The sequence below is a fragment of the Chiloscyllium plagiosum genome, unplaced genomic scaffold (genome assembly GCF_037043375.1).
Source record: "Chiloscyllium plagiosum isolate Xiang-an unplaced genomic scaffold, Cpla_swu_hap1 HiC_scaffold_4, whole genome shotgun sequence".
NCBI classification, from domain to species: domain Eukaryota; kingdom Metazoa; phylum Chordata; class Chondrichthyes; order Orectolobiformes; family Hemiscylliidae; genus Chiloscyllium; species Chiloscyllium plagiosum.
The window spans coordinates 99,190,409-99,298,598 of NW_028270142.1; the positions used below are offsets into that span (position 1 = coordinate 99,190,409).

General features: G+C 40.6%; 1 protein-coding gene and 1 long non-coding RNA gene across 4 annotated transcripts; one reads left to right on the forward strand and one right to left on the reverse strand.

Annotated features, from left to right (window-relative positions):
* Positions 1-15,412: 15,412 nt before the first annotated feature.
* On the reverse strand, positions 15,413-18,857 carry LOC122549551 (uncharacterized). The gene is made up of 3 exons (XR_006311572.2): positions 18,455-18,857; positions 17,766-17,876; positions 15,413-16,723 (listed from the first exon to the last, which is right to left on the reverse strand). It is a non-coding gene; the product is annotated as an uncharacterized LOC122549551 (long non-coding RNA).
* A 2,720-nt stretch (positions 18,858-21,577) lies between these two features.
* Positions 21,578-107,946, forward strand: cnbd1 (cyclic nucleotide binding domain containing 1). 3 transcript variants are annotated; one of them, XM_087986511.1, is made up of 14 exons: positions 22,037-22,063; positions 39,835-39,907; positions 47,086-47,377; positions 51,848-51,958; positions 56,884-57,030; positions 72,010-72,155; positions 73,643-73,761; positions 84,997-85,134; positions 85,255-85,387; positions 92,774-92,883; positions 94,128-94,278; positions 94,502-94,569; positions 95,724-95,783; positions 106,465-107,946. In XM_087986511.1, the coding sequence occupies exons 3-14, from the start codon at positions 47,361-47,363 to the stop codon at positions 106,579-106,581; spliced, it is 1,317 nt and encodes a 438-aa protein (XP_087842637.1). In that variant the 5' UTR covers positions 22,037-22,063; positions 39,835-39,907; positions 47,086-47,360; the 3' UTR covers positions 106,582-107,946. The 3 variants fall into 3 exon arrangements, with proteins under 3 accessions (XP_087842635.1, XP_087842636.1, XP_087842637.1); XM_087986509.1 differs by lacking the exon at positions 47,086-47,377 and having other exon boundaries at positions 21,578-22,063; positions 56,881-57,030; XM_087986510.1 differs by lacking the exon at positions 47,086-47,377 and having other exon boundaries at positions 21,578-22,063.
* The last annotated feature ends 244 nt before the right edge of the window (positions 107,947-108,190 follow it).

Sequence of the window (108,190 nt, forward strand, 5' to 3'; positions counted from 1 at the left end):
GGAACAAATTTATGCATCACTTACAACAACTGCTCCTTAAACAGTTTCCACATGTCTGTTGTGCCCTTTCTGTAGAACAATTGCTCCCAATCTGTAGTTCCCAGCTCCTGTCTGATCGCGTCATAATTTCCATTTCCCCAATTAACTAGTTTCCCATGGTAACTGCTCCTTTCCCTTTACATGGCTATGGTAAATGTGAGGCAGTTGTGGTCACTGTCACCAAACTGTTCTCCCACCGCGGGATCTGAGACCTGTCCTGGCTCATTGCTGAGCACCAAAGTACTTCTTTGAACTTCTTCAGTAATTCTTAATCTAACTTAAATCAAAACAAAATAAATATGATTGTGACTTGCCTCTGTTTTTGTTATTCATCATCAATTTAAGCCACTGATGCAAAATATTATGCATATCTGTTTATATTCAAGGGGTAGGTGATGGCCTAATGATATTATCACTGGGCTAGTAATCCAGCAACCTAGAAATTATTCCAAGGACCCAGGTCAATTCCAACCACAGCAAATGGTGGAATTTGAATTCAAAACAAAACTGAACTTAAAGTTTAATGAAGATCATGAAGCCATTGTTGTAAATACTGATCTGGTTCAACAATGGCTTTTAGAAAAGGAAATCTGCTGTCTTTTCCTGGTCTGGCTTACATGCGACTCTAGACCCCTAGCAATATGTTTGACTGTTTACTGCCCTCTGAAATGGCTTGAGAAACCATCCAGTTCAAGGGAAGTAGGATGGCCAATAAATGCTGGCCAAATCAGAGATGCTGTATTCTAAGAATGAAATATGAAGATTGAGTAACTTGTGCTAACATTTACTGACTTTTAAGATTCAGCTTTCATTATTTTAAATTGATACAGAGCTGGACTGGTGACACCCTTTGTGACGCACATGTGAAGATGTCATTCTATCAGGTATTCCTTTAACTACAATTAATAGCTGTTGAAAGTTGTGTTTTAAATTTGTCCACTAAAGACTAATGTTCCCCAAAAGCAGCAAAGGGAGTTTACAAAGAGAATAAAGGAATACATGTTGAACAACATTTGTAGTTCTGACTCTGAATTCTTTTTAATGAATTTCACTATTTTTTCCTAAGAATTTCACAATGTAATGAAAAGGGTGAGAAAAAAGAAAGTGCTGCTTTCTGGTGTAGAATCTTTGGATGGTGTTTGTCTACTTTTTACATGTAGCAGTTTGAATTGGTTTTAGGGAACCTGTATGTTCCCTTTTCTCTTCACCCCCTGTTATATGTATGCAAATACCTCCTCCATCCTAATCTAGAGAGTGTCAGCTGCTGATGTGATAACACGTGTTTTTATGGCAGGGAAATATATATATTTTATCTCTTTAAGAATCAGATGACTCGAGGAACTGATTTCTCTTAAACAGTAACTGGTTTCCAGTAAATGATCATTTGACCAGGTTACTTTGGAATTATTAATAATGGATGTAAGGAGTTTGGTTAACTGAGAACATTCTGCTACCAATGAGATTAAAAATGGATTTTTATTTTCAGTATGATTTATTATCAGTTATTATTTATGATAATTTAAAAAGCACGTGTAGTGATTAGGAGTAATGTTCTTTTATTTTAGTAGAGTAAATCTCTGTTTTAAACTGAATCTTGTGGCTTCATTCTTTAAGTAAGTATTTGGATTTTCAAATTCCAAAATTAAGTGTTAGTGATCTCTACTGAGGTTATAGTGGAACTGTGACTGTAATACCAGATGTTGGTGTCTCGACTTCTTCCACTTCTTTGACCATCCTTGCAAATTCCAGCACTTCAGTATCAGAAATTTTTACAAAATGAACAAGGAATGGGTAAAGGTGAGGGGAGAAGAGAAAGTAAGAAGAATATATTTACACTCTCTAGAATTTCTCATGATGTGGAGGTGCTGGTGCTGGATTGGGGTGAACAAAATGAAAAATCAGACAACACCAGGTTATAGTTCAACAGGTTTATTTAGAAGAGATATAGATTCATAGAGATGTACAGCATGGAAACAGACCCTTTGGTCCAACCCGTCCATGCCGACCAGATATCCCAACCCAATCTAGTCCCACCTGCCAGCACCCGGCCCATATCCCTCCAAACCCTTCCTATTCATATACCCATCCAAATGCCCCTTAAATGTTGCAATTGTACCGGCCTCCACCACATCCTCTGGCAGCTCATTCCATACACGTACCACCCCTGCGTGAAAAAGTTGCCACTTAGGTCTCTTTTATATCTTTCCCCTCTCACCTTGAACCTATGCCCTCTAGTTCTGGACTCCTGCCCCTGTATCAGGTAGCTAAGTCACTTAGCTACTTAGAGTCAGAGAGTCATAGAGTCATACAGCACGGAACCAGACCCTTTGGTCCAACTTATCCATAATGACCAGATATCCTAAACTAATCTAGTTTCATTTGCTAGCACTTGGCCCATAAACCTCTAAACCCTTTCAATTCATATATTCATCCTTTTAAGGCGAAAGTGAGGACTGCAGATGCTGGAAACCAGAATTTAGATTAGAGTGGTGCTGGAAAAGCACAGCAGGTCAGGCAACATCCAAGGAGCAGGAAAATCGATGTTTCAGGCAAAAGGCCTTCATCAGGAATGGAGCCATTATAAAGGTACCCCTTCGGTCCCTTTTATATCTTTCCACTCTCAACCTAAACCTATGCCCTCTAGTTCTGGACTCCCCAACCTCAGGGAAAAGACTTTGTCTATTTATCCTAACCATGCCCCTCTTGATTTTATAAACCTCAAAAGGTCACCCCTCAACCTCTGACGCTCCAGGGAAAACAGCCACAGCCGATTCAGTCTCTCTCTTTGGCGCAAACCCTTCAACCCTGGCAACATCCTTGTAAATCTTTTCTGAACCTTTTCAAGTTTCACAACATCCTTCTGATAGGATGGAGACTAAAATTGCATGCGATATTCCCAAAGTGGCCTAATCAATGACCTGTACAGTTGCAACATGACCTCCCAACTCCTATACTCAATGCTCTGACCAATAAAGGAAAGCATACCAAACACCTTCTTTACTATCCTATCTACCTGCGACTCTACTTTCAATAAACTATGAACCTGCACTCTAAGGTCTCTTTGTTCAGCAACACTCCCTAGGACCTCACCATTAAGTGTATAAGTCCTCTCTCTTTGTCTTGACGAAGGAGCAATGCTCCTAAAGCTTGTGCTTCCAAATAAGGCTGTTGGACTATAATCTGGTGTGTGAATTTTAACTTTGGAATTTCTCAGTCCATTAATTCATGGTTGATGGAAGTACTATTGGAGAATTAGTCATACTAATACCCTTACTATCAATCTTTTTGATCCTATTGGTGATTATGGTCTCACTGATGTCCTTCCCCAAGATGATCAACACTGCATCCAACATGGGGCTAAAATATTCAGGAACATTTACTTTTCCATGCCATCACCCCACACCCCGACCTGCGCCCTCCTTTTAGTTCCTGTTGTCTCCTGTTGTATGCCAACTTCTTCTGCAAGAATAGGCTATCAGGCATTATATTACGTGGTGATTTTGTCAGTTAAATAACTTAGAGCATGTGCTATAATGGCATCCTGTTAGTGAGGACTGTTAACTATTCTCCGTTAACTGGATCTGTCCTCAAGCCAAACGTATATTCTACCTACCACCCAATTGATTAATGAAGTATTTGACTGAGTGACATTATGATGTCAGATGGATAGGATACACATCTCAGTGACTGGTAGACCATGTTAAACATTACATTCCTTTGACTGTCAGCAGTGGGTAATGTACTTACCATGCTAAATCAGCTTGTCCTTGCTAAACTCAGAACAGTCGGACCATTGTCCAATTGAACAAACATTAGTGTGGTAAGGGAGGGCCTTAAACTAATTGAAGTTTTTGGTGGGGGACGGATTGTGGTAAGGGATATATTGGCTTACAAAGGAAAATAATATGGTGCATTACTGGGCATCTGTTTTGATATAGGTGAAAGTGAGGACTGCAGATGCTGGAGATCAGAGCTAAAAAATGTGTTGCTGGAAAAGCGCAGCAGGTCAGGCAGCATCCAAGGAGCAGGAGAATCGACATTTCGAGCATAAACCCGATTCCTAAAGAAGGGCTTATGCCCGAAACGTCGATTCTCCTGCTCCTTGGATGCTGCCTGACCTGCTGCGCTTTTCCAGCAACACATCTGTTTTGATATGGATAACCAGAGTGGGACAGAAAGGATAAAGTGTACAAGCATAAGAAACAGCAACATATAGGGTCAGAAGTGGAAAAATGATTCAAGAAATGTGACATTAATGGCTCTTTATTTAAAGGCACGTAGTATTCAGAAGACACAAATGAATTAACAGGTTCATAGATATGATCTTATAGCCATTGTAAAGACATCATTACAAGGAGATTAATTTGGGAACTACTGTGTAAATAGTAGTGTAAAAATCGATCTCATGTCTAAGTCGACCCCTTGTTTTTAGCCAAAAAACTTTGTATTTTTCATATATCTCCTGTAAAAGTTGACCCTACTATATTGCATTATAAACCTCTTACAAAGGAAACGGCATGTTCCCATTCACCCACCTAAAATACATCACATTCACTCATTCATACCGGTAACCGTACTCATCACTCTTTGTTTACTATATTGTGTCTCCATTCATTCATTCATAACTTTACTTAGCCCACTTGGGACTTTTTGATTGATTGATTCATTCATTCATTCATCTAGACCGGTACTAAGTCTATCGGTACTTATTGCACTTTGACAGTTAATATTGTTAAAAAGTTAATCATTTTAATTGTGCCATTATATCTGAATAAAAATGAAAATTATTAGCTACATATATCTTTAATTCTTTGACAAATTTGTTAATGTTGCTGAGGTTCACAACATACGGGAGTAAATGGGGGGGAAACTGAAGAATTTGGCGGGTAAGTTCAAGGAACTTACACATTTAGATTTTAATAAATGTTTTATTTTAAGTGTGCCATTAAACCAGGCCATGATGATATTGAACAATGTGATTTTGAACGATTTCAATTAATTTTTGACATGCTAAATTTTTGAACCAGTATGTATGAATAAAATTTACTACCAGTAATTCATTCTTGTTTCTCTTGTTTTTATCTGGTAATTACCTTTACTGTAATTTATTTTGCTTTTCTTCTTTAGCTTGGATTAGTTGTGCAATCAAATTGTGGGCGGCACGGTGGCACAGTGGTTAGCACTGCTGCCTCACAGCGCCTGAGACCCAGGTTCAATTCCCGCCTCAGGCGACTGACTGTGTGGAGTTTGCACGTTCTCCCCGTGTCTGCGTGGGTTTCCTCCGGGTGCTCCGGTTTCCTCCCACAGTCCAAAGATGTGCAGGCCAGGTGAATTGGCCATGCTAAATTGCCCTTAGTGTTAGGTAAGGGGTAAATGTAGGGGTATGGGTGGGTTGCGCTTCGGCGGGTCGGTGTGGACTTGTTGGGCCGAAGGGCCTGTTTCCACACTGTAATGTAATCTAATCTAATCAAATGAACTTCTGCTCATAATACGGTATTTTGAACTGCAGCATGAATTTCAGCCCCTCAAAACTAGTATCCGTGTATTAGTTAACCCAATAAACAGAACCTTTTAAAAATAGCTGAAAAAATATGACTTTTACACAAGTATATACGGTAAATATTCAGGAGTACGTGACTGGAACTTCATTAAAAGATGCAGCAAATTTTTCTCAACATTGAGATTGTCGTTGCTGGATTTCTCTTAAGATCCTACCATTGTCCACATCATCTATGCTCCAATAAGATTCCAACCATTGTTTCTCTGCCACCAAAGTTAAACTGACTGGTGTGTAAGCTGGATTTATCTTTACACCATTTTTAAAGCAAGGGCACAAAGTTTGCAATTCTGAAGTCTCCTAGCCACAAACTCAAAAGAAGACTGAAAAATTTTGACCAGTGCCTCTGTAATTCCACTCCCTCTTCCTTTAGTACCCTTGTACTGAAGAATACTGAATCTCATCCAATGCTGATGCCTTATCAACTTTGAACACAGACAGTGTATCCAAAACCTTCCACTTACAAATTTCAAAACCTTCTAGTGACCGAATATCTTTCTCTGTTAAAGGGTTATATTAATATATGTTTCCTTGGTAAAGATAGATGCAAAGTATTCATTTAATTGCTCTGTCTTGCCCCCACAAATCAATGTTGATATTCTCATTATGGTCCATAATTGGCCTCATTCCTAGTTTTACCATCTTTTTACTGTTTTTGTGCCTTTTTAGGCTCCTCTTTATCTACCTTGCTTAGTAGTTCCTTAAAGAATACTCATAAATTTGTCAAACATGATTTCTCCTCCACAAAACCATGTTGAACTTTTAAATATCATACTATTATGTCCTTAATAATGGCTTCTAGCATATTCTTATGAATAATTTTAAGCTCATTAGCCTATAGTTCGGGATTCTACTGGGATATTTTGTGAATCTGGGGAATTTTGGAAGATCATAGCTATCTCACTACCTGGGCAGCCAAGGGACTTGCTACCTTATAGATCTAACAGTTTTTTTTGTAACTTTACCTTAACGTTGTGGTCATTTTTTTCTCTCTCTCTCTCTCTCTCTCTCTCTCTCTTTCTTTCTCTTTTTTCCCTCTCTCTCTCTCTCCTCCCTTTTCTGTCCTGCTCATTCTCGCTCTGCATTTTTTAGCATTATTGGAGCTTTTTTGTCTTTTTTTACTGTGAAGCCAAAATATGTTTATGCTGCTACTGTTTAATTGTTTCCTATTATTAATTCCCAATTCTCATCCTCAAAATGATCTACTTTCACTTTACTCTTTTTTTCTTTTTTAGCACTTCAGGAATCTTTTACCAACTGTTTTTATTTTTCTTGTTAACTTCCTCTCCTTTACATTACATTTTTTTTACATTTTTTTTTACATTACATTACATTACAGTGTGGAAACAGGCCCTTCGGCCCAACAAGTCCACACCGACGTGCCGAAGCGCAACCCACCCATACCCCTACATTTACCCCTATACCTAACACTACAGGCAATTTAGCGTGGCCAATTCACCTGACCTGCACATCTTTGGACTGTGGGAGGAAACCGGAGCACCCGGAGGAAACCCACGCAGACATGGGGAGAACGTGCAAACTCCACACAGTCAGTTGCCTGAGGCGGGAATTGAACCCGGGTCTCTGGCGCTGTGAGGCAGCAGTGCTAATCACTGTGCCACCGTGCCTCCTATTCTAATTTATTTTTTCTTCTTATTTTTCGTTCTTCTTTGTTGGATTCTAAAATCAGTCCAATCTTCTGACTACTATTTTTACCATCCTATCTAGTTTTTCTTTCAATTTGAAATTACCTTTAACATTGTGTTATGAAGTTGAAGGCATGTACTGTACCTTTAAGAGAGAGTGAATGCTGTTTTGCACTGAGAGCTTACAAGCACCTGTCAGTAGTCTCAGAGTGTACTGAAAATTGAAAATATGTAACATTTTGTTGTGAAATTGATAGCTGAGTTAGTTGCTGTTTTGACAACAATTCAAATTTAACCAATCTGTTTGAACTATGCCTCAGGATACTAAATCCCAATCAAGTTTGAATTTATTGTTTGCCCAACCTTGAACCAATGAGACAATCCGATATTGGAAGGACAAAAAAAACAGGCATTTTGAAAGTCAGACAGAAGAACTGCCATCGAGAGCACTTGGCATTGAAACACTCTCCATCAAAGGTACCTTTTTATATGAAACATCTTCACATTAAAAGAAAGAAGATGACCCAGAGAGATCTTCAGCTGAAAGAAAAAAGATACCGGAGATGGCAGCCACTGCATAGTTTTGAAATTAAGCTGATGTAATTTTAATGAGTGTTTTATTGGAACAGTATATTGTTGTAGAGTTGGAGGCAGATAATAAGCGGTTAAGAGAAAGGGGGGCCTTAGAGTTGTGAATAGTTGTTTGTTAATGGTCACTTTTAGAGTTATAGAATAAATTGATATTATTTTCTTTAACTAGTGGAATTTGGAAGTTCTCTATCACTCATATTTTAACAGATTACGAGGCAAGGTGAGTTTTTCTGGACGTTTGGTTTAATTAAGAGGGGTTCACTGCCATGACATAACAATGGTTTGTTAGCCACAGTGTTTCTTCTTAAAGGAACACTTATTTGCTGAAAGGTATGAAATATTTCTTAAATATCTGCTACTGCTCCCTTCTTATCCTATCTGTTAACTGACTTTTCCAGTTCATCTTGGCCAACTCTGCCTTCTTTTATTTACATTTATTTACATTTAAGACATTAACGCTTCTCACAATCTGTGAATTGTTATCTCAATCTTTTCTTTTCCAAAGAAAAACAATCGCATCTTCTCCAATCTACCAGTGTACCTGAAGTATCTCATTCCTGGAATCAGAAAGGAAGGAACTTGTGGAGCCCAATTTCACCAAATTGCAGAAATATAGAACAAATATAGAAATATATATAGAGAAATATAGAGATTATTAATGTTATTAATAATCAATGTACTTATTAACATTATTCGAACACACATTGGGAAAATAACAATGTTAAAGCAAAAAAAAGGTAGAAATTCCAGAAATGTGGAGAGGTTAGCTTTTTAAATTTGTTTTTATGAGAATATTTTCAAGCCCAATGAAGAACAAAACAGTGTTGGGTTGGTTCTAGGGCAAGGCAGAGTTTGTGTAGGGTTATGTTATGGAAACAATGACTACAATACTGTTTGGTTTACATTCCCTTTGGAAAAGGGCATGAAGCAATCAAATGTGGAAATAATAAACTGGAAGAATACCAACTTCAACAAGTTAAAGGATCTAGACTTGGTGGACTGGAATAAAAGTTCTGTGCATAAGCTGCAACTGAACAATGTGGAGTATTCAAATGACCTTAGAAGTATTCCGATGAGGAGAAAGGAAATGCGTTTAAATATAGCATTCTCTTGATGACTAAAGATACAGAGTTAAAATCTGTCTGCCCTGTTGCTTGGTCTTTGTGATTTGTGACCTACCCTTACCAGTTCTTTTTGAAATGGGTAGCATGCAAATATAATGTTCTCACCTCACTTATTTGATTGTAGCTGGGACTGAACAGATTTCTGCCTGCTGACTTTCCCTTTATGGCATTGGCTCTACCTTTTTACTGAGAAGAAGGTTTTAATGATAAACAAAAATTGCTGGAAAACTCAGCAGGTCTGGCAGCATCTGTAGAGAGAAAGCAACGTTAACATTCTGAATTATTTCCAGGAAATGTAGTTCTTTGGTTTTTGCATTTTCAATGATATTGAGTCAGCCTACACTTCTTGAAAGAAAACATTAATACCATTTAAAACAAGGACAATGGGGCAACACGGCAGAGAGGACTTTAGAGTAAGATGTGCAGTGCTGACACCATTATTGGCTAGAGGAGAAATACTGTGGTTCCCCAGGGGACCAGAATGTTACTATTGACAACCAGAGGAACTGACAGCAGATGGCCACAGGTGGTCAGCTCTCAGCATCCGGGCCAGAGAATTTGGCAGCAGTATTATGAAAGACCTAATAACTCAACAGGTGTGCTCCAAATCAGTGAATTCATCTTCACAAGGCATCTATCCATCATGAGGCTAGCCTCTCATCTTTCAATGCACCTCATGTTAATTAATCAGTCAGACTAGCTTTATGTTGCACTAGTCTTTCATGATTTTGCATCCTTTCCAAGGTGCAGATACTTACATTTAAACCATTTGAATAAGCAGGCAACATGAAATTTTGCATACTGTCTTCATTTGATCTAGAAGGAGTTGGAAATCCTCCAATATGCTCCTGGCACCCTTCTTTGGTGTTAAATAATTTTATGGTCCATGTGACATAGTAAGAATATTAGATAGGGAGATAGACTGTCATGGATCTTTAATCACTGAAAGTTGCAGCTCAAAAATCCATCAAACATTTTTTGACTAATGTAAGTGTATTGAATAGGTGGTGATGTTTGTTCATTGCTGATCACAATATCTGGGTCTTTGTACATCCAATCAATGATCTAGCATGAATAAAAAATACCAATAAGATGAATGATTAGTGCATTGGAGGAATCGGGACATAGTAAAATTTAGTTTCAGTATAATGCAAAATACAATTGCTTTGCAGTTACCTCTGACGTGAAAAGTGAAATATTTGCTGATGGATAATTACCAGAAGAAAAAGGACAAACCAAACCAAAGAATGAGATAATGGAAATATATTACTAGGATTGGACAGTGTTATTTGAGTTATTTAATATAATACAAGTGTAATATTGTATTTTAACACTGGAAAAGCCTACGTTGAAAAGCAGCTTCACTGTAACTTAACTAATGGAGTATGCCTATATTGTTAATTGGAAAATACCTTGCTTGAAAGGTGGTGTTGCAATAGATTATCTTGCAAATCTTTACATTGATAAATTCTTGATGTCACAAGCAATTAAGGGCTACGGGGAGAATGCGGGTAAGTGGAGTTGAAATGCCCATCAGCCATGATTGAATGGCGGGATGGACTCGATGAGCTGAATGGCCTTACTTCCGCTCCTGTGCCTTATGGTCTTCTGGTCTAAACTAATCACAGGAGTCTTGAGATACAGGTCAACGATCATTTATTGAGCCAATGTTGGGATAGTCCATACCAGTCAATATCCACAAAAATGAGCAGCACTTTAACTCATTGAGGATTCATCAGATATTTATATGTTCTAAGTCAGTACATTATGAAAGCCAATATGTTATTTGCCTTATAAAATGTTCTGTTTTAGACAAATGTTTTGTTTTTCACAGATTCCAAAAGTGAGGGGGTGCCTTTTACCCTTGGTCTCACCACTCCCTATTTTCTCAGGTGCCATGCTATCTCCTCTCTGATCCCCTCTTTGATTAAAGCCCATTGCTTAGTTTGTTTCCCTGGGAATAGAGCCACTCTCAAATTCCATTTCCAAATCAGGCCTCAGGGTTAATGCTGGTTCAGCCACGTTGCATTTTCATAGAAAGTCTCTCTCACTACTGTATCAGTATCTATGCATGTTTCTGTAGTTTACCTAACTTTTCTTTAACCTGACTACTTTCATGAATAGGAATAAATGAAATGAATCTTAAATGACTGATATGATCATTGTTTATGAAGTTAACTGAAATGCTCTATCTTACTCTTAATCAACCTAGTCCCCAGCTGTAACTTCATAGAGTCATAGAGATGTAAGCACGGAAACAGACCCTTCTGCCCAAGTTGTCCATGCCGACCAGATATCCCATCCCAATCTAGTCATACCTGCCGGCACCCGGCCCATATCCCTCTCAACCCTTCCAATTCATATACCCATCCAAATGCCTCTTAAATGTTGCAATTGTACTAGCCTCCACCACTTTCTCTGGCAGCTCATTCCATACACATTCCACCCTCTGCATGAAAACGTTACCTCTTAGGTCTCTTTTATATTTTTCCCCTGTCACCCTAAACCTATGCCCTCTAGTTCTGGACACCACACTGCAGGGAAAAGACTTTGAGAATTCAATCTATCCATGTCCCTCATGATTTTATAAACCTCTGTAAGGTCACCTCTCAGCCTCTGACACTCCAGGGAAAACAGCCCCAGCCTATTAAACCTCTCTCTATAGCTCAAATCCTTCAGATTAACTCATGTCATACCTGAAGTGCCCCTTAACTATGGTGATCCTCAACAATAATTTGGAACTTGTTCTTATTGATGAATATGTAATGACACATCATACAGATATTAATAAAAGAAATTTTCATTAAATAAAGATATTGTTTCACATGTAACTGTATTCTGGCACTCAAACAAGCTTCTTGGAAAAAGGAGATCATCATCAACTCTGGTCAGTTGACATTTCAATGCTTTATCTTCAATATTATTTCTAGTCTTAGCACAAATATATTACAATTTACCACAAAGAGCTGCCTTTCACACAGGAAATATGCCTGGAAAAACCCCCACAAATAGTGAATGTGTTTTATAATTGGATTCATTTGGATAGGTTTCAAGCTGAACATATCTATGCATGTTGTGTAGTGATTGTAATGAGGTCAGTCAGGTGGACCTCGTAAAATGAGTTTCCTGATTGGGACTGTTAATCTGGTCCAGCCAGGGAGTCCTGGCTGACAGGTGTGCCAGAGATTCTGTTCACTCTGGGACCTGGCTCAGAGAGAGCCAGACTAGTGTCAAGTACCATGCACTTGGGTAAATAAAGGGTGACTTGGTGATGGGATACTGGCCTTTGTGGAGATATTTTTGTTGCTTCAGTAAATAAAAGTGTCCTTTAAGGAGCACATTAACAAGTCCAAAAATAGATCTCAGATGTAGGTTCAATGAAAACTACTACTCATGAGCACTAGGCTGACTGGATAGCCTCACCTTGAAGCATGCAACAAATTAGCTGTTTCATCAGAATTCAGTAAAGGCTAAGTAAATGTTTATTTTCCTCATTCTCTCTGGACACTAACATTTTTCTCTAGTGATCTGTTCAGCTATTACTAGTATGCAACAATCTGATTGTCAATTACTGTGGAAAAGTAAATTTGTTCAGTCCCAGAACGTCTGTTCACATACGAAATAGTAATTTTTGATGAAAAAGCAATGAATCCTGGCAGAAAAGGCTGTTGTTAGTGGAAAAACTAGTTGTAATATGGGGATTGACACATGGCCAATATTACCTGGAAGAACCAAGCACATGTTACTTGTGTGGTGATAGTATGTCGATTTAAAAATGACACTCGGTAAGGTATGACTTTATGGTGTGTTCTGATTTGGCAACAATGATCAAATGATACCATGCCTCTAACCAAAACAAGAGCAACCTTAGACATCCCTTATGATGATAAAGATGGGTGAAATCTCTTAGTATAGAATATTGTATCCCATGACAAATTATTCTGTAATGGGTGATATGGTGCATAGAATGCTTTGAGTGGACAGCACATTTTCAAATAATGAACGGGGGAATTTGACTGTAGATGATATTCGGCAATAATATTTTAATCACACAACTTTTCTTTTAGTTGCAATCCTGTGAAGAGTGCAATGATTATGGAAAAATTAATTTGTTGTTTCTTCCTGTGACTGAAAGTGTTGTAACAATTAATGACTGAGTATGGTATCACTCACTGCATGAAAAGCAAATCGAATATGTCCATATTGTCACAATTTGCATGAATTATGCTAATAACCTTGCCAGCAGCCCTGATGTACGTCCTGGGTGGCAAGTGTGGAGTGGGAATTGGGAAGAAAAAACTGTGCATTTCGAAATGCAATCCTACTTTTCAGCAGTTTCCATCTTATTTTTTATCTAAAAAAAGCAAAAACACAATTTCTTATAACTTTCACCCAACAAACATTTAATATTTGAAAATGGAATGGGTCCAGCTTGATCCATAAAAAGAATGGCAGCAAGATCGACAACTTTTCTTGTTGCTGCCAGCATTTGACATTCTGCCAATCAATTCTGTGGCTTTAAATTGTTTCAGGTGCCCAAGCTGAGAGACACATTAAATTATATCAATGGCGAAAACCCAGAGTTCATTTAAAATAGTTTGCAATGGGAGAAAGAAAATGATGGAGACTTCACTTAAAAAAATGTGAAAGGGGAAGGATAGGGGGGGAGACAGAGAGAGTGAGAGAGCATCTGCCTGGCTAGTACCAGGGTTAAGGATATCTCCTCCAGGGTGGAGAAATTTGGTGTGGGAAGAGAAGGATTTGGTTGTCATGTTGCCTTTGGGTAACAGTGACAGATCAGGATTAAGGAAGTAGTCTTGATGAGTAGCTAGGAGCTAAATTGAAAAGCAGAACCATAAAAGTAATAATTTCTGAATTATTACCAAAGCTGCAGGCATATTGGCATAGGGAATTAAGATTCGAGAAATGAAAATGTGGCTCAAAGCCTCATGTGGGAGAAATGGGTTTTGCTTCACGAGGCACTGGCAATACTACCAAACATGTCAAGCCCAATGACCGTTCCTTGGAATGTTTCAGAACACTTGGACACATTAGTTAATTTTCTCTCTTCACAGATGCTGCTGGACTGATTGAGTTTCTCTTGCATTTTCTGTTTTTATACAACAGATAAATGCTTTTCCTGCTGGATAAGCAGTCATTAATGACAGAGATCAATGTTGAGAGGGGAAAAATTTAAAATGGAAATAAGGGGCAACTTTTTCACGCAGAGGGTGGTGTGTGTATGGAATGAGCTGCCAGAGGAAGTGGTGGAGGCTGGTACAATTACAACATATAAATGGCGTCTGGATGGGTATATGAATAAGAAGGGGTCTAGATTAGAGTGATGCTGGAAAAGCACAGCAGGTCAGGCAGCATCTGAGGAGCAGGAAAATTGACGTTTCGGGCAAAAGCCCTTCATCAGGAATAGAGGCAGGGTGCCTGCAACCTGCCTATCTTCCTTTCCACCGATTCACTCCATCCTCCTCTCTGACCTATCACCTTCATTCCCACCCCCATTCACCCATTGTACTCTTTGCTACCTTCCCCCACCCTCCTCTCTGACCTATCACCTCCATCCCCACTCACCTATTGTACTCTCTGCTACTTTCTCCCTACCCCCACCCCCCTCTCATTTATCTCTCCACTCTGCAGGCACCCTGCCTTTATTCCTGATGAAAGGCTTTTGCCTGAAACATCAATTTTCCTGCTCCTCGGATGCTGCCTGACCTGCTGTGCTTTTCCAGCACCACTCTAATCTAGACTCTGGTTTCCAGCATCTGCAGTCCTTGTTTTTTACCTATATGAATAAGAAGGGGTTAGAGGGATATGGACAATTGCTGGCAAATGGAACTAGATTTGGTTAGGATATCTGGTTGGCATGGACAAATTGGACCAAAGGGTCTGTTTCTATGCTGTACATCTTTATGACTTGATTTACAAACTGTATGAATAATTTGGATAAAGCGACTAAATGTATGGTAGTTACATTTTCAGCTGCCATCAAGTAAAAACGTAAACTGAAAAAAAGGAGGCAGGGATATTACATAGGAATACATACAGCTTATGTGAGTGGCCCGAAATCTGGCAACAAAGAATAATACAGGAAAATGTGAACATTTTCACTTTGGCACAAAGAGTAGAAAGCAACATACTATTTTCACTTTGGCACAAAGAGTAGAAAGCAACATACGAGATTGTGTGGATTTCAGTGGTACAAAGGGATTTGGGTATCATGGTACTTGAATTACAAATGTTAGTGTGCAGATAAAGCAGGTTTCTGGGTTGGAAATGGAACTTTAGCATCTTGTGCAAGGGGAATGGAAGATAAAAGTAGAGATATTGTATTACACCTGTGCAGAGCCTAGGCGAGACAATATATGGTCTTTTGTGTTTGGTTTATCTCCTAATGTGAAAAGGATATAATAACAATGGAATCCATTCATTAATGTATTTACAGATGTTATTATTTTGGTTTGATTTATTGTTGTCACATGTACTAAGATACAGTGAAAAATACAGGCAAATCGTACCATACAAAGTGGATCATGACAGCAGAACTGCGTGCAGAATACAGTGTGACAGCCACAGAGAAGGTGCAGAGAGATCACAATTAACATTTAAGAGGTCCATTCAAAAGACAACTACCTGAAGGAGCAACACTCTGAAAACTAGTGCTTCCAAATAAATTTGTTGGATTATAACCTGGTGTTGTGTGATTTTTAACTATGATTTTTAACTATCAAGTCTCCACGAAACATTATAACATTAATTAGTCCTTACCAACCACCTCCTGGACCTGAACAGATTACAGAACACCAGTTTCCCCAATTAGCATGTACTGTTTAAAATACCTTTTAACAGGGCCATTATCCCTTTAAGAAACTAACTGTCAAAACAGCATTTAAGTGAAATTGCATGAATGAATGAAGGTCACACTGGCAAATAGTAAACAAATCTCACAACCCAGCTATGGTAATCAGTTTAATATACTTTACTCTTTTATTAAGTACAGATACAATTTCTAAAGCATTTAGAGCACATAGGCCTAGTTTTTACTAACATTTACTAACTTAAAAGACAAAAGGACTAACAACTCTTAATTATACAAGCAGACCAAACAGTCACTGTTAATCCCATCAGAAGTAGCAGCCAGCACTTGTTTTAACCCATCTCCTGTCTCCCAGGACAGAAGCCTTTCAAACCTTTGTGTACTATAGATAAAACAAAGTAACACTACAGTAATGGAATTATAATATATGTAAGAACTGTGTATAAAAGGGCTTTTGTAAGAACTGAATATTGGGATGCTAGTGCTGCATCGAACTTCTGCTGTGATTGCTAAACACAAGAGCCTATTTTTGCCACTCACTGTTTCCAGTCATTCTTTGAACATGATCCCATTGGTGTGTGTATATAATCGAGTAGTGGATGCTCACGGGTTATGTAATAATGATTCCTTAGAATGCACTTCCTCTGAGCATACCTTGCCTCACAGATCTCGTCATGCTACAGCTCCTGTGTCACAGTTAATGTAACTGGGGGAACCGAAAGGCATGATTTAGAACTCACATGGGGAAAAAGGAAAAAAAGACACCAGTCACAGATTTTTAATTAGTGGTGATTGTAAATCCTAGTTAGTGATTCTTATTTCCATGTGCAATGCCATTTCTTCCTTTGTCACCAGGAAAGATCCCTATCTTTCGTCACTGATGGCTGTGCACTCTGAAACCCCGCTGATCCCCTCGGCCTTCACCTCTGCTGTAGTCCTGGTGGAGAGAAAGTAGAGTTATAAGTGTGAGAAATGTATTTTATTGAGTGGATCGAAATTAAACATACCAATAGGATAGGGAGTGGGGACGATGGATATTCCCACATGGGTTGGCGACAGTCGCTTCATTTTAGTCAACCTTGCCATTGCATGGTTGATGAGCTGATTGTAACCCAACAGAGGCCTCACTATTCCTACCACATCAGTAGACAGGGTTGGCCTGTCACCCTGAGCTCACAGTGGCTTCCTGATTACCACCATTCTCTTCCACCTCCTTCACCTTACTGGGGACTGCTTGACTGGGAATTATGGAATGCTTCCTCAAGGAGGCTGCTTTTTAAAAAGAAAACAATCTTGGCATTCCAACTTGCCCAGCCAGCTGAGGTTAACTATAGCCAAAAAGACCACAGTAGACTCATTAACACTTGCCATAGGCAGAAGTGGGTACTGCAGATGCTGGAGATTAGAGTCAAGATTAGAGTGGTGCTGGAAAAGCACAGCAGGTCAGGCAGCATCTGAGAAATAGGAAAAACGACGTTTTGGGCAAAAGCCCTTCATCATGAGCTTTTGCCTGAAATGTCAATTTCCTGAAGAAGGGATTATGCCCAAAACATCGATTCTCCTGCTCCTTGGATGCTGCCTGACCTGCTGCGCTTTTCCAGCAACACATTTTTCAGCTTTTCCAGCACCAGTCAAATCTTGACTCATTAACACTTGCCACAGTCAGATATCCTGAAAATGTGCCTAAATTGTAAACAATCCCATTCAGTGACAACATCGACTCCAGCTCTAATGAAGAAGTGCAACTATAATCAAAATTAATTGCTTCTTGAAGATGTGTAGGTTATTGAAGAAGAAGGCTTTATCAGTTTGACACATGGAAGAATCTATTCCTTAGGGTGTTTATTCCATCACAACTAGTAAAGTATCTGGCCATTTTAAAGATTCCTCTGTTGAGATCATGAGCATCCCAGTGTTGATAATTGATGTTAACATGAAAATATTTATATATCTAAAAACACTTGAACAACCATCTGTACCTTATTTCATATGTATCGATCCATCCGCACTCCCTGACTGGAAAGGTGCTGGCCAAACCTGTGGCCAGTTGTAACTTAACCACATTGCTATCCTGAAGCCACCACCGCTATCTAATTAGGAAATGACAGAGAAAGCAGAATAAATTACAAAATGACAAAGAAAAGTAAAAGTTACTCTTACAAGTAACTTTTAAGAAGACTTGAAAGTTACTATTAAATTATAATTTTAAGTTTCAGTTTGAGTTCCTATAAACTGGACAAATTGTGACCACAAACTTCCATCATTACCAAAACAGATCAAGTAGTTGGTTGGTTCCAATCAGATAACAACACAAAGTGGAATTGTTTTATTCATCTTGGAAGGTGGACGTTGCTGGCTGGACCAGCATTTATTACCAATTCCTAATTGCCACTTGAACTGACTGGCTTCCGAGAGCTAATTCAAAGTGTATTTAGGAGTAAAGGTATAAGTGGGATCACATTTCCTTCCCTAAGGGACATTAGTAAACCAGGCAGGTTTTTACGACAATCAATAAATGGTTACATCAGGCCATCTTTTAATATTAGATTTCCATTGCTTTATAGTTCAACATCTGTCATGGTATGGTGGAATTTTTATTAATAAACAGACCATGATATTTCAATTCCTGAGGCACTGAAGCGTAATCACGTTGAGAAAGCTGTATAACCTGTACTGGTGGTATTGCTTTCCTTTGCCAATAAATTGTGTTTTGTCCAATGGAAGGTGCCCAAAAAAGCAAGCTACTAGTAAACTGTGTTTAATTCTGCTGCTGATGATGTTGCTGCTCCTCAGAAATCCAATGTAGAGCAGTATGAGTTGTTTCAATGCCGCAGTGAAGTCTGATGGTTCAAATCAAGTTGCATAAAGCCTATGGTTTGCAAAAAGTTGAAAATCACCTGTACAGGAATAGTTCTGTGATTAAAAATCTTTCGCAGTTTCACATCCTGTCCATTTAAAACGGTGCTGAAAATGTGTTGCTGGAAAAGCGTAGCAGGTCAGGCAGCATCCAAGGAAAATCGACGTTTCGGGCATGAGCTCTTCTCCAGGAATGAGGAAAGTGTGCCAAGCAGGCTAAGATAAAAGGTAGGGAGGAGGAACTTGGGGGAGGGGCGTTGGAAATGCGATAGGCGGAAGGAGGTCAAGGTGAGGGTGATATGCCGGAGTGGGGGTGGAGAGGTCAGGAAGAAGATTGCAGGTTAGGAAGGCGGTGCTGAGTTCAAGGGATTTGACTGAGACAAGGTGGGGTGGAGGGGAAATGAGGAAGCTGGAAAAATCTGAGTTCATCCCTTGTGGTTGGAGGGTTTCTAGGAGGAAGATGAGGCACTCTTCCTCCAACGGTCGTATTGCTATGGTCTGGCGATGGAGGAGTCCAAGGACCTGCATGTCCTTGGTGGAGTGGGAGGGGGAGTTGAAGTGTTGAGCCACAGGGTGGTTGGGTTGGTCGGTCCGGGTGTCCCAGAGGTGTTCTTTGAAATGTTCCGCAAGTAGGCGGCCTGTCTCCCCAATAAAGAGGAGGCCACATCGGGTGCAGTGGATGCAATAAATGATGTGTGTGGAGGTGCACGTGAATTTGTGGCGGATATGGAAGGATCCCTTGGGGCCTCGGAGGGAAGTAAGGGGAGAGGTGTGGGCGCAAGTTTTGCATTTCTTGCGGTTGCAGGGGAAGGTGCCGGGAGTGGAGGTTGGGTTGGTGGGGGGTGTGGACCTGACAAGGGAGTCACGGAGGGAGTGGTCTTTTCGGAACGCTGATAGGGGAGGGAAGGGAAATATATCCCTGGTGGTGGGGTCCGTTTGGAGGTGGCGGAAATGACGACGGATGATACTCTGTATATGGAGGTTGGTGGGGTGGTAGGTGAGGATCAGTGGGGTTCTGTCCTGGTGGCGATTGGAGGGGCGAGGCTCAAGGGCGGAGGAGCGGGAAGTGGAGGAGATGCAGTGGAGGGCATCGTCGATCACGTCTGGGGGGAAATTGCGGTCTTTGAAGAAGGAGGCCATCTGCGTTGTACGGTATTGGAACTGGTCCTCCTGGGAGCAGATGCAGCGGAGACGAAGGAATTGGGAATATGGGATGGCGTTTTTACAGGGGACAGGGTGTGAGGAGATGTAGTCTAGGTAGCTGTGGAAGTCGGTCGGTTTATAGTAAATGTCCGTGTTGATTCGGTCGCCCAAGATAGAAATGGAAAGGTCGAGGAAGGGGAGGGAGGAGTCTGAGACGGTCCAGGTGAATTTGAGGTTGGGGTGGAAGGTGTTGGTAAAGTGGATGAACTGTTGAACCTCCTCGTGGGAGCACAAGGCAGTGCCGATCCTTCGTGATGGGGGATGGAGGTGTACAGGGACTGGATGTCCCTGGTGTACACCCTGTACATCTCCTTCCTCAGCACCTGCCTACAGAACCGACTGACCCCGCAAGGACTCCGGACTAATCTTCACCATGGACATCCAGTCCCTGTACACCTCCATTCCCCCATCACAAAGGACTCAAAGCCCTCCGCTTCTTCCTTTCCCGCCGTACCAACCAGTACCCTTCCACTGACACCCTCCTTTGACTGACTGAACTGGTCCTCACCCTCAACAACTTCTCTTTCCAATCCTCCCACTTACTCCAAACCAAAGGAGTAGCCATGGGCACCTGCATGGGCCCCAGCTATGCCTGCCTCTGCGTAGGATATGTGGAACAGTCCATCTTCTGCAGCTACACTAGCACCCCCCTCCCCACCACCATTTTCCTCCGCTACATCGATGACTGTGTCGGCGCTGCCTCGTGCTCCCACGAGGAGGTTGAACAGTTCATCCACTTTACCAACACCTTCCACCCCGACCTCAAATTCACCTGGACGGTCTCAGACTCCTCACTCCGCTTCCTAGACCTTTCCATTTCTATCTTGGGCGACCGAATCAACACGGACATTTACTATAAACCGACCGACTTCCACAGGTACCTAGAGTACATCTCCTCACACCCTGCCCCCTGTAAAAACGCCATCCCATATTCCCAATTCCTTCGTCTCTGCTGCATCTGCTCCCAGGAGGACCAGTTCCAATACCGAAAAACCCAGATGGCCTCCTTCTTCAAAGACCGCAATTTCCCCCCAGACGTGATCGATGATGCCCTCCACCGCATCTCTTCCACTTCCCGCTCCTCCGCCCTTGAGCCCCGCCCCTCAAATTCACCTGCACCTCCACACACATCATTTATTGCATCCACTGCACCTGATGTGGCCTCCTCTATATTGGGGAGACAGGCCGCCTACTTGCGGAACGTTTCAGAGAACACCTCTGGGACACCCGGACCAACCAACCCAACCGCCCCGTGGCTCAACACTTCAACTTCCCCTCTCACTCCACCAAGGACATGCAGGTCCTTGGACTCCTCCATCGCCAGACCATAGCAACATGACGGCTGGAGGAAGAGCGCCTCATCTTCCGCCTAGGAACCCTCCAACCACAAGGAATGAACTCAGATTTCTCCAGCTTCCTAATTTCCCCTCCCCCCATCTTGTCTCAGTCAAATCCCTCGAGCTCAGCACCGCCTTCCTAACCTGCAATCTTCTTCCTGACCTCTCCGCCCCCACCCTTACTCCGGCCTATCACCCCCACCTTAACCGCGATTTCGAAGCTCCTTGGATGCTGCCTGAACTGCTGTGCTCTTCCAGCACCACTAATCCTTAACCTCCTTCCACCTATCCATTTCCAACGCCCCTCCCCCAAGTCCCTCCTCCCTACCTTTTATCTTAGCCTGCTGGACACACTTTCCTCATTCCTGAAGAAGGGCTCATGCCCGATTGTCCTGTTCCTTGGATGCTGCCTGACCTGCTGCGCTTTTCCAGCAACACATTTTTCAGCTCTGATCTCCAGCATCTGCAGTCCCCACTTTCTCCATTTAAAACGGTGAGGAATCCTTGATATGCACCCCCTCCGCCGGTTGAGTTTCACAAGTCAGAATGATGGGTTGAAATCAGAGTGTATTCACTATAGTTAAATGATAACCCTGATACTTCTAAGAGGATGTCCCGCTCGCCTCGGTAAACAACGCTCCGGCATGAGCCCGAGCTCGTGCTTTAGCGGTTTATATCTGGCATGAAGCCCACTCGTGCTGGTTGGAACCGCGAGCGTGTTCATTGAAGAGCGTCCGTCACGTGTTCCGGTCTTGTTACTATGGAGACAGCCGCCCAAACACCGCTCCTCCACACCAGGCAACAACAACGTCTCAACATCATGTCGGCTCCTGCTGCATCAGCCGTTACCGGGAGCTGGAGCCGCCCAGGTCAGACTCAGGGTAAGAGCGACAACAGATGGGCACTCCCCTACTTCAGTGTGTGACTCCCGGCTCCCTCGCCCTGTGATAGACAGTCCGTGCTTACTCTTTTAATTATTTTTTCCCTAATTAAGCTGTTGTTATGGCACACTTCTGGCGTCGGTGGGACTTGAACCTGGGCCTCCAGGCGCAGAGCTGGGGACATTACCACCGCAGCAGACGCGCTGTGCACCGTTGCCGTGCATTTTCCCAGAGAGAGACAACTTTTCTGTTGATGTCGGAATCTTGTGACCGGCATACACTTGAATGAGGTTCGATACAGAAATATGGGGAGAGGTTGGAGCGATATGACGAGTTGCAATAGGCATGATGGGCTAAATGCCTTCCTCCTGTGCTGTACAATTCTGTCATGTGTAAACCTCATCAATTTAATCTGATTATAGATGAGCAAAGTACTGCATATATGATATGAAATTAAAATAGAAAATGCTGGAGAAACTCACCACCTGAAGAGAGAGGAGCAAAATTAATGTTTAGAGTCAAATGATTCTTCCGATACTACAGTTTCTCTCCTAATTTAAAACGTCCTCTGATCAATTGTCATCTTTGATGTTTCTTGGATAGAGTAATAGAATAATATGGCATGGAAACAGACCCTTCGGTTCAACTCGTTTGCGCTGACTAGATATCTGAAACTGATCAAGACCCATTTGCCAGCATTTGACCCATATTCCCTCTGAATCGTTCCTGTTCATGTACCAACCCCGAAGCCTTTGAAATGTAATTGTACCCCCATCTTCACCATTTCCTCTGGCAGCATGTTCCATACATGCACCACCTCTGCATGAAAACGTTGCCCCTCAGGTCCCTTTTAAAACTTTTCAGTTTACCTTAAACCCAAGCGCTCGAGTTTTGGATTCCCCAACCTGGGAAAATGACCTTGGCTTGGGAAATGAATATTCAAGGCTACACATGCTATCGTAAGGACAGACTGACGGGCAGAGGGGGTGGGGTGGCCTTGTTGGTAAGGGAGGATATTCAGTCCCTTGCGTGGGGGGACCTAGAGTCAGGGGATGTAGAGTCAGTGTGGATAGAGCTGCGAAATACGAAGGGTAAAAAGACCCTCTTGGGAGTCATCTACAGGCCCCCAAACAGTAGTCTGGATGTCGGATGTCAGTTGAATCAGGAGCTGAAATTGGCCTGTCGCAAAGATGTTACTACAGTTGTTATGGGGGATTTTAGCATGCAGGTAGACTGGGAGAATCAGGATGGTATTGAACCTTAAGAAAGAGACTTTGTGGAGTGCCTCAGAGATGGATTCTTAGAGCAGCTGGAGCCGACCAGGGAGAAGGCAATTCTGGATCTGGTATTGTGTAACGAACCAGAATTGGTCAGAGACCTTGAAGTGAAGGAGCCATTTTGAAGTAGTGACCATAATACATTAAGCTTCAATCTGCAATTTGAGAGGGAGAGGGTACAGTCGGAAGTGACAGTACTTCTGTTGAATAAAGGGAACTATGGAGCTATGAGGGAGGAGCTGGCCAAAGTTCAATGGGAGGACCGTGGAGGAACAATGGCGGATATTTCTGAGTATAATGCAGAAGTTGCAGGATCAGTTCATTCCTAAAAGGAATAAAGATCCCAGGAGGAGGCATGGGCGGTCGTGGCTGACGAGGGAAGTTAAGAAACATATAAAGTTAAAAGAGAAAAAGTATAACATAGCAAAGATAAGTGGGAAAACCGAGGACTGGGAAGCTTTTAAAGAGCAACAGAGGATTACTAAGAAGGAAATACGCAGAGGAAAAATGAGGTACGAAGGTAAACTGGCCAATAATATAAAGGAGGATAGTAAAAGCTTTTTTAGGTATGTGCAAGGCAAAAAAATGGTTAGGACTAAAATTGGGCCCTTGAAGACAGAAACAGGGGAATATATTACGGGAACAAAGATATGGCAGATAAATTAAATGGGTACTTCAGATCTGTGTTCACTGGGTAGGAAAGATGCTGGAGTCTATTATAAAGGATGAAACTATGGCACATCTGGATAGTAGTAACAGGATAGGACAGAGTCAGCATGGATTTATGAAGGGGAAATCATGCTTAACTAATCTTCTTTAATTTTTTGAGGATGTAACTCTGAAATGGACGAGGGAGATCCAGTTGATGTAGTGTACCTGGACTTTCAGAAAGCTTTTGATAAAGTCCCACACAGGAGGTTAGTGAGTAAAATTAGGGCGCATGGTACTGGGGGCAAAGTACTAGATTGGATTGAAAATTGGTTGGCTGATAAGAAATAAAGGGTAGTGATAAACGGCTCCATTTCGGAATGGCAGGCAGTGACCAGTGGGGTACCGCAGGGATCCGTGCTGGGACCGCAGCTTTTTACAATATATGTTAATGATATAGAAGATGGTATCAGCAATAACATTAGCCAATTTGCTGATGATACAAAGCTGGGTGGCAGGGCGAAATGTGATGTTAGGAGATTACAGGGTGACCTGGACAAATTAGGTGAGTGGGCAGATGCATGGCAGATGCAGTTTAATGTGGATAAATGTATGGTTATCCACTTTGGTGGCAAGAACAGGAAGGCAGATTACTACCTCAATGGAATCAATTTAGGTAAAGGGGCAGTACAGAGAGATCTGGGTGTTCTTGTACACCAGTCAATGAAAGCAAGCATGCAGTTGCAGCAGGTAGTGAAGAAGGCTAATAGCATGCTGGCCTTCATAACAAGAGGAATTGAGTATAGAAGCAAAGAGGGTCTTCTGCAGCTGGTGAGATCACACCTGTAGTACTGTGTGCAGTTCTGGTCTCCAAATTTGAGGAAAGACATTCTGGCTATTGAGGGAGTGCAGCGTAGGTTCACGAGTCAAGTCCTGGAATGGCGGGATTACCTTACTCTGAAAGACTGAAGCGACTGGGCTTGTATACCCTTGAGTTTAGAGTTTGAGAGGGGATCTGATTGAGACATATAAGATTATGAAAGGATTGGACACTCTGGCAGCAGGAAACATGTTTCCGCTGATGGTGAGTGCCGAACCAGAGGTCACAGCTTAAAAATACGGGGTAGACCATTTAGGACAGAGATGAGGAGAAACTTCTTCACCCAGAGAGTGGTGGCTGTGTGGAATGCTCTGCCCCAGAAGACATTGGAGGTCCAGTCTCTGGATTCATTTAAGAAAGAGTTGGATAGAACTCTCAAAGATAGTGGAATCAAGGGTTATGGAGATAAGGCAGGAAGAGGATACTGATTAGGAATGATCCGCCTTTATCCAGGAGTTACATCAAATTTGAATCATCTCACATTTCATGGATAACTATCCAGGTAAGTGAGTCAGAGCCCTAGCTCTTCAAATTTAACTCAAAGTTGGAAGCTTTCTCAGATTGTTCTTGATACCAGCTGGTTGCCCATTGGAAGTTTAAACTTTGTAGGTCATTGACTTCTGAGGGTCCCAATGTGCATCCATTGGGGGTATATTAAGTCTTGGACTATCTAAAGACTGGAAGGTCAAAGCCATTAGAGACTAAAAGCATGATTTCAAATTTATGAGAACCAGAAAGCATAACTTATCCAAGTCATAAATTACTAACATATGACTGTAACAAAGGGAGATGTTCCCACCTCATCCTGCTGCACCTGTGTGCAGCCATTAACATGATTATCACACCATCCTCCTCTGAAGTCTCTCTACTGTCATTAACTGGTTGGGACTTTTCCATTCTTATCTACTTAATCTTAGCCAGGGAATCACTTACAATGACTTCTCTTCCTGCTCCCTCCCTATTAGCTTTGGCATTTCCTGAGGACATTTTTGTGGCCTTCCCTATTTATCCACAGCACACAATTTGACATAATTTGAAGCATAGGTTTAATTTTCATGTGTATATTCATGCCATCCAGTTCTACTTCACCACCACCTCTTTGAACTCTTCCACTGTTGCTAAATAATCAGATAGTTACCTGGCATCTTGTGTGGATGAGCTGAAATTTCCTCTAAGTACATATTGGGAAGACTGAACCCATCCCTAAGATACACATACAGTCCATCTTCCTGACAAGAGCCTGAGATTAAACCAGTCTGAAGCAGACCTCGGTGCCACATTTGATCCCGAAATGAATTTCTGCTCAAATATTTGTGATAATACTACGATCACCTACTTACAGCTACAAGTCACCTGACTTTCCCAACTTCTCGGCTCATCTGCTACTGAAAGCTTTATTCATGTCTTCATTACCTCGACACTCAACTAATGTGCAGCTGCTGGTCTCCTAAATTTGAATCTCCACAAACTTGAGATCATTCAAAGTTTTGCTGCCCATGTATTGTAACGTGTTGCCTTCCTCTGTCAGCCCTGTGCTTGCTCCTGGTCAAACAATGCTTCGACTTTAAAATTTGTTCCTTTATTTCAAATCACTCAATGGACTTGCCTCTCCTCAGACTTCAAACCTTTGCAATAATTTTCACTCTGCTAATTCTGTCTCTTATGTATTTTCAATTATAATCGCTCCTCAAACTATGTCTTTAGTTGCTTGAATACCTAGCATTGCAGTTCCATTCCTAAATGGGCGGCACGGTGGCACAGTGGTTAGCACTGTTGCCTCACAGCGCCAGAGACCCGGGTTCAATTCCCGCCTCAGGTGACTGACTGTGTGGAGTTAGCACGTTCTCCCCGTGTCTGCGTGGGTTTCCTCCGGGTGCTCCGGTTTCCTCCCACAATCCAAAAAAAAACTGTGCAGGTTAGGCAAATTGGCCATGCTAAATTGCCCGTAGTGTTAGGTGAAGGGGTAAATGTAGGCGAATGGGTCTGGGTGGGTTACGCTTCGGCGGGTCGGTGTGGACTTGTTGGGCCAAAGGGCCTGTTTCCACACTGTAAATAATCTAATCTAATCTAATCTAAATCTCTGTCTCCTGAATTCATCTTCTTTTTAAGATAGACCTTAAAACACACATTTCTGACCAAATCTTGAGTCACCTGTCTTAATAGCTCATTTTAGGCTTTATTTATAACGTTCCTATGAAGTGCCTTGTGATGTTTAATTATGTTAAAGATATTATGTTGTAGGTTTGCTCGCTGAGCTGTAGGTTTGATATCCAAACGTTTCAATACCTGGCTAGGTAACATCATCAGTGGCGACCTCCAAGTGAAGCTTCACTTGGAGGTCGCCACTGATGATGTTAACTAGCCAGGTAATGAAACGTCTGGATATCAAACCTACAGATCAGCGAGCAAACCTACACCCTAAATCTCAACCTGAGTTACAAACCTTCACGAACCTTGTTAAAGATACTATATATGTTTTTGTAAAATCAAATCCTATCTATTGCCAAAGTTTTTTATTTAAACTTGCATTGTATTTCTTGCCTTTGTTCCTACCTCAGCTGCCTGCCTACCTCACTTATGCATACTTTCATTATTTCTGGATTCTATTTCTTTGTCCTGATGCAGACTGCACTATGTTTGAACCTCCTCTTGCAACTTGACGTCCTGGTTTCTCATCACATTTGTCTTTGTCTGCATGGAATCTACCTCTAAGTGTGGATTATGACATTTAAAGTTCCCACATTTACCTTCAAATTCAACTACGATTATCCTATGTTCCTTTCACAGTATCTGATTTATTAAAGTTTCCTTTTGATAACCTGAAGACCAATGACTTAACAATGACCCTTATTGGTGACATTTAAAATTCAGCATAGTGAAGCCTTTACAGTGTCTTAATAGCAGTTTACAAGGTATAATTAGGAGTTTTATTTTACAACTCATTCAAATGTCTCTCGTTCAAGCATCTGGCTTAAGTGTCTTTTAAAGCATTCAGATCTGACAGAATGCACAGTACTGAAACATTGGATCAGACTTAGTGCAGCCTGGTTTTGGTCCATGTATTGGTGGGAAGAGATCCTGCTTGACCCTCCTGGTTGAGGAGGAAGGTCATACTCAGGATTCCTGACCATGCCGGAATAATGTCAGTTAGGCTCACTAATGAGTGTATTGACATCTATAATCCTTCAGACCACCATCGTTTAGTGATGTCTCATCAATTAAATAGGAGGTGCACAGCATTTCTGTGCCTTCCGAAGGTCGGCTGGCAAACATTGTAAGTTTGTCTAATTGAGGGACCTGGCATTGGGAAGGGAGAGATGCTGACAGCCACCTCCCTGTATTTACCACTGAACCACATCATCCCCAACATCTTGGATCCTCATCTCCTGATCGCCAGAGAGTATGGATAAAGGTGTCTTTTTCAGGATGGCATCTGGTGACTAATGGAGTTTCAGAGGGGCCCTTGTTGGGATCACAGCTATTCACGTTATACATTAACAATCTGGGTGAAGGAACTGATGGTATTTTTGCTAAGTTTTCAGATGACGTAAAGTTAGATGAAGGGACGTAGTGCTGAAGAAGTGAGTCGGCTGCAGAAGGACTTGGACAGAATGGGCAAAGAAGTGACTGATGGAATATAGTGCGAGAAAGTGTGAGGCTGTGTACCTTGGTAGGAAGAATAGAGGTGTAGACTATTTTGGTTCTCAATTAGTAAGGGGATGGATTACAGGGAGAAGGCAGGAGAATGGTATTGAGAAACATATCAGGATCGAATGGTGGAGCTGACTTGAAAGGCCTAATTTTGATCCTATATCTTCTGGCCTTATGGACTTAAATTATCTTCCCTCGCATCTGGCTTGCAATTCTCCTGTGATTCTGAGTCTCTTGTGTATATAGGAGCAAAAGAACGAGAAGCAGAAGCAGGCAATTCAGCCTCTTGAGTGTGCTTCGCTATTTGATTTGATTTGATGCCATTTTGGCTATAAATATACTTTCCTGCCTTCTCTTCATAAAACTTTTAATGAAAAAGTCTGTTTATCTCCAACTTAAATTTATTCAATATCCCAATACCCACCACACTCTGGAATACTGAATTCCACAGATTCGCAATACTTTCAGAGAAATAATTTATCATCTCTGTTTTAAATCTGCTGCCCCTTATCTTAAAACCATGACCTCTCATTCTATATTGCCCCACTTGAGGAAACATCTTTTCTACGTCTACTTTGCCATCAGCATCATATATGCCTCCTTTCATTCTTCTAAACTCCATTGCTGTCAACAGCCACTGTTTCTGATGACATGAACAACAACGAGGAACTGTGAGCATCTGATTAGCCTGATTTTTCAGTGGGTGGGACATCCAACATCTGGTTCCTGAATCCTGAGGAAGGTTGATTTGAGGCCAATTATGTGCTTGAAGGACACATTCCCACGAGGCCTCCCACATGTCACAGATGTGGATTCTGCTAGCTTCTGTTATTGGGATGGAATGTCTAAATAAATCATTTGGCACCCAGAGTCCACTTGTAGCATCAAAGAGTTTTTTGATGTTACATTGGTGAGAAAAAAACCTCTAGGGATCCAGAAGCTTCTTCAATGAACAAAGGAAAGACATAAATGTTTGTATATTTGTCTGACAATTCCAAACCCAATCTATTTTTGTGAATATATTTATTAGAAAAAAAACATTTTTTGACTTTACAAAAAGGTAGTTATTTAAAATATAACAAACACCAGTATAATAAACAAAAGCAAATTACAATACAACTACTGTCTACTATTAACCTACCCTATAATACAAAACAAAACCGAACACTGTGCAAAACAATACCAATAAATAAATGACTGATAAAACAAAAAAAAACAAACATACAAGAACACAAAATAAGATAACAATGCTTGGTGCAAAGCTCCCAACCAAAAAAATGGGAATGTTTTATATATACTCTTTTTAACTCAGCAGCTTCCCCCCTTCAGGGCTCATCAAACCTAACCATCCTGATTAAATGAACGCCCTAGTTAATATAGCAGACAGGTCTGTGTCCAAATAACTCAAAAAGGGCTGCCATATCTTATAAAAAAGGTTTGTTATGTGGTGCACCATATTTGTGAAAACATCCAAGGGTATGTGCTCCATAATTAATTTCTGCCATCCCAAAAAGCCCAGTGGGTTCTCAGACACCCAATTCATCAGAATATTCTTCCATGCACAGTAAGTGAGAATATTAAATAGTTTCTTCCCGTGCCCATCCAAAGATGATAAATTTGGTGGACCTAGGAGGAAAGATATCGAGTCTACTTTAATTTTGGTATTTCTTATCACTCCCGTCACAGCGCTCCAATAAACATGGAGCCTGTGGCATGTCCAGAAGCAATAGGTAAGAGTACCTACATTTATTTTACATTTGGGGCTCATTGGAGATGCCCCCTTTTTTAAACTTTGCCAGACAGTCCGGTGCCAAATGAACCCTGTGCAGAACTTTTAACTGCAGAATGCCTGTCCCATTACAGATTGAGATATTTTGCATGTACTCCCATGTGTCTTTCCACTTTTCAAAAGAGATCTTCACTCCCAGCTCTTGCTCCCAGACCTCACATAACCAGTTGATATCCTGCCAGGCCCTGCCACCCAGCAGGCGATAGAGGGCACTACCCGAAAAGGTGCCTGTGGCACGTAGCAGCAATATCTCCGTATCGGGCTTATAGGGCTTAGTGAGAAGAGTAGTCTTCTCCTGGATGAAATCCCTAACAATAGACAATAGGTGCAGGAGTAGGCCATTCTGCCCTTCAAGCCTGCACCATCATTCATTATGATCATGGCTGATCATCCTCAATCAGTATCCTGTTCCTGCCTTATCTCCATAACCCTTGAGAGTTCTATCCAACTCTTTCTTAAGCGAATCTGGAGACTGGGCTCCATTGCCTTCTGGGGCAGAGCATTCCACACACCCACCACTCTCGGGTGAAGAAGTTTCTCCTCATCTCTGTCCTAAATGGCCTACCCCTAATTTTTAAGCTGTGTCCTCTGGTTCGGCACTCACCCATCAGCGGAAACATGTTTCCTGCCTCCAGAGTGTCCAATCCTTTAATAATCTTATACGTCTCAATCAGATCCCCTCTCAGTCTTCTAAACTCAAGGGTATACAAGCCCAGTCGCTCCAATCTTTCAACATAAGATAGTCCCGCCATTCCAGGAATTGACCTCGTGAACCTACGCTGCACTCCCTCAATAGCCAGAATGTCTTTCCTCAAATTTGGAGACCAGAACTGCGCACAATATTCCAGGTGCGGTCTCACCAGGGCCCTGTACAGCTGCAGAAGACCCTCTTTGCTTCTATACTCAATCCCTCTTGTTATGAAGGCGAGCATGCTATTAGGTTTCTTCACTATCTGCTGTACCTGCATGCTTACCTTCATTGACTGGTGTACAAGAACACCCAGGTCTCTTTGTACTGCCCCTTTACCGAACTTGACTCCATTTAGGTAGTAATCTGCCTTCCTGTTCTTGCCACCAAGTGGATAACCATACATTTATCCACATTAAATTGCATCTGCCATGCATCTGTCCACACACCTAACCTGTCCAGGTCACCCTGTAATCTCCTAACATCCTCCTCACATTTCACTCTGCCACCCAGCTTTGTATCATCAGCAAATTTGCTAATGCTACTATTAATACCATCTTCTATATCATTAATATATATTGTAAAAAGCTGCGGTCCCAGCACTGATCAATGCAGTGCCCCACTGGTCACTGCCTGCCATTCCAAAAGGGAGCTGTTTATCATTACTCTTTGTTTTCTGTCAGCCAACCAATTTTCAATCCAAGTCAGTACTTTGCCCCCAATACCATACGCCTTAATTTTGCTCACTAACCTCCTATGTGGGACTTTATCAAAGGCTTTATGAAAGTCCAGGTACACTACATCCACTGGATCTCCCTTGTCCATCTTCAGAGTTACACCCTCAAAATATTTCAGAAGATTAGACAAGCATGATTTCCCCTTCATAAATCCATGCTGACTCTGACCTATCCTGTTACTGCTATCCAAATGTGTCGTAATTTCATCCTTTATAATTGACTCCAGCATCTTCTCCACCACTGAGGCCAGACTAACTGGTCTATAATTTCCTGCTTTCTCTCTTGCTCCTTTCTTAAAAGGTGGTACAACATTATCCACCCTCCAATCCGCAGGAACTGATTCTAAATCTATCGAACTCTGGAAAATAATCACCAATGCATCCACGATTTCTAGAACCTGGAAAAAACAGAAAAGACCTCTGCTGGACAGCCCGTATTTGCGGCTCAGTTGTTCGAAATACATCATAACCTCCTCCTCAAACAAGTCTCCCAAACTGGAAACTCCTCTCCTGCCCAAAGTTTGAACCCTGCATCCATCATCCCTGGTCGGAATCCCAGCATACCAACTATGGGAGTGTGTGGCAAAGTCTTGGATAAGCAACCCTCACTCTGATGCATTACCCTCCATGCCTTGACTGTACAATCGGGTTCCGTCAGTGGTCCATAACTGTCCTCGTCTTATCCATGAAAAACAGGTTAATAAGAAGGCACTTTGCCTGGGAGGCCTCGATATCCAGCCATATTGAGCCTGGATCGTTTCCTGCCCAGTCACGCACAAAGAACAGCAGGGGACTCAATTGATACCTCCTGATGTCTGGGAAATCAACTCCTCCCCAACCTTGAGGCAACTGTATTTTAGTAAGTTGAAGGGCCACCCACGACGCTAGATGAAGGAACTAAACCAACCCATGCGTTTCTGCAACGTTGATCTGGGAAACATTATAGGGAGCATACGCATGGGATAAAGCAAACGAGGGAGATCATTCATCTTAACAAGGGCTATTCGGCCCAACCACAAAATTGGAAGAGCCTCCCATCTCTAAAGATCCCGCCTAACACTGTCGAGCAGGTGAGCAAAAATAGCCGATCAAACATGGGGGGGTAATAAAGATACCTAGGTATTGGAAACCCGTCTGTGACCACTTAAAGGGAAACCTAGGGCCACCTTCAACCTCTGGCACTTCCTTGTCACCCAAAGGCATAGCTTGCAACTTTGCAAAGTTGATATTATATCCTGAAATGGCCAGATATGAATTAATACTTTGTGTCAGATGGGGTATGGAGGTCATTGGGTCTGACAAAAACAGAAGGACATCATCCACATACAGTGTAATCTTGTGTACCCTCGATCCCACTTCAGGAGCGATTATGTGGATGTTCTGACAAATGGCTCTATCACCAACGTAAGCAACAATGGTGAGAGGTGGCAGCCATGATGACTGCCCCTGCCAATCCTAAGACTTCACTCCATTGGTGATGACTGCAGCTAGAGGGTGGCGATATAGAACCTCCACCTCCGATATAGCAAAGACCCCACCCAACCCAAACTGCTCTAAGACATAAAAAAGATATGGCCATTCCACCCACTCAAATGCTTTCTCTGCATTCTAAGGAAATCACCAACCCCTGGATCAATTTTTGCTGACATGCTTGGATCATATTCAGCAACCTTCTAATATTATTAGAAGATCTACGGCCCCTTATAAAACCTGTCTGATCCTCTTTGACAATATAGGACAACTCCTTCTCCAATTTCAGTGGCAAAATCTTAGACAGAATCTTAAAATCTGAATTTAATAGAGTGATGCGCTTGTATGAGGCACAATCCTCAGGAACCTTCCCCTTCTTAACAATTAGGGCAATATTGGCTTCTCTCAAAGATGATGGTAGGCATTAATGCATAAAGGAGTAATTGTACATCTCCAACATCGACCCTGACAGAATCCCTATAAACTCCTTGTAAACTCACCCGGGATACCATCAGGGCCAGGAGCTTTCCCACTCTGAAGTTGCCTAGCTGCCTCCTCTATTTTCTGAACCGTCAAGGGGAGAGGCCTGTTCCAGGGTTAATCCCAGGATGTCCAGGTTCTTAAAAAAGGCTTCCATCTTGGCTGTCCTATCCTCACAACCTTTAGACCGATACAATTCACAGTAAAAATGCCGAAAAGCCTCATTAATTCTTTTGGCATCATATGTAAGGACTCTGGTGCTGTGTCCAATGGCAGTAATGGATTGGGGAGCATGCTTTTTCCTAGTCACATACGCTAAATACTTCTCTGGCCTATACCCGTACTCGAACAGCCTTTGTCTAGCAAAAGCAAGTTCTTCCTTTGCAATATGTGTAAGTATTGAATTCAAGGCTGTCCGAAGGGCCGTTATCTGCTGTAGCTTGATTACTGAAGGCCTTGCAAAATATGTTGCCTCAGCGCTTCCAGCCATGTCTCAAGTAGACACTGCTGTCCCCCCTTCCAGCGGCCAAATAGGAAATAGCTAATTCCTAGCAAAGGCCTTAGCGGTCTCCCATAGCATAGACGGACTACTATTCATGCCTGAGTTGATAGGATTCCTGAAGAAGGGCTTATGCCCGAAACGACGATTCTCCTGTTCCTTGGATGCTGCCTGACCGGCTGCGCTTTTCCAGCAACACATTTTCATGCCTGAGTTGATAGTCAAGAACTCCTAAAACTCCCTCAAAACGTATTCCACAATTTGGAATCCTTAAGGAGAAAAGGATCCAGATGCCAGTGCTGCAAACCTAGCCCCTCACTCTTGGCTTTGACCTCCAAATACGCCACCACGTGATCAGAGATAGCCATATTCCCAATTTTACAACCTACAATCGAATCCATAAGGGTTGAAGGAGCCAAAAAAAATCAATCCTTGTGTGACATTTGTCCTTGCTGGTAGGGTGAAGACACCTCCAAATGTCCACCAGCCCCAACTCCTCACATAAGTCAGCCACCTGCTTGGCCTGCCAAGAAATAGTTGGTGGCCCACTAGGCATCCTATCCACTGTCGGCTCCAAAAGGCAATTGAAAATCCCCCTATAATAATGTGCCGTGTTCCAAAGGCACTCGACTTAGAAAAGACACTAATCAAAAATTTGAAGGGATGTGCCGGAAGACAGTAAACATTTTAAATGCCATATTTCCCCCCATGTATCAGGGCCTTAAGTATCACAAACCGCCTTGCTCACCTTTCACCTGCTCTAATAATGTGAACAGAAGATTTTTCTGGATAAGTTCAGGCACTCCCCTACTTTAGTAGTAAGGATAAAAAGAATACCTGATCATAACCCCCCCCCCCCCCCGTTGTAACTTCAGGTATTCCCCATCATCAAGATGGGTTTCCTGCAACAGGGTGATATCAACCTTTTCACTCTTAAGGTGAGAAAACATTTTTTCCTTTTGATGTTCCAGATGCACCATTTAACAAAACTCTTAGCCATATCCCCTTTCAGGGACCCTAGAATCCCTGGGAGGGAGAATCCTGCTTGCAATGTGCCAAGCACAAGTGAATGGCGACTCAGAGTCTCAGAGTTGTGTATACTCAAACTACTCTATCATAACTACAAACAACTATTACTACCAAAAATCTACAAAGAAAACCAACTATAAAACCTATGAATGGGAGACTCTTCCCTCTGCCCATAGGGGGCACTCACCCTCCCCAACCCCTCCTCCACAGCTCCTTAGGGCCTGGACTGTGCCCCAGCCTTAGGCAAAAAAAAGTAAATAAACAAGGGGATGATCCAATGTCAGGATAAGCACTCCGACCATCCCCGGTTCCATGTCACCCCTACTTATGACTAAAAGAGAAAAAGAACAACAAAAAAGGAAAACAGAGGACACCCACAAACTTTCCCATGATAAAATCCAGTTATAAAAATATAATAGGAACAACATATTCCAAGATTTTTGTTTTTCTTAAATTATTAGGGAAAGAGAAAAAAAAGGGAAAAGGGAAAACACAGGGAAAGAAGGAAAATAGGATGAACATTAACCGTATGCTTCTGACCAATTGGTCTTTTTTAAAGTGTCTACAAAGTTCTTGGCTTTATCCGCCAAGTCAAATATATGAAATGAGTCCCCTGGCTGAGTCGGAGCACCACGGGGTACCTCCTGGAGTACTGGATGCTCAGGTTCCTGAGCCTCTTTTTAACTTCATCAAAGGACTTCCTCTTTTTAATTACAGCTGCTGAGAAATCCTGGGAAAACCTGAGTTTTGAATCCTTGTGCAGCACTGCCTGTGGATCTTTCCCCAGTAATCTGGAGGCTTCTATCATTCTTTGCTTGTCCTTGTATGTGGGAAGTGCACTAGGACCGGGTGGGTGCACTGTACCGGCCCAGATCTGCGTACCGCCACCCAATAGGACCTTTCAAATGCATCCGCCCGGATTCAATTTGAAGGTCCAGGAACTGTGGCAGCCAGTTTTCAAAGAAGCTGACTGGCTGCCCACCTTCGCCCTCTGGGAGCCCAACAATCCAAAGATTCATCCTTGGACCTTGATTTTCAAAGTCGTCGACCTGATCTTGCAAAGACCGCTCATCCTGCTCCAATATCTGGATCCGTTCGCTCGAGGACTTAATCGCTGCTTCTGAGGCCATGGTTTGACCCTCCGCCTCCTCCATCCATTCCCCGAGGATCTGGAGCTCCCGTTCACGCTTCTGTAGCATGGATGTGATGGGTTGGACCTGGGCATGGAATTCCTCAATCACAGCCTCAACCTTTGTGGTAAGTCTCACCATCACCGTTGCCAATTCCTGTGAGTCTGTCAGGTCCCTCGGCGGTTTGGGAGAGGCTGCTGCTGGGAGAGGCCTTGGTGTGCCCGGTACTGCAGGGGAGTGTCCTCCTTGTTGCTGTTCACTCGCTCCTTTTCCTTTTGGTATCCTTCCCACTCCAAATTGTCAATGAACAAGTATTCTTCAAGTTTTTAAATTAACAATTCATCTATATAAGTTGGCCAGAAATAGTTAAAAAAACCAATATGTCTTCGCTGTTAGGCAGAGCCATCCACAGCAGTTCTACTGAATTGTTGCCATCTTGCTGAGTCCATCAATCTAATTTTAAAAATTTTTTTCAAAAACTACAATGATCTTCATCTTAACTATTCACAAATGTGTCTCTGTTAAGGTTAGCTTAGATTCCCTACAGTATGGAAAAAGACCCTTCGGCCCAACAAGTCCACACCGACCCTCTGAAGAGTAACCCACCTAGACCCATTCCCCTACCCCATATATAGCCCTGATTAATACACCTAACACCATGGGCAATTTAGCATGGCCAATTCACCTGACCTGCACATCTTTGGATCGTGGGAGGAAACCAGAGCACCGGGAGGATACCCATGCAGACACAGGGAGAATGTGCAAACTCCACACAGACAATCGCCCGAGGGGGGAAACGAACCCGGGTCGCTGTGAGGCAGCAGTCCACCGTTCTATTATTAATTGGTTACATAAACATCTACTCAGGTTAATCATTGTCATTGCATGGTCAATGATGGACAACTTTGTGGACATCCCCAAGTCTTCTCATAATCCCATGATGTTTACCAGGCATCTTTATCATCTATCTTTGTGCTTTCACGATGCATGTTATTCAACCACATTCCAATACTGACGCCTGCACCTGTTAATCAATTCTCGTTGAGTGCAGGATGGCAACTTCTCCCAACTGTCTGTTGCAGGAATTAAGATATACCCTTAACGATAGCTCGTAGGTTGAATTTAGAAGTTCAGGATACCTATATAGATGTATATAATATAGAGTGACAATTACATTAAAAAGTCTTAATTACTGTGGGATCTGACCTTTCCTTCTAATCTTTACTAAATAACAAAACTTTGAACTGCCTGGTAAAAGGGGCCTTTATCAAGATTTATCAAGAGCGTTCTAGCTGTCTAAAGCTAGCTGTCTACAGTAATCCATTTACTTTGATGTGACACATTGAAACTTCTACTTTATGTAGACACATTTACATGCGTAATCACCTAAAGGTCTTTACTAATGTGAGTGAAGATTTTCCCCTTCTATCCCATATTAAATAACAAACTTTAAATTAGCTGGCTATCTATCAGTGCCTCTGTATCAAAACTGACTCAGTGAAAACAGTGGCTTCATTTGCTGCATTGTAATATGACCCTATTTGTGTAATTTACATTGAGTTATAGAGTCATAGAGATGTGCAGCATGGAAACAGACCCTTCGGTCCAACTCGTCCATGCCAACCAGATATCCCAACCCAATCTAGTCCCACCTGCCAGCACCTGGCCCATTTCCCTCCAAACCCTTTCTATTCATTTACCATCCAGATGCCTTTTAAATGTTGCAATTGTACCAGTATCCACCACTTCCTCTGGCAGCTCACTCCATACATGTACCACCCTCTGAGTGAAAAAGTTGCTCCTTAGGTCTCTTTTGTATCTTTCACCTCTCACCCTAAACCTATGCCCTCTAGTTCTGGACTCCCCAATCCCAGGGAAAAGACTTTGTCTATTTATCTTATCCATGCCCCTCATGATTTTATAAACCTCTATAAGGTCACCCCTCAGCCTCCAACAGTCTAGGGAAAATAGCCCTAGCCTATTCAACTTCTCCCTATAGCTCAAATCCCCTTGTAAATCTTTTCTGAACCCTTTCAAGTTTCACAACATCTTTCCAATAGAAAGGAGACCAGAATTGCACACAATATTCCAACAGTGGCCTAACCAATGTCCTGTACAGCCGCAACATGACCTCCCAACTCCTGTACTCAATACTCTGACCAATAAAGGAAAGCATACCAAATAACTTCTTCACTATCCTATCTACCTGCAAGCCTCCACTTTCAAGGAGCTCTGGACTTTGTTCAGGTCTCTTTATTGAGCAACACTCTCTAGGACCTTACCATTAAGTGTATAAGTCTTGCTAAGATTTGCTTTTCCAAAATGCAGCACTTCACATTTACCTAAATTAAACTCCATCTGCCACTTCACAACCCATTGGCCCATCTAGACACTTCATTATCTTGTCTGGTTGCTATGAGTACAAAGGTCGTGATTCTGACTCTGTAAATGACTGCTTCAGCTAAGAATCTTCTTTGGCCATTTTTATGTTAGCTATAAACCACAACAGCCATTTTATGTTAAGTAAGAGCCATTGACAGCCCTAATACTTATAAAGAAAAGGGAAGAATATGAGTGCCAATATTGAGGGAAACGTTTATATCTGAGGACAAATGTAAAGTTGCTGTTATAAGCATTCCAAATGACAATAGTCTCTTTATCTAAATTTATTCCTCAGTTTTTTTTTGCTCTAACACTGCCAACTAAATCAAACTAAACTCTCTCTCTCTACAGATGCTGCCCAGCCTGCTGAATATTTCCAGCATTTTCTGTTCATATTGTGTAAAACTTACAATTTACTTTTATGTATTTCTATGAACTATAATTTTGTAATTATCAGACTCAATATCCAATTGTACTGTCTCCTATCTTCTTAAAGCTTTCACTACATTCTTACATGCTGGGTAAGCTTATTTAACTTGTTTCTTCCTACTGTGGTTTCTCTCCCAATTAGGTATTTCCACATGCTTTCAAAAATGGTCATAAAACCTCATGTGCCTTATTTTTCAGAGATTATTCTCAGTTGCCAAGCAACCTATTACTGTTTGGAATAGATATAAGATCAATTAATCTCAAAGCCAAATATTGATCTTTTCCTGTCTGTGGTATTCACCTTCTGTATGTGCACAACATTGCTTACCTGTTTAGCAAGTGTTCTGACCAGTTTTTCCATTGATATATTGTTCACTAATTTCAAGCATTTAACTACCTTATGTACATATTGTCAGGTGAGTATAAATTAATTCTCTGGAAGATTGCTTTGTAGATTCCCAAAGCAAGGTTGGATTCATGGAAACTGAAATTTCAGTTTTAATACCTATTGGTAAATGTGTCCAGTAGCTGTTGCAATCCTGTTTAAAATTCATTATTACATTTAATAGATCAAATACAATGTTTTTCATTTAATATAAATGCATCTAGAAATATCCCCAGCACATTAATTCTGCAAGAAGTTTTCAAACAAAAGCAATATTTTTACTTTTCTGTCTTTCTAGGATTTCAATTTTTTGCGGGAATTGATTATCAAAATTTGGACAAATTATGCACCATTTGTGGTCTACAGAGCAGGTACCACTCGAAATAGTGAAACTAATTTTATTTTATTTTGTGAACTGTTTATAGTCTCTTTGCAAGTAGGGATAAGTGTTATCACCAAAAAGCTCTAAAAATTGCCAAAGTCAGTGAAGCTGAGTATGATTTAAAAAATCAACTTCAGATCTTATTGAAAAAAGTACAAATTAAAAGTGATAGCCTGGCTAAAAGCAAATCAATTAACCTATCCAAGTAAGATATTTTTTCATAATGAGTAAATCTGTTGCTTAGACTCAAGGCTTTCTGGGTGGTGATTAAATGCTAAAGCATTTGAGTTTCAAGGGCACTCTCAGTCTGAACTAATCTATTCTGTAACGATTATGTTTCCTTGCGATATTTATATCCTGCTGAAACCCTCATCCATGTCTTTGTTTATCTAGACTTAGTCATGTAAGTGCTCCTTTGGCTGGCCCTCCATCTTTCACTCTGGTTAATCTCCACTGCCCATATCCTAAATTGTGCAAACTTTACTCATCATTCTGAACTTGCTGACCTATACTGGCTCCTGTTCTAGTAAAATTCCAACTTTAAACTTCTCATCATTGTTTTTAAACTTCCCTTTTTCCTTGCAAGCAGCTTTAGCTCTCAAAGGAGATGGTAACAATGTCACTGGATTAGATTAGATTACTTAGATTAGATTAGATTAGATTACTTAGTGTGGAAACAGGCCCTTCGGTCCAACAAGTCCACACCGACCCGCTGAAGCACAACCCACCCAGACCCGTTTACCCCTGCACCTAACACTATGGGCAATTTAGCATGGCCAATTCACCTGACCTGCACATCTTTGGACTGGGGAGGAAACCGGAGCACCCGGAGGAAACCCACGCAGACACGGGGAGAATGTGCAAACTCCACACAGTCAGTTCGCTGAAGCGGGAATTGAACCCGGGTCTCTGGCGCTGTGAGGCAGCAGTGCTAACCACTGTGCCACCGTGCCGCCCACTAAAGGTCTAGGCTAATGCTCTGAGTTCAAATCCTACAAAGGCAGCTGGTATAATTTAACTTCAGTCAATATATCTGGAATATTAGATTAGATTAGATTACTTACAGTGTGGAAACATGCCCTTCGGCCCAACAAGTCCACACCGTCCCTCCGAAGAGCTACCCACCCAGACCCATTCCCCTACATTTATCCCTTCACCTAACACTATGGGCAATTTAGCATGGCCAGTTCACCTAACCTGCACATTTTTGGACTGTGGGAGGAAACCGGAGCACCCGGAGGAAACACACGCAGACACAGGGAGAATGTGCAAACTCCACACAGTCAGTCGCCTGAGGCGGCAATTGAACCCGGGTCTCTGGCACTGTGAGGCAGCAGTGCTAACCACTGTGCCACCGTGCTGCCCCTTTTTATAATTGGATCACTGCCTTTGCCATTTCCCATAACCGCAACTCGGGATTTTACATGGCACTGACAGCCTGAAACAGCCATTTCCATGGTATCAATTGAAAAACCGAATAGCTCAGTTTATATTAGATTAGATTAGATTAGATTAGATTACTTACAGTGTGGAATATGATGGTCAATAATAATGACGATCTTTAAACTGTCATCAGTTGGTGTAACAACCCAGCAGGCTCACCAATGTTCATAGGGAAGGGAATCTGCAATCCTTACCTGGCCTGGTCTATATTTGGATCCAGACCACAGTCATGTGAATAACTATTAATACCCTCTGAAATGACTGAAAGAGGCACATAGTTCAAAAGCAAGTGAGATGGGCAATAAATGTTGGTATTAGCATGATGCCCATATTCCATGAAAAGATAAAGAATAAAAACCCAATAATCCTTCACAATATTCACACTAGTGTATTCCTAGCCTCCTATATGTACCTAATTTTAATCATGGCATATTGTTGTCTATAATTTCTGTCCTTCAGCCTCTAAGATCTGGAATTCACTCACTATACTCCTCTGCCTCCCTCCCTGCTGTCCTTTCTGATGCTTCTTAAGACCTAGATCTTTATTCTAGGTTCTAGTCATCTATTTTAGCATTTCTTTATGTGGCCTGATATTGTGTATTGTTTGAGAAACTTCTGTGAAACATATTTGAGTGTTTTATCACTTTCAAGATAATACATCAGATGGCATGGTGGCACAGAGGTTAGCACTGCTGCCTCACATTTCCTGACACCTGGGTTCAATTCTAGCCTCTGGTGACTGACTGTGTGGAGTTTGAATGTTCTCCCATGTCTTTGTGGGTTTCCTCCAGGTACTCCACTTTCCTCCCACAGTCCAAAGATGTGCAGGATGGATGGATTGGCCATGGTAAATTGCCCTGTTGTGTTCACGGATATGTAGTCCAGATGGATTAGTCATGATTAATGCAGTGTTATGGGGTTAGGCTGGGTTGCTCTTCAGAGGGTCAGCACAGACTTTACAGTTGAATGGCCTCTATCTGCACTGTAGGGATTTTACATAATTGCTTCCTATATCTCTGAAGTGTCACTATATGAAGCTAAGCCTCTTGATATGAAAGACTGGTCTATAAATAGACCTAACTAAGTGACGTTTGATATCAGAATTCATACTGTAGCAAAGCAAAACTCATGGTGTCCTCTTGATATTTGTTCTGTTATGTATTCTGATATTTCTGATGTCTTGCAAAATTGGCAGTTAAGTTATTTTCTGAATTTCTGAGAAATTAATCTTGCACGGGTTTGAAGTTTCCAAGCCACCAGTAATCACAATATTGCAAATATTTTTAAGGATGTACCATATAGGAATTGCCTTTCTCTCCCATGACTATCAGCAATACTTTGTGGGATATTTATAGAAAAATCATTTGTAATATCATTAAGACAACCTATTGATTAAGTTTAGAAGGACTGCGAAATACAACAACCTTTAAACTGAAACCCTAGTTGTACGACGAAATGCAACTACTAAACCCCCACAAGTGTGATGAAAGCTATTCTATAGACCAGAAGTGCCAATTCTCTTAAACAGTAATTAGCTCAAACTATCTTATGATGAAAAAAACCTTCATCTATTTGACATAATCAGTTAGTTTGGCTGATGGAAGTCTTCTGTCTTCTAAGATTAAGGTTTCCACCATATTGGTCAGCTCACTGTTAAGCAAAGTTTGGTATGGCTCAGGAGCCTTGCTCTGGCACGCTAGTCACTCCCACGCTTGCTGCAGAGGAAGACAGTCGGCTGAGAAGGTGGAGTTTTAGCTGGCCTTTGTTTTCCCTGTGCCTTCTTTTTGTGTCAAAAATCTGCCATTAATGGAAAACATGATGTTCAGATTTTCTGGGAGTGAGTCATTAATTGATGATGAAAATGTTCCTCTTCAAGAGACTGGGGGCAGGAATGGAAGTGGATCATATGAAATGGGTGACTTATTTGTTGAGAGTAACCATCAGTGAGACTTCTGGTTATCCTGAGGGGGAGGTCTGTGATTTGTGCATAAACCTTCCACTAAACCACTGGGAAGTGAGGTGATCAGAGAGGAGTTGGAAGCCTGCCACCTAGGAATGAAAAGGAGGAAGGTCTTCCTCCTGGATGGTGGCTGGAGGAGGCTGCATTATCATCCAGCAGGGGCATTTCCTTGTTCAGTGTAATCTTCCTGTGCTCAAATTTCTCCTCTGATCATCCTGTTCATCATCAAATGAATTGTTACCATCTTAAGGGAGATCTTGTTCTTGAGTCAAAGCAGATCATCACAACTATCAAGTCATTTTCAGGAGGGCATTGGAGGGCAACATCTGACCAGTCCGTGCACTGGACCCATTGCTTTCTGAGCCTGTGAAACTCCATCAGCTGTAAATCTGACCTGTGCCCAGCTTTGGTGAAGGCAGTATGTGTCACCTGGGCGATACACTGGTGTGCAGCTGTCTGTGGAGATCCTATAGAGGTCTGCAGCTGACCGATGAAAGAATCTTGTAGTAAAACAATTCCAGGCCACAGTTTGTAAAATCACTGCAGGCAATTCTTTACTCAGAGTGGTAAGGGTGTGGAATGCCCTGCCTGCCAATGTAGTTAACTCAGCCACATTAGGGAGATTTAAACAATCCTTGGATAAACACATGGATGATGATAGGATAGTATAGGGGAATTGGCTTAGATTAGTTCACAGGTCGGCGCAACATCGTGGGCCAAAGGGTCTGTTCTGCGCAGTATTGTTGTAACACGTGGTGAACAGTGACATGGAGTAGGAGGTGCACATTGACAATAGCATAGATGTGCATGATCATCTGCATGAAGACTCAGGGTCACCTCCAGGTTCAGGTATTGTGACCACTGATGATAGATCCTTGCTGAGGGTGGAGGCTGTTTCTGTATTGTCTCCAGCACCTCTCCTGTGACTTTCATATACTTGGGGTGATGCCTCTGTCCTGTGCAGGCTGATATTCTTCATCTCCAAAGACCTCAATTTTTAAGGTTGCAATATTCGTTTCTGCAGCCTTTCTGGTTGCTCAGGTGGCCCAAAAAATCTTGTCGACAACTTGGATGTCATTATAATCCCAGAATAGGTAAATACTTATTCCTTTCCTGACCTATGATGGGCTGCTGTCAATTTTATCTCAAAAGAGGTGAATGGGTTAAATGGTTTCAGTTCAAAATAGCTTATAATGAAATAAGATGAAAGCAGTAAAGAACAGAATAGATTATCAGATGTCTTCTGGACAGGGAAAGGAATTAAACAATCAAGCTACTAAGGCAAAGTTCAAGGCCAGCAAGTGAAGGGAGTTGGTGATAGAAACAAGAAATCAGCTTAGACTACACAATCAGTGAAATATGAGAAGGCTTGGATGGATAAGAACAATGCCTGGTGAATGTGCACAGAGGAAGAAAGAATTGAAGATCGAGGTATTTGTCTAGCATGTGATTGTAAATTAGAGAATTGAAGGATGGTACATGAAAGTGACCAAAGGTGTATATAAGGAATGAACAGAGTGCAGACTGTCTAAGGCTGATTTTACCTGTGTTTGCTTGGATAAATGATTGTAACCTGTACCTGAGTGTACTGTTGTTTGTCACATTGCACGACAGCAGGAGGAAGCTGTTTCATCCATGGTCAACATTGGACTTGTGGTCAGAAATGTTGTTATCCTCCTCGATGTGATTCATACCTATCTCCACTGGTCTAAACCAGGCATCTCCTAAACAGTGGCCTCATCACCAAATTTAGCAAGCTTCAAAGAGACAGGCTTTGAGAAGTAGAGAAGGGTTTGCAGGCTTTGACTCACTCCAGCCTTGTGGAAAAATCATTTGTTCCTGTCTACTGCCTCCATTTGGACCTCAAATATTCAGCCTAATCTTCTGCCCAAGAGGTGGGGAAGCAAGCAATGAGCCATTTTCAATAGTTTTTTATAGATTTCTGAGCAGAGAAATAAAAGTTCTATTCCAGACCATAGAAAGCCAATAATTTTCTCTGGACTAACAAGAGCAAACAGCTGAGAAATAACAAATAAAATTTGAAGTAAGTTCGAGAAGCTGAAATAATCGGAAACTAGCCAATTATTCTTTTAATGTGCCAGCTGTGATCATGCTTTGTATGTCTCCAGAATGTAATCTGTTGCTGTTGTTATTAGTTTTATAAATATATAATAAACTAAATAGACATTAGGCTGGTGATTAATTTATTATTTTAATTTATAATTATAATTAATAACATCTGCAACTATTACCACCTCCTTTGCCTTTTGTTCTTTGAAACCGTTAATCTCTATTCTCCTTCACTTCTAAAATTTTCCTGTCAATCACTTCTGTTCCACTTGCTCCTCCCCCTTGTTCTACCACAGAAAACCTGTCACTTTTCTACCTCCCTGGAGTTCTGATGGAGAGTCTTGTTGCCATTAACACAGATACTGCCAGGTCTGCTGAGCTTTTCCAGCACTTTCTTTTTTCATGTCAGAATCTCTAGCATCCACAATATTTTGCTTTTGGGCTAGTGACTAATTTATTGTGGTTATCAACAGGAGCAGCAGTGTGTTCCCCTTCCATAAATGTTCTTCAACTAAATCATTGTGTAGAGTCATAGAGATGTGTAACACGGAAACAGACTGTTTGGTCCCACTCGTCCGTGCTGACCAGATATCCTAAATTAATCTAGTCTCATTTAGCCAGCACTTGGTCCATTTCCATCTAAACCTTTCCTATTCATTTACCAGATGCCTTTTAAATGTTGTAATTCTACCAGTCTCTGCCACTTCCTTTGGCAGCTCATTCCATACATGCACCACCCTTTGAATGAAAATGTTGCCCTTTAGGTCCCTTTTGAATCCTTCCCCTCACACTCTATACCTATGCCCTCTAGTTCTGGACTCCCCCACACCAGGGAAAAGACCTTGTCTATTTACCCTATCCATGTTCCTCATGATTTTATAAACCTCTATAAGGTCATCCCTCTGCCTCTGACACTCCAGGCAAAGCTGCCCCAGCCTATTCAGCCTCTCCCTATAGCTGAAACCCTCCAACCCTGGCAACATCCTTATAAATCTTTTCTAAACCCTTTCAAGTTTCACAATATTCTTCCTATAGGAGGGAGACCAGAATTGCATGCAATATTCCAAAAGTGGCCTAACCAATGCCCTGTATGGCCACAACATGACCTCCTAACTCTTATACTCAATGCTCCCACCAATAAAGGAAAGCATACCAAATGCCTCCTTCACTTTCCTATCTACCTGCGGCTCCACTTTCAAGGAACTATGAACTTGCATTCCAAGGTTTTGTTGTTCAACAACACTCCCCAGGACCTTACCTTTAAGGGTATAAGTCCTGCTCTGATTTGCCTTTCCAAAATGCAGCATCTCACTTTTGTCTAAATTAAACCTCATCTGCCACTCCTTAGCCCATTGGCCCATCTGATCAAGATCCTGTTGCACTATGAGGTAACTTTCTTCGCTGTCCACAACACCTCCAGTTTTGGTGTCATCTACAAACTTATTAACTATACTTCCTATGTTCACATCCAAATCATTAATATATATTGTATTTTATTTCCATTCTTATTGATTGTAAAATATAGTCTTGGTGGAGAATCAATATCCATCACCAAGAGTGGCTTGGCATCACTGCTACAGGTTGACTCCTAAAGGTCATAGTTGTGAGACTGGGTTTGTGACTGGGTTTGCTGAATGAACCAATAAGAGGAAGAAACATTCTTGACTTTATCCTTACCAATCTGTCTGTCACAGGTGCATCGGTCCCTGAAAGTATCAATAAGATTAGCCACCGTGCAGTCCTTCTGAAGGCTGTGTCATCTTCACACTGACAACGATCTCCATTATGTTGTGTGGTACTACCATTGTGCTAAATGGGGTAAATTTCAAAAAGATCTAGGAATTCAAGACTCTGCATCCATGAGCTGCCATGATCCATCAGCAGTAGCAGAAATGTACTCAACCACAATCTGTAACCTCATGGCTCCACTCTACCATTATCATCAAGCCACAGGATCAACACTGCTTCAATGAAAGATGCAGGATGGTATGCCAAGAGCTTAATAAAAAAAATTGTTGCTACTTGATCAAGTTACAATGCAGAGCTACTTGCTTGCTATGTAGCATAAGCAGCAAGTAATAAACAGAGCTAAGCAATCCCACAACCAACAGATCGGATCCCAGCTCAGCAGTCCTGCCACATCTAGTTGTGAATGATGGTAGACAATTTAGATGAGGAGGCTCCACAAATATCCCCATTCTCAATATGTGGGAGTTGTCCAGTACATTAGTGCAAAAGATAAGGAACCCCCTCAAAATATATTAAGAAGATAACCTACACCCCAATTTTTTCTTATTTTTAAAGGCAAGTGTAAGGTGTGTTCTGGATACAATTCAAATGGTCAAATTACCAAGCTTGAAGACAACACACTTTATTCTTACACTATAGTTAAAATATAAATAAAAGAAAGAAGAATTGGAATAACTTAGCTCTATTCGAATATTTAACAGAATAATAGATTATTTAACTCCTAAACATCAGCTGTTCCAATATAGTAACAACTGATAAACACATTTGGTAAAGGCAAACTCAGTAAAATAGATTATTTCACATATAATTCTCCAGTCCAGGAGGAAAGAATGTCAAGAGAAAACTCTGAGAGAGAGAGAAAACTCAAGCATTTTGCTGTAGCAAGAAGAAACGTATATCAGTTTCCAAATCTCAACAACTACTGAAAGTTAAACTAAACTCCTGGTTCTTTGGGAGCTATGCCACACTTCAGGTCGAAGTGTTAAATGCATTATTCGTTCTGGCCTAATCTGCAGGCCCCAGCATTGCAAATGCTAATCTTCAACCGTTCGATTTGTTTCATGTGATATCAAGAAAAGGCTGAATGTACTGGATACATAGAACGTAGAACATTACAGCAGAGTACAGGCTCTTCAGCCCTCGATGTTGCGCTGACCTGTAAAATCAATCTGAAGCCCATCTAACCTACACTATTTGATTGTCATCCATATATTTATCCAATGACCACTTAAATGCCCTTAAAGTTGGCTTCCATTGTCCCAGGCAGGGTGTTCCACTTTCTGAGTAAAGAAACTACATCTGACATCTGTCCTATATCTATCATCCTCAATTTAAAGCTATGTCCCTTCGTGCTAGCCATCACTATTTCACTGTCCACCTTATTTCACCCTCTGGTCATCTTGTATGGCTCAATTAAATCAACTCTTAACTTTCTTCTCTCCAATGAAAATAGCCTGAAGTCCTTCAGCTTTTCCTTATAAGACCTTCCCTCCATACCAGGCAACACCCTAGTAAATCTCCTCTGAACCCTTTCCAAAGCTTCCTGTAATGTGGTGACCAGAGCTGTACTCAATATTCCACGTGCGGCTGCACTAGAGTTTTGTACAGCTGCTGCATGATCTCATGGTTCTGAAACTCAATCTTCTACCAATAAAAACTAATTGTCTGTTTTGTTAACAACCCTATCAGCCTGGGTGGCGGCTTTCTGACATCTATGTACATGGACACCAAGATCTCTCTGCTCATCTACACTGCCAAGAATCTTACCATTAGCCCAGTACTCTTTATTCCTGTTGCTCCTTCCAAAGTGAATCACCTTTTACTCTTCTGCATTAAACTCCATTTGCCATCTCTCAGCCCAGCTATGCAACTTATTTGTGTTCCTCTGTAACCTGCAACATCCTTCCGCACTGTCCACAATTCCACTGACCTTAGTGTCATCTGCAAATTTACTAACCCATCCTACCACGCACTCATCCAGGTCATTTATAAAAATGGCAAACAGCAGTGGCCCCAGAACAGATCCTTGGGGTACACTATTAGATTCGATTCCCTACAGTGTGGAAACAGGCCCTTCAGCCCAACAAGTCCACACCGACCCTCCGAAGAGCAACCCACCCAGACCCATTCGCCTACATTTACCCCTTCATCTAACACTCTGGGCAATTTAGCATAGCCAATTCACCTAACCTGCACATTTTTGGACAGTGGAAGGAAACTGGAGCACCCAGAGGAAACCCACACAGACACTGGGAGAATGTACAAACTCCACACAGACAATTGCCTGAGGTGGGAATTGAACCCAGTTCTCTGGTAGTGTGAGGCAGCAGTGCTAACCACTGTGCCACCATGCCGGCCATAATATTAGTAACTGAACTCCAGGATGAACATGTCCCATGAACAACCACCCTCTGTTTTCTTTCAGCTAACCAATTTCTGATCCAAACCGGCAAATAACCCTCAATCCCATGTCTCTGTATTTTCAGCAATAGCCTACTGTGATGAACCTTATCAAAATCCATATACACCACATTAACCGCTTTACCCTCATCCACCTGTTTGGTCACCTTCTCAAAGAACTTAGTAAAGTTTGTGAGGCACGATCCACCCTTCACAAAATCGTGCTGACTATCCCTAACCAACTTATTCCTTTCTCGATGTTTATAAATCCTATCTCTTATAACCTTTTCCAACACTTTGTCTACAACTGGAGTAAGGCTCACTGGCCTATAATTACCGGGGTTGTCTCTACTCCCCTTTTTGAACAGGGGGATGACATTTGCTATCCTCCAGTATTCTGGCACTATTCCTGTAGAAAATGATGACATAAAGATCAATGCCAAAGGCTCTGCAATCTCCTCCCTGGCTTCCCAGAGAATCTTAGGATAAATCCTATCTGGACCAGGGGACTTAACTATTTTCACACCTTCCAGAATTGCTAACATTTCTTCCTTGTGAACCTCAATCCTGTCTAGTCTAGTAGCTTGTATCTCAGTATTCTCCTCAGCAGCATTTCATTCTTTTTCCAGCATGAATACTGATGAAATATATTCATTAGCACTTCTCCTATCTCCTCGCACAATGTCCCACAACTGTCCTTGATTGGCCCCAAATCTTACTCTAGTCATTCTTATATTCCTGACATAGCTAGAGAAAGGTTTGGGTTTTTCCATGCTACTATCTGCCAACACCTTTTCATGTCCCCTCCTGGCTCTTCTTAGCTCTCTCTTTAGGTCTTTCCTGGCTAACTTGTAACTCTCAAGCACCCTAACTGAGCCTTCACGTCTCATTCTTACATAAGCCTTTTCTTCCTTCTCTTAACAAGACGTTCAATTTCTTTAGTAAATCACGGCTCCCTTGCTTGACCGTTTCCTCCCTGCCTGACAAGTATATGCAGTAGCTGTTCCTTGAATAAGCTCCACTTTTCAATTGTGCCCATCCCCTGCAGTTTCCTTCTCCATCCTATGCATCTATATCTTTGCTAATTGCCTCATAATTGCTTTCCCCCCAGCTATAATTCTTGCCCTGTGGCATATATCTATCCATTTCCATTGCTAAAGTAAACATAACCGAATTGGGGTCACTATCACCAAAGTGCTCACCTACCTCCAAATCTAACACCTGACCTGGTTCATTATCCAGTACCCAATCCAATGTGGCTTCTCCCCTTGTTGGCCTGTCTACATACTGTGTCAGGAATCCCTCCTGCACACAATGGACAAAAACTGACCCATCTAAAGTACTCAAACTAAAGTATTTCCAACTAAAGTATTTCCAGTCACTGTTTGGAAAGTTAAAGTCCCCCGTAACAGCTACTTGTTATTCTTACTCCTATCCAGAATCATCTTTGCTATAATTTCCTTTACATCACTGGAACTATTTGGAGGCCTATAGAAAACTCTCAACAGGGTGACCTCTCCTTTCCTGTTTCTAACCTCAGCCCATACTACCTCAGTAGAAGAGTCCTCAAACGTTCTTTCTGCCAACATAATATTGTTCTTGACCAACAATGCCACACCGTGTCTTTTACCATCTTCCCCGTTCTTACTGAAACATTTAAACCCCAGAATCTGCAACAACCATTCCTGCCCCTGCTCTATCCATGTCTGCAAAATGGCCACAACATCGAAGTCCCAGGTACCAACTCATGCTGCAAGTTCACCCACCTTATTCCCAATGCTCCTGGCATTGAAGTAGACACACTTAAACCACCTTCCTTCTGGTGAACTCTTGCGACCTTGAAACCTTATTTCTGATCTCACTACTCTCAACCTCTTGGCCACTGGAGCTACAATTTGGGTTCCCATCCCTCTGCTGAATTAGTTTAAACCTTCTCGAAGACCATTAAGCAAATCTAGAAGGACAAGGGCAATCGATACATAGGAATACGACTACATGCAAATTTCCTCCATGACACTCACTGTCCTGACATGGAAATATATCACTGTTCCTTCAGCGTTGCTAAGTAAAAATTCTGTAACTCCCTCCCTAACAGCATTCTGGAAGTACCCGTGCCAAGTGGACTGTAGCGATTTAAGAAGGCAGTTCACCATCACCCTTTCAAGGGGAACTAATTATAAATAAATTAATCCTGGCCTAGCCAGCGATGCCTCAGAATGACTTTTAAAAATTGAAGACTTGTTATTTGTTTCCAGTAGAAATAATGGATGTGCAGATAAACCAGGTTTTTATTTGCTTTATTTTTAGGGAAAATCATTATACAACACCTGAGGCACATCGTACATTCATGCAGCTATATCGAAGTATATTCCTTCAACCAAAACACAGGCTACCTAAGATTCCTGAATTAACAGTGAGGTAAGAAATCCAGTCTATCTCGCAAGCACAAGTAAGGACAAAGATAAAATTATTTTGTTTTAAACAAATGGAATTCAAAGAAATGAAGACAGAATTGAAAAATATAGAAACAGAAACATTGCTATATTTAACTGAGGAACGTTATTAATGTTGATTTTTTTAAAAACAGGATGAGTAAACTAATGTTATTCTTATTTGTTTGTGAAATGTGGACATCCCTTGCAAAACAACCATATCAGTATTATTGATTCTGAATTGCATTTGAAAAGACAGTGATGAGCCAGCTTTTTGGTGCAGCTCATTTGTATACAGGTCGACCTACAGTACTATCAGGCTGGAAATTTGAGGATTTTGACCCAGTCAATGTGGAAGGGCTCAGGTTTTCAAGCCTTGGTTGTGTGTTACCTAGAGTGGAACTTGCAGTTACATTGTTCCCATATGTCTTGATCATTCATTTCTCTGCGCTCTAAAGGCATACATGCTGAATTTCCTTGGTAATTTCAATGCTAGATTTGGCAGGGACTCACACTTTTGGAAAGGCTTAATTGGCATTGAGAAAGCAAACAGCAACAGATTCCTTCTCCTGATGAAATACCTAGAACATGGTCTAGTCACAATAAATACTCTTTTATGTCAGAGGGACAAATACAAGCTCTCACAGGATTCTCAGTCCAGAGTTTGGCAGGATCGTTCCAAGATTGCTTGACTGTGTCACTGTCCACGTGAGTATTTGAAAGGATGTTTGTATTATCTCCACATTACAATATATGATGACTGTTGAGTTGACCATTGCCGAATCTAGCCATCAGACTGATCTATTAATGACAGCAGCAGCAGAAGTACTGTCACAAAAAATTCAGTGTTGATGGAGTCAAAGAAAGATCTATTCACTCTGTGCCTCACAGCTAACCTGTCGATACTCAGCGAAGAGGGACCACAGAATGTTTACAATTTTTGGTCTGCCCTTAAATTCATCATAGATAGTAGCTGTGAAGAGACTTGGATTTCTCCACCAGGAAACATCAAGACTAGTTTAATGAGAATGACGAAAGAATCCTGAGGCTACTGAATTGCAAGCACAAGCTATTCCTGAACTGGAAACTGCACCAAAACTTGAGGGAAAGAAAACAGCTGTACAGACAAATGAGGGGCAAGGTCCAACAAATGAATCTATAATCTAAAGCACTAGTGATGGATGTAAAGGGTGAAGGGAATCCAGCAATTATCAACAGATGAGTGGATTCTATAGCACAGTCAAGACCATCTACAATCCAAGCACGCAAGAATCTATCCTATTGAGAATGAAGTATGGAATCGTACACATCAAGAAAAAAGGAAAAGTGAGAATTCGTTAGAAGGAGCATTCGAAAGATCTCTTCGACTGTGACTTGATGCTCAGTGTGAGTGCCTTGATTTCATCCCTACCTCAACACAACCCAGCCCAACAAAAGTAACTTGACAACTGACAACCAGCACTTATCTGTTTATTCTCACCCCCTCACTTCTGTCTTCTAACCAGATAATTTTCTATGATTTTCCAAGGCCTTTCTGGAGGATTCTGCTGACCTTGCCCTTAATGTTGAAGGTTTTTATCGAGAATGTGAACGTAGAAATCCCTATTCAACTATGGATGACATGGTGGCTCAGTGGTTAGCACTGCAGCCTCACCACGCCAGGGACCCAGGTTCGATTCCAGCCTTGGGTGACTGTCTGTGGTGTTTGCACATTCTCCCCGTGTCTGTGTAGGTTTCCTTCGGATGCTCTGTTTCCTCCCACAGTCCAAAGATGTGCAGGTCAGATGAATTGACCAAGCTAAATTGCCCATAGTGTTAGGTGCTTTAGTCAGAGGGAAAATGGGTCTGGGTGGGTTACTCTTCGGAGGGTTGGTGCAAACCTCCAAAGGGCCACACTGTAGGGAATATAATCTAATCTAACTCTGACAGTCTCTTAAAACCTATTTAATGATGATCCATTGGAAAACGTGGATCAATTTTGAAGCAATCTAGAGAAGGTTCATTAGGTTTATTTGGGATATGAATAGATTTTCTTTTGAGGAATGGTTGGGCCTGTACTTAAGGAATTTAACAGAATGAGAGGCAAAATTATTAAACATACAAGATTCTTAGTGGGCTTGTAAGGGTAAACATTAAGAAGTAGTCTTCCCCTGTGAGAGAATGCCATGCATCCTCCTTTGTGCATTGGAGTTACTTCAAATCTCTTGGGAAAATTCCCCAGTGATGCTTCTGCAAAGTGCTGAGAATCAGCTGGCAGGATAGGTGCTCTAACCTAAATATCACTCGGAGCACCATTTGCCCACTTGTGATGGGGTTTGAGGAACAAGCTTTGAGCTATTTAATCATCACAACTCTATAGTGAAAGAAGGTCATCCTCAAACCCAAAGGGCTACCTGAGAGAAAAGAGATGATTTCCTGTAGCGTATTTTGTAGGTGCAACCACTGCCAGTGACAGAAGGAGTGAGGCTTTAAGGTGATAATGGGGAGTTATTTCTAACATCAAGGAACTGGTTATAGTAAATAACCTGTGTTGGCCAGACTACATTGTCCACATGCCTGACACAAGGTTTCTCTTATCTGAGCTTCAGCATGGTTTGTGGTAGCTAGGAGTGCAGAGGAAATGCTGTAAGGATGTCCTTAAAGCTTCCCTAAAAAGAAATTGCAATATCCTAATGACTTGTGGGAATCTATAGTCCACGATTTCTCGTATTGGAGAAAACGCATCCACAAAATTGAAAACCAATTTGGGTATCTTCAGCAGGACCTGAAGGAGGCAAAGTGCAAGAAGTGGAAGGAGTGTGCAAAATTCCAAGCATCCCATGCACCTGTATCAAGAGGTAGCACAGTTGTTTAATGGTTAGGACTGCTTCCTCATGGTGCCAGGGACCCAGATTCGATTCCACCCTTGGGTGACTGTCTGTGTGGAACTTGCACATTCTCCTTGTGTCTGCGTGGGTTTCCTCTAGGTGCTCTGGTTTCCTCCCACTGTCTAAGGATGTACAGGTAGGTAAATTGCCCATAGTATCCAGAGGTGTGCAGGCTCAGAAGGTTAGCTATGAGAAATGCAAGGTTACAGGGATAGGGTAAGGGGACAGATCTGGGTGGGATACTCTTTGGAGGGTTGGTATGGACTCAATGGACCAAATTGCCTGCTTCACACTGTATATTCTATGATTCTAAGCATCATCTGCCCACTTATGACTCTTAATCATTATAACTCCATAGTGAAAGAAGGTCGTCCTCAATCCCAAGGGTCTGTTTGAGAGAAAAGAGGTGAATTGCTCCAGTGCATTTTGTAGATGCAACCACTGCCAGTGATAGAAGGAGTGAGGTTTTAAGGTGATAAGTGGGGTGCCAGTTCACAGGCCATTTTGACCTGGATGGTATTGAGCTCTTGATTCTTGTTGGAGCTACACTCATTCATCAAACGTTTGACTTGTGCCTCTTAGCTGGTGGATAGATGTTCAAAAGTCAGAAGTCCCAGCCTCTGACCCGCTTTTGTAGCTGCAGTGTTCATGTGCCTGGTGCAATTCAATTTCTGGTCAAGGTAAACCCCCTTATGCTGATAAATTCATAGCTGATTTAACAAGAAAGGGAGATAATTAGATTCTTTCTTTTTGGAAATTGTTGTCTGGCACTTACGTCGCAAAACTGTGACATTCCGTTTATCTGCCTAAACCTGAATGTTTTCCACATTTTGCTGCATATGGACACAATGGCTTCAGTATCTAAGGAGTTAGGGGTTGGTTAGCTTGGATGGTAACGGTTGACTTGTGATGCAGAGTAATGCCAGCAACACAGGTTCAATGCCTATACCTGCTGAGGTCATCATGAAACTTAGGGTTTTTCAACCTCGCCCCTCTCCTGAGGTGTGGTGATCCTCAGGTTAAACTTGCCACCAGCTGTATCTCTTTCTCCCTCTCCCTCTCTTTCTTTCACCAGCTGCATGGTCCTCTGGAACTTTACCTATTTGAGAAGTTGTGAATAGTACTATGTACCAGACAACCTTCAATAAATATTCCTTCTTTCCACCTTATGATGGCAGGTTCATCATTGATGAAGTAGCTGAAGATGGTTTGACAAAGCATAATTGGGAGAATTCACCTTCTCATCATAATAGTGCCTTATCCACCTAAAAGCTAGTGTAGCCAAGATCCATGTTTAATACCTCAACTGAAAGGCAACACATCTGGCTCCTTCAGTACTTCACTAAAGTATTATGTGAATTATGTGTTTAAGTCTCAGCCTTGTTGGTCAGTTACAAAATCTGGTATAATTTATTTCTCACCAAATTTGTCAATATGCATTTTGTGATGATACAATGGCTTTAAGACTGTATTTTGTCCTATTTTTTGAAGAGAGGTTTTGACTTAGAGGTGTCAGGCTATCTCTTCCAAGCCAATAAAATAAACAGCTTGGTGAAGCTTTCGGATTTCCTTTTAATGTTAGAACAATAGAAGCAACATGAGTGGGTGAGCCAGAATCCCACAGTACCAGGGTTTTAGTTTATTTTCTAGTTGTTGGGGTTTTGAAGTTGTTGTGGAAGCTGCCATACCTCTCCCTTTCCCAGAATTTTCTCTTGGTGTTCTTTCCTCCTGGACTGGAGAAGTACTGCATATTACTGATTTTGCCTTTGCTAAGGGTGTGTTTATAGGATGTTGCTATACTGGAACAGTTGCTGTTGAGTAGTTTAATACTGCATATTCTTTTAAGTTTTCTTTTAAGCACCTTACACTTGCCTTTAAATAGGCTAGACCCTAAGGTTTATCTTATCTCCTTGATATATTTAAAGGGGTTTGGTCTGATTCATAACAGTTTTAATGAGACAATTGTTTAAGCTTTTATTCTAAATAACCATTTTAACCTTAAGTATTTATTTTTGCCTTTGATTTTTTTTCCTTTGCTAAGAAGCAGGTTGCACCAGAACTCAGAAACAGATGAATTAGTAAATAAAGATCAAGATTACCTGAATAAACTGCTGGACAAGAAAAACATGGAGGATGTACCAAAACACATGCAGAAAAAGATTAAAATCCTAATTAGGATACTTAAAAAACTGTGAGTGTTAGAAGGTGAACAGATTTACAGTTCTTATGTACTAATATTAAAAAAATGCAAATTTAACAAAGTTAACCATTTGTTTTATTTAAAATTTGTTTCATACTGTGAATTAAATTCTGAAGCAGACAGATATTACTCTGACTATAATTTGAGTTTATGATTGTAGTAACTCTCATTACAGTTGCCATGGTCTTCGTTAATATTTTTGAAAGCATTTTTATCCTGCAGAGCTATACTTAATAGAAATTTGATTGAGATTATCCATTCAGGAATTGTATCAGCTATGCATCCTTTAGGCTAAATAAAATCTAATGCCTGGAGATGAAAGGTCAATGTTCTAATTTAGTGTGCTGAAGAGCTCTGTCCATGAGGGAGAAAAACTATTCGAACCACCAGGATTTGGTAATTAGAAATTAACTGCTATGAAGTAACTCTCACTTGTTACAGATGTCACTGCATTGAAATTGTGGAGCAAAGCAGAAAATATACTTCTATGTAGTTGGTTCAGATAACCATTATCAGTAGTCAGCTATTTCAGGTCACAGATTGATTTCACTGATGATGGTGTTTAGAATAAAGGGACCTATATTCAATGCAAAAGATTAAAAGCATTTCTAACTTTTGCCAGATCTTAACAACTTGAAATGTTAATAATCTTTTTCTGCATTCTCTGTTATTATGGTAATAAATCAATCTTCCATTCCAAGTAGTGAACAATCATAAATGTCAAGTTTAATGTCTTCACATTGTCAATTGTTTTAGAAGATTTTTAATGTCAAATTTTATTTATCTTCTAACTTTTCATTTCTGTCTCATTCTAAATCCTGTCTTCCTCTCCTCCATTTGCTTATCCTTTTGTATCAGGTTGTATCAAATTCATCATTCTTTTCAGTTGTTCTATTACTGTTTCCCAATTCTTAAACATGATTTCTTAAAGAGTATGCTGCTTATTCTGTTGTTCATCAAGTCTGCACTTCTTTAAACTTGTAACTTTGTGATCAAAATCTTGATTTCCTAATTAAATAATTAACTAACAAGCTTGTTGCAAATGACAATATCTGGGCCAGCATATTTAAGGGTACTCAAATAAATTCCCATTCTGCTGAAGGAGATGGTGCTGAACTTGGGATGTGATTTAAAAATAAATCTACATGATGTCAGGTGTTGCTGTCTGGGCTAGCATTTATTACCCATTCCTAACTTCCCTCAACTGAGTGTCTTGCAAAACTGTTTCAAAGGGCCACATTGCAATGGGTTCTTATGTCCATGTAACTACCAAGCTGCATTTAGTATCTAAATTTACAAGGGATAAATTTGAATGATAATTTGCATCATTCGAAAAGGTATCTGGGATAATGGAGTGGCAAAATGCTGTTTGTACTTAGTGCTACTGAGTGTCTTTACAGATACAGCCATGAACTTGTACACTAGTTTGTCAGAATAACAATCTGCAAACTATAAAACTCCATATGAGCAATGGTCGGTGCTTATGAGCTTGTCACTGAAGCTTAACAATCAAAATTTAGGATTGTAAGAAATAAACCTAATCAGACATTTGTAGATTTGTAGGAGAAAAAGGAATGAAGTAGGATTTGGTTTTGATCACTGAAATTAATGCAAAACGTTGAGAATGTGAGCAAAATCATGGTTATGGAAGAATTCCAAAACAGTGTTTCAGAAATCCCCAAGACAAGTTTAGATGAACATCAAGTATTAAAAATTTGAGAATCAGCATTTCTGGCAGATACCCATGATATCTCATGCAGATAGTTATGTGAAATAGGGAAATGTTCATATGGAAGGAAACTGAAGGAATATAAAACTGGGAATGGAAAAAGTATGAAGTTAGGATGCAAGCAGAGGGACACCAAAATAGGTAAGGAGAAAGGCTATAATCTAAAATTGCTGTGAAGAAATAAATGTGTTTCCATTGTAATAAGTTTGGACATACTAAAGCCAATAGTTGGAAGTTAGATTTCAAGATGGTGGCAGAATAGAACGCATCAGCTGGAACTCATTTGCTCCATCCATTTCTTTTACTTCTTTTTCTCTTCTTTTCTCTTTTGTGTTTTTTGCTCTCTCTATTTTCTTCTCGGTGTCTTCCGGATCTCCTGGCCTCAGTGCGGACTCGGATTCCTGGTTAAAGTGCGGACCCAGCAAGGCGTCGTCTTGGCCCAGCGTGACAGTCTCTTGGCCTGGCGTGGCAGCCTCCCAGCCTGGCATGTTTTTTTGGCCTGGCACAACAGTCTCTTGGTGGTATGTGGTGGTCTCTCAGCTTGGCACGTCCTCAGCGTGGACGTCTGGCCTTGAGATGATTCCAGAGTGGTCTCCAAGCTTTGAGAACCTTAAAGTGAAGCCCAGCATGGTCTGGCGTCAAGGACCGATGTGGACTAGAGGCTAGATGCAAGCATGGACTGGGTTGGAAGAACTTCTTATTTCTCTAATTTATTCCTGTGATCTGTAATGCTGGAATGTTTGTTTCTTTATTTTACTTTTTGTTCCTTGTACTCAAGATTTTGTACCTAAGATGGCACAATAAGTGCCGATGTATAAATGTTTCACTGTACTTATTTGAGTATGTGTGACAATAATGCTAATTCAGTTCAACATGGGCGACTGATTGTAGCAGTAAGAATGCCTGAGGAATCCCCAGAAAAAGATGCAGCAGGAAAAGTAGTAATATCATAGCAGTGGTATAAGTAGAGAATGTTCCCTTTGAACCAACTAGGAGTTCTATCTTTCCTTTATTTCCATTTTCACGATGCTGTGGGCATGCTCACCATCTATTCTACTTGCTCCTCCTCTCCCTATGTGACTAGCATAAAACCCATTATTTTCCAGTTCCTTTCAGAAGAGTCTTCAGAAGAGTCACACTGGGCTTGAAACGTTAACTGTTTCTCTGTCCAGTGATGCTGCCAGACTTGTTGGGTTTCTTCAGCACTTTCTTTTTTCCTTTATTTCAGATTTCCAAAGGCCATAGTATTTTACTTTTACTTAAAGGATTGTTTTTGGGCTATTTTGTGGTGAGCTTTCTTTACTCAGTCATTTTCTAAATGTCTGTGCCAAATAGTCATTGAATTGCTGTAATGAAGTCTGATCAGCTGCAGTGTGGGGATGTGTGCGAAGCTTTAAAAGAGCTATTTATTGAGGGCTTAACTTACAGCTACCATCAATGTGTAATAGAATTAGAAGAAACTGATATTGCCTGGCATCCTTTACCTTTTTGCTATTTATAATACAATGCTGGAAAACTTTGTTGGCAGAATCCTGAGGCTATTAGCATTTTTCCTTCTGTTATTCCATGTTATCTGAATGCTGGAGAGCTAATTTACCTTGCCAGTCACCACCTGTCAAGATAAATTCTTCTAAGAGAGTTGAATCCTGGAATGATAAAGAGGACAATTTTTCTTTTCCACTCTAAAGGGAATTCCAAACTTCTCTCTGTAAATATAGCAGATCTGTTTCATTCCGCAGTTCTTTCTGAGAAAACAATTGACTTGCTTTTTACATAACGGCTTCAAGTTAAAATTTCGTGTCCCTACAGACATCATAAAAGCTGAAAGCTACTGTTCTTATATAATTGGTAGTCATGATTTGGAGGTGTTGGTGTTGAACTGTGGTGTACAAAGTTAAACATCACACAACACCAGATTATAGTCCAATTGTTTAATTGGAAGCACTAGCTTTCAAAGCGCTGCTCCTTGTGGTTGCCAAACTTACCTGACATGCATCCACACATTTTGTTTTGTTTATGGATTCCTCCCGGTGGTCAAGCCCACTTACAGCTCTGTTAATCCCAGTAGTGGCAGGAAGAGACCCTGAAGATGAGTGTGCAAAGAATTATCCTAACAACAAATTTAGGACTGTCAGTTAGACTTGCAGTGGAAGTTACATACTTTACTGTACTGTGTACACATTCCTTAAAGACAGAAAGAACATGGATAGACACTGCATCTATTGCAACTCAACAAAATAGGGTGATAGCTATTCACTGGTTCATTTCTTAGAACAATGCCCTGACAAATCATAGTCAACTGTCTGGTTTAATATTTAAGCAAAGCCTGTTAATCATCATTAATTATGACATGTACAGCACGGAAACAGATCCTTCAGTCCAAATCGTCCACGCTGACCAGCTATCCCAACCCAATCTAATCCCACCTGCCAGCACGAAACCCATATCCCTCCAAACCCTTCCTGTTCACATACCCATCCAGACGCTTTTTAAATGTTGCAATTGTACTAGCCTCCACCACTTCCTCTGGCAGCTCATTCCATACATGTACCACCCTCTGTGTGAAAAAGTTGCCCCTTAGGTCTTTTTTATATCTTTCCCCTCTCACCTTCAACCTCTAGTTCTCAACTACCCCATCCCAGGGAAGAGACTTTGTATATTTATCCTATCCATGCTCCTCATGATTTTATAAACCTCTATAAGGTCATGCCTCAGCCTCTGACGCTCCAGGGAGAACAACCCCAGACTATTCAACCTCTCCCTATAGCTCAAATCCTCCAACCCTGGCAACATCCTTGTAAATCTTCTCTGAACCCTTTCAAGTTTCACAACATCTTTCCAATAGAAAGGAGACCAGAATTGCACGCAATATTCCAACAGTGGCCTAACCAATGTCCTGTACAGCCGCAACATGACCTCCCAACTCCTGTACTCAATACTCTGACCAATAAAGGAAAGCATGCCAAATACCTTCTTCACTATCCTATCTGCCTGCAACTCCATTTTCAAGGAGCTATGAATCTGCACTCCAAGGTCTCTTTGTTGAGCAACACTCCCTAGGACCTTACCATTAAGTATATAAGTCCTGCTAAGATTTGCTTTCCCAAAATGCAGCACCTCGCATTTATCCATATTAAACTCCATCTGCCACTTCTCAGCTTATTGGCCCATTTGATCCAGATCCTGTTGTAATCTGAGGTAACCTTCTTCGTTGTCCACTACACCTCCAATTTTGGTGTCATCTGCAAACTTACTAACTGTACCTCTTATGCTCACATCCAGATCATTGATATAAGTGACAAAAAGTAGTGGACCCAGCACCGATCCTTGTGGCACTCCATTGGTCACAGGCCTCCAGTCTGAAAAACAACCCTCCATCACCACCCTCTGTCTTCTACCTTTGAGCCAGTCCTGTATCCAAATGGCTAGTTCTCCCTGTATTCCATGAGATCTAACCTTGCCAACCAGTCTCCCATGGGGAGCCTTTTTGAATGCCTTACTGCTGCCCATATAGATCACGTCCACCGCTCTGCCCTCATCAATCCTGTTTGTTATCAAGTTTGTGAGACATGATTTCCCATGCACAAAGCCATGTTGACTATTCCTAATCAGTCCTTGCCTTTCCAAATACATGTACATCCTGTCCATCAGGATTCCCTCCAACAATTTGCCCACCATCGATGTCAGGCTTACTGGTCTATAATTCTGTGGCTTGATCTTACCACCCTTCTTAAACAGTGGCACCATGTTAGCCAACCTCCAGTCTTCCGTCACCTCACCTATGACTATTGATGATACAAATATCTCAGCAAAAGGCTCAGCAATCACTTCCCTACCTTCCCACACGGTTCTAGGGTACACCTGATCAGGTCCTGGGGAATTATCCACTTTTATGCTTTTCAAGGCATCCAGCACTTACTCCTCTGTAATATAGACATTTTTGAAGATGTCACCATCTATTTCCCTACATTTTATACCTTTCATGTCCTTCTCCACAGTAAACATTGATGCAAAATACTCGTTTAATATCTCCCTCATCTCCTGCAGTTCCACACAAAGGCTGATTTTTGAAGGGCCTGTTCTCTCCCTCGTTGCCCTTTTGTCCTTTATGTATTTGTAAAAGCCCTTTGGATTCTCCTTAACTCTATTTGCCAAAGCTATCTTGTGTCCCCTTTGTGCCTTCCTGATTTCCCTCTTAAGTATACTCCTACTGCTTTTATACTCTTCTAAGGATTCACTCGATCTATCCTGTCTATACCTAACATGCTTCCTTTATTTTCTTAATCAAACCCTCAATTTCTTTAGTCATCCAGCATTCCCTACATCTACCACCCTTTTCTTTCACCCTGACAGGATTATACTGTCTCTGGATTCTCATTATTTCATTTCAGAAGGCTTTGCATTTTCCAGCCGTCCCTTTATCTGTGAACATCTTCCCCCAATCTTGCCTAATACCGTCAAAATTAGCCTTCCTTAAATTTGGAACTTCAACTTTTAGATCTGGTCTATCCTTTTCCATCACTATTTTAAAACTAATAGAATTATAGTCGCTGGCCCCAAAGTGCTCCCCTACTGACACCTCAGTTACCTGCCCTGCCTTATTTCCCAAGAGTAGGTCAAGTTTTGTAGCTTCTCTAGTAGGGACATTCACATATTGAATTAGAAGATTTTCTTGTGCACACTTAACAAATTCCCCTCCATCTAAACTCTTAACATTATGGAAGTCCCAGTCTATGCTTGGAAAATTAAAATTCCCTACCATAGTCACCCTATTATTCTTACAGATAACAGATCTCCTTACAAATCTGTTTCTCAATTTCCCTCTGACTATTAGGGGGTCTATAATGCAATTCCAATGAGGTGATCATTCCTTTCTTATTCCTCAGTTCAACCCAAATAACTTCCCTGGATGTATTTCTGGGAATATCCTCCCTCAGTACAGCAGTAATATTATACCTAGTGGAAAGTGTTTCAGCAATTGGTAAATTATTGAAACATTATGTTCATCAGTTTGTTTGCAGAGAAGTAAACCTTTATTGTGAAGGCTTAATGAACTCTTAAAACTCAATTATTTTGAGGTGCCAAATTCCTTTTTAAAGGGAAAATAAAAACAGAAGGTGAATCATTGGGACCTTCACAATCTTTAAACAGTCATGTGATATGTGCAGTCTCATCTTTCAGGAATAGATTTTGGTTTTGTATGATTATTACAAAACACCAAAAAGAAAGAGAAAAAAAGTTGCATTTACATGTTGTCTTTCATGACCTCAGGTCGTCCCAAGAACTTGATAGTTCGTTAAGTATTTTTGAAGTTTTGGCGCTGTTGTAAACCCAAAATACAAAATAAGAAAATCATAGTCATCAACATACTAGATATTTAAAAATGTAGTATTTGTTTTCTCCATTACTATTGCAACGAATATGACAAAATTATTAAAAAATACATGGCAATTCACAAAAGAAAGCTATATCAATCAGCCAAAATAAGGTAGATGAGGAGAAACTATTTCTAGATTTCTAGTAGCTGGGGAAGCTGGGGTTCAGAAGCATAGTTTAAGCACTCAAACTTTACCTTTCAGGAGTGAAATTAGGAAACACTTCTTCATGAAAAGTTAGTAAAAGTTGGAGCATTTCACTGAATGGCCATTAATGCTGAATCTGTGGCTAATATTAGTATTGAGATTGGTAGATGTTTCTTGTTAGTATAACGTAACAAAGGATATGGGGCAAAGACATGCTGAGTTAGGCCACAGATAGCCAATAATTAAATGCTCAGTTCTTAAACCTGCCTTGTCAGTATTCTCTGGCAAATGTGTAGCAATGAGATTGTCACCATATGGGTTTCAGAGTGTTTTAGTGACTTTTAAACAGAAACTTGTAACTTGCTGGTAACATAGAATTTTAACAGGAAAGAGAACTAACTATTGATTCAACTGTTGTCAGTTCTTCATGACTTTATTTACAGTTTTCACTGAGTTATTAACATTTTCAGGATGGCATGTTTCAATATGGGGCACTCTTCAATTTTGTGAATATATTTTCAGGAGACAAATTAAATTATTGTACCTTTAATGACAACTGAAATAGTTAGAGATAGCTTGGAGTACATAAGGATTCATCAATTCACAGCTTCTTGCAACAAGCTTTGTAGATTCTTTTAGTACAATGGATGCCATAACTAATAACTTCATCAGACCGTGTCAAGATTTGGCAAATTTATCTGTGTGAACTTAGTCTATCATTAAAATGTAAATGAAATTTAAATGAAGCCAATTTAGTTTATGTTACATGGAGTTTTGATGAGCATAATACAACAATTTGGAAGATTAGGACCAAATTGCCAACACATCTTTAGAAAGGCATATTAACCGTAGAGTGAAATTTATGTATGTTTTGTCACATTATGTCTTCCAATTTAGATTACAGATTAGATTTAATCAACGTCAATTTCTTCAGCTGTAATTTCTGTTCAAGGCTTAAGAATAACAGTTGTTGCCAGGAAGTCTTCAATTTACCTGAAAATGCAAGACTGTAGCATTTTTACTGATATTTTTGGAAACAATACCAAAATATGTACATTTTCTAAATAAATGTGACTGCACTGGAGTGTGTGCAGAGGAGATTACTTGGATTTTGCCTGCGATGCAGCATCCGAGCTGTGAAGAGAGGCTGGATAAGTTTGGTTTCTTTTCTTTGGAGTAGAGAAGGTTGAGGTGGGGGGAGGCCTGATAAGATTATGAGGTGCATGGAACAGGGTAGATAACAACTTAGTAAAGGGAGAGATTTTTAAGGTAAAATACAGGAGGCTTAGAAGGGACTTGAGGAAGTGTTTTATGGGTCTAGAATTCACTGCCAAGTAACTTCACAACTTTTTAAAATGTACTTGGGTGTGTACTTGAATTGTCGTTCATCGCATTCAAAGCTATCGGCCTGGTGCTGGAAAGTGGGACTATGTAGTTTTAGTGTATTTTTGGCAGAATAGACTCTATAGGCCAAAGAGCCTCTTTTGTATTATATGATTACGAATTCTTGCAATAAAACTGTAAAAACTGTTTCAAAACTTGCAAGGATTTCATAGAAAATGCAGTCAGTTCTGTTTTAAAATTGTTTGTGGATACAGTTACTGCAGTAGGTTTACATTTCACTAATGGAATGTGTTTGAATTCAGTTGTCATGAAGCTGAAGTATTCTTCCAAGCTGCAGAAGGCAAGAACCCATGGAATGGTTTGTCAGAAAATTATGAAACCCCAAATATTTTAAATATGAAGTGCTTAGTGTAGCAATATATGGTCCTGATTTTTGATCTATAATATAATCCTGATTTTTAACTTTTGGAGGTTGGGAGTAAGTACAGGGAGAGGTGGCGGGATTACAGGAGGTTGAGGTAAAATTTCTGTCATCCAAAGGTGATTAGGATCTGAAGCTCACTCCTGAAAGCATGGTGGATTCAGAAACCTTGAACACTTGAGGTGCTGTAATTTACATAGTTAAGCACTAACAACTGGAAGTTGAGATTAGGCTGCATAACGCCTCATCAACTAACCAAACATGTCAGCTATCTTTGTTCTGTAAAGTTTTCAGTGGATAGGAAAACAGGAGTGTGGATCCTTACATTATCATGATGTGCCATTGACAGTGTGCCTGCTTCCACCCTCAGCATGATTTGTGACAAGAGAGGCATTGGTTATGCTGTCCACCTGTTGCCCAATTGCGGTTCTTAAGTGTACAGTTACTGTCTAACTAATGATTTCATTGTACCACTGCTCTGATTTAATGGGCAATAGGAGACGTCAGTGTTCCATGTGCAGCCTGGCCAGTTTAACCCTGCTGGCTCCTGGTCAGTGAGATGAGAACCTCCTTATCAAGCTCTCTGTTTCAATTGAAGACTCATTCCTCAATTTTGCCTCCCCATTTATGCACTGCAAACTCTTTCCCCTCCCACCACTGTCAACCTGCCTCCTACTGCCTCATCTGTGAGCATCACACCTAAGGGAGGACACCAATCCTTACAGAGAATGAAAAAGTGATTAGAATGGTATCAGGGAATTAATTTATGTAGAGAGGCTGCAAGAACAGTACAACAGTGGAAGTTAACAGATTTAATAGGTTTTCAGATATACAATGGGCTTTGATGGAGTATTTAAGGAGAAGCTGTTTCCAGTCGACAAAAGGGCTTCTAACCTGATGAAACAGAATTAAACTGATTGACAAAAGAATCAGAAATGACATGCAAAATAGTTTTCTGTAGTGAGTTATCCATTTTTTTGTATGGTCATGAGACATAGGCATCACTGGCTATGCCAGCATTTATTGCTGTCTGTAATTGCTCTTAAGATGGTGCTGGTAAGAAGACTTCTCAAACTGCTCTGGTATCTTTTTGGATGTAGGGACACCCACTGTGCTGTGTGGCACAAATATTATTTGCTACCTATCAGCCCAAGTCTGGATGTTGTTTAGAGTCTGTTGCAATGGGCATGGTCAGCTTCTGTATCTGACAAGTCACTAGCAATATTGAACATTGCCCAATCATCAGGGTTATCATGCACCATTTCTCAACCCACAAATCTTTGGCCTTGTGGAGCAGGATGTCTTTTGGTCTAGTGGAATACCACTGTCATTCTTTAGTTTTCATTCTACAAAATACACTGTAGCAACTGGCAAAGCCTCTTCTGTTAGCAGACTCTAGGAGAAGGTCAGCAGATTCATGGAAATACTATGACCTGCAAATTTCCCTCCAGGGAACACAACACCCTGAATTGGAACCATATCACTGTTACTTCACTGTCACAAAGTCAAAACTCTGGAGCCCCTCCCTGCCAGCACTGTGAGTGTACTTGCGCCAGTTGGGCAAAAATAATGGCTCACCAATATTTCACTGAGAGCAGATAGAAATAGGCAAGAAATAATGACCGTGTCAATGATGGTCACATCTCAGAAAAAAATAAAAATGATACACATTACAACTTGTAACTCCAAACCCAAAACTACTGATTGTCTGTTTAGATTTATATGCTTTTGAAATACCAATTTCAATTAACCGAATTAAACTAATTTAAAAGATGACAGGCCTTTTGAGAAGCAACAAAACAAAGCAGTAGCAAAAAATCAAATGTACTAATTAAACTCGCAAAATGTAGATTAAAATGTTGTTGTTGGGGAGATAAAGCATTCAAACCCGATTATACATATTGATAATGAAAGATCTCAAGTATGCTAGTAGGCGACATACGCTTCCTATTTGGAGACAGTGGACCACATACGTAGCAGTGAAAGACACGTAGACAGTTGAGTCTAACAGCTCCCTTCATATCCTGTTACCTGAACCCTGGTCAGCCTATTGAACAAACCACAAGGAGATTGAACAGTCTACATCATGGCAAATCAGGAGAACGGGGCTGAATTGCATTAAAAAATTATGTTATAGCTTGGTACAGAGTAACTAATCCACAGAAAACACAGGCAGCATAAGAGTCTGTTACTCATCTTAATGCTTGTTACATGGGACTGCTACACACTACCTTAAACATCTAATCATTAATTATAAAATGAGGGCTTCCATGGAAGAGAGCTTCCAGTTGAGGATGGCCATTACCTCCGGATTAAAGTAAGGAATGCTGTGGTATGTCTGGAAAAGAGTGGAACAACATGGAGGGAATTTCCACTAGGTGGCTAAAATTGTGTGGTGCAGGTTCCCATGGGAGGTATTGGGGCGCATAACCAATGTGAAATTCTATCCAAATGTAGGTCAGTTTAGACAAGGGTCCACTGCATGTTTGAGCTGCCTCATTATCATGTGAGCTATCGGAGCTAAGCACTAGTCTTGAGACCATGGATAGCTAGATACTGACAGATGCACAATGTGAGAGTTCTTCTGCCAAGATCCAACCTACTCATCCACCACTCAGCAAGTTCTCAATTTTTCTCTTAGTATGCTTGCTTATATGTAAATGGGGATTTTTTAGGAGTGAAGTTTAAATTATGGAGCATTATAAGGAAGTAATTTATGTTTCCTTCCTGCAAATAGTTGGGTGTTTTCTCTAACCTGGGTTCAACTGTCAGATAAGTTGGGGATTTTGGATAGTTTGATTAAATCTTTCCACATTTGAGATGACTGGAGATAGTGTAGCTTGATTTCCAGCTCACTATCCTAGTGATCTGTGTCATTAGCCTGTCTAACCTTTCCTCTTCAAACAATCCACTCATTCCAGGTATTATTCTGGTACTACTGTAAACTGCTTCCAGTGCATTTACTTTATTCCTTATAAAAGATGATAAATGCAGTGCACAGGACTCTACTTGTGGCCGCAGAAGTGTACAGTATATGGCTATCGTATATACGCCTTTAAAAGTCTAATTTTTTAGACTATTTTTAAAGGTTCATTTTATAAGGTCGACAATACACGAGCACTAGTTTTAAGGGGCTGAAATTCAGGCTGCAGTTCGAAATACTGTATTATTAAGAGAAGTTGATTTGATTGCTCAACTAATCCCGGGTAAAGAAGAAGAACACAATGAATTATGGTAAAGGTATTTACCATAATTAAAAGTAAGAGAAACAAGAATGAATTACAGTAAGTTATATTTATACATACCAATATGAAAATTTAACATGTCAAAGAATCATTGAAATCCTGCAAAATCACACTGTTCAACATCATCATGGCTTGGGATAATGGCACACTTAAAATGCAACATTTATTAAGTTCTGAATGTGTAAGCGTCTTGAACTTTCTCACCAAATTCTTACATATTTATCCTCCTATTTACTCCCATATGTTGTAAAACTCAGCAACATTAACAAATTTGTCAAAGAATTAAATATGTATGTAGCTAATAGATCTCACCTTTATTCAAATATAATGTCACAATTAAAATGATTAAATTTTTAACGATATTAACTTTTGGATGCATAGTAAATAAAGTGCAGTAAGTACTGATAGACTTAGTACCGGTCTGAATGAATGAATGAATGAATGAATGAATGAATGAATCAATCAAAAAGTGCAGGAGAAACCAAGTAGGTTGCTGATAAATAGAGTTATGAATGAATGAATGAATAGAGACGCAATAGAGTAAACAAAGAGCGATGAGTAGTGTTACTGGTATGAATGAATGAATGAATGTGATTTTGTTTAAGAGGGTTAATGGGAACATGCAGTTTCCTTTGTAAGAGGTTTATAATGCGATCTAGTGGGGTCGACTTTTACATGAGATATATGGAAAATACAAGATTGTTTTGGCCAAAAATAAGGGGTCTAAGTTTACATGAGATCGACTTTTACACAAGTATGTACGGTACCTTACGTTTGTATTCAATTCCTCTCACCTAATTACTTGCTGTGCCTGAATACTAATCTTTTGTGATTCACATGCGAGGACATCCAGGTTCTTTGGTACCTCAAAGTTCTGTAATCTCTCACCATTTAGAAATATGCTTCTTTTTTATTCTTTCTCCCAAACTGACAATTTCATATTTTCTCACATTGTACAATGTGCCAGATCTTTGCCCACTCACTTAACCTACATATGTATTTCTTAGCAGTATTTTTATGTCCTCTTCACTCTTTACTATCTTTGTCATCAGCAAGTTTGGCAACCATAACTTCCATTCTTTTATCCAAGTCATTTATACAAATATATAAACATGTAGAGTCGGAGAGTTAATTAGGTCTGTGAAAACTTTCAACAAAGCTTCTAAAAATAGTTTAAAAAGATTTGATGGGGATTTCAAATGATACCACTGTTATCTTTCAAGTTCTTTTATGCAGAATCCAAGCATTTGTTTGAGGAAATGTTCCAGATGGTTGAATGTCTTGATCTTTAATGTTGGTTTCTCTACTTATAAAGATACCTTCATTTTGAAAATACAATGGGGGAGTTTTCTAACCTCAATTCTCCTCCTGCCCCACCTCTGACGTGTTGTTTTTAACAGGAAAGCACATTAAACATGTAAGGTAGATATCTCGGTGCCTTACTGCCCACTGCTGTCCAGTCCCATAATTCTGAATGTAGAAGTACCCACAAGTACATATGCCCATGCATCGATTGAGGCTATTAACTTTTGAAAATTTCATTCAGGGAATGTAAGTGTTGCTGGCTGGGTTAGCCAGTTATTGTCCATCACTACTTGCCTTTGAGGAAGCAGTAGTGATCTGCCTTCTTGCACTGCTACAGTACATTAGGTGTAGGTACAGCTGTAATACCACTGGGGAGAGAGTTCCAGGACTTTGACTCAACAACAACGAAGAAACAGCAATATATTTCTAAATCAAGATGGTGAGTGGTTTGGAGGGGATTTTGCAGGTGATGGTTTACCCATGTATCTGCACCCCTGTCCTTCTAGATAGTAATGGGAATGGTTTGGAGTGCTGCTATGGAGCCTTGGTGATCCACCTTGTTACATAGCGATTAGGGGCCTCAATCTGCCTCTTCTTCTATAGTTCATTGGGCGTGATTGTGGATCAGAATGCTTCAGCTGGTCTTTTACAAAATTTGGTGAAAAGTAGGAAGGAAGGAGGGTACTTATTGCAGATAGCCCTGTGTTCCTTGGGCTGTGTACCTATATAGTGCCTTACTATTAGTCCCTCAAACCTCAGACCTCTCATCAGTTATCCTTGGGGTATCCAATTCCTCCTTACTGAAGAAACCTAGGACTGACCTTGTTTCATGGCACAACAACGTAGGACTGCCTGCAGTGTCAGCAGTATTCACTATTCCTTTTGGCAATGGTGAGACTAGAAGACCTTCAGCCAATACAGATTGACTGGCAGCTCTTGACTGGGATGTCCTTCCACTAAGAGGTTGAAATCCCATAGTCTGCTTGTTAATGCTGCTCACATTGTAATATTGTTTTGGATGGTCTTTTTAAAAACTTAGTTGATCAGTCTGCTATCAACATTTTTTCTGCCCCACTCGACCATGAAAAATTTTGTCCGTTGACTGTTTTCAGTTAAATCGCAGAGATAGGCGATATTATTCACTCAGCTAAGTAATCCTTGTGTTAAAGCTGTCTCAGAGATTAAATAGCCTAATCCTATAGCTACTGTGATATTTTAGAGATATAACAAACAAAATAAATTGCATGTTTAGCCTTGCCTTTGTTTGAAGTCTAGCTACATGTTAAAGTTTGTTGTGTGAAATATGAAAACAAACAAAAGCAATAAAATGAAGGTGCTATCTATTTGAGAAATCAGATCAATTTGATGGTCATTTTCTTACATGCCTTCCAATATTCTTTGTAGACCTTTTAACAGAACGCGTGCAGAGCGCCTGAATACTTATAAGATACTGAAGATTTTCACAGCAATTAATACACAGTTTACAGATGAGGAGTTGAAACAACTCAGTGCACAGATAGTGATGGAATCATATGCTAAAGGTGACACAGGTACTGTTCTATATTTTCCCGTTAAATTTGCATTTGTTTTATTTCATATAGTGAAGTAGATATAAATCAACATGGCTTAAATCTTTCCAAACTTTGATGGTTTTTTTTGTAAAAATAGTTCACAAAATAGGTGCCATAAAATACGGCATAAATGTAATGATGAATGATTAAACTGAATGCCATATAGCCCAAAATTAAAAATCCTGACCCTTTACCATTATTTTTTCCATTTTTAAATTAGCAATAGTTATGTTTCTGTGCAAAATAGAACAGGAGGCATAATCTGCTGAATTATGTCTAGATTTCCAGGTGGGAGCCATCTTAACCTCTGTGAGAATTGAGAGAGCTATCAGCAGGGGGTTCTATGATGGAAGGCCGCACATCATACTGTTGAAGGAAGTGAACTACTATGAATTTGTTCGGCTCTAAGGATCTGTGCCAATCCTTGAAATGTGCAGAAACCACATCAAGCCGACAACTTAAAGCAGCCCTGATGCTAGGCAGACACTGGGATAAGGGAAATTAAGGTTAGCAAACAGCATGTTGCTAGCAACAATCAGAAGGCTGTCAGCTCAGTAGAACTTCTGAGAGGAGTTAAGGTTGGCCATCAAGGCAAAGGCACAGTCACCTCCAGTTTTAGACATATGCAATAGGATAAGCTTATGTTAATGTAGGCCATGTCAGTTCGGCTCAAAGTGCAAAGCTACCTACTCACTGCTTTGGGCTGAAGAGCCATTGTTTGCTGCTTCTGACTCTGATGGCTCCTTTCACTCCTGGGAGACTGCTGGAAGTCTGCCTCCATTCAGCTGATGGCCTCCCAGTGCATTTGTATAAGCACCGTTTGACTATGGCAGGCAGCTGACTCTCAATACTGTTCTGACCACTGGGACAAGACTTGTGATGGAATTGCAAGTTATCAGCATTTTATTGTATCCCCAAGTCCCTTCTTACCTTCCAGGAGACTGTAACATTCTGCTGAGGGTCACTTGTCAGAGAGTCAATTTCGTTGGTCAGATATTTCTTTGGCTTTGGCTTTGGCTTGGGAATCAGCAGATTATTATGTCAAATAAGAAAAGGCAGACCAGAGCTGGAATTCTGAGTCTTCTTTTGACCATTTTCTTCTGAAGATTTTATAACAATAACTTACTGAAGTAAGTGCACCTCTGCAATTCAGTGATAGGTTCAGTAAGGCTTCTGCCAGAATTAGATAACATATGAAGAATTCTGAGTCCACTTTCAAATAAAAGTCTCTTTGCTAAGTTCAGTAAAGCCACATAGTTTAAAAACAGAAAGTGCTGGAGAAACTCAATGGTCTGGCAGCATCCGTAGAGAGAAAACAATGTTAACATTTTGAGTCTAGTGATCCTACATCAGAACCAGTGCAGAACAACAATTTTTGATTTTGTTTCATCTGTAGCATTGTCATTTTCCTCTAATAAAAGCCATATAGTTACTTGTTAATCAGTAATCATTTTTATTTTGTGCAGTGTATGGAAATCAGACATTCTACATGATCATAAAAGGTTCTGCCAAGCCTTACACAAAGCTTAATGACAAACTTCAGTTGGTATACTTTGATTCTTTGTTCGAAACAACTCAAAAAATGGTATGCATAATTTAAAATATACCTAAATGTACCTAGTTAGCATTTAATAATGCAAGAGTTTTCATACGTTGTCAAGTAGCAGCAAACTGAGTAATAAGTACCATGTGTGTTGCTTTGAAGTGTACATGCACAATACAGATATTTACTTTCCCAGTACATCACTTAATTCTTTGCATGTGGACAGGATTAGCACTTGCCAGGATTGTGCTATTTCTTTGGTAAACTTCACCACGCTGAGAGGAATCGGGTTGGGTTTTTTTTGAGCAAGAGTTGGTACATTGGCTCATAGATAAGAAGGATCAAAGCTTCAGTAAAATCAGTATTTATAAGTTCAAACATTAAGCTCGATCTCTTCGTGTGTGGGGGCTTGGTGAATTTGGAGAATTGGTATAGAGGGAGAGTGTTCATTTCTTCTATTGTTTTCCTAGTTTTAGGCATAAACTGTATACCATCTGTTGGGATAAGCCAGAACTAAAAGATGTACTTTCTTGTTGCTTGGAGTGTGAGCTGGTTCTAGTGATTTCTTGCCCCATTACAGATAAGTGTAATGCGTCTTGTGAAACTTCCATAACATTCTTCAGCTCCAGGAATACTGGGAATCATTGCCATCATCATCGATTTGTGGATGATGTCAATCTGGGTCTCACCTTTCTCCCATAAATCTTCATGTGGCCCAACCTGCAGATTTCTGGGAATCTGGGCCAAAATGTCCCATGACTTAATGGGATTCAACTTGCAGGGTTTATAATTTGTAAAAATAACCAGAAAGGAAGAATTCTTCTAGAAATTCAAGGCAAGAGTACTTGATCAAGAAAAATAAAGGAGCTGCATTCATTCAAAAGAACTGATGAAGTACATTAATTGCAATGTTCAGATTGTGAGAACGGAATTGGGAGAACTTGATCTAATTTCCATTTTCCTGCCTTTACTTCTTCTCTCCCCACTCCTCTCTTAACTAGACTGATGCTGAATATTATAAAATTAAATTGCCTTGTACTAAAGCTCTATATCCAATTAAACAAAATTGACAAGGTTAAAAAAATCTCAATTGCTCACAATCCCATTTATTCAAACATGTTGATGCCTAATGTAATAAAATGAAATGGTCTGGCTGTAAAGTATGTACAGTCTGTTCTGATACAATGCAATAGTTCAGTGACCATGCGATCCCAAGTTATAAGAAAATCGCATAACAACAACACCATCTCAACCAGTGGGTCCAGAATCAATAATAGCCAATATAGGTTAGCAAAGTTCACTTTCTACAAATAATGGTCTAAATTCTGCAATTGTGTTATAGCCAATTTGTGTAGAAGAAACATGCGCTATGGCAGAATCAATTGTAATAGACGTTCAATAGAAGCAAATTGTCTATCTGAAATTAGCATCCAGTGCCAATTTCTGAGTCTGTCAAATTTCTACTGCTACTTGCTGTTAAATGGAAGGAGCTTACATTTGTTCAATTGAAGTGTGTAGGTCATTGGACGTAATTGTGAGTTGATACACAGCAATGAAGATGTGCTTCCAGTAATGATTTCTTAGGGATTTCAGTGCAGTAATTGCACCAAATAAGGTTTATTTATTTGCTACTGAACTCTTTTAAAAATAAGTTAATTAGATATAAATTATTAACTGAATTAATGCTTCAGTAGAATAATTCAAAGGCATCTTGTATTTGCTTTTATCACACTGAAGACTGGAGAACGGGTTTCTTTATGGAGAGCTAGCATATGCTCACTGAATCAGATGACCCCCCTTCTGTGTCATAATGGCTTTTTAACTCAATTGTTTTAGCTTGTCTTTTGTATTGCCAAACTGGTTCTATTATTAATAATAATGGGGGTATTTGTGGAGCCTCCTTTGATTATTTTATTGTCCACTACCATGCATGACTTGATGTTGTAGAACTTTGATGGGATCAGTTGTGGCATCACTAGATTCTGTGTATAACAAGCTCCTTTTGTTGTTTAGAATATCGGGAGTCCTGCATTGCAGCTTCAGCAGATTGACATCCCATTTCTAGATGTTGCTGCTGCCAAGGCTTTCTGGATCAAATTTATTCATAAAACCGATCACTTACCTTTTGTATGTGAAGTTTGAGGTGTACTTTGGGAGATTTCAATGGACCATGTTCAGTGTTGACTTCCAAGTATTTGAGGATGGATGTATCAAAGAGGTTGTCATTTTCACTCTGCTCCTTTTGAATTATGATTTTCAGAATGTATCATTGTAGCCTGTATCAACTTGTGTTGCTTGTAGACAGCATCATCACCTGGAAATTCCCACCAAGGCTCTCACCATCCTGCTTAGAACTATAATACCATTCCTTACTGTCACATGATAAAATTCTAGATTCCTTTCCCACAGTATGTGGATTTACCTGTACCAAATGGATTGCAACATCAAGAAGATAGCTCAACACAAAGCTTTGGACAATTAAGAAAATGTAGTAAATTCTGCCCTTTCCAGTGATGTCTATATTCAATAAAAGAATAAAAATTAATCTCTCAAGACATCGATATTTAGTTGTGCTTGTCTTTCCTTCTTACTGTTGTATCAATGTGTTAGGCTCTGAAAGGGTTAAATCTCAGGATCACAATCTGAAATCATGCCCCATCATTGACTGGGTGGGGGAACAGCTCTGGATCATGAGGGAGACTGGCTTACCATCAAGGCACCATCATAGTCATAGTAACAATACCTACCATAACTTGTACCTGATTGCTATTGTGTGATTATTTAAGTCTTGTTTAAGACAAGAGTCTTTTTCTTAACATACTAAATTGTTTACCTTCCCACACCAGGCCAGTTTGGCTCCTCAGATTCTTGAAAGGAATATGGTAGCAGCAGGTCTACATCATGTAATATTTCACCATGGTTACTGTGGAGGGAATCCATTATATGACATTGTGAGCAGCAATATGGATTCTAGTGAGCTCTGAAGAAACATTCTGACATAGATATAAGAAGGCAACTTGTGTAGACAAGCAGCTGTAAAAGCAAAACTTTCAGAAAAGCTCAGGAACAGTTTGTGTCAAAATTTGACAAAACAGAATCTACAATTCTTGGTAAAAAGCATTTTAGACTATTAAGGGTGGCTAGCACTGCTGTCTCACAGCGCCAGGGACCTGGGTTTGATTCCAGCCTTGGGTGACTGTCTGTTTGCAAATTCTCCCCGTGTCCAGGTGCACCGGTTTCCTCCCGCAGTCCAAAGATATGCAGATTATGCGAATTGGCCATGCTAAATTGCCCATAGTGTTCAGGGATGTGTAGGTCAGGTGCATTAGTCATGGGAAATGTAGAGTGATAGGGTAGGGGAATTGGTCTGGGTGGGATACTTTTCAGAGGGTTAGTATGGACTTGTTGGGTGAAATGGCCTGTTTCCACACTGTCGGGATTCTATGATTAGAGGTATGCAGAAGCAAGTGTGATCTACAAGCTACATGCTACATAGTGTTGGAACACTGTTCATCTTTGGCGCTATGGATTGCATTGGATGCTGGTAAACTACAGGAGTAGTCCTGAATTGAGGTTCCACCAGAGAACAAATGAGCATCAGAGGCTTTGTGAATAAATTGCTGGTGGCCAAGGCAACTTTATAAATACAATACAGTTACAGGCTGAGCAAGCTCAAAGTAAATCGAATATCGAGCTGAGAGTGATCATTGCTGCCATTACTGGCAGGCAACTGGCTCCCAAAACTGGGGACATCATTGGGCCAGAATTTCAGTAATATTGAGGCAATTTAGAAGCCAGCACATTGAGTCTTCAGCTGAAGTTTTTCAGACAGCAACACAGTCTGCAAAATAAATTGTTATGGCAGATTTGCATCTGATATCAGGTGCTAAGAAGGACGAATTTCATGCAGAACATTTAGTTGCTTCATCTTCCAATGAGGAATTATCAGTACCAGTGACAGAGATCAAGTAGGGAATTATCCTTCATTACTTGCACTGGGGTGTGAATATAGTGGCTCGCCAGTAAAGTACTGACAGGGAGACTATGTAAGTGTCAAACTGAATTGACACATTGAAGTACACAGTTTATATACTTGAGTGAAGGTTTGTCAGAAATTTAAGAATATAGATTTGAAGATGGGCTCCAGGCATCTCCATGTAAACCACGACTGAGATGGGACAACAGATATCTGCAGATTCGGGACAAGAAGATATTGAGGAACAAAATCAGAAATTGCTGAAAAAACTCAGCAGGTCAGAAAATGTCTGTGGAGATTAAGCAGAGTTAATATTTCAGAACAAATGAACCTTCTTCAGTATCGGGTGTTGAGCATATTGGGTTTGAATCAGTAATGTATTAGACTGTATACTTACTTCCTAGATAAAGGAGTTGGAGTGTCAAGACTAACTAATCAGCATAGTTACTTGGATTATGATGTTATTATGATGCCTGGAAGTGGACTCAAGGCAGGGACAAGTTTCTAAGATATGCCTGATACTCATAGATAGAAAAATCTGCCAGGATCTGGGAGAGAGGGAGCAACTAAAAGACAGCAGTTTCTTCTGTTCACTGTGTAGGAATGCAGGTTTGCACTTGGTTTGAGAAGACCAAGTTTGAGAGAATTTGAAATAGCCTTGGAGGATTCACCTAGTTTGTGAATGAAGAATTTTCAAGAAAAACCCTCACCATGAAAGACCATTCTGGGTGTAATAGTCACCAAGCTGTGAAAGGAAAGGAACGTAAGTAAATTCTTAGCAGCCAAGAATCACTTCAGAGTCCGAGAACGTAGAGATCTTCAGCACAGAAAAAGGCCCTTCAGCCTATCACTAATGCATGAGTCAAAAGACAACCACTTAACTATTCTAATCCCATTTTCCAGCATTTGGTCCATAACCTTGTATGTCTTGGCCCTGCAAGTGTACATCGAAATACTTATTAAATTCTATGAGCGTTTCTGCCTCTACCACCCTTACAGGCAGTGAGTTCCACAATCTCACCACATTCTGAGTGAAACAAAGATTTCTTCATATCCCTCTAAGTCTTACCTTAAATTTATGCCATTGATCATTGATCCCTCTATTGAGGGGAAAAGTTTCTTCCTGTCCACCCTGTTCCTATGCCTCACAATTTTATACATCTCTATCATTCCCTCTCAATCTCCTCTCCTCTAAGGAAAACTAACCCGAGGCTATCCAATCTTCCTTCATAACTGAAGTTGTTCAGCCCAGAGAACATCCTGGTAAAACTCTTCTGCACCCTGCTGCTACACACATCCTATAATATGGATTTCAGAACTACACACAATACTCTAGCTGTGCCCAAACCAACGTTTCATACATTTCCAACATAATCTCCCTGCTCTTAAACCTATACCTTGACGAATAAAGGTGAATAGAACATATGTTTTTTAACTACTTTATCTATTTGTCCTGATACCTGAAGGAACACTGATCTTCAGTGCTTCGTAGAGTCCTCCCAAGGTTCATCAAGTATTCCCTGACCTTGTTTGTCCTGCCCAAGTGCATCACCATACATTTATATGGATTGATCTCAGCCCATCTAACCAACCCCTCACTATTTACCACCTCACCATCATTTGTGAACTTTCTAATTCACCGTACTAAATTCAAGTAAAAATAATCTATATAAACAACAAACACTAAGTGTTTCAACACTGACCCTTCTAGGACCCTACTGGATACAGGCTGCCAGTCACAAAAAACCCTCTGTTTACTGCCACTCGGCCAACTAAGGATCCAATTTCCTTTGATCTCTTGGCTCTTACCTTCACGATCAGTCTCCCATGTGGGACCAATCAAAAGCCTTGCAAGTAGTCACCATTAACAACATTGCCCTCATCTTCATGTCTGATCACCACTTTGAAAAATTCAGTTGGGCAGATATGACCTCCCTTTAATAAAATAATGCTGACTATTTTAAATTAATCCCTGATTCTTCACATGCAAATTAATTCTGTCTCTCAAAATTGCTTCCAATAGTTTCCCTACTGCTGAGGTTTGACTGGCCTGTAGTTTCCTACTTGGTCCTGCTTTGGACTATGTCAGGGAAAATCATATGACTGTTTAAGGAATTGTGTAAAATGTACTTGTGAAATGAATTTTTTGGTTTTGTTTAAAGAAAAGGGACCAGTTCTGTTCTGTAGTTTAAAGTGTAGATTCCTGACAACAATATTTAGTAGCATTTAGTTTTTTATAGTAATTGTCTTAAAGCATGAAATCCTGCTTCATTCTTTCATTTATGAGGTTTAAGTTTTTTTTTAATCAGTCTCTGCAGTGATCATTATGCATCCATGTTTCTACTTGTGTGTAATAATAGAAAGTTCAGCTTAATAATTAGACTCTGGCCATGTCTCATCAAGATTCAATGTACCTTTTAAAGGGCTGGAGAAGCGCACATAAGAGAACATGCAAAATACTAGTGAGTTTAGATCACAAGAGGGGTTATTATTACCTCTTAGAGGTACAATAGCTTTACGTTAGATATTGAGTATGGTAGCACATGCCTAAACAACAGACAGTCACTGCACACGTGGAGTTATGAAAATCAGACTTAAAGCCTGCAACATTGTCTTGATAGCCAAGAAATATAGATGCCAACAGTATTATCTTTCCACTGTCCTAGGTGAAATCAACAATATGCAGCATACAACAGTATTTAAAAGTGGGATCTTGGTGTTTTGCATGACTTAGGAGATGATAGTATATATTGTCTTTGGGAATTTATAATGTGTTTTTTGAATAATAGAGGGTTGAATTTTTCATTTTCAGTTCGTATTTTTTCGAGTGACATTCATGGAGCCCATGCTCTGCCATGGCTTGCAATGATGTTTCTCACACAAACTTGCATTCTTCATGTCTTTAAGCATCTGGAACCTTTGGAATGCTTCTCATGCAACTGCGAGTCAGGAACAACTTGCCACTGCTCAGACCTTCTGTCATTCTTGCTGCTGCTGCTATATTTAAATCCCAGATATACACCACTTGAGATGCTCCAAATTGTAAACTGCTCCTCATACTGTGCTGATCCACCATTATCACTGGAAAAAGGGCCTAAAAAGACAAAGTAACTCCCCATATTACAGATAAGAATCTTAAGGGTACTCACGGATGAGTGGTGGAGAGGAAGGTTATTTGTTTTTTCCTGTAGCCTGTTAAAGGAGGCCATACCACTCGACTGAATCATCTTGGATATCAGCTACTTACTTTCTTTCATTGGGCAATGTATTGAATACAAAAGCATGAATATAACGTCTAAACTATGTACGATGCTGGTTAAGCCACTGCTGAGGTTTTGTGGATAGATCTGGCCACCACATTATAGGAAGGACATAATTCCTCTAGAGAGAGTACAGGGGAGAATGTTGCCAGGTCTTGTAAATTGTAGCTATGAGAAAGGATTGGATAGGTTAGCTATTTTCTCTACATCACAGGAGACTGAGGAGTGACTTAATTGAAGAGGACAAAATATTGAGGGGCTTGGATAGAATGAGCAAGGAAGACCTGTTTCCCCTAGTGAAGGCATCAGTTATAAGGGGGACCAATTTAATTTCTTTGGTAGAAGGATTAGAAAGGACATGAAGACTTTTTTTTTAACCTATAGCATAATAGGCATCTGGAAACCATTGCTCAGTTTAGGATAGAAAATCTCGACTCTCTTTAAAAGAACCCTGAATCTGTATCCAAAGTGCTGTATCCTTCAATGTTACAAACCAGGTCTGAGAAAGTGATATTAGAGTAGATGACCATTTATTTAGCTAGTGCAATCCTAATGTCCTGAATGGCCTCTTTTTGTGCTGTAGTGTCTGTATAGGTCTACCGTGAAATTGCCAGTTACATCTTCAGAAAAAACTCACAAAACAATTTATTGATGGCGAACTTCTGATTTCATTTTATTCTTGTTTTATCTTCCTAATTTTTTTGTTGCGCCTGCATAACACCAGGCACAGCAAAGGTCACCCTCAGAGTAGAATATCAGTGATCTCTCATCATAACTTTGCCAAAGGATGAGCAAAACTTGCAAGAAAATGGTACTAATGCCATTTATGCTGATTAAAGGTAGAGCAGTGGATGTGGTGTATTTCAGCAAGGCATTTGATAAGGTTCCCCATGGTAAGCTCATTCAGAAAGACTTGGGATACAGACAAATCTGGCTGTCTGGATACAGAATTGACTGACCCATTGAAGACAGAGGATGGTGGTAGATGGAAAGTATTCAGCCTGGAGCTTGGTTCTGGGAACTCTGCTCTTTGTGATTTTTATAAATGTCTTGGATGAGGAAGTGGAAGGTAGGTTAGTAAGTTTACTGATGACACAAGGTTGGTGGAGTTGTGGATAGTGTGGAGGGCTGTTGTAGGTTGCAATGGGACAATGACAGGATGCAGAATTGAGCAGATACGTGGCAGATGGAGTTCAACCTGGAAAATTGTGAAGTGATTCACTTTGAAAGGACAAATTTGAATGCAGAATACAGGGATAAAGGCAGGATTCTTGGCAGTGTGGAGGAACAGACAGATCTTCTGGTCCACATCTATAGATCCCTCAAAGATGCCATCCAAGTTGATAAGGTTGTTAAGAAGGTATATGGTGTGTTGGCTTTCATTAGCGGGGGATTGAGTTTAAGAGCTGAGAGGTTATGCTGCAGCTCTGTACAGCCCTGGTTAGACCACACTTGGAATATTGTGTCCAGTTCTGGTCCCCTCATTATAGGAAAGATGTGGAAGCTTTAGAGGAGATTTACCAGGATGCTGCCTGGACTGGAGAGCATGTCTTATGAAGAAAGGTTGAGGGAGCTAGGGCTTTTCTTACTGGAGAAAGTGAGGACTGCAGATGCTGGAGATCAGAGCTGAAAATGTATTGCTGGAAAAGCGCAGCAGGTCAGGCAGCATCCACGTTTCAGGCATCATTCCTGAAGAAGGGCTCATGCCTGAAACGTCGATTCTCCTGCTCTTTGGCTGCTGCCTGACCTGCTGCGCTTTTCCAGCAACACATTTTCAGCTCTTTTCTCATTGGAGCAGAGGAAGATGAGAAATGACTTGATAGAGGTGTACAAGATGTTGGGATGCATAGATAGAATGGATAGCCAGAGACTTTTTACCATGGCAGAAATGTCTATCACATAATTTTAATCTATAATTTTAAAGTAATTGAAGGAAGGTTTAGGGGAGATGTCAGAGGCAGGTAATTTACACAGAGAGTGGTGAGTGCGTGGAGTGCACTGTCGGCAGTGATAGTAGTAGAGTCATGTGAGAAACGAAGCTCACTCACTTCAATAATGTCAGTCCGAGACAAGATCTGAATCAGTAGTATTGTTTATTACACTCTTGCAAGAGTGGTGTGGTGTCCACTGTCCACAAGGCACACACACACCCTGAATTTAACAAGTACACAATATTTATGTAATTCGTTTCTCTTCCCTCCTACCATTGCTCCTCCCCTATTTACATCTGTTTCTAATCTAAACCCGGCTGTTTATCTCTGAACTAATCCGGCCTTGTCCGTGATAAAATGTTTATCTCTGGCCTCACAAGGCCGTTTGACCACCTCCCTCTGTGGTCTTATTGTTATTTATCCTTCTTCACTGCCATCTGTTTCCGTGCTTATCAAAGCAATATTTCTTTTTATTCTTTATTTACACAGAGCCTTATGACCTTTTGATGGTTTTTTTTTGTTTTTGCTGAAGCGGGAAACAGATGCTTGTAACTGTTTGTACAGGCATATCTAGCTTAACCTACACCCCCTCCCCTCACAGCACAGTATCTATTTGTCTGTAACATCTACCATTGTTTGCAGGCACATTTCATTCTTGTATGCACATTTTAGCTAATGCAAAAACAATTATATATTTCCTTCACATAGTTTTCATTCTTGTTAACTCAGGTCTTGGCTGAAACAATTATACACTGGTGTGAGTTCATTTACCTTGCATAAACAATTATGATTGCAAACGTAACACTGCTTTACCTATATCCCACAGTCAGATACATTAGGGGACATTAAAGCAACCTTTGGATAGGCACATGGAAGGTAGTGCAATGAAGGGTATGTAGGGTAGTCTGATCTTAGAGTAGGATAACAAGCCGGCACAACATTGAGGGCTGAAGAACTTGTACTGTGCTGTACTGTTCTATTATGTTCATCAACATAAATTCACTGTAATGTGATTGACAAATTGGTGATGGTGTTTTTAAAGCACGAAGTTTTAAAATGTATTGACTGTAATGCGATTATATTGTCAACATGTAAGTGTTATTTCTAATGTGCAGTTTTTCTATAACACAGGGTTGTACAAGAATGCAACCATTGCATTATAGAAGAACTGGCTGTGTAGCAATTTGCATACCTGGAAAAGTTGGCTGGTCCCTCCAAAGATTCATTTACAGATTGACCCATAATTCATCCCTTCTACAGAATCTTGATGCTCATTGTTCTGCTTGTCTAAAGTCCAAGTTACGGTTTCCCAATGTGGGGGTCAGGACTCCAAGTGGAATTGTGAGCCAAGCTTTTGGGGTTGTGACTTCTAAGACAGTGATAAATACCCGGAGCTTTGTCTCAGTCCTTTTCTCATTCACACCCTTCCATCTTTACCGATGTCCTCATGGGGTTGTGACAGTTTTCAAGTCTTGAGGGTCGCACTGGGAAAATGTTTTGAAAGCTGGTCTAAGTCAAAATAAGTCAATTTAATCAATATTGTCTTTAGGCTCAGTCTGCCATCACTGGCACACATCAACTAGAGAAGGATATTGATCCTCTCAGCAATTTGTTACCTTGTGTTGTAAATAGCCTTTTAACTGTATAAAGGCCTCAAAGAAAAACCCACCAAGTGTCAACTGATAGGAGTTCCACTAAGATCCTTCAAAACTGTCAATGGAGGAATTTCTGGCTTTCCACACTATATAAGAGCAAGGGCAAGGTAAAGACTCAATGAATATTCACCTACTGAAATTTTAAAGATGCAATACAAAAAAGTGGCAAAATACTAACAAAGTCAGGAAGTGGGCTATTATCCACAGCTTCTCCAGGTTCCCTTGAGCCATCTTAAGTCCTATAGATAGCCTGGATACAATCTATAAAATATCATGTTTTCTCAAGATTAACACAAAGGATAAACTAGTTATTTTAAATTAAAAGATTGACTATGAACATGTGAATGTGAATGACTATTTAAATAAAATAGTCATATTGAGAAAATTAAACACCTCCCTTCATTCAGGTTTGAATGAATACTCATCAGAAGGTCATTCTTCTATTGTATTTTTAGTTAACCTGTGGAGACACCTTTGGTGAATTGATTCCAATTCCAAGTCAGAAAACAAAAGAGAATGTTCTATCGGTGGTAACAGAAGACAAGTGTGAAATTGTTAAAATTTCTACAGGGCAATATGAACATGTGAAAAGGGTGAGTATTTTGTTTAAATCTATGAACAATTATTGAAGCATGAATTTTTTTCACTCTACTAACTACCTTAACAAGGCAGCTAACAATGAATCTCAAAAATGCTCTTCTTTTGCATTGAAGGATCTAATGCAGTGTGATCTATTGGTGAAGGAGGAGCTGATTCAAGGCTGTCCCTTTTACCAACAATGGCCAAAATTGTCTCTCCATAAACTGGTGGAATTAATCAAATGGAAACAGTTTCCTGAAAATTATGGTTTGTATTTTTATTTGAATATGTTTCACTGGATGGATTTATTTGAGACAAATCCTAACCAATTAATCCGATCATTGCTTATCTGAATGGATAGTATCATTTAATTGCCTTGTGCAATTATTCTAACAAAGGCAAATAACAATTACCCTTAATAGTAGTTGGTCAAGTATGTTCCTTTTGAACAGTGATTCAAAATTGTGGGGACAAGATCCAATTGAATGAGAAGCAATTTCATAATTTCATAAAGTGATTCACTTCTGCCATTTATAGGCAGAGTTTGGGCCACTTCCCGCACCTCTGCCCTTGAACCCCACCCCTACAATCGCAACAAGAATAGACCCCCACCCCCCCAACCCCAGTCCCCAGTTCTCATCTTCCACACCACCAATCTCCGGATAGATCACATTATCCTCTGCTATTTCTGTCACCTACAATCATACTGCACCAGAGATATATTTCCCTCTCCACCTCTATTTCTGCCTTCTGCAGAGATCATTCCTTCCATGACCCCCTTACCAATCCATCCTCCACTCCTGGCACCTTGCCGCTGCAAGAAATGTAAAACCTGTGCCCACCCCTCCCCCCCTCACCTCTGTCCAAGGCCCCAAAGGATCCTTCCATGTCTGGCAGAGATTTTCCTGCACATTTAAACACCTCACCTACCATGTCCGTTGCTCTCGATGTGGTCTCCTATATGTTGGGGAGATAGGACGCCAACTTGTGGAACATTCCAGGGAACATCTCTGGGATACACACACTAAACAACCACACCACCCTATGGCCAACCATTTCAACTCCCCCACCCCCGTCAAGGATATACAAGTCCTGGGTCTCCTCCGCAGCCAAAGTAGAGCCACTCTACTTTGGGTGGCACGGTGGCACAGTGGTTAGCACTGCTGCCTCACAGCGCCAAAGACTCGGGTTCAATTCCCGCCTCAGGCGACTGACTGTGTGGATTTTGCACGTTCTCCCCGTGTCTGCGTGGGTTTCCTCCGGGTGCTCCGGTTTCCTCCCACAGTCCAAAGATGTGCAGGTCAGGTGAATTGGCCATGCTAAATTGCCCGTAGTGTTAGGTAAGGGGTAAATGTAGGGGTACGGGTGGGTTGCGCTTCGGCGGGTCGCTGTGGACTTGTTGGGCCGAAGAGCCTGTTTCCACACTGTAATGTAATTTAATCTAAACCTAATCACTCGACACCTGAAGGAAGAACGCTTCATCTTCTGTCTTGGGACCCTCCAACTACTTGGCATCAACGGCAACTTCACCAGTTTCCAAATCTCCCCTGCCCCCACCTTATCGCAGATTCAACCCTTCACTGCCCTCTTGAACTGTCCATCTTCCTTCCCACCTATTCACTCCACTCTCCTGTCTGACCTATCACCATGACCCCCCACTTGCATCTACGTATCGCCTTGCATCTACGTAAGTTACCTCACCCCCACTCACCTATGTATCTGTTAGCCCCCTTCTACCCCCCACATTCCTGATGAAGGGCTTATGCCCGAAACGCCGATTTTCCCTACTCCTCAGATGTTACCTGACCTGTTGTGCTTTTCCAGTGTCACACTCTGATCTCCAGCATCTGCAGTCCTCACTACCTACATAGGGTCAACCTTTGAGGGCAGTAATTGATATTATGTTTTCCTAAAATAAAGCATATTCAAATGTTAATTTCTTTTTCTCCAAAGGAACAATAACTGGCTATCCATGCCATGTATTCACACCGGTGCATTTCATTGTGCAAGTGCTAATTCTTCCTGACATTATTCCTAAAGGGATTATACATAATTGCACAGAGGCTGGTATCCCATCACCAAGTCACCCTTTATTTACATGTGCAAAGTACATGGGCTGTGACCAGCCAACTCAGAGCTAGTCCATGGAATGAGGAGACTTTGAATCTTCTGTTTATTTTTTATTTTATTAACTAGTACAAATTACAAACAATGAACAGCAGTTTACACGAAACAGCAATTTACAGGGGAAAAGGGCAGCAAAGCCAGACCCCTGAGTCCCACCTAAAAGTAGTTCACTATGTAAAAAAAAGGACCAACTTCAAATTCCACCTTTTCTTATCGCAAAGGAAAGACGCAATCACATACAAACAGTCCGATACACCCAAAAATAAGACAGCACATATATCACAGACACCCCTGGTAACCCAGCTAACCACACATCCCTCCCACCTTCTGACCACTAAGGCAGCCTGCCCCACGCCTCTTTCAGCTCTCGGTCCGTCCCATGCCCCTTCTGGCCACCACTAGGACAGCCTGTCCTGTTTCTCCATCCCCACCCCCCAGGAAGACGCAATCAGGATGGCCTACGCACCTTCTGGCTTCCCTAACTGCCCTCCGGCCACCTCTAGGACAGCCCACCCCTTCTCAGGGTGATAACATCGAGGATTCCGGCTCGATGCCTTCCGGCTCTTGGTCCACCCTTATGTACCATCTGGCTCTTGCCCACCGCAGTGCACCATCCGGTCTGTGGACTGCCCTGACTCCTTCCAGACACCTCTAGGACAGCCCATTCCCCTGCCTGGAATGACAGCACACAGGGCAGCCCAAAAGCCTTCCAGATCTCGGCCTGCCCCTACATGCCTTCTGGCTCTCTGCCACTATGACACACTTTCTGGCAACCTCTAGGACAGCCCATCCTGATTACATTTTCTCGGGACAATAGTACTCAGAATGACCTACCCACGTCTCAGGACGACCAGCATTGCGGCAACCTGTCCACCTTCTGGTTTTATCTCACAGTAAGGCCTGCCAGACCCAGGAACATGAGACAGAGTCAATTACCATAAACAGTTCTCTTCAGAATGCAGAATCTATTCCCAGGAACAGAGTCCACTCCAGTGTGCAGAGTGCATTGTCAGAGATAGAGTCCACAACCAAAGGTAAAGTCCACTCCTGAAGGCAGCAAACGCACACCCCACCGGTGTTCAGTCCCCAGAGAAAGAACCATGCCCTCACACAGGAATACAGTTGTAGGTGCAGGTAAAAGGTGCAGGTAACTCACAGGGAATGGTCCACTCCAACAGGCAGAGACAGATGCAGCAAATGTTCACCTCCCAGCACAAGCACCTGTTCACTCTTTACAGAGGCCTAGTCTACCCACAAAGGGCCAGGCTTACACACAGAGGAACATTATGTCACAGGGCCTCAGTCTAAACACCAAGTGAAAACACAGGCAAAAAAAACACTGAGGACGGTCTACCCACCATCCGGCTCTTGGTCTGCCCCTACGTTCCATCTGGCTCTCACCCACCCCGATGTGCCATTCGGCTCGTGGACTGCCCTGACACACCTTCCAGCCACCTCCCTGGAACAACAGCACACAGGGCAGCCCATAAGCCTTCTAGATCTCAGCCTGTTCCGACACACCTGCTGGCTCCCCGCCTCTCCGACACACCTTCCAGCCACCTCTAGGACAGCCTGTCCTGATTACCCCTTCTCAGAACAACCTACCCACCTTCCCATCCTCGGGATGACTGGCATCAGGGCGGCCTATCTACCTTCTGGCCTTCAGGCAGCCTACCCACCTTCAGTTTCACAGGACAGCCTACCTCCCCTTCGGCTCTCAGGGTGACAGCTTTTGGGATGACCTATGAGCCTCCCAGCTTACAGTAAGGCCTGTTAGAGGGACACACAAGACTGTGCAGGTGATAAATACAGCAAGCAACAAGACAGAGTCAGTTACCAACAAACAGAGTCCTTTTTGGTTCACAGAGTGCATTGTATAAACAGTTCTCTTCAAAATGCAAAATTCATTCCCAGGAATAGAATCCACTCCAGTATGCAGAATGCATTGTCAGAGATAGAGTCCATTCCCGCAGGTAGCAAATACATACCCCACAGCGCACACAGATGCCCAATCTCCACAGAGAACCAGGACCACCCACAGGAACACAGTGCACCGTGAAGGCAGAGTCCACTCCCGAAGGCAGCAAATACACACCCCACAGTACATACAGGTGCCAGTCTCCATAGAGAACTAAGTGTGGCCTAACTAAAGTCTTGTAAAGCTGCAACATGACAGTCTGACTCTTGCATTCCATTTCCTAACCAATAAAGGCAAACATGCCATATGCCTTCTTTACTACCTCGTCTACTTGAGCAGTCACTTTCAGGGAGCTATGAACTTGAACCCAAGATCCTTAACATTTGATCTCCCAAAGTGTAGCACCTCATACTTACCTGGATTAAACTCCACTGTCATTTCTCCATCCATATCTGTAACTATTATCCTGCTGTATCCTTTGACAACTTCCTACACTATCCAAAACTCCACAGATCTTGCTAGCCCATCCATCTACTTTTTCATCCAAGTCATTTATATATACCACAAACAGCAGATGCAGATCCCTGCAGAACACCACTCGTCATGGACCTCCAGCACTACCCACGGCCTTCTATGGGCAAGCCAGTTCTGAATCCATGTGGCTAAGTCCCATGGATTCAGAATTGGCTTGCCCATAGGATGAGCCTACCATGATGGACCTTGTCAAAAGCCTTAATAAAATCCATGTTGACAACATCCACTGCTCTGCCCTCATCAATCACCATTGTCACCTCCTCAAAAAATTAATTCAGATTGGTAAGACAGGAAGAAGTGCTTTGAACAGCATTCTCACACCTCACCATGGTTTATACTCCCCAGTGTAGTTGATCAAAGCTGTCCTGGTTTGTCAGTATTACTAGAGACATTCTTCCTGCACTCACATTGTTGACCCCAGTGAGTTGTTAACAGGTCAGGAAGCTGGAAAATTCAGAATTGAGGGTGAAACTTTTTTTTTAAATGATTCTGTTTCTACCTTTGGTTACTTTTTAAAATATATTAGTTCATGGGATGTGAGCATCACTAGCTGTACCATCATTTGTTACCTGTCCCTAAATGCATTTAAGAAGGTGAGACTGTGCTGAATTCAAGAACTGTTGAAGTCAGTTGGGTTAGGAACACTCTGAGTGTTGCAGGAAGTGAGTTAGGATTTTGGCCCAACAATGGTATGAACCTAGATGGCCTGTGGCTTGCAGGAGAATTTGCAGGTGGTGGTGTACCCATGCATCAGCTGCTCTTGTGCTTTCATGTCAGGGGTTAGGGACTTTCTTGTGAGCTGTGGCAGTGCACCTTGTTGATGTTATATACTGCTGCCATTGTGTGCTAATGGTAGAGGTTGAGTGTCCAAGGTGGTGGTTGGGGTGCCAACCAAGCGGGCAATTTGTCCTGGGTGATGTCAAGCTACTTGGGAGTTTTTGGAGCTGTACTCATCTAGGTAAGATAATGACATCCAAAACCTACAATTATTTTTGTTTTATGTTAAATATAACTCCAGCATAGAATTTTTCCATTGATTCCAGGTTTGTTAGGGCTCCTTGATGTCACACTCAGTCAAATGCTGCTTTGATGTTAGGGATTACTCTTATGTGAACTCTGTTATCCATATTTGGAACAATGATGCAATGAGGTCAGGAGCTGAGTAGTCCTGATAGAACCCAAACTGAATATAAGTGAGCAGGTTATTGCTGAACAAGTGCCATTTGACAACACTGTCAATAGACTTAGATATCACTTTGCTGCTGTTACTTTCCTGACAAATCCAAGGAGTTTCCACATTTGTCTTCCATGCTAGCCAAGGGATAACTGGAAATAGATGGCATAAATTGGAATCAGAATATAAATTCCTGTGGATTTAATTCCCCACGCACACCAAAACCCACCTTCTCTTAGCTAGAAAGCTTTCCCTATGTTTTTTTAACTGAGCCTATGAACCCATGAATTAGACAGTCTTTGAATCTGGTACTGCCCTTCTGCCATCATTGGCCTTGTAAGGCTTAATGAATTGGGGGGTGTGGGGGGGTGGGTGGGGGGGGGTGGAATGCATTTCATCCCTTACATGGCAAAGGAAGAGCCAAATTTCAGTATAACCATATGTTGGTATTTTCTGTGACATCTTCACCAGCCTCTCAATAGAAGTAAAATAGAGGTACAGCAGGACCCCATGAATATTTCAAGGATAGAAACTTCTGCAAATGAACAATCTTACTTGATAAGCCTTAGTTACCTACATTGAAGATTGCAGTGCCTGCTGAACAATACATGTATAACATCTATTGGATTATATATTGCTACAAAATAGACACATTTTGTCAAAAGCCATTTCTTAGGCAGCTCAGCAACGACATATCAGCCCACTGCCACATGGTCAGCAAGAAATGTACTTTTTTTTATTACATTACCTACAGTATGGAAACAGACCTTTCAGCCCAACAAGTCCACACCAACACTCCAAAGAGTAACACACCCCCCATCCTATATTTACCCCTGACTAATGCACCTAAGGCTATGGGCAATTTAGCTTGGCCAATTCACCTGGACTGCACATCTTTGGATTGTGGGAGGAAACCAAAGCAGCCGGAGGAAACCCATGCAGACATGGGAAGAATGTGCAAACTCCACACAGACAGTCACCCGAGGTGGGAATCAAACCCGGGACCCTGGCGCTGTGAATCAGCAGTGCCAACCACTGAGCCACCATGCTGCCTTGTTTCAGTGTTCTGAGTCCAAATCACTTCAAATGTCTGGAAAGAGGCATGATTTTTAAATCAAACTTCTAAAAGTTTGGAGTGAGTGCCCGCATGTTGAAGATCTTTCTACCTTTTGCTTTCTATTAATCTCACCTGACATGACCTCTGCTGTTACTTTCAAGCTGGAAAGATTCTGTTTTCTCATCCAGCCTCAAGAACCTATCCTTCAGCTATTAGTTATCAGCTCCAGGGAAAAAATATATTTAATCACTATTTCCTACAGAGTGCTGGCACATTTGAGACTGATCAAAAACCCACATGGAAATTTTTTCCCCAAATGATTGCTGGAGAAACTCAGCAGGTCTGGCAATATCTTTGTGTTGAGTGTGACTCTTCAGTTCTAAGGATGCTGCCAAATGTGCTGAGTTACTCCAGCATTTTCAATGTTTGTTTCAAATGTTTTCATCAGCAATAATTTGCTTTTATTCTTCTCCAAACCTGTAATCGGCCTAGTTTATGTATTGTGAGCAAATGCCCAGTGACAATAAATTTTTTTGTAAGAGCACAGTCATGAGTTGCCTGGGAAATCATGCTCAAATCTAGGGGATGGATCTACCATTTGTGGTTAACTAAAAAAGTCATCAAAGAATCAAACTCAAAGAAAAGGCATATAATTCTGCAGAAATAGATGGCAGGTCACAAGATAAGACAAAATATTTTAAAAAGGAAGAAACAGACTAACGAAATGTACATCAATTAAAAATGTAATTAAACTTTTATAACAGTAACCTTGCCTATATATATGTAATATATAGATATTACAGTATGAGTCGTCTGATATTTATCTATTGTTTTCACTTTTAGTTCTAGTAAAAGAAGGTGAAATCAGCTCTTTTGCAGGATTTATCAAGTCTGGCTTCTGCTACATTTTCAAAGACATAGAAGCTCTGGTGAAAGTTCCTCTGGGAAATGTGGTAAAAATATTTTTAAATTGTATCCTATATCATGTATAGTCTAATTCAATGAACTGTAGCTCATCATAATTGTCACTTTGCTGATATTCATACTATTTATAAAATGTAGTTCAATTCGTATTTTCTCTGCACAACCTAAGCTCTTGATTTCTTTATCATGCAAATCATCTTGTGTTTGTAGAAAAAAAACTCCAATTTTTCTCTTACTGTTTTCAAATATAAAATTGATTGAATGCAATCGCAGGAGTTCAAATTCCAAATGTTTCCATATGATTTGCCAGGAAAAGATGGATAAAAATAAACTTTTGGTTTTGTTCCATTTGAGTTATGCTTGCCAAAATAATAAATTGAGTGTCAGTATTTACCTGTCGATCTGCCAGGGGTGAAATCATTGTTTTTTTACCTAAAGTCATGGAGGTCCCAATCTGTTTAGAAGTAAACAAGCAACACATTTCCTATAATAGAAGTAAAATGGTGCCGTGCTAGTTAATACACTCAGATCTGCTTCCTGTGAATGAGATGATAGCTTCATAATGTCAATCCTCAGGAAAACTTTAAATGTACCTGAGCAAAGGAATTGTAATGGTAGACAATTACTGCATTGTATAAGCGATAAGACTTGAGTTTTTTAGTTCCCTTTCAGTATAATTTTGTTTCTGAAATTTCAAATCAACTGAAACATCATTCTCTCTACCTGACAGCTTATAGTAAAAATTCTGGACAATATTGATGTTCCTTACAATGTCCCAAAAAATTTTTTTGTGTTTGAATAGCACATTCTCCACAAGGCTACATGGATTTCAATGTAAGATCTTGTGTTTCAAGGAATGCTTGAAATCTCTCACCTTTATCAAAAATGCTGCAGTTATGCAAATATACATCAGAGCAAACTGGGTGTTGCTTATGCAGAGGATTCTAGGGATCTCAGGGTTGGTTTCCTCCAACCTCCCTTCTCCACTCTAGCCTGGTATTCATGAGGAAATTTGGATGCCATTGGCTTGGGAGATATTAGCCTTACATTTTGATGGAACTGGAGCTCACCTCAGGATCAGGTATGGGACTTGGCAGCTTCCTTTGAAAGGGTAAAATGAAGGTTCACTGTGCATACTTATCTGATAGTGATGGCTTCCCCCTCATAACCAACCAGTACTCCATTTCACAACCATTTAATTGTCTATCTTTAAATGTCATTTATTTGTGTCACTTACTGCTGCATGTGTGTATGTTGTCTTCTAATTCCCTAGCAAAGTGAGGTGAAACACATCATTATGGGAAAACTCCAAGAGAAGGAATCCTTTGGAGAGATCAGTATTATCCTTAACAAACCCTTCACCTGTACAATTATCACAGCAACAAAAGTTGAACTTGGAGTTATTTCTGCAAGTGATTTACGAGGTACTATTACATTGCCTGCCTTCTTGTTATTTACAGTGGTGTTTTGGTGTGTAGCAGACACTGATAGTTTCTATTGTATTTTAATAAGAGATATAAAATGATATTTCATTTTACTCATTTTAAAAATGTATTGGCAGTATATTGCGAAAGTTTTGTTCGATGAGATATTGTTAATGCAGATATGACTGAAGCCTTTTATTCAGAAACTGCTTTCCTTTCACAGGACTTGACCCAGTAAATCAAATACTCCTTCAACAAACAGCAGCACCAATCTTGGGCAGCCTCACTCAGGTCAGTGAAGCTATCTATATTTTCACTGTAAGGATGGATTCGATATACTATAGGGTTTTAAAAAATTCTATAAGCAAACAGAAATCTTCATTAAGGACTAAAATCAGACCAGCTAAACAACCAGTCTTTAATTGTTCAACAAAATGATTTGCAGCAGGAAGTAAAAGAGAATTTTAGGCAACCCAAATTTAGAAACATTGCAAAAAATGGATGAGTTAATGAGACTTAAATTGAGAAATCCCTTGGGGACAGTGTGGACTGCATTACAGAGATAATAGATACTCCATTTTTGGATCTTTCAGAATTCTCTAGATTCTGTAATGGTCTACACACATTAGAAGGATGTAAACACAACCATACTATCAAAAAAGGAGGAACAGGAGAAGAGAACAGCAGATTATAAGTCAGTTAGTCTGACATTTGTTGTAGGAAAAATGTTAAAATCAGTTATTACAGATGTGGTAACAGAATTGTGTCTTAAGTCAGACTCGCCAAGTCAAAGAAATTCCCAGCTCCATAAACACAATTCTTATAAAATGATCCTAGAAGTTTTGAGTCAGGGGCTGGGCTGGTGTGGATGGCATGTCCTGGGTGTCATTACCACTGACCTCCCAGTTTTCTTGTTCTTTCCTGATATCTCAACTTCTTTTGTGACTTTCACTTCATGTTTCCAGTAGTTGGGCTTTCATGTGCATGTCCATACCTGTGTGTATGTGTCTGTCTGTTTGTGTGTCACTCAGAACAATGGTTATGCTAGCTCATGGCAAGAAATTTCTTCTGCAGTGTATTTAATGTGGGGGAGACAATTGCACTGCATCTACCACATAGTTCTTACAGACCAGGAAACATTTCTGCTTTTATCACCGGTCAAATGCATACCAGAAGGGCTTACAGATTGATCATCAACCTGCTTGGTGACAGTCTGACTCACGTTCTATGGCCCTCAACTTCTCAGGTGGGTTTGAACCACCTCACTCTTAATAGAGGGGGTTAGCCTCTATGTAACAATTTGTGTAATACTTTGTTACTTTGCTGGAATAATTTCAGTAACATATTGGCTGAACTATCACCAAAAATTTTACAAGTAATTTTATCTCTGTAATACTTTCGCATAAACCATGTATTTTATTGAGGATTTTGTTTCAACTGTGCAGGAAGAGGTCAACAACAGATATATTGCTTTGGAAAAAGAGAAAGAATGGCAACAGTTTAAGGTAAATATGCTTTAAGACAAATCAGTGCACTTCTTGAGAAAAGGTAGATTATCAGAGCTCCATTTTGCATCCTACAGATTTTGGAGTGTCCTGAGGTATCTAATTACAAATGCTGAGCTTTATAACTCTCCAGAGTTCCCTTATATGATATTGATACAAGAATTTTAGATAAAGAGCAAATGTTCACAATGCAAGATGCAACAAAAGTTTTAAAAATCCAGCAAAAATGAGTAGGCCTTCTTAGGATTTAAAACTAAGTGACACCAGATCTGAGTTTTAAAATGTTGTGGGCAAGATGCGGACCAAACCTTCTCCATTTTGTTTCAACAAATCTGGATTTTCTGATTGTCATTATCTTTTTTCTCATATTTGGATGTGGGAAATGGGTGTTGCATTGCTGGCTGGGCAGGCATTTATTTGCACACCCTTAGTTGCCTAGAGAATTTGGTTGTGAACTGCTTTCTTGAACTTCATTCCTGGGGTTATGTGGTACATAGAATGCTGTTAGGAAGGGAACTCTGGGATTTTGACAATGAAGGACAATGATATAGTTTCAAGTCAGGAAGATGTATGACTTGGAGCGGCACTTTCAGCTTGAGGTCTTCAATCTGGAAGATGCTGTGAAAGTAGCTTTGGTGATTTACTGCAGTGCATCTTATAGATGGTACATACTGGTGCCTTTTTGCAATAGTGATGAAGGTAGTGAGTGTTGAAAATGGTGGAAGAAATGCCAGTGACATGGACTGATCTGACCTGAATGGCATTGAGGTTTTTGAGTGTTCTTGGAATTGCACCCATTCAGGCAAGTGGAGAGTATTCCATAAAACTCCAACTTATGCCTTGTAGATACTGGACAGGTGTTTGAGAACAAGTGGTGAGTTATTTGGGGCATAATTCTTCGTCTCTGACCTGTTGTTGTAACCACAGTATTTATACAGTCAGTCCAGTTAAGCTTTTGGTCAATGATAACCCTTAAGATATGGATAGTGGGAAATTCAGTGAAAGTGATATATTGGAATGTCAAGGGATAATGATTAGATGCTCTCTTACCCACTTGTGTGTTACAAATATTACTTGTTATCTTACTACTAATGAGTGCAAAATTATTTTAACATTGATGTTGATTATCTAGTCCCTCAATAATACCTTAATTGCGCTTGACAACAATTAAATATAAGGCAGGATTATAACTGGGATCCATAAAACTCCAACTTATGCCTTGTAGATACTGGACAGGTGTTGATCTTAACCTTTAGCACTGTGTCATGGCCAGTCACCTGACTGTGATTTTCCTTGAATTGGCCCAGAGGGCACACTTGCTGCCCAATCAAGTTCAACTGATAACCTCTTGAAGCTTAAGGCATATAGATGCAGCATCCTGTACCAGTTGAGAGAGCAGCTGAAGACTACTATTTTAATTTCCAGTTGGCTTCAACTTTCTTGAGGTAACTTCTCACCACTTGAGGTAGGCAACCTTTCTGCTCCAGTCTTGCCTCTGGAAAAATGTTTTACTGCAGTAGTATGCTGACAAACTAGCAAACCAGATTAAACAGGTTGGGGACTCCACTCATTGGAATTTAGAAGAATGAGAGGTGATCTCATTGAACCATGTAGGATTCTTAAGAGGCTTACAAGGTAAAATTGAGAGGATGTTTCCCCACCAGTGAGCATCTATGACCGGGGCATAATCTCAGAATTAAAGGGTGTCACTTTAAAGCTGAGATGAGGATAAATTTCTTCTCTGGCGGTTGCAAGTTTTTGAACTCCTTGCCAGAGACAGCTGAGGGGACAGAATCCTTGCATACATTTACTGCCTAGATAGATAGATTCTTGATCAGTCAGGGAATCAATTGTTATGGAGAAAGGGGTGAGGAGTGAGGAATGTTGGATCAACTGTGATCCTATTGGATGGTGGAGCAGGGTTAAGTGGCTGATTGGCCTACTCCTGTTCCTATTTCTTAAGGTCTTATGGTCTTATTAAACTAGCCAGTAGTATGAAATTCAACACTAGTAAAATTGACTCTTATATTAGGCAGAGTTTCAGCCCCTATAACCTTCTAGCCTGACTGTTCTTTTTTAACTGCCTGAAGCCCAAGTTCACTGGTTTAGCCATGCATTCCTAGCACTGGCTTAACTACATAAAGTGCTATCAGGCTTCACTCTCCTCTGCCAAACTAGCCGTTGTTCCAGAATGATTGTGCAGACCATTTGTCCACCACCAGCATCTCCTTAAACTATTCCCCTAATCCTTGTTTGATGAATAAAGTATGAACAGCTCAGAGACTTATTTGTCACTAAGACTGTGTTCTTGGCTACCTTTCCAACTGGCCTATTCCAACCCAGTTCACCTTTCTCACCAAATGAAACCTGCCTGTAGGCTCCTTCCTAGCTCAGCCGAGATCTGTTTCATGCACTAATTCCTTTCCTATCTGTCCCAATTTACTCTCTGAATTCATCCTGTCACTGACTCACTTCCTATTTTCCCAAACTCGTTTTCACTAAACTGTTGAAGATCTGACATCCTTTATGTCCCCCTTTGCTAAGTGGTATTGTGAATAGTTGCATCTCCTCTGGTACTGGCACTGTTTTCAAGCAGCTATCATCAATACACTTTTTTGGGAAATTGTGACATTTGTTTCAAATACTGTTCCATGAATTTGCATTATGCTTTAATATTATCTCCTGTTTGACTTTATATCAGTACATTTTGCAAGACCAAATAAATTATATGGAGCTTTACCTGACTAGGAGCACAGGCTGGACAATCATGCGTGGATCTAGGACACTTTATATGCAGTAATACAAGTTTTCAGGTCACTAACATAAATAATTAAATCAGGAATGCAGTTCATTAGCTATGCTTACCTCTATGCACATATTGTTCTGCTCTTTCATTAAGCTTTCTTTGTAATGCTAAAGGTAGTCTACAATGATATGAGAAATAGTTACGAGTAATGAGAATGAATGGGATCACAGGCATGTGGAGAAAAGTACTATACTGGACATTGCAGCATTGTTTTACTTGTGCCCAAAGTGTCTAAAGTATTATTTAATCTTTTTCTACCATGATCATGTGGTACCACCTCTGTGACCATGGCTGAGCTTGTGAGCATGCTGACTGCTCAGCATGGTTACTCAGCATAGATATCAGCATGGTTACTTGAGCATTTGACCTGCACAGATAGATACAGTTACAGATACATGGCCCCAAAGATGTGATTATATATGTGTGTTACTTTTCAGAACAATGTTGTACAGGGCAGTTATGAATGGAAGGGGTCTGGATAAATGGCCCTTCAGTTTGGTCAAAGCCTTTTACATTTTGTGTGCCTGTGCCTGATATTCCTGTGATGTGGCTTATCTTGATGCCACATTTCCTTTTCCTTCACCCATGCAAACCTTTGGTGAGAAGCTATGCGGTGCCAAGGTTCTTTTAAGTTGTGATGAAAGATTAGTGAGTTGGTGGCATATGAGCTACTTCTGTTGAAGTCATTTTTGTGTTTGAAGTGTGAATCCTGGCAAATAGTAAAGAGGCAACTAAACTGTTGTGCAAGTTTACAACATGGCAGATTGCGGGCAACAAAGTGACGTACATTCAAAGCCAAATTGATAGGGGCATGAAACTTGGAGCAGAGAGTACCAGTTATCCTGGCAGTGCTCCAGAGTTCTTTCATTCATTTGCAACATGAGATCTAGTCAATTTCTGCCTGCTGTGGAGGCTAACTACATTCACCACCTCCATTATTGCAGCTTTTGTCCCTCGAGTTGGTATCCTATTGCTAGCCCATGGAAAGAGGACGTCCCTACGCTCACAAAGGACCTTCAGCAAAAGATCCAAAGATGCAATGCTGTCGGATATCAGACATCTCCTTTGGGGTTTCGTTGAAGTCATGATGTGAGATCCATGAATGGTCCTACGTTGTAGAGAGTGAAGTGCTGACAGGGCGCCTTTTAGAAATGACACATGGAAGCTGGAATCCAGAAATTCAGGAGGGACCTAATTTCCCACAAGCCCACTGCTATAAGATTTGGCCTTTTAACCTGCTTGTTAATTATAATGAAATTTAAAGATTGTAAAACACACAAGAATACCCAACCTGCCATCAAGTGGAAATCCTTCATGCTATTTGGGCCTACCTATATATTCAACATCTGGAGTGTAACTTGAAGGTGCAATTTCAGACTTAGCTAGGAGAATGCTTATGTTCCATATGCTGGAAAGTTCTTCTATTTTGGGATCGAACCTTTGTTTTTAAATGAACCTGAATTTCATAAATATTAATGCCATTTGGAACACACTAATGAGATGGAAAAATCAGATTCAATTCTGTTTTTCGCTCATGAATTAGCTAATCTCAGAGAGGGGAGAAGGCAGAAAAGTTGTCATTGACTCCACTATTGCTGAAAGAGAAATAAAAAGAAAAAAACAAAAACAGATGGCAATTTTTTAAATGAAGATGCAACCAATTAGATATGAAATACATGTTAAAATATGTTCATATTTGGTATTAGTGAACCAGCATGGTAAAGTATTCTAGTCCTGAATCTTGATGTTATGGACCAGGCCAGACTCCTCAAAACATTTCAAGAAGGTATCCCAGACCTAACTTTTCTAGCTGTTTTAAGCAGGTGTAAGTGCATATTCCAACAGTAATGCAGCTGGCCCAACCACTCAGTTTTAAACAAAACAATTTATTTATATATAAAAAAAAGAAAATCAAATTTAGAATAACATAGCTGCTTGAAAACCCAATCTACTCTATCGCAACTTAATGATGCTGTTACAGATACTTGCAATAACTCCATAAATGCCCACTTGGTAAAACCCCGACATATGGGAACCTCTGACTTTACGACCCCTCTGAAAAAAAACAAGGACACAATAACCTTGTTAATGGAGCAGCATCATCACACCTCCCCTTAAAAAAAATATGAACTATCAATATCCAAAAATGCCTTCATTTTAAAACCCCTTAATTTTACACTGTTAGTACACTACAATATCCATATACTTTACATTGACTATAAACATGCAAACATGCACTACTACATTCTATTTCAGTCTGTTTACTCCTGCCACCAAATGACTCAGCTTAGCAATCACGTTTTCTCGTCCTGCCACATGCACAATTTTCAAATTGAGTGGCTGTAACAACAAGCTCCACCTAAACAGTCAGGAATTTTTGTTCTTAAATTTCTCCACAATCTTCAATGGGTTATGATCAGTGTATATATGATTGTCTCAGATACATTAATGGTGACATAAACATTGAAATGTTGTAACACCTACACCAAGCTCAAAGTCTCATTCTCAACTATCAAATATTTCTGCTGATGAATATTCAATTTCCTGGAGAAACCTGATAGGTCTTTCTACTTTCTCGTCCTGTAAGCGCACAGTACCGACACCCATATACTTGCATCGATAGCCACCTTGAATGGCTTTGCATAATTAGGTGTGGCTAACACTGGGGCAGAGGTTAACACAGCTTTCAGGCTGTCAAATGCCTTCTGACACTCTGCCGTCTACTGAAACTTCTTGTCTTTCTTTAATAATTCAGTGAGTGGAGCAGTCACATTGCTAAAATTTGGTATGAATTTCCAATAAAACCCACTCAATCCCAGGAATCGTAGTATTGTTGTTTTTGTTGATGATATGGAAAACTTCACAATTGGGCATTGGAAAATTCATTCTTACCAAGTTTATCAACTTGGTTTATTGAATTGGTTATGCATCAGTCTTAGTAACTGCCTTGACTTTGCAATAGTCCACAAATAACAATTGGGTACCATCTGGTTTTGGCACCATATGGGTGAGCTCCAATCACTATAACTTACTTTGATTATGTCATCTTGGAGCATGCATTCAATCTCCTTTTGAACCTGTGCCAATTTTAGAGGGTTATGCCTATAAAGATGTTGCTTAATCAGAACAGCATTTCTTATACCTACATCGTGCGTAATTAGGTTAGTACTTCCCAGCTTATTTCCACATATCTCCCCATGTGATAGCAATAACTCTTCCAGGTCATTTTGATTTTCCTCTGGAAAGTAAATAAATAATTTACCCCAATTCTTGACAACTTCCTCATTGTCCAATTTAATTTGAGGAATGTCCAATTCAGAATCCTCTGAGCTTAGTTCTTCACTTTGTGTTGTGATCAATAATGCAGTCTCCTTTTGCTTTCCTTCCCTGTCAAAAATACCTTTTGAGCATATTCACATGACACACTCTGTGAGATTTCTTTCTGTCTGGAGCCCTTATCAAATAGTTCACCTCACTCAATTTCCTTTTGACTTGATAAGGTCAACTAAACTTTGCAACTAAACCCAACACTGGAAGTAACACGAGCACCTTATCACCAAAGCAAAATTGTGAGTTTTTGATTTCTTGTCTGCTTCCTGTTTCATTGTATGCTGTGATACTTTTAAAATGCTGTCTAGCCAACTCACTGCTGTATTTAACCAGTCCCTAAAATTTGACATATAGTACAAATATATGGTATCTGAATTATGATTTATCAGTTTCTCCTTCATCAAGTTTAGTGGTCCTCTCACTTCATGCCCAAAAACTAATTCATATGGACTAAATTTGGTTGATTCATTTGGTACATCTCCGATGTCAAGAAGTATAAACAGAATTCTCTTATCCTAATCATTTGGATAGTCTTGATGATAAGCCCTCAACGTGATCTTTAATGTCTGATGCCATCTTTCTAGCACTTCCTGCAATTCTGGATGGTACGCAGTAGATTTGAATTGTTTTATTCCTCAGTTGTCCATAACTTCCTTGAATAATTTTGATGTAAAGTTTGACCCTTGATCTGACTGTATCTCTGTGGGTACACCATATCTAGTGAAAAAATTTGAGTAACTCATCTAAAATTCTTTTAGCTGTGATATTGCATCATGGAATGGCTTCTGGAAATTGAGTAGACACATCCATTATTGTTAACAAATAATTCCCACTTTTTGTTTTCGGTAGGGGTCCTACACAATCATTTAAGACTCTTGTAAAAGGTTCCTCAAATGCAGGAATGTGTACTAAAGGTGTGGGTTTCATTGCTGCCTGTGGTTTTCCAATTACTTGACACATATGACATGTCTGACAAAACTCAACTCCAGCCTTATGCAGTCCAGGCCAGTAAAAATATTTTTGTAATTTAGCTTGAGTTTTTCTTACCCCTAAATTACCTCTTACTGGTAGTTCATGCACCACCTACAACAATTCCTTTCTATAACCCACTGTCAATACGACTTGATGAACTTCTGCCCATTCCTCATCTGCTTGACTATATGATGGTCTCCATTCCCTCATTAAGACATCATTTTTAAGTTGGTAGCAGACTGGGATATATCTAGATTCTCTTTCCTTGTATGCTTTTTGCTATAATTAATTTAGTTTCTCATCTTTCTGCTGTAACTTAGTTAATTTCTCTGAACTAAAAATGCCTGCTTTGTCATCCATTTGCTCCTGTTTTGTCTCAACCATTTGATTAAACAAGGTCTGTATTAATTTCTCTTCAATTTCTTAACTGTACTTTTTGATCTCTCCTGTTTCAACTGGTGACTTTGTGACCTCGTTACCACACAGTCTAGAAAAATCCCAGGATATGTGTCTTTTAATAGTTCAGTTGCCTGAGTTTTCACTGGCTTTTCAGTCACAGTAGGCAACACTCCTACCTATATATTGTTAGCAAGGACAAATTGTGTTCCTGGAACTGAGAGTTTGTCCAGTACTTCTACCACTACTTCTCCACTCTTCACTGGACACTCTAACCTCACACTACCTAATTGAGCACTTCTTGCCTCACCATGAATTCTTGTTATTAGCACTTTTTCTGGCAATAGTCCTTCAGAGGTAGATATCTCCTCAGCTTTCAACATCAAAGGTTGAGAGGATCCTGTATTTCCTAATATTGTAACCTCCTTACCTGTTGCTCCTGGCCTATGTGAGTAAACTTTACATTCGCAAGTATATCGTTTAAGAAGATCTGGCACTTCCTCCTTAACCAATCTCTGACCAGCTTGTACATTCTGGTGCAGCTTTCTAGCCTCCACTGTACTTTCCGTTACCACTCCAACAAAATTCACTGGCTTATCTTGTTTTCCAATGTTTGGCTTCCCAGGGCTTTTCCTCACCCACCAACACTGCAAATTCGTGTGGCCTACTTTATTGCAGTGAAAACACCTCTTTCCTCTACAACAGTTTCTTTTTAACCTTTGGTAAGTTATCCTTATGATCTTCACTGAGAGCTACCTTTCCCTTACCATGTGAGGATTTCTCTTTTCCCCAATTTCTATCCCTCACTGATTGAAATTGATGTTGAAAGCCAAACTTTCATTTATGAACTAACTCAAAATCATCAACCATTTCAGCTGCTAATCTTGCTGGTTTAACTCTCAGCTCTTCCACATGAGTTCTCACTACCTCAGGAAATGAATCCTCCAAAATAATCATCTCTCTAAGGGTGTCGTAGGTTTGCTCTATTTTTAATGCCCCATTCCACCTATCAAAATTACTTTGTTTGATCCTTTCAAACTCAGTGTAGGTTTGACCAGGTTCCTCCTTAGATTCCTGAAACATTGTCTGTAGGCTTCACACACAAGCTCATATGCACTTAAGATGGCTTTATTCACCTCCTCATATGCCCCAGATACTTCCTCTGATAATGATGCAAATACCTCACTAGGTCTACCTACAAGTTTTGTTTGGATCAAAACCCACATAGTCACGAGCCACTTCATTTGTTTAGCCACTTTCTCAAATGAGATGAAAAAGGCTTCTACATCCTTCTCATTATCTTGGGCAATGCTTGAATATATTCAAACAGATCCCCACCAGGCCTTTGGCTACCATGGATTTGCACATCCTCACTATCTTCCTCACTAAGATTACCTTCAGCCTTCATCTCCATCCTTTTAAGCTGATTTTCCTGTTTAAGTGCCAATTTCTGAAGTTCAAATTCCCTCTTTTTCCTTTTCTCTTTCTTCTCTCTTTTTCTTTTTGTTCTGCTAAAGTGTTTCAATCTTTTTCTCTTCCCTCTGCTTTTAATCATAATTCAAACAGTTGCATTTCTTCTGCCCTTTTATTTTCTTTTGTCTCTAACTCAAGCTGATTCATTTTCAATTGAATTTTAGCCATCTGTAAAGATTTTGATAGCATTTCCAGCAAATTTAAATGCTGAGCTATTGCTGAAGTTATGTGTCCTTTCCTCACGGAAGGAGGCAGCTCCAATGCCAGCCTGACTGCCAATTTGTTTACCTTTTGTAAAGCTCCCAAAGTCACTTCTTCCACCCCCAGAAAACTTAGTCAAAGAGCCATTACTACACCAAGCACTATTTAAACCAACCGAGTTCAATACCCAGAACAAACAACACTAACATCTACCACTCGCACCCTATGAGTCTGACAACCCTAATCTTAAATTGGAACTATACAATAAATCCCACAAAGAGACTGCAATCTGTTCTGGACTAGGCCAGACTCCCTCAAAACATTTCAAGAAGGTAGCCCAGACCTTAACTTTTCTAGTCATTCAAAGCAGGTGTAGAATGCATGTTCCAGGAGTAATGCAGCTGGCCCAAGTGTACTCAGTGTTAAGCAAAACAATCTATTTATACGCAAACAGAAGAAAACCAAATTGAGAATAACGTAACTACTTGAAAACCCAATCGACTCTATTGCAAATTAATGATACTGTTTCAAATACTTGCAACATCCCCAAAAATACCCTCTTGGCAAAAAAAGGTAAAATCAAGCACAGGTTCTTACAGGACAGATGCCAGAGAGATAGAGAGGATCAGCATGTAGCTATTTCTTTGACCAGCAATATCATAAACAGACTGCTTGCTAAAACCAAACAAACCAAACCCTGAACGGGGACAACTGTCCACACCCCCTTCATTGTACAAGTGTTTGAAAAGAATTTTTTAAAAGAATGACTTAAAAGCAATCTCAAGTAGATAAACCCAGACACATGGGAACCTCTGACTTTATGACCCCTCTGAAAAACAAACCAAGGACAAAATAACCTTGTTCAAGGAGCAGCATTGTCACACTTGATAATTTAGAAAGAGAATGGCACAATTACACACAGAATTACACTGAACAGTCACTTATATTAAGAACACAATCAATGTCAACTGAACTTGCACCTCTTTTTTGAAAAAAATAATCAATTGCAAATTGGAAGAGGAGACAGTTCTTTGCACATACATAAAGCAGGTTTCTGCTCAGTATGCCTCTTAGTTAGAATCCACCCTTTTCAGGATTCTTCAGCAAATTCTGTCCCTCCAATCATCATAAACATTATGAAAACTCCTTCTTATGACGCCAAGGGGAGTATTTGATTCTCCTCTCTGTATAGACAATATAATCAACTATCCTATCTCCATGAGAGCCAGATTCAACTCCTTCTCCTGATGGTATCTGCTACATTACAGCAGTCCAATATTTAATGCCCAATTTATTAGCGAGTTTTTTGGGGACATGGAGCAGGTGACCATATGGGACTGGATTAATTTTAAAGTAGTTTTAAGATCAAATTTTGATTGTTTCTGTGTACATGTAAGAATTGTCTCTGTGCCCATTTTGAAGCCACAATGTTGGATGAACCAGAAATTCTAATCCTTGATAATGAAAAGTGTTAATTAGTTTTTCTATCATTCTTTCTAACAGCAAAAAGTAATAAAGGAAACAATATTTTACAAAGGAATACGCCCTGACACTGGAAAATGGAAACATGACTGGAATAAAAAGGAACACTCAAAAGGAAATGTCTCTCAGTCAGTTTGAGAATGACTCCAGAATATTATGGTTGGAACAACTGGGTGGATCTCAATTATCTTCCGACCACTAAGTATCTGTAGTTATGCTCCTAGTTCTGATTCACTTCAGCATAATAGGCTTTCTTCTTTCTTTACAGCCAAAAGCAGAGATCTTGAAAATTGCATATTATTGCATGCACTTCCCTTGGTATGAACTGCTAAGAAGATGGCTAATTCATGAACATAATGCATGGGATTCTTCACAATTATCTTCCCTGTTCCACTTTTGTTTTGATACCCTGAGCATAAAGTAATAATTGTTGTTCAACTATGAAGGATTTTCAATTAACCCTTTCTTCCCTAGGGTTAAATAAACCTTGAGTGAAAAGCACATGTTCAAGGAAATGGCAAAACTAGACTGTTTCATTTCGCCAGTTAACAAATATGCAAATTCCAAAAATAACATTCAATATTCAAAAGAGTCAATCTGTGTGGTCTTCATGCAGAGTTAGGTTCACATCATTGTCTTTAGAGTGTTGACTTTGAAAACTTCAGTTCCAACAAATTAATCTCACAGCACAGTTCTATAACAACTGCAAGCATACAACAAATTACTAATAACATACATAATGAGCTGGATTTTATAGTCAAGTGAAGCAAAGCAGTCACCTAGAGAAAGGTGCCCACAAGGTCCAGTGATCTCTGTGACATGGCCTTCTTCCCCAATGGCAGTTTAAATGTGATTCAAAGTCAAGGGAATCTCTAAGCAGGCAGCAGCAGTGATGATAGTGAGCAGGGTAAACACCCACTCACTTTGAAGTATCCTCATAGACCGATACTGGGAAGAAACAGCATTATCTTTCACATTTAATTTATATTTTAGATAGAATTATTAAAATAAACTATAATTTAGAAACTAAAATATTAGATTAGATTCCCTACAGTGTAGAAACAGGCCCTTCGGCCCCACAAGTCCACACTGACCCTCCGAGGAGTAACCCACCCAGACCCATTTGCCTCTGACTAATGCACCTAATACTATGGGCAAGTTAGCATAGCCAATTCACCTGATTTGCACATCTTTGGACTGTGGGAGGAAACCAGAGCACCCGGAGGAAATCCACGCAGACATGAGGAGAGCATACAAACTCCATGTAGACAGTCGCCCGAGGTTGGAATCGAACCTGGGACCCCTGGTGTTGTGAGGCAGCAGTGCTAACCACTGAGCTATCATGCCGCCCTAATATTTGCAAACTTTGAAACGTTATTGTAACATGTGAATTATTTTTATTGTAATGGAGTAATTTGACATTACATAAATATAAAATTGGCTTTTCAATATCATAGATGGTGTTTATCAGTAATCATGAAGCTCTATTAAAATCCATGTCGTACCTTATTCAGGAAGGTGTAAGTTACGTTCCCATGGATTTTTTACGGTAATATTATGCATAAGAATAGAAATTCTTGGCAATTTTCAGGCGTTTTATGTTAATTACATTCTAGGGGAGCCCTTTAGAGTGCATTCTGTGAAGGAATATCTAATCATTGGTAGCAACTTCTGGAATGCTTCATGTGCCTGTATTAATATGGAGCCTCAAAGGTGCTATCAGTTTCAGTGTTAGAATGAGGTTGGT

Bases quoted from the DNA above. Each gene is read 5' to 3' on its own strand.
- cnbd1 (XM_087986509.1), top strand. From the start codon at position 21,943: ATGGAGACAGCCGCCCAAACACCGCTCCTCCACACCAGGCAACAACAA. The intron at 85,135-85,254 runs GTGAGTATTTTG...TTTGCATTGAAG, and splicing joins AATATGAACATGTGAAAAGG to GATCTAATGCAGTGTGATCT. The intron at 94,279-94,501 runs GTACTATTACAT...TTCCTTTCACAG, and splicing joins TTCTGCAAGTGATTTACGAG to GACTTGACCCAGTAAATCAA.